This window comes from Phoxinus phoxinus, assembly GCF_949152265.1.
Source record: "Phoxinus phoxinus genome assembly, chromosome: 6".
NCBI classification, from domain to species: domain Eukaryota; kingdom Metazoa; phylum Chordata; class Actinopteri; order Cypriniformes; family Leuciscidae; genus Phoxinus; species Phoxinus phoxinus.
The window spans coordinates 15648823-15763972 of NC_136881.1; the positions used below are offsets into that span (position 1 = coordinate 15648823).

A 115150-nucleotide genomic window follows, 5' to 3' on the forward strand; every position below is an offset into this window, starting at 1 on the left:
AATATTTAATTCATGGCCTCCCACTTTACACATGTAAAACTTCTTCCTTGTCCTTCCTTCTTTCTCATAAATGGCAAACCCATTTTATTATTATTATTTACAATATTATTATTCTTGCAACAAATAAAATGTAACTCCATTGTCTGTATTTTAAAAGTAAAACAATTGATAATATTCCTTGATAGTGTCAGTTTGATTCATTGTTTTTCAAAAATTCTTAATAGTTTAAAACATTAACCACCAGATTGAATGATCTAACTGTACTAAACGTTTGTCTAAATTATTAATAAAATTATTAAAATAAATGCACCCTTGATGAGAGACTTCTTTAAAAAATATTGGAATCTTATCGCCCCTGAATTTTTGAACTATAAACTGTCACTGGCAGATGGATAATACAAGATATTTAATAATAATTGTAATAAAAATGGCTAAAAACCTCTGGTCTTGACTGTATGATAACATTGATGTAATCTTTGGTCAATCTTTGACCAATTAACTGTGTAAACATTACGTGTGTGTGTGTGTTGGAGTGGAATATGGTGTGATCACACAAACTGTAAAGTATGCACAGTATATTGTTTTGGGTGTGTGTGAGAAAGATATAGAGAAAGACGACAATAACTCTTATCAGATTTGAGGTATTTCTTATTGGTTGTGTGATATGATCCATAATATCAGCCAATCAAAAACATGCTCACATGTTCTTGTGTAAGCTGTGTGGGCCAATAGTCACAAAATGTTTGTTCTTGGGTCATTCTAATAAATGATAGTATTTATATTATAATTTTGTTACATTTATATTACTGTAGCCTACATTTATTAATTATAAAGCTTGGTTACTTTACCGCCTAAGTTTGAGCCCTCAATCTTGGACAGACTGTTTACCTTTATCTGTTTACCAAAGATTATACATTAGTAGATCAAACTAAACTCAATATTAAAAAATCTAAAAATGCCGAAATCAAGTCCTGCCCCACATTTTATCATTCTACAATACGGCACAATAGAGAAGAACAGACTGTCGGAGCTTCAGTTTCATGCCGACTGTAAAGGGGTTCGTTGATAAGGGAAGAAAGAGGCGGGAATCGGCGAACGCTCAACACACTTTAATAATCACAAACACAAAACGAAAGTTAAAGCCCCTCACGGTCGACTGCCACACACACATAAACAAAACATAACTTAAAATAGTCCAGGCCTGGTCCTCTCTAGTCCTTCACTGTCGTCGCTCTTCCTTTTATGCTTCCTAAGAAGCTCCTCTCTGAGAGATACGAGACCTGTGCAGCACGCAGGTGACGCTCCTTATCAATCGTTCTCGCCCTGCTTGCCACACCAACATTAAGATAATATTTTATATCATTTTATATGAAAGTCAACATAAAAGTCCTTTAATATAAGTCAAGTCAATAGGAAGTAAATGTGTACAAGATTATGTGCTTTCCACAGATCCTCTTTCAATCCAGTGCTGTAAACCTGTGCTGCCTGCTCATCATGAGCACATCTGCTGTCTTACACTTGTTCACACATGCACCACGGCACACATGCTTGACCACCCGGATTTGAGGATTTATCAAAGAATGAACATGTAGGCTATGTTCCGTTTATGTGGGTGTCTGCCTAGCCATGATAAAAGAAAAAGTATTGCTAATAGAGGAAATGTCATGGACAATCGTGTGACAGAGATTTGGCCTTTAGGTGAGAAGAATGAGTTTCATTATGGGTTAAGATATATAATTTTAAGTGTTTCGTACTTCACTGAATGGAACCTTTCATGAGATCTTTTGCAGGACAGGAAGTGTGTGTGTGTGTGTGTGTGTGTGTGTGTGTGTGTGTGTGTGTGTGTGTGTGTGTGTGTGTGTGTGTGTGTGTGTGTGTGTGTGTGTGTGTGTGTGTGTGTGTGTGTGTGTGTGTGCGTGCGTGCGTGCGTGGTGTGTGGTGTGTGGTGTGTGTGTGTGTGTGTGTGTGTGTGTGTGTGTGTGTGTGTGTGTGTGTGGAGGGGGGGTTAGGTTATATTACAGATAGTAATATCTGAAATCCTTGTCCTTGTGGGGACATTTTTGGTCACCATAAGGAAAACAGCTTATAAATCATACTAGGAGATGTGTTGTTGTTTTTTTAATGTAAAAATGCAAAAAAAATAAAATTATTGTGTTTATGGGTAGGGTTAGGAGATAGAATATACAGTTTGTTCAGTATAAAAATAATTATGTCTACCAGGCTTGTACAAAATTCAGAATTGGCCTCCATTCAATTAATGAATTGGAATTTGAATTGAATTGACTCTGCCCCACATGAAGTTGAATTGGAATTGGAATTGGAATGACAGATGTCAAGCACTGTAATTTGCTCTGGCCCCCTTCCTGTTCGCCGGAGTGATGAGATAGTTAGTAGATTGTGTTCACTCAATGGCTGGCTGTCTGGGTGGTGTCCACGAAATAATATAGAATTCATAGACAATTGGAAAAGTTTTTGGGGCAAACCTGACCTGTTGAAAAGAGATGGTATTCATCCCTCCTGGGATGGTGCTGCTCTTCTCTCTAGTAATTTGGCTCATAGTCTTAGAGATAAAACATGACAATCTGGGCCTCAGGTCAGGAAGCAGACAGACTGGCTTAACCGACCGTCTGCTAGCGGCCTCACGTCACCAAGGTCAGATAAATCCCATCACATAGAGCCTCTTTCACCTAGATATCATCATATAGAGACTGTGTCTGTTCCCCGAACTTGGAAATCAAAAATACGTTCAAACCCATCTAAGGTTAAAAATTTAATTGATCTTCAACAAATAAAAAATAGATATAATACAAATGAGCAAATGATAAAGCTTGGGTTGCTGAATATTCGATCTCTTACTTCAAAAGCGCTAATAGTTAATGATATGATTACAGATTATAACCTAGATGTGCTGTGTTTAACAGAAACCTGGCTAAAACCAAACGATTACATTGCTTTAAATGAGTCAACCCCACAAGATTACGGTTATAAACATGAACCTCGTCTGAAACGCAAAGGAGGAGGTGTTGCTGTAATTTATAGTAATATTTTCAAAACCACTAAGAAATCTAGTTGTAAATATAATTCTTTTGAAGTGTTGGTGCTTAATGTAAAAATATATAGTGTAAACGATAAATCACGTTTGAAAATTCTGCTGGCTACTGTATACAGGCCACCAGGGCACCATACAGACTTTATCAAAGAATTTGCGGACTTTCTATCAGAATTAGTATTGGCTGCAGATAAAGTACTAATTGTTGGTGACTTTAATATACACATAGATAATGAAAAAGATGCATTGGGATTGGCATTTAAAGACATTATAAACTCAATTGGAGTTAGACAACACGTGTCAGGACCGACTCATTGTCGTAATCATACTCTAGATCTAATACTATCACATGGAATAGATGTTGATGCCGTTGAAATACTGCAACAGAGTGATGACATCTCAGATCACTATCTAGTCTCGTGTAAATTACATTTAGCCAAGGCTGCAAAGCCGACTCCGTGTTATAAATATGTTAGACCGATTACTTCTGCTACTAAAGATTGCTTTATCAATAATCTTCCTAATCAGTTTCATCATCTCAGCATCCCGGATAGCTTAGAAGAACTTGATATTGCAACAGAAACTTTTAACTCTCTCTTTTCCAGCACTTTAGACACAGTTGCTCCGCTGCGCTTAAAGAAGATTAAAGAACATAGTCCAACGCCGTGGCACAACGAGCACACTCAGGCCCTTAAGAGAGCAGCCAGAAAAATGGAGCGCAACTGGAAGAAAACAAAACTAGAGGTGTTTCGGATTTCATGGAAGGAGAGCTCGATTGCTTACAGAGAGGCTTTAAAAGCTGCTAGATCTGCTTATTTTTCAACCCTATTAGAAGAAAATAAACATAATCCTAGGTATTTATTTGAAACAGTGGCTAAACTAACGAAAAAGAAAGCTTCAAGCCCAGAAGCTTCCAAGAAACACAGCAGTAATGACTTTATGAACTTCTTCACTTATAAGATCGATAATATCAGGGACAAAATTATAACTATGCAACCGTCTAATACAGTATCGCATCAGGAAGTGCATTGTTGTCACATTGTTAATGTGTTTTCTGTTGTTTATCATGGACTTTTAGTTTGTTTTCCATCTTCAGTGTTTTCATCATCTCTGTCGTCATTTTCATTAGTTCATTTTCGTCACCTGTTTAGTTAATCAGTTAATCACCCTTCATTGTCTTCACCTGTCGTCACTCGTTGTCATCTGTGTATTTAAGTTCCTGTCTTTCACCCTTCAGTTGTCGGTCAATGTTTGCTTATGCTTGTGTTTGTATATGTTATTGAGTATGGAGAGTGTTACCCTTGCCTGTACCAGTTTTGTTTAAGTTTTATTATAGTAAAAGTTTGAATTGGAGCTTTGTGCCTTTGCCTTTGTCTTCATCCGCACCATACCCGTGACAGATTGACCGACCCCCCTAAAATGGACGAATGGGTAAAAATTTTCGTCCTGGCCAAGGAGAGCCAAGATCTCCCAGCCTTTGCCCATGGAGGGTCGTTTGAGGGAACCCGTCTGGCCAGATTTCGCGGGACCCGTGGAGGCCGCAGTAGAGGCGGTGGTCGAGATGGACCCCGACACCATTCTCCGCTTTGGTCCCTCTTCGACCCTGGACGGTTGACGTCCAGCTCCAAGCCGCCTGCACCGCTGGTCCCGTCCTGCCCAGAGCATCCTGCGCCAGAGCCCGCTGATCCTGCGCCAGAGGCCGCTGATCCTGCGCCAGAGCCCTCATCACGGCCCAGCACAGAGCCCTCATCGCTGCCCAGCACAGAGCCCTCATCGCTGCCCAGCACAGAGCCCTCATCGCTGCCCAGCACAGAGCCCTCATCGCTGCCCAGCACAGAGCCCTCATCGCTGCCCAGCACAGAGCCCTCATCGCTGCCCAGCACAGAGCCCTCATCGCTGCCCAGCACAGAGCCCTCATCGCTGCCCAGCACAGAGCCCTCATCGCTGCCCAGCACAGAGCCCTCATCGCTGCCCAGCACAGAGCCCTCATCGCTGCCCAGCACAGAGCCCTCATCGCTGCCCAGCACAGAGCCCTCATCGCTGCCCAGCACAGAGCCCTCATCGCTGCCCAGCACAGAGCCCTCATCGCTGCCCAGCACAGAGCCCTCATCGCTGCCCAGCACAGAGCCCTCATCGCTGCCCAGCACAGAGCTTCCTGCACCGCTGGTCCCGTCCAGCCCAGAGCTTCCTGCACCGCTGGTCCCGTCCAGCCCAGAGCTTCCTGCACCGCTGGTCCCGTCCAGCCCAGAGCTTCCTGCACCGCTGGTCCCGTCCAGCCCAGAGCTTCCTGCACCGCTGGTCCCGTCCAGCCCAGAGCTTCCTGCACCGCTGGTTCCGTCCAGTCCAGAGCTTCCTGCACCGCTGGTCCCGTCCAGCCCAGAGCTTCCTGCACCGCTGGTCCCGTCCAGCCCAGGGCCTTCGCCGCTGGTCCCGTCCAGCCCAGAGCCTTCGCCGCTGGTCCCGTCCAGCCCAGAGCCTTCGCCGCTGGTCCCGTCCAGCCCAGAGCCTTCGCCGCTGGTCCCGTCCAGCCCAGAGCTTCCTGCACCGCTGGTCCCGTCCAGCCCAGAGCTTCCTGCACCGCTGGTCCCGTCCAGCCCTGAGCTTCCTGCACCGCTGGTCTCGTCCAGCCCAGAGCTTCCTGCACCGCTGGTCCCGTCCAGCCCAGAGCTTCCTGCACCGCTGGTCCCGTCCAGCCCAGAGCTTCCTGCACCGCTGGTCCCGTCCAGCCCAGAGCTTCCTGCACCGCTGGTCCCGTCCAGCCCAGAGCTTCCTGCACCGCTGGTCCCGTCCAGCCCAGGGCCTTTGCCACTGGTCCCGTCCAGCCCAGAGCCTCCGCCGCTGGTCCCGTCCAGCCCGGGACCGCCTTCGCCGCTGGCCCCGGTCAGCTCAGAGTCCTCTTCGCCGCGGGTCCAGTCCAGTGCTGACCTCCCCAAGAAAATTTTGGGGGGGGGCAATAAGTCCTCTGAGGGGATCGTGGAGGCCCTGCCGACACGGTCGCCATGGCCGCCCGAAGGGTCCTCACCGCCATGGCCGCCCGAAGGGTCCTCACCGCCATGGCCGCCCGAAGGGTCCTCACCGCCATGGCCGCCCGAAGGGTCCTCACCGCCATGGCCGCCCGAAGGGTCCTCACCGCCATGGCCGCCCGAAGGGTCCTCACCGCCATGGCCGCCCGAAGGGTCCTCACCGCCATGGCCGCCCGAAGGGTCCTCACCGCCATGGCCGCCCGAAGGGTCCTCACCGCCATGGCCGCCCGAAGGGTCCTCACCACCATGGACGCCTGAGGGTCCGTCTGCTCCGCCCTGGCCACCTGCACGTTCTGCTCCGCCCTGGAGGCTTCCTGCTCCAGATCGGCCACCTGTTCATCAGCCTCCAGGGCGCCCACCCTCCCACCCCTTTGGATGTTTTACGGCGCGAGGACGCGCCTGGGGGGAGGGGGGGGGTTCTGTCACATTGTTAATGTGTTTTCTGTTGTTTATCATGGACTTTTAGTTTGTTTTCCATCTTCAGTGTTTTCATCATCTCTGTCGTCATTTTCATTAGTTCATTTTCGTCACCTGTTTAGTTAATCAGTTAATCACCCTTCATTGTCTTCACCTGTCGTCACTCGTTGTCATCTGTGTATTTAAGTTCCTGTCTTTCACCCTTCAGTTGTCGGTCAATGTTTGCTTATGCTTGTGTTTGTATATGTTATTGAGTATGGAGAGTGTTACCCTTGCCTGTACCAGTTTTGTTTAAGTTTTATTATAGTAAAAGTTTGAATTGGAGCTTTGTGCCTTTGCCTTTGTCTTCATCCGCACCATACCCGTGACAATTGTAGTCTCCCTGAGGGAAAATTTGATTCATTCATTGCTATAGGAGAGGAAGAATTTTGCAAACTCGTCAAATCATCTAAATCCACAACGTGCATGTTAGACCCTATACCGACTAAGCTGCTGAAAGAGATGCTTCCAGATGTCATAGATCCTCTTCTTAATATCATTAATTCATCTTTGTCTCTAGGATACGTACCAAAAACCTTTAAGCTAGCTATGATTAAACCGCTTGTTAAAAAACAGCAACTTGATCCTACAAAACTAGTCAATTACAGGCCGATCTCTAATCTGCCATTTCTGTCAAAGATATTAGAAAAAGCAGTATCCTCACAACTGTGTTCCTTTCTTGAAAGAAATGATATCTGCGAGGATTTTCAGTCCGGATTTAGACCGTACCATAGTACCGAGACAGCTCTCGTTAGAGTCACAAATGATTTGCTCTTATCATCCGATCGTGGTTGTATCTCTCTATTAGTATTACTGGATCTTAGTGCTGCATTTGACACCATTGACCACAACATCCTTTTAAATAGACTCGAACATTATGTTGGCATTAGTGGAATTGCACTAGCATGGTTTAAATCATACTTATCTGACCGTTATCAGTTTGTAGCAGTAAATGAAGAGATGTCTTATCAATCACAAGTTCAGTATGGCGTACCACAAGGCTCAGTACTAGGACCGCTGCTGTTCACTCTGTATATGCTACCATTAGGAGATATCATTAGGAAACATGGAATTAGCTTTCACTGTTATGCCGACGATACTCAGCTGTATATTTCTTCAAAACCTAACGAAACCTACCAATTCACAAAATTAACGGAATGCATAGCTGATATAAAAAATTGGATGACTAGTAATTTCCTACTACTAAATTCAGAAAAAACAGAGATTCTAATTATTGGACAAAAAACTTCCACACGTAATAACCTAGAGTACTGTCTAACACTTGATGGCTGCTCTGTTAAGTCTTCGTCGTCGGTTAGGAACCTGGGTGTGCTCTTTGATACCAATCTTTCATTTGAAAGTCATGTGTCTAGTATCTGTAAAACCGCTTTCTTCCATCTTAAAAATATATCTAAATTACGTCATATGCTCTCAATGAATAATGCAGAACAATTAGTTCATGCGTTTATGACCTCAAGGCTAGATTATTGTAATGCTCTACTGGGTGGCTGCCCTGCACGCTTAATAAACAAACTACAGCTAGTTCAAAACGCAGCAGCTCGAGTTCTTACTAGAACCAGGAAGTATGACCATATTAGCCCCGTTCTGTCAACACTGCATTGGCTGCCTATTAAACATCGTATAAATTTTAAAATATTGCTGATCACTTACAAAGCACTAAATGGTTTAGCTCCGCAGTACTTGAGCGAGCTCTTAACTTATTATAGTCCTTCACGTCTACTGCGATCTCAAAATTCCGGCCAGTTAATAATACCTAGAATATCAAAATCGACTGCTGGCGGTAGATCCTTTTCCTACTTAGCACCAAAACTTTGGAACAGTCTTACTACCATTGTCCGGGAAGCAGACACACTCTGTCAGTTCAAATCTAGACTAAAAACACATCTCTTCGGCCTAGCATACACATAACACATTATAGACTTATATAATTAGGCTGCATAGTTTAGAACAGCCGGGACCGGGAACACTTCCCGTAAATCCTGATGTACTTGGTACATCATAAGCAGGATGGCGTCTACGCTAATATTAGTCTCTCTGTCTATCCCGAGGTTTACTGCTGTCCACCGGAACCAGGCCGTATCCAGATCTGATGAAGGACCAGCGCCAGGACACGACGACGACGCCGCTGACCTGAAGTGTCAACCAGTCTCTCCTCCTCTCCACTCCGACTTCAACCAACCGGAACTGGACAAATACTCTGATTCATTCTGAACTTCATACACTGTTCACTCATTGGCCAGAGGAGAACTGGCCCCCGACTGACCCTGGGTTCTCCCAAGGTTTTTTTCTCCATTCTGTCACCTGATGGAGTTTTGGTTCCTTGCCGCTGTTGCCTTACCTTCTGGCTTGCTTAGTTGGGGACATTTAATATTCAACAATATTATAGATCTGCCTTAAAGGTGGATGATGATGAAATTGTTTTTTTTGTATTTTTTTCATGTTATCACTGTGAAGCTGCTTTGATACAATCTGTATTGTAAAAAGCGCTATATAAATAAAGATGACTTGACTTGACTTGACAGGAAGTGGAATTAAATTCATGGCAATTCAAAGAAATTCCATCCTCACTACTCTCGATGGTGGAGCAGCCAGGGGGTACATGGAGATTCCTCAGGTGGAGTGTGCAATTGCGGTGCATTTATGGCAGTAAAACACCCGCACCTGGATCAATCATCCTGGACTTCCACCCAGGGCCTGTAAGTTAACGAGGGAATTCGAGGCACAATCTGGCACCCGCGCCCAGACTTCTGGAACCTCTGTGTCACCCACGAAGCTGCCCTGTCGGATCAGTGCCTAGAAAAGCGGCTGTCCACTTCTACCCTCAAAGTGTACATGGCTGCAATAGCAGCAAACCATGACACGGTGTGTGTAAGGTCCATAGGGACCCAATGGTTTTCTAAAGCTCCCAATTCTCTGTTCAGGGAACAAGTGGTGAACCTGCAAGCACTCCCTCGTAATGAGGGAGACATCGCCCTATCTCTGCTGTACCCAGTGCGCACTTTGTGCATATACTGTACTGTACCTGAACCGCACGAAGAGCTTAAGAAGATCTGATCAGCTATTTGTCTACTTCAGGGCTCAGCAAGGGGAAGACTCCAAACAAAGAATGCTCCACTGGTTAGCTGGCTTACCTTGTCCCTCACCCTACCAGAGGCATTGCTGCCTCTTCAGCCCTAGCGAATGGTGCAACACCTTTGCAAGGTTTTGTAATCTCTGTGAGTTTTGTCCAGAGTTTAGGTACTAACAGATAAAGCTCGGACAACTGGTCAGGTGTAGTGCTTGCACGAGCACCCTCCCCCTTCACAAGGTGGAAAAGTGTGCCTTTTCATCCCAGATAAGTTCCCCAGGTTTGGTAAACCCAGGACACCTATACCTCCTAGCACTCATCGGTGGCAAATTCGGCAGAGGAATTCCCTACCATGCCCATTACTCCTGATATGCCCCTTTAAGGTGAGCCTTTGTAATCTGGCTTGTACTACGTAGTAGTTCCCTAACGGTAACGGTGACCACATTTGATGTATTCGTCCACTGTTTGGTACGACTAGAGTGACCTCTCCCAAGAGGTAAGGAGGTCCCCTTGTTAGGGAGACCTGAGGTTGTTTTCCTTTAAAAATGCACTTATCATTTTGGCATGCGAAAGCCTGCCAGCATCTACACCGCCAGCTCTTGTGACTCAGTTCTGTACTTGTGGCATTCAGTATAGGGACTAAATGCCACAAGTTTCTCATCTGACACAACATCGAAGTGAGCTACAGAAAGGGACAGTTACTAATGTAACCTTCATTCCCCGATGGAGGGACTGAGTGGATGAGTGAATGAGTGGATCCACTCCTTTATATGATGGGGGAGTGGCACGCAAATTCCACTCATCAATTCTCACTGGCCTTTTATCAGAGATTTGTGGGGCTCCCAAGTGCAATCCCTATCTCTCATTCAACAAATTTGTATTTAAATTTTAAAATGTAATTAATTCCTGTAATGGCAAAACTGAACAGCCATTACTCCAGTCTTCAGTGTCACATGATCCTTCAGAAATCATTATAATATGCAGATTTGATGCTCAAGAAACATTTCTTGATATTATCAATGTAGGCTACAGTGCTTTTTATTTTTGTGGAAAACGTGATACATTTCGGGATTCTAATATTTTGCATGGAATCTAGTAACAATGGAAAACATCTTTAATGTCAATTCTGATCATTTTAGTTCATTCTTCCTGAATAAAAATAGTTATTATTATTTTAAATCTTACAGACCCCAAACTTTTGAACAGCTAGTGTATTTTTTAGTTTTCACATCTGTGAGTAGTTTATGAAGTATATCGTTGCAACCCCCCTTTTCTTGTCAAGAGGAACCTTGACCATAATCATGTGACCATGATTTGTGAGATAAATATAATACATTCCAATTATATGACAGCATATCAACACATGATGTGACAAATCATCATTTGGGGTCAAAAAGGCAAGGGTTTAAGTCTAGTGTACATTTGTTTTAGAGACACAGTAACACTGTCATATTTGTGCATTTATAATTTGATTCCCTGTTTGTAATCTTTAGCGTTCCTTGCAGAGGAGATTGCCATAAGATGCCAACTATGATAACTAAATATTGAAATCAATAAACAATAGCCTATATTACAATATATAAGAACAAAATATTGTCAATCCATCACACACTTATTACTCATAACTGCAGTGAGTTAGTGTAAAAATTGTTTGTTTGTTTGTTTGTTTGTTTGTTTTTTTACTAACTTGCTGATTAATTCTGATTTTAGAAATAAGCTTTTGGAACACTAAATGAACGTTATTAAATACTAAACTGAATCTGACCACACTATCAATAGCCAAGCCTTTAAAACACATAAGCCCATTTCCAATTACTTAGTAAAATGTCTTTGCAGAAGTGTGTGAATACATGAAAGAGGATTGGAGGTGAAACTGATGAAGGGAACAGAACACACATGTTGGATTTTCATGTTATGGGGACTTTCCATAGACATACTGCTTTTTATACTGTACAAACTGTATATTCTATCCCCTAACCTTATAACCCTATCCCTAAACTTACCCATCACATAAAACTTTCTGAATTTTTACATTTTCAAAAAACATCACTTAGCATGATTTATAAGCTCTTTTCCTCATGGGGACCAAAAAATTGTCAGATTTCAGATATTGCCATATTTGTGGGGTCATTTTCTCCTCATAACATACATGGTAAACCTGAACCACACACACACACACACACACACACACACACATACATACTTTGTGAAGTACAACAGATGTCGCACACAGACACCTGTTTGGAATCTGTGGTTTGGATCCTTATCTCTTCCGCTGCTCCATGGTCAATCAAAGTTTATGAGTGAATGAGGAGGGTTTTTGGAGAGCCTGAGAAAAAGAATATTAGGATCTGACAATATCCTTAGAGGCTTCCCAATCCCAACAATGCAGGAAGTAGGGATAGAGATATAATAGGGATAAGGTTTGTCTCTTGTTTCTCATCACATGCTACATGTTTGTGTGAAACTTTCCAGATATAAAATCCCAGGTTATTTGTTAATCACTTCTGCCTCAAAGCTGTATTTCAAGCATGTATCGTCATTAAACATCTTGTGGCCATATCATAGGAGCGGGGTATCTCTCACAGATAAATATAAAATATTTATTTTGCATGTCATAAATACAGTTATAATGCAATACATTGGGTGGCATGAAGTAGAATGAAGAAAATAATGTACATTTGCTGAAAGAGTGTACCATATTTGGATATAGGCTAAGTACAAGATGGTGATGATGAAGCATGATCCAAATTATTATTATTATTAAAGTACAAAATCATGTTAGGGTTTCATGTTACATAAAAAATTTAAATTCATGGAACAATATAAAATAACTGATTTATGATAATCAGGAAATTAATTCCAGAAACAAAATTCCACTAGGTACCTTTTGCCTGAGGGGGCCACTGTGCCCCCAAGAGTCTATTTAAAACATTTCACTTCTAAACAAAAACAACGTTTTCTTCGCACAAATTTACTTTGCCTAAATTCCCCCTTTAATTCCCTTTTAATAAATAGGCCTATAAATACAAACTTGTAATATCTAACATAATATAAATAGTCTACACACATCACTATTGAGCCGTTTAGATTAAATGTCAACATTAAAAACGGAAACGACATTTCAGATATTAGGCTACACTATATGGTCAAGGCAAAAACTAAAAGTGATGGAACCGTTTTACACCAGGATGCATCTTGACCCACATGCCCCATTGTCGCGGTCATTGACACCGTATAATGCATTTATCTGTTTACAATAAAAACGAAATGTTTTACATCTTTAAAAAACTTGAATATCAGTAGTAGTCTATAACAAAAGTTCCAACATACACACATACAATGTCAATAAAAGCGCGCGCTCTCAACAGTCTCCGCTCTGGATCATAGTAAAGAGAAACTCACAGAGACTTCCCCAGGAATCTCCGCACTTCTCTTTGGCGATCTCACTGTGGTCAATGCGCTTCTTACACTGGCGCTTATTGTCCGGTCGCGTTGTGTTCGTGGTTATCGGTGTCTTCTCTGTCTTAGGGGGTTTTGCTTGTGACGTTTCGGTAAGTTTGAAATGCGCATCCAGTGGCGCGCGCTTACACATGCCAGCCCGGATCAATGCGCGAAAATCTGCGCAAAGTTTCTTCTGCTTTTTAAGTGATCTGGCGATCTGTTTCCAGTAGCCCTCGGGATTAGATCCATATTCCGTGCATGTAGCAGGATTGGCAGTGTATTTACAAGTGAATCCATCCCCGTTTTCAGGTTTACATGTAACAGTCATGGTATAGCTGTCCTCTCCGCGCGCCAACCACGAACACCGCGCCTTGTCCTTAGTTGTAAACTTTCCTTTGAGTACTGCAATGTTATCATCACCTCGACTCTCCTGTCTCCTGCGTTTCTCTTTCGCTCCCCTAATGCTATCAGCAGGGAAGATGAGCTGTGAAAGACACGCGAGGAACAGCAGGAGCGCGAGAGTCCCACGAAGAGATATTTCCTTCATTTCCAACGACCTAAGAAATATTACTTATGAGATGAAATACAATAACATAATTTTTTACATTTAAAATGATGCAACAGGTTTATAGTAAATAGATTTAAATTTACATAAAAAAAAAGTTAGGCTAATTGATCTTACCGATAACAGTTAAGAGTGCAGAGACGGGTGATGAGGTTCCCTGACTAGTTTACGTCAAAATGAACTTACGCGTGGTATTTATATGTTGAGTGACACACCCACTTACTACAGGACAATCAGATTCTCTCACGCACGAGAAAAGCCCTTAAATGTGTTCCTGCACACATGCATGGATCCATTGCTTGCGTCATTCATATTTATGCATTTGTAGAGGGGGCTGAACTAGAAGATAGGGATTACATAGCTGTTATGTCCTCAGACCTGCGGGGGTTTTATTTTATTTTTTATACAATATGAGCACTGGTTCATGTAAAACGTAGGGTATGATCCCTTACTGAATTGCATACAGTATCAGTGGTTGGACATGCTATATTGGGCTGATGAATATATACTTGTGCTATTTCAGTAGTAAAATTAGGCCAAAAACACAATCACAGAGACCCCTCACCCCATCACATGAGTGCACACTCACAATGACCCACTAACAAAACATGTTTACATACCAGAACATATGGCCATACCACCATGCTTCTGCCTCTCTATATCAAATTAAAGTGCTTTACAGTGATTAACTCATTCATATTACATTTTCATCTCGTTTGCACACAGTTAGTGTAATGAGTATTAGTGCAACAACAGCAATGCAAATACTCTCTTTGTCTTCCTGGGGTGTTGTGCATATAGGACCTCGTGGAATGTTGACAGGAGTTTAATGAATGGAGGCCACTTTTGAGGGGCAGAGGAATAGGGTACAGAGAGACAAAAAGCAGGACCAAAAGTATTTGTATTGTATTATATTTTCATGCCCTTAGTCTTTACATTTAGTCTTATTTACACTTGTTTACACCAGGTTATTATCATTAACTAAAAATAAAATCATTAATTAAAATATTTTTGTTACAATCAAAGAAATTAACAGATACAGCCTACAATTTTTTTATATTTTAGTTAGTTTACAAGGCAACATTACTATTTTCATTAAGTTGAAGTACTAAAAAAAATTTAACACTGTAATAAAAACAATAATTTAATACAAGCATTTATAAATTAAAATGGAAAAATATAAAATAAAAACAAATTTAAAATACTAATAAAAACCAACAGTAGCCTATAATGCTAATAAAAGAACACGATTAAACATGTAAATCCTTACATTCAAAAGTTTTGCGTGGAATATGAAAGCTGGAGTTGCTTGAGTTATGAACAATGAGTCATCCATGAAAGTCCAGTTTCCTTGTGCATATTCATTACTTATTTACCAAAGGATCAAAAGAATAAATTTTACAACCAAGGAATATGTCTTTGTTGTTATAGATCAGTGTTGGTTATCAGTAAATGTCCATTGATCACACACTCACATTTATAAAGCTAAGTGTGTGTCAGTGAACTTGAGTGTGATGGTTTTTACTGATACTGTGGACAATTAAGCTCATCTTCACATGACATCACAGAATCTGTTTATTGATTCTGTGCCCATTATTCTATGATCCATTTGACAGGAAAGAAATACCGTGTTAAAGAGTTAAGAAAGAGTATGATACCCAAGGTGTATGTGTACCCGAGGGGTATTGATATATTTTGCAAGCAACAGTTAAATAAATTGCTAATATTTTATTACAGTATAGGCCACAGTAGATGTTTCACAGAGCCTGGTTCTTTTTGGAGGCCTTTTAAATTAGTTCAGGATAGTCAATAATAAAAGGTTTGTGACTGTGAGTGTTCTTGTGATGCAATTGGCCGGTCAGCGTTCTCATGATCTTCAATATTCTGTGTGATCGAGCAACTGCAGTCAGATGAATGGCAATGCCAACCGATTGCTTTACTTCCATGAAAAAAACATTAATCACATGGGTTTTGGTAACAGTGTTTTTAAGTCTTTTTAAATGACATGTAACATTGCCCCCTAGTGTTGTTGAATGTCGTGTGAAATAAAAATCGTTGCTTTGAAACTTTCCCACCTCCTGTTCTAGAAAATTCGAATCTTTTTTAATGAGATTTTTGTTTAGTAATATGCTATTTATTTATTAGACTTTTTTCCTGAAAATAATTAAGTTGGAAATTGTCTAACTATTTGTTGCATGAGATTACTGAGGCTATTTCAACATTTTAAGATTCAGATTTACGTTACTCTCGAGACCATATTGTGAAAAATTTATCCTAACACAATTATTGTTCTCATGAGCATCACTACATGTGAATGCATTTACTTCCAAAAATAAAGGAAGTAAACAGTACTTCAAAGAACCATTTTTTTTCTAAGGGAAGAACATTTTTAATAATCTAAAGAACCGTTTTCCACTATAAACTTTTGTGCAATGTTAACAGTTCTTCATTTAACCATACTGATGTCAATAAATAACCTTTAGTTTTAAGAGTGTATTGCACACTGTGTCCAGATAAGCAAGCAAATAAAATCAAAAGTAACATTGATTTTGTTCAGACGCACCAAACACAAAGAATTAAGAATTTTTATTAAACATACATTTTACAAATTAATTTTCTTTATTCTTCTTCGCAATTAGCACACACACACACACACACACACACACACACACACACACACACACACACACACACACACACTCACACACACACACACACACACACACACGTCCCTGCGAAAAACTTGGCCGGTCACGCAATCTGAAAGTCTCTGACACTGTTAACCTACAGAGAGCAGAAAATTAGGGATTAAAAGATGAAAATATGAACAAAAATAAATAAAAATAAACAAGTCTCCAACAAATGTCATTAGGGTTATTTAACATAAATATATTGTTCAAATTTGGTTAGATAGGCACCAGGTACAATACTCTAAACTATGTTTTACGTAAAATGCCTGCAGTTTGTGCATCACTGACATACTAGTTGCTTCAAGCTTATTTACAGATACAGTTATTACGAGTTTCTGCATACAATCCTACAAGCATCGACTAGTTATGCACAATAAAACGATGTGCTTACCAAAGGTGGTGATGAATTAATTCTGAAACCAGCTAATGACGTATGTGCAGACACCCTGGAGACTTCTCCAGCAGTATTCCTCTGCCATCTTGGTTGCTTGACTCTGCTCTGCCACAGTGGGTCTCGCTGTGATGGTCTTTGCAGGTTTACGTGGATGAACAGGCTTGGAAACGAAGGGCTTGACTGGTTTGGAGGCTGGTTTGGCTGGTTGCTGTGGTTTAGGCTGCTGCTTGTGGCTGGGAGGTTTGGTAGGGGTGATGCTGGTCTTGACCTGCTGCTGTTGCTTTTGCTGGTTCTTAGAAGCCTGGGTGGGTTTTGGAACGGAGATTTTGGGCCATGAGGCATTGAACACCATTTGGACCTCATCAGAAGCAGAGCGGCACATCTGCGGCTTGTAGACCCGTGGTCCCTGGCAGACGTTGTGGAGCTTCTTCATGTCCCACATGATCTGAGTGAAAAAGTGCCGAGGGTTTTTGTTGTATGATTTGCAGAGGTTAGGCTTGCCCAAGAAATCGCACCAGTATGATCTGCCCTTGCTCTTGCAGGAGACACGCAGCTTGGTTGAGTTGGTCTTGCCAGAGATCACCATGGTGCAGGTATCTTTAGCTTTGGTGTTGAAAACAATTGGCTCATCCCAGATGCTTGCTTTCGGCTGCGGCAGTTGCTGCTGTCGGCTGTGTTGGGTGTTTTCGACATGGTTAATGCTGTTCCCCTGGTTACTGCTGTTCTGAGCCTGAGCGTTGATGGCCCAAATGAAGCAGACCAGAAGGAGAGCAGCGCTGCATATGGCTCTCATGATGGAAGTGTAGAAGGGACTGAGCAGAAGGTGCATTGCTGGCTTTATAAATACAAGTCCTACAAAGGGGTCTTTGAGCAGGGCAGAGTGCACACATCCATCAAGACTGGGGGGGCCTCTAGTCTCCAGTCTGGTGCTGCCTGAAAGAACTAATTGTAGGAATCTTTAGAGAAGTGTGTGTGTGTGTGTATGGGCAATTTACTCTATATGGGATCAGTGTGAAAGTGGTTTCAAGAGTGTAATATATCGCCTGTAATATAATGCATGGCCTAGTTACTGTCTTGTACAGTATTTGCAACCTGATCGCACTATAACGTAACTATTTTACAAGGTGGCGATTTCATATAAATTTTTACAATCTGAATCATATGAAAGTAACATTTTTAGAAAAAAAAAAGCCTAAAGGTCCAACCTTACACATAACCCTCAATCGGGTGTAAGCAGACCGTATGGAAACGTACAAATGAGATCATGCGATTTAGCCAGAAATTAGACAAAACATAAAATACCGGTAGTTATGAATTGCCACGAGACGGTGTAGATATTTGAGTGTTTTGTGGTTTGGTTTCTTCTCTGAGTGTGTGTTGATGGTTTGAGGGAGGGACCTTCATGGTCTTCATTATAAAATCATACATGCTAACATAAGTGGGCTATTGACTATTGATGTGAAAGACATTTTAGTTTCACAAGAAGAGACAAGGAGAGTAATTCACCTGGAACCCATTTATGTTTTGTCGACTTCACCTTCAATGCGGTTAGTGTCTGGTTTACGTGACGTACACATGTAGCTACTATACTAGTGTGCTTTATAAGGAGTCCTGGGATTTTTTTTTTTTTAAACAAAGACAATGGCTGTTTACTTTTAGCTACCGCAGAGATCAGCTATACACATTTCACATTACAAGGAAAGGGCAAAAGAAAGAAAAAGTGAGTGTCGAAGGAAAGGTTTTGTGTGCACATCTTGTTTGCATCATGGCACACACATCATATTTCAATACACACATGCTTAACAGTTAAGTAGCCTATACAGTTTCAATACACACATCAATTGAATCATCATCATCATTTAGTAAATGCATGTGTGTAGTTACACTTCAAATCAACCTTTTAAACAAACCAAGCAAGCCAGGTGTCTTTTCTGTCTACCAGAGTGATAACTTTATATCTAAACAAAACAATATTTGACTAAATGCTACAGCCAGCCATGAAGTAGGCTAAATAATGGTCACCTCGTAAACTGTTCATTATTTGTAGGAAATCATACATATTTCAGCATCTGAGAGAAAAAGCTGATCAGTGATGGTGAATGTCTTAACTGGAATAAAGAGGAGACCACATCATTCAATTAAATTATATTAGGCTACATGGACGCCTTTATAAGAGCTTTTTTTTCCAGGCCTAATAAAACTAGCAGTTGGGCCAATGAATAAATAACAAACTAACAATAAAGAAAAAGTATTTGTATAATTCCTAAATGTTTGTATTGAAATAGCCTGCAATTTTCATAATCTTCTTTTGAATTCTGGCATTCAAATAACCATCCAGCATCTGTGTCATTAAAACTCCGTCACTTCCGCACTCAGTGTGTACCTGTAACCATAGTGACGAAACGGGAAGTGTTATCCGCGCTGATTGTTGGAGTTGAATACAGAGGTTAGTCGAAAAGTTTAAACCTGGTTGTTCATATTCGACAGCGGAGGACATTCATAAGCGATGGACTCTGTACTTCTATACGGAGAAGCTGAAGGATATATTCAAAGTCTGGAGAAGATGTCACTGCGTGATATCGGAAGCCCAAGGTAACGTTGACAGTTATGTGTCTGAAATCCTTGTTCTGGTGGGGAAATGTTTTGGTCCCCATGAGGAGAACAGCTTATAAATCATAACGTTACTAAGTTATGTTTTTAAAAAATTTAAAACTGCAGAAAGTTTTTTGTGATTTGTAGAAGTGGATAGAAGAATATACAGTTTGTACAGTATAACAATCATTATGACTAAGTTAGAGAGTCCTCATAAAACATGAAAACACGTGCGTGTGTGTATGTGTGTGTGTGTGTGTGTGCGCGTGTGTGTGTGTGTGTGTGTGCGCGTGTGTGTGTGCGTGTGTGTGTGTGTGTGTGTACAGGTGGTTTCGCCAACATGAATTCATTGAGAAGCTGAATATGCAAGCTATTCTGAATGCCAGTGCCAATCAGGAGGAATTCATAAAAGACCTCTTTGTTTCTCTTGGAAAGGTAACTTAATTGTTTATCTAACTTATCTACTTTGTTGGGGAAAGTGGGTTAATGTGCCAATTTCATGTAAACATGTACTGAGCATAATTACAAATAAATGATAAAAATGGACTAGCCTATTCATTCCAAATATCTGTATTATAATTATAGGCTAAATGTATTTATAATTATTGATTTCCTAAGGATAACTTTTATAGTTATTAATAAATGGAAATAGTATTAAAAGAAATAAATGCATTTATTGATCGCATTAAATTGATCAAAAGTGACAATAAAGACATTTATATTACAAGAAAAACATATCTTGTGGCTTCCACAAATTATATAGCCATGCAACTGTTTTCAACAATGATATAATAATACGACACGTTTTTTGAACACCAGGTCGTGTGTGTGTGTGTGTGTGTGCACTCAATCAATCCTTCATCATTGATCAACTTTCCCACTGGCACATCTTATCATACTCCCATGTAAATATTTTGAAAAAGCTGATTTTTTTGCATACACCGATGAAAACATGTAAATTACTTTTTCCAGATACCCACACTGATACATGCAATGATACTTACAGAAGTCTGGAAACATAAAGTGTTTCCCATAATGTGCAAACTCCAGGACTTTAATCCAAAGAGTACGTTTCTGCTCTATATGGTGGTAAGTGGACTCAGCTTCAAATGGCCTAGTTTTCAAAATAAGAGTTGCCAGGCTCTTATTTAAATACATTTTCTTCTACTCTCTGTGGGTCATTGCATTTTCTCCTAATTTCAGATTCACCATGAAGCTACCACTATAAATCTGCTGGAGACAATTATGTACCACAAGGTAAGCACATATTCACTGAGAAAACTTGTTCACACTTGTTTACACCTAAAGTAGATGGCCTAGAAACCTAAGACCACATTATGATATGGTAGTAATATGAGAATGCATAAATGTTCATGTGTGTTACATGTGCAGGAGTCCAGTGAAGCTGCTGATGATAGTGTACTTGATTTAGTCGATTACTGTCATCGCAAACTCACACTTCTGGCAGGACGTTCTGTCTCTGGAGAGATCCCAACTGAGGACCGAATTACACACACACAGCTGTTAGACACAGGATCTGTGCAGGTAAAGAACACTTAAGCCCCATTCACACTAGGGACGATAACTAAAGATAAAGATATTGTTCTAAAAATCATTCTAAATATAAAAGAATAGCAGAGTTTATTCAACGATAATGGCACTGAGGAACTATATCGCTGGAATCACTTTCAGAACCATTTCCCCCAGCTGATAAACGATCAAAAAAATGACAGCCAATCAGAATCCATCCTGCTTAGCTTGAACATTTACCGTGGCTGATGACTAAATTGGAGCGCGCGCTTAGAATAAACAGAACATTATCGTCCGCTGGTGTGGTAGCTAATATAGTTATCGTTATAGTTATTGTTCTTGGTGTGAACGGACCTCTACTCTTGAAAGTTAAATGTTACTTTTTCTACATTTGTCTAATTTGCATTAGATTTACCAGAACTTGTACAATGTTTGTTGCAGGATCTGCAAAGACAAAGTGACATGTTAGAGTTTGAAATCTCTATCAAGGCTCTGTCAGTACTGTGCTACATCACCGATCACATTGAGAGGTATTACAACTACTGGTTATTTAAAGAGACGTTATTAAACATTTTACGTAAAACAAATGATAAAAAAATATACATTTTTAAAAACAAATAAATTATAAAATATATTTACAGTTTAAATACATCTGTTTACTAATGGATGCTGAAATTTCCCCTTCTAATGTAGTTTGAGTTTGAGTGTGCTGTCGAGGATGCTGTGCACTCATAATATGCCCTGTGTGCTGGTTCAGTTGGTGGAAAATTGCCCCTGGAACAGAGGTTAGTGTGTTTTAAACATATGTAATCATATATTTATTTTCTTTTTCATTCAAGAACCTCACACAATCAGAATCAAATTACAGAACACCAGCAATTGACCCAATACTGAGCTCTGCCCCCTTTGTGCTCACTCAGGCAAGCTTTACACATTGTCACATAGGAATGGATAAAATAGTCTCATGAGTGCTCGTAGATCAGGACAAAATTTAATTGAGAAAATTTATATGCACAGTTATAGGCTGGAAATACTGTCTGCTTCTGTAGATTTACATTAGAAAAGAGCAAAGGCTTGTCTATGGAAGCTTATTTCCACCACAGAATAAAAAATAAAAATGTTATTCTGACTCGCAATTCAGAATTTCTTGCAATTCCAGGTTTATAACTTGAAATTCTATCTTTTTCCTTGCAATTGCAAGTTTATATCAATTCTGACTTTATTTCTCGCAATAACAAGTTAATATCTTGTAATTGAGAGTAAAAAAAGTCAGAATTGTGAGATGAAAGTCGCAATTACCTTTTTTTATTTTTTATTCCATTATGGAAACAAGCTTCCACATTTGTCTGATAATATGACGGACAGCAGCAACAGCAACATTTGTTAAAGAAAATGATCCCATAATTTACTCGCCCTCAAGCCATCCTAGGTCTGTATGGCTTTCTTCTTTCAGCTAAACACAATTGGTGTTTTATTAAATAAACTCCTGCATTGAATGGCATTAAATAGATACGCTTTTTAGAGCTTCAAAAACCCAAAAGCTGGGAAGCAAATCATTTAATATAACTCTGCGTTCAGCTGAAAGAAGAAAGTCACATACACCTAGGATGGCTTGAGGGTGAAATAATGTTAATTTTTGGGTGAACTATTTTTTTAAGGTAGAACTTTTTCTCCCATGTAGGTACTCTGGAGAAATACACAGAGGGGAGGTGGAGGCCCGTCCTGCCTGAAGATCAGCTGAAGTTAAATAAACATGATGGCCAGGTGTGGATGGCTTTACTGAACCTGATACTCAAACCAGACTGCCAAAGAAAATATCATTTCAATAGCTTTAACAAAGCACAACTTTTAAAGGTAAGACTTTACATAGTTGGGGAAATATGATTGCTGGGCCATTATAGTGTTCCTGTTGTGTTTTAAATAGATTTATATAAACATACCTGCATATATTGAGACAATACCAGTTTAATAATATATTTATGAAACACAAAATATCAAAAGAAGAGGCAATTATCCCACTTAATCCATGCTGAATTATACATTTTCTCATAGCCTAAAAGCTCTTATGCTGTCTCTAGATATGTATGTGTTCATTGACACCATATATGATTTATTTAATGCCAGTTTTCTATATTTATGCTTCTTTATATGCCTCTGTGTGCAGCTTTGTGGGTTTTTGACAGAGGTTGTGATAGATCAGTTACCAAACCTACTTGATCTCAAGCAATTCCTCGGTCAACTTGCTGTCACAGATCCAGTGGCCCCCAAAAATGATCTAATCCTGGAACAGGTACTCCAGCAAATGCACACACATACAGATTAAAAGTTTGGGGTCAGTAATATTTAAAAAAATAAATGAATAGTTTTATTCAGCATAGATTCATTAAGATGTCAATTCTATTTCAAATAAATGCTGTTCTTTTGAATCCTGAAAAAGATGCAGGGCTGTTTTTACTTTATTTTGATCAAAGAAATGCAGCCTGCATAGCAGAATTATTTCAAAAACATAAAAAAATATCACCGACCCTAACTTTTGAACAGTAGATGGTAACATGTCTATTTGGTCACATAAGACAAAATTAACAAACACCTTTCTCATTCATTTAGGTGCCAGAGATATGGAATAATATTGTAATGGAGAACGGCAACAAGTGGAAAGCCATAGCTAAATTCCAAGTGACGCATGTTTTTAACCCCTCTGAAAGTGAATTAAGAGAACAATCTAGCAGGTGAGAATTGATGTGTATCTGGCAATTTCTATTGTAAGGGATGAGAAGATGAGGTGCAGTTATAAAATGTTAGTCTAACAGTATGCGTATATTCAGTATAAATACCAAGTTCTGTCATGAAACTGATGGGTCCTTAATGCAACCTGATGACATTTACATCGTTTACTACACTTATGTGTGTTTGCACATTCTGATAGTTTCCTGTTGCATCTGCAGCCAATGAGCTTGGTGTTCAACATTTCAATGGCTTGTTAGCGTTTACTATAGCAGTCTGCAGCATGATTCAGAGTTCCCATTCAGTCAGTCACTATGCATTACGTCAGTGAATGACGAATTGGGATCGTGCCTGAGAGTCCTATCACCTTCGGGTGTTAACATCTATGGCTTAACATGGCTGAGATGAAGAAAGCCGGCAAAAAAAAAAGCCGTGGAGAACTTTGCCTAGCAGTTCTCGTGGTACAGAAGCAGATGAAGGCGATAGCCCACATCCTGCCCAGCTCCTGCTAAACAGCGGCAATCCCTCCGCTTGCTCGCCGCAAAGGGCTGGTTAGTCTAAATAGATGCCTCCACCACCGGCTGGGGTGCTGAGCATGCTGCCTCGGGCTCCTGGACAGGACCTCGACTGCAGTGGCATATTAATTGCCTCGAGTTGCTAGCAGTACACCTTGCCCTTCCCTGTTTTTTTCCGTTGTTGCGGGGCAAGCATGTACTGGTCCGAATGGACAACACATTGACCGTTGCGTACATCAACCGTCAAGGTGATCTACTACGCTCCCGTCGCATGTCGCAACTCGCCAGTTTTTCGGAACAGCTCAGGTAGACCTGTTTGCTGCTCCGGACACGTGCCACTGCCATTTGTTCTATTCCCGTCCGATGGGATCCTCGGCACGGATGCACTGGCACACAGCTGGCCCCGGGGCCTACGCAAGTATGTTTGGAAGTGGAACCTGTTCGTTGAATGGTGTTCTTCTCACCAAGAAGACCCCCGTAAATGCCCGATCAGAGTCATTCTTTACTTTCTTTCAGAGGGGTTGGAGCGAAGGCTTTCTCCCTCCACCCTGAAAGTGTATGTTGCCGCCATCGCTGCACATCACAATGCAGTAGAAGGTAAGTCTGTGGGAAAGCACAACCTGGTCATCAGGTTCCTGAGAGGTGCGAGGAGGTTGAACCCTCCTCAACTTCGCCTTATTCCCTCTTGGGACCTCTCTCTGGTCTTCCGCCCCAGTCGTGTGGGGGGATCAGTTGGCTTATACGGGGCACTGGAAGACGCAACGATTGTGGCGTTTTTCTTAGGGATTCCAATTCATCAGTCACTTACGTAACGCTTAGTGACTGACTGAATGGGAACATCTAGGTGACCTACTGATGGAGGGAACGGAGACGTTATGTCCTGTCGGCACAATCGAGCGACCGGGCACTGCTCGGCTCCTCGGCGAAACCTTTGTGAGTGACTCTCTGCACACTTCTTATATACTTGCAGCACAGGGCGTGGTTCGCGATGCAAATCTCACTCGCCAATGTCCATTGGCTATTTCTGTTTACATTTGAAGGTGATCGGGCTCTCAGGCGCGATCCAAATTTGTTAGTCACTGACGTTATTGTCATTGTCATATCCATTACCATGCTAAAAATCTTTTGAGAGTTGTCATGGTAGAACTGTTTATCTGCGCCCTTCTGATTAGGTTGTCTCAAACATATAATCTGGATGTGATGGAGAATCTAATCCCAGACAAACCCAAGTGTGGAGCCTGTGGAAGAATGGGTGCAAAACGTTGCTCCCGCTGTCAGGGAGAGTGGTATTGCAACAGGTAAAGCAAAACATCTTGGTTTTCTGACTAAATTGATTGTTTTTTGTTTTTTTACCCCTTTATGTTACTAATCAATTCTTTACTATACTAATATCCTTAATTTATAAACTAGATGAATAGCAGAGTAATACATTATAATTATAATGTTTTGGTTTGTCTGTATTTGTTCAGGATTATATGATTGGTAATAATTCTATTTGTCTGGTATTTCTCTGTAGAGAGTGTCAGGTGAAACACTGGCCCAAGCACAAGCCTGCATGCAAACTCATGACAGAGGCCGTACAAAAACTGCAGGAGGAACTGAACATCAGCAGCTGAATTATAGCACCGCTAAATGAAAGGGATGGTGAGAGTGATGCTGTGGGATTCAGAAGTGCATAAGAACACATCCACTATGAACTGTCATATTTAATGGACACTAATGGAAAAGGACAAAAAGATGCAAGAAACTGTTCCTGACAGTCTTCTTTCATTAGCTGTTCTATGTTTGTATATTGGGTTGAGAAAGAGTAAATAGATCATTCCTGATGAAAGCTTTCCTATGTAAACATATTCTTTGTAAATGCATGCTCATAAAACTATTATTTGCACACATTGTTAAATTGATTGATTGATAACTGTTACAATATAACCATTATTCTCACATATTGTTATTAAATGAACTAAATTAACTGATAAAATACATTTGAGATCCAATCAGTTTGATTTTTACTGACACAACTTTATTGCATTTGTTGTAAAGGACTTTATTTTGTGGAGCACAAAAAGAAGGAACTTTGAACAATTTCCTTGCCACTATTTTTCATGCAGTTACAATGAATGTTGTCTGGAGCATTTAAGCATACATTAGTCCTTTCTTAAAATGGATGTAAAAGCACAATACATTCAGGATCGGTTATTATATTTGTACCTTTTACCAAGCACACCACAAACCATTTTAAGCTGACCGTTGTATTGTAACTTTCACACAGCCTCCATGTTTTAGTGGGATCCCATGTTACCCTGTCATGTCACACACAGTAAAACACAAAACACTTGGTACAAGTGCATGCGAGTCTCAAAAAATGGGTGACAACAAGACCTTGGAAATCTGTACTTTACCACTTCCAAAGAACAAAGGCCATGAGAGAGACGTTAGGGTTTGTGAAAATCAGTTATAGATGTAACAGATTTGGAACTTAACAGTTTGAATTTCATTCACAAACCCTTTTGAGATATACTGTAAGAAAAATATTTGGTTTGTACAATAGAGCACTATGCAGAATTGTATGACCACTGTATGCTGTACTGAGACATGCATTTTAAGAAATTACACACACTTGGCATTTAAAACTATTTTCATTATTTTGATGTGGACACAAAAATATGTAAGACACTCAAAAGAAGAAAACAGAAATACAACAGAAACACAAAATCTTTACTCAAGATGAACTGATCTATAATAGTCATTTGTTTTGTTTATACTATTGTAAGGTGTCCTTGTTACAATGTAATTTAGTACTGTATTTAAATATTTTATTTAAGTACTGAGTAATAATAATTAGCAACATGTACTTACTATAGGGTTAAGGTTCTGAGTAGGATTGGGTTTATGATTAGCTGCATGTAATTATGCATAATTTACTGTTATTATTACTACAGTGTAACAAGGACACACAAATAAAGATTTACCTTTTGTTTTTAGTTGTGTAGTTGTCTTGTATCAAAAGTACTGACATTTCAATCAAACAGGATCAATCAGTCTTTTAGGACATTGGCTTCCGATAATTCATCTTTATAGACATCGAGTCTTTTCCAGTGCATTTAACATTCTTTTAGCAAATTGTTTTTCTTCTACTAAGAAACAATTCTGAAACTAATACTTGATTCATTCATTGAACAATAAAATGTAGAAAAAAAAGTAACTTTCACGAAAGAACAGAAAAGATAACTTCTGAAGTACTTCTGGATGTTTGGTTCAGAAACACCATTTCATGGTTTCATAATCAAGAACCGTCGATACAATATCACAGTGCACACACAGATATCACAGACCTTTTTTTCCCCCCCTTTATATCGCCTTAAAATGTTAAAAAGACCTGTACAAAATCTAGATGTACCCACAATTATGTCTAAAGGATGTGTTTTATAAAATAAGATATTAACAAAATACATACAAAACTTTCAAAGACGTTTTGAAAGTGTAAAAAAATAACACGTTGCTGTTTACCATGTATGATGAATTGTATGTAGCGTGCTTGAGATTCTTCAGTTAAGGTCGGAGTATGTTTTATTGTTAGAAACTGGAATAAACATTTTCCCTTTTTTCCTGTCTTCATTGTCTTCCGCAGAATCTGACTTAAAGACAATCCCTGAAAACAAAAACAAAAAAACAAATACAAATTTAGAATTGGAAAAATACATTCAGGCCTTAAAAGCTTGAGATACTGTAACATGCGACAGAATGATTGTCTTACCTTGCTAAACTCTATTTAGCTCCAGTTCTCAGCACCACTGTAAAAGAAGAAGAAGAAGAAAAAAAAAAAGACAACACAAAAATGACAGTACTTCCGAGAGTCAGGTAAAACCGTATCAAAGGTGGAGGAGTGACAGGAAGTCATGCAATGCAACATAAACAGAGTGACGTGTTACTGGAAGAACGTCTCGGTTACGGATGTAACCCTCGTTCCCTGAGTAGGGAACGGAGACGTTACGTCGAATGACGACGAATGGGGTTCGCTTAGAAGCCTATCATCTTCGAACAGTAATAAAACGAGCCAATGGCAAGCAAATGCCATGGGTCTGCTGAATTTGCATAGCATAACTCCGCCCCACCTTGTGGGTATAAAGGAAGTGAGCTGGCAACATGCAGATATGTTTCTTCGCTGAAGGAGCCAAGGCTGAACTCGGCTGTTCCAGCGGTACAGCGGAAGTGGCAGGAAGACGTAACGTCTCCGTTCCCTACTCAGGGAACGAGGGTTACATCCGTAACCGAGACGTTCCCTTTCGTTGTCACTTCGAGTTACGTCGAATGACGACGAATGGGGTTACCAGTCCAATCACGCCACCTCGGCTGTCTTCCAGTGCCCTGCGTAAGTCTGAGCTCCCTGTCGTGCTAGCACGGACGAAGGACTCCTACTTAACACAGGAATACCAAGGTACACTGGGAGCATATCTCAGTGGAATATGCAATCAGTGCCCGCCCGAAGGGGGGACTTAAGAATAACATATGACCCGGAGGGGGGTGCATACGGAAACACTGGGGTGTCCAGCCCGTAAGGTGGAGTATTTCAACCCCAGGGGTGGCAGACTGGCTTGCCAAGGGAAAGACACATGCTCGAGAGAGGCTTACAGTGGAAAAACACACGTGGGGGTCGCCCAGAGGGGGAACCATGCACATGGTGGCGCCTAGCCAACGCGAAAGCTGCCGGAGGCAAAACTCTGGCGTTGACGTCAACAGCGCTGGAGGAACTCAGGGCTTATCAGGCTCACCTGAGGAATATCGCACGTATCCAGTCCGTGGAGTGGAATGGCGAGCAAGCGAAGACACCTGAGCGGGTCCTAGCACCGGCTGGTTGAAGCGAGTACACAGGAGGACACTGGCTCCACTCGGAGATTATAGAATCTGGCGAATGTGTTGGGTGTCGCCCAGCCTGCAGCTCTGCAGATGTCTGTTAGCGAGGCGCCATGCGCTAGAGCCCAAGAGGAGGCCACACTCCGGGTGGAGTGGGCCGTCACACCAAGGGGGCACAGTCGACCTTGCTGCTGGTAAGCCAAAGCAATGGCGTCCACTATCCAGTGAGACAACCTTTGCTTGGAGAGAGCCTTTCCCTTCAGCTTCCCACCATAACAGACAAAGAGCTGGTCTGAGGTCCTGAAACACTGCGTTCTGTCTACGTAAGCACGGAAGGCGCGTACTGGACAGAGCAATGCCAAGGCTGGGTCTGCCTCCTCCAGGGGCAGCGCTTGCAGGTTCACCACCTGGTCCCGGAAGGGAGTGGTGGGAACCTTGGGCACATATCCAGGCCGGGGTCTCAGGATCACGTGAGAAAAGGCCGGCCCGAATTCCAGGCACGCTTCGTCTACAGAAAATGCGTGCAGGTCCCCTACCCTCTTGATGGAGGCCAAAGCAACCAGGAGCGCTGTCTTAATTGACAGGAACTTAAGCTCCACTGATTGCAAAGGCTCAAAGGGAGCACTCTGCAGGGCATTTAGTACCACCGAGAGGTCCCAAGAGGGAACGAGAGGAGGGCGAGGAGGCTGTAGTCTCCTCGCTCCTCTCAGGAACCTGATGACCAGGTCGTGCTTTCCCACGGACTTACCATCAACTGCATCGTGATGTGCGGCGATAGCGGCAACATATACTTTCAGGGTGGAGGGAGACAGCCTTCGCTCCAACCCAGCAGGAAGGAAAGCACGACACTGATCGGGCATGATCTGGGGTCTTCTGAGTGAGAAGAGCACCAAAGACGAAGAGGTTCCACTTCAACGCGTAGGCATGTCTTGTCTTAGTGGACGACGCTCTAGCGGAAGTGAAGGTAGCCACCACCGCTGGTGGTAGGGTACTCAAACCTGCCTCGTCCCGTCCAGGAGCCACACGTGGAGGTTCCAAAGATCGGGACGAGGGTGCCAAAGGGTGCCCCGTCCCTGAGAAAGGAGGTCCTTCCTCAGAGGAATTGGCCAGGGAGGTGCTGTCGCGAGGAGTACAAGTTCGGAGAACCAGGTTCGGGTGGGCCAGTGCGGCGCAACCAATATGACCTGCTCCTCGTCCTCCCTGATCTTGCACAGGTCTGTGCAAGAAGGCTCACTGGGGGAAACGCATACTTGCGGAGGCCCCGGGGCCAGCTGTGCGCCAGAGCGTCCGTGCCGAGCGTGCCCTCGGTCAGGGAGTAAAACTGGGCGCAGTGGGACGAGTCGTGGGAGGCAAACAGGTCTACCTGTGCGTCCCCGAACTGATCCCAATCAGCTGGACTGCCTGGGGATGGAGTCTCCATTCTCTCGGAAGAGGCTGAAGCCGTGAGAGCTCGTCGGCTGCACAGTTCAGGTCTCCCGGAATATAATGGCTCGAAGCGACCTCAGATACTTCTGACTCCATATGAGGAGGTGGCGGGCGAGTTGCGACATACGGCGGGAGCGTAGACCACCTTGTCGGTTGATGTACGCTACTGTCGCGGTATTGTCTGATGGGACTAGTACGTGCTGGTTCTTGAGCAGCGCCCGGAAGCGGTGCAGAGCGAGACGTACTGCCAGCAACTCGAGGCAATTGACATGCCAAAGGCGGTGGGGACCTGTCCAGGAGCCCGCGGCAGCATGTCCATTGCACATGGCGGCCCAGCCCGTGGAGGAGGCATCCGTTGAGACAACAACATGCCTGGAAACTCGTTCTAAGGGCACTCCGGCCCGAGAAAGCTGAGATTCGTCCACGGGGAGAAGGTCTGATGGCAGGTCGGAGTAACTGGTACTCGGAACGTGCCCTGACGCCATGCCCACCTCGGGACTCGATCGCAAAGCCAGTGCTGAAGCGGTCTCATATGAAGCAATCCGAGCGCCGTTGCCGCGGCTGCAGATGCCATATGCCCCAGGAGCCTCTGAAAAAGTTTCAGTGGAACCGCACTCTTGCCCTCAAATTGTCTCAGGCAAGTCGGCAGTGACTGCGCACGCTCGCTCGTAAGCTGCGCGCACATGGCGACCGAGTCGAATTTCCTACCGAGAAAAGAGATCCTCTGCACGGGGCAAAGTTTGCTCTTCTCCCAGTTGACCCGAAGGCCCAGACAGGCTAGGTGCCGGAGCACTAGGTCCCTGTGTTCGCAACCCTGGTCCGAGAGTGAGCTAGGATTAGCCAGTCATCGGGATAATTCAGGATGCGAACCCCGTGCTGCCGTAGCGGCACAAGGGCTGCCTCGACGACCTTCGTGAAGACGCGAGGAGACAGGGCCAACCCGAATGGGAGAACAGCGTACTGGAATGCCTGCCCCTCGAAAGCAACCCGCAAGAACGGTCTGTGTCGAGAAAAAAATGGAGACATGAAGTAGGCGTCCTTCAGGTCGATCGCTGCAAACCAATCCTGTGGCTGCACACATTCGAAAATGTGCTAGGCCTGAGCCTCTTGAACGGAAGCCTGTGAAGGGAACGGTTCAAGACACGCAGATCCAGGATTGGCCGTAACCCACCGGATTTCCTGGGGACAATGAAGTAGGGGCTGTAGAAGCCGGACCTCATTGCGGCTGGAGGGACAGTCTCGATCGCACCCTTCGCCAGCAGGGTGGCGACCTCCGCTCTCATGACAGGGGATAGCCACCGACCATAGTGAAGCGGACTCCCCAGAAGCGGGGAGGAGACCGTGCGAACTGAATCGCATAGCCGAGCCTGATGGTTCGCGCAAGCCGGCGGGACAGGGGGGAAGCTCTAACCAGGCTCCCACGGACTGTGCCAGCGGGGTCATGCGAACGACAGACGTCCCCCCGGGGGTGCAGCGAAGCGGAATGACCGGCCCAGACGTGGGTGGCATAGCGGCCCGGTGTGGGGGCACGGTCATTAGCCGCGTCCTGCCAGAGGAGGCCAGGGAAGGACCAGCGTTCCACAGGGGCGTGCTCTGGCAGGGGTCTGGCGACAGAGGGGGACGAGAGTGGCGAGGCCCGTGAGCGTGCGCACTGTCATCCGAGAACTCTGTGACAGAGGAGGGCGAGAGTGGCGGGACCCGAGGGTGGCGCGCACTGTCGTCCGAGAACTCTGTGTGCTCAGAGATGGGAGAGACAGTTCTTTGGAAAAAGAGGTTTTCCCCCGGCCCTCCACCGGGGGAAGGAGTGGCCCTGCAACCACCTCCTAGAAAGAACTGCAACCCATCTCTGAGCTGCCCGTAACGGGAGCACCGCATTGCTGCGGGGCTGGTACGGGCTGGGGCGCCTTCCTGCGACTACCTCCACGGCACGGCCTGGGTGAAGGGTGCTGCTAGGGCCGGCAGGGAGTGTCGCAGGAGGGCGCCCTCGGCGGCGAGCGGAATGAGGCAGCTGAGCCGGCGGCTGAGCAGCTGGCCGCGGGATCAGAGCCTCAGTCTGCTCTGGGCAGCCGAGAACTCTGGGCAGAGTCCTCGACTGCGCCGCCGAGGAGGCCAGTCTGGGATATGGGGAGTTGAGGAAGCGGCTTCGCTCAGCCTCGCCCATATCAACCAGACTAAGCCAGTTTTTGTCTCTGGACCACATATGTGGACATCACCTGACCCAGGGAGCGTGTGGTCACCTTCGTCGCCCGTAGAGCGAGGTCGGTGGCGGCACGCAGCTCTTGCAAGGAGCCCTGGACCAGCCCTACCCTCGTGCATTAGCAATGAGCACCCCTGGCCTGGTAGACCTGAAGGATGGGCATAGCATGCAGTGAGGTGGCAGCCAGCCCCGCAGCTCTATAGATCTCTGCCACCGGAGTAGACAAAAACCCACATGCTTTGGGGTGGGTGGGTGCTTAGGGCCGCCACGCCAGTGGAGGCGCTGTGGGGACACAGTTGTGTTGCCACAGAACACTCCATAGGGGGAACCCCAGTGTACCCACTGGCCGCGACCTCATCGAGGGCAGAGAAGGCGGAAGAGGCCGCTGAGTAATCTCATGACCTCTTCATGCACGTCCAGGAAGAAAGGAATTGGGGGCGGGCCGACGTGTGCCGGTGCGTCCCCAAAAACCGATCATCAGCTTTAAGCACTTGGGACATGGCGGAGGGTTCCACACAAGCCCAAATGCTCGCGACTGCCCGGGGAAGCATGGCAGAGTTCTGGTTCAGACTCGGGCAATGCTGGCACACCCGGAGGAGGCAGCACAGCCGAGTCTTCTCCAGCGTACTCACGCCCACCTTGTGATGCGGCGATAGACAAGATTTCATCTGCCGGGGCATCGAATGAAATGCTGGACCAGCCCGCGACCTCTGGCCGGGACTGGTCAGCGATCTCATCCGGATACCACACGGGTTGCAATGTGAAGAGGAGTGTGTGGACCGAGGATAGATCGTCGGGTTGGTTCCACACAGCAGCCTCTGATCACCCTGGCCACCAGCCGAAGTATTCCCTCTTGCGGAGAGAATAGATCGGGGTGTGGATGAGGGGACTCTCTCTCGAGGAGGTCATCGAGTCTCGATCGTTACATTGCGATGGTCATGTCCCCGCAATGAGAACATGACGCATCCACGAACGCTGTCTGTGCGTTTGCCCAAACACATCAGACAGCGTCCGTGCCCATCAGCTGATTTAATCTGTGTATCGCACCCAGAAACACACGGGCGAACCGTCTTTAAAAAGACGCGCCGCGTGCAGCTCTTTTAGAGAGATAAAAACTCAAACAGCAGTGTTGAAGCGCCCAGGGAGAGACACACGACTGGCAGACCACTGCGCAGATCGGCAGGCAATATGAAGCTCGCTGGAATTCGCCGTCACACCAACACTTCTGAAGAGTAGCTCGTCTCGAAGAGTGAAGAGAGATGATCTCAGAATGGCTTGTGGAGTGAAGAATGCTCTTGGCTCCGAAAGCGAAAACATATCTGCATGTTGCCAGCTCACTTCCTTTATACCCACAAGGTGGGGCGGAGTTATGCTATGCAAATTCAGCAGACCCATGGCATTTGCTTGCCATTGGCTCGTTTTATTACTGTTCGAAGATGATAGGCTTCTAAGCGAACCCCATTCGTCGTCATTCGACGTAACTCGAAGTGACAACGAAAGGGAACATGTGAAAGATTAGTGAGTGACAACATACATGATTTCGGTGAAACAGGAATGTGCCACACCAATGGCAGACCAGAGTCCGTAAGTAACTTTATGAATCATGCGCACGACTAAAACATGGAATAATTGTGAATTCTTGATGGGTACAAATATGTGTGATGGAGAAAAGTGGAAAAAAGGAATGGATGAGCACAAAGTGAGAAAAAGTCCAGTTCAGACATCAGCAGTAAAGAAGCAGAATCAACAAGAGGAACACTGACATGAATCAATGTGTTTGTTTGATAGGGGATGTGTATGGATATAATGCAAAGGTAGAACAAAGAATGGATGAACAGATAAACTGTTGAAAGGTTTTGTACCTGTAGGCTGCATGTACGGTTGCATACCCCCGGTGAAAGTGTTTATGTGTGTGTGTGAATTTGTGTCACCAGTCAGGCTGTCTCGGGGGGGCAGAGGCCCGAGGATACCACCTCATTGTGTCATAGGATGGGTAGCTGAAAAAAAATACAGGTTCGTTTTGAATAAACCTTGTGAGTTTTGAAAGTTTGGAATGGCAGTATAAAAAAAATTGGTCTTTAGTTTAGCTTCAAAAAAGCACAGAAAACTGTCATGCAGAGCACGGCTGCGTCCGAAACCTATAAAACCTAACCGAAACCTGCCTTCGGAGGATTCATTGCAAGGAATGAAGGCATGTCAGAATACAATGTTAGCTGAGAAACCTTCATCTGATCGATTTTTGAAGGCACAGCATAGATGTACTGTAGTAGTTGGCTTTCTTTGATATCCCAGAATCCTTTGTGTTTCATTCTGTGACAGTTGAGCTAAAAAAGAAAGATGGCGTCTGAAAGTTGCGGTTTGTCATCAGTTTGTGTTTTTGACCAACGGTTTCCACTTCTGATGTCATTTCTAGTGAGAACTTACAATTGTAGTAATAAAATATTGTCTTCAGTTTTCACCAAAGCTCGCTCTTGCAGTGGATCATTAAAGGGCACCTATTATGGAATTTTGAAATTTACCTTTCATGTAGTGTGTAACATAGATCTAAGTGAACAAAAACATCCTGCAAAGTTTGAAATATGAAAGTGCACCGTATATAAAGTTATTGTCTTTCAAAAGTGAGAGTCGACTCTGAGTCATTTTTATGAATCGTTTGAAGACCGAAGCTTTTTCTCTGACTAGATGACGTCAACTTGTCAAGTTATTTGAATACGATACGCCCACTTATTGCTCTCCAAGGCCAGCAGGGAAAATATCATGGCGACGAGACGCTGTGTTCTGAAGTTCTCAAAAGCCAACTTTTTTCATCTGCCCAAGGAGGAGCATTTGAAGACTAAGTGGCTACAATTCACTATACCACAGAAGTATAGTCCGAGCCTTTGTTCGCGTCATTTTGAAGACGATTGCTTTTTAAATGCAATATCAAACTTGGATTCGCGAGCCGCTGATATTGAAGGAAGGTTCAGTTCCAAGTGTATTTGCATCAGCTTCCTCCTCCGTATCACAACCTGTAAGTGTTATTATTAATTTTTGCTTTTATATTTTATGTAGCATGCTTAATAATTATTTTGTTTGTTGAGTAAGCACCGTTTAGCTTCTAGGTCTTCAATGACAATTGTATTGAGATATGTGAAGTGTTTGTCGTTGTTTTCGGAGTTGTCTTAATGAATAGAGTAACGTAACTGCATTTTTTTTTGTAAAAACGTTATGTTTATGCATCGGGCTAATGCAAACAAAGACTGATTGTGCTTTTACAATATGAACTCTGGGCTATGCTCGCTAAATAACATTAAATTCTTTATCTTATTTTTCGTTTTTTACTACAAACTATAAAGCAGTGGACTATAATCATTATTATAATACAATTTAATTGATAAAAGCATCATTGCACTCCGTGTTAAAAATAAGTATTATCTCTGAAAACACTGCTGGGTCATCTGACCAATCAACGCAGATTAGCGTCGCGCAGAGGAGGGGTTTGAAAAACGAGTCGTTGAACGATTCATTTGGGAGTCGGTGAGCAAATCAGGTACAAATAAATGCATATTATACGAAAACAAAAGTGTTTTTTGTCATTGCATGCATGTAAAACTGTTGTTGGGGACTCCCACAACAACATTAGGAACATTTTAAATGTCATAATAGGTGCCCTTTAAACACTTAACGTTGCCTCAGAAATCTGTCTGAAATCAAACAAAGTTATTGCCTGATAGGGCAGTGAGGCAACAAGTGAGCTGAATAAGTCTTCGGACGCAGCCGATATATACACTGTAAAAAAAAAATTACATCCCCAAGTCAAAATTTTCTAGTGACTGATAACATCTACATTTTTCACTTAGTCTGACATATTATTTCTCATTGAGCCAATGTTAACAGACTATTGCAACAATTAATTCAATTTATTTTACAGAATTTCACTTGGGTCAATTTAAAAATTTAGATGTGACCAGTCACTAGAATATTTTGACTTGGAGAGGTTACATTTTTTTACAGTGTATGGATAGAGATGCATGCTGAGAAACGAATGTCATGCTATTACACTGTTCAATATTTGTATCTGGCATAAATAATTTTTAAAAATGTATGAATTGTGTATGTATGAAATGTGTTTTTGATTGATTTAGTAAGATTTCATAATAAATTATAACAGATCAATCAAAACAAGTAGGGATCCACCGACATACAAACTATGCTGATAGTTACACGACATCTATTGTTGTTGCTTTTGACAATGAAACAATATGATTATACACATCTATGCTATTGTGTTTTTTTGTAATTTAACACAAATGTTAATACCAAGTACGGTGTTATAAATATACATTCAATTTAAAACGGAACATTTTAAATATAAAAAAACCTGCAAGATTTACAATGTTAATAGTTATGGAAGTCCATCACAGTCAGCGAAAAGGGTCCATACAGTACATAGTACATACTCATAAAAATGTCCATGCACACAATTGATTACTATAGACATTTAGCTACGACTGATGATTTCAGCATGCATAGAGATGAATAAAGAGGTGGAATAAACTCTACCTGCTCATCACGGGGTTGTTTATGCCATATAAAGGCTCGCTATGATAACCACTGACAACAACATCCACACTACTGTAAAACAGTGAATGTAAAAGTAAACATCAACTGCTTGTGAAATGAACATGAGATGTATGAATGAAAGTGAACAGTTCACAGAGTGAAAAAAAATGTAAAGATAGTATTGAAGGTTTCAAAGGTGCAATGATAAGATGAAAAGCAAAACAAAATTAAAAGTTGAAATCGATGAAAAGATGAGAAAAAAGAAAGAAGAAGAGGTTGGTTATCAGAATGTGAACAAAAGAAGAATATGGAAATGAAGAGTGGAAGTTGAGGAAGAGATGACTCTAAAAGAAGGAAACAAGGTTGTTTCAAACACCTGTGGAGTGAAAGTCATTCTTGAATCTTGGTAAAAGATTTTCAGCTTAGTTGCAGTTTCTTTTAGGAAAAGCTTGATCCGTTTTATAAGGCCATATTTCACTTCACATATGACAGGTAGATGCACCTAAATTCAGCAATTATAAACTCACTCATCGTAGACGTCCTCGGTGTCCATCCTGCGGTAGAATTTGGCAAGTTTTACCGACATGATAATGCTGGGAATGAGCAACATACAGCATCCTCCCAGACCAAACCAGAATGTGTTCTAAAACACACAAATGCACAAGAGAACACATTAGCATAAATGTCCATAAACAGCTCATAAAAATGCTACTTTAAACACATATATAAAAAGTGTCCTCATTTTAATTTAAAATATGAAGCGGAATATGTGACCGTACATACACTACCATTCAAAAGTCTGAGGTCAGTAAGATTTTTTTTAAAGAAATATTCGTCAAAGATGCATTAAATTGATCAGAAGTGACAGTCGAGACATTACAAAAGAGTTCTATTTTAAATTAATGCTGTTCTTTTGAACTTTATATTCATCAAATAATGACGAAAAATCACAGTCACAGTTTCGACAAAAATATTGAGCACCAAATAAGCATATTAGGATGAAAATTCAGCTTTGCCATCACACAAATAAGTTACATTTTAAAAAGTATTAAAATAGAAAACAGTCATTTTAATTGTAATAATATTTCACAATATTACTGTTTTTACTGTATGCTTAATCAAATAAAGCAGCCTTGGTGAGAATAAGGAACTTCTTTCACAAATATTAAAATGGCTGTTTACATAATCAGTGCTTTTTCTATCCTCATCTAACGCTCATCTTGTTGTCGAGGTGTGATAAATCTCTCTGTTAAATGGATTGACCCAGTCTGCAGGGATGTTCTGTGTATAGTAGTAAACAACAACAACATTGTACAACATAAATGCCAACACCTTACCATAAGGTCACATTCACTCAAGTTAGTTAATGCATACATATCTAATGACACACTTAATGACTAGCCTAAGACTGAACAGACTTTCAGACTGTTTCCATCGACTGGAGCCGATTTTAAACACGACTGTGAACACTGACTGAACGCAACTGTCTCTGACTCGGCACGTTTGGGCATGATCAGTCGTAAGCATCACATTACATTCATAATCGGCCTTACAGTAGTTAAGTGTGTCCCCGCTTAACAATGAGCAATGGATTTATTACAGTATTTATTTATCTTTGTTAATGTTGGTTAAAAAATAAGCAACATTAAATTAACATTAACATTGAAATTAACATTAACTAAGATTAATAAGTGCTTCAGGAGTATTTTTAGTTCATGTTTAACTAATGTAGTTAACTAATGCTAACAAATGGAGCCTTATTGTAAAGTGTTACCACATACATTTCAATACTTAGGACAGGCAAACACCAACAAACAAGTTGTCCGTTGGATTTAGAATTTAACGCAAAATAACTGTCATGTTCACACTGCCCCAACAGTCACAGACAAACCCTGATTGAACATTCAGTCGGGTGAAAACAAACTCCGACCAACGGCAACAGACGGTGACGGGTAGTAATTCACTGATCCGACAAAACACAACAAACCTGTTTGTTGGCGTTTGTCTGTGTGGTGTGAATTGGCCTTTAGCATTCTGATATCGCAGACAGTGTCTGTCAAGCTCCATACGTGACATAAAGCATCATAGAAGCAGTCCATATGACTATTGTAATATATATTCCAAGTATCAAAAAGAGCATTGTGAACTCCCTGTCGAACATCTCCTTGTGTTTTTGATTTTTTTTTTTTAAAGAAAGTCAGAATTATGCCGTTGGAGCAAATTGAGAGAAAGAGTAAATGGCAATTACCATCCCTTTAATTTAACAGCAGAAAACAGAGCCTGGGAAGTCCCCGATTACAGGGCTCTGTTAATGTGAGTGTGTGTGTGTGTTTACTTTTGGATTGTATATTTCTGTAAGTTCATAGATTTGTTCACACACACCAGCATACACACTGCAATAACATCTCCCTTCCGCTGCAACTGGGGGCTCAGAGTGTGAACAGTGACAATCTTGTTCTGCTCTCTGCTCTGTGTGTGTGTGTGTGTGTGTGTGTGTGTGTGTGTGTGTGTGTGTGTGTGTGTGTGTGTGTGTGTGTGTGTGTGTGTGTGTGTGTGTGTGTGTGTGTGTGTGTGTGTGTGTGTGTGTGTGTGTGTGTGTGCTATATGTTTTAAAACGGTTTTGTATCTTACCACTGAGTCAACAATGAAGCTGCAGGCTACGATCTCTAGCGAGTCCACAATGTTGCTGATGGGCTTGCACTGGGCAACCTCCATTGCCAGCTGCACATACAGACACACACATTAGTATATAACTGATTTAGTTGCAGTGTAACATGACAAAGTGCTGCTCTTAAGGAAAATGCTGGACTTTGTCTTATCTTAGCATACTCACTGAGTGCTTGACCCACACCGTATATTGTGAAAAGTATCCCACAATGTTCTTAATGAATTTTTCAGTCTCCTGTGACATTTTTAACAATACAAAAATTGTTAAAAAATATATATACATACCAGAGCATTTGAAAACTGAGCTATTAAAAATATATACTTTTTTCTTCATTAGTATTGCGTCCAGTAAAAAATCAAACGCCTTTAAAACAAGATAAGTGTACTTGTTTATAGAGAATATATCTACAATTAAAATAATTTTTCCCCACATTACACCGTTTGTTACAATTTGTTGTGGTTTAAGCTTAGATCTCATAAAATAATGATTGTGGTTTATTCTTAAAACAAGAAAAATAACACAATTCAAGATATGGTTTCTAAAAACAAGTCTCAATGTCTTGGCTTCTCAAGTAAATGTATCTTGTTTTAAAGATGTTTAAAATTGTTTTTTTGTTTTTTTACTGGAAAACATGTAATAATTCAGATCTATGCAGTATGTATCTATGGATCAAGATTTACAATAAGTAAATTAATAAATGTAAAAAATGAAACACGTATTTGTACCTGTTTGACCACATGCGAGACATTGTTGGAGATGAGATACTCTGCTGCCTCGATGGCATTCAGGACATTTGTCACTTTAATCTAGTGGAAAAAAGTGAGAAATATTACATAATTCTTAACATAATAATTATACAGAGTCCCTAAAATCTAGGACACATTATACACTCCTAACCATGTATAAATGCAATTTCATTATCTATATTAAAATCAAGAGGCATTTATTTTATAGAAAGATGTACAATTGTGTGTATTTGCTGGACTTACAGGTAGTTCTTTGGATGTTTTCTGAAGCAGTTTGATGCTTTGACTTAGAGTGCCCTACAAGAAAAACACACATATATTCTACTTAAGTAAATATATAAATAAATATATGAATCTCTTACAATCTGGTCAACCCTTCCATGAATTACCGGTTTCTCCTATGATTCTTATTCTATTAAATCTTTTTAGTAAGTCATGCTCCAGCGTGTTCTTTTGAATTAAATTCTTTAGTCATTGCAATACAATTTCACAGCAAACATTGCTGACAAATCACAAAGTACAAACACAATGATTAAAACAGAAGACACTTAAACAGACTTGCAAACACAAACATTTACAAAACACTTCTGAACTACTAAAGTTGTTCACATTACTGAAACACATTTTTTACAAAGTACATCTATTTTTGTTTAGTCACGTCACATGACACCAGCTGTTGGCTTACCCTTGCTTTCACAAATTTCTTTGGTTCCATTTGAAAAAATAGAATAAAGAATAAAACTTAGAATAAAAATTTCTGTGTCCTCATAAACCAAATGGCTTCAAACATTTTTATTCTAATTCAAAAAATGACAAAAGTTTTCTGTGAAGCTTATGTTTCCCGTAAACCATACCAGTTTGTGTGTTTGTTTGTTTGTTTTTATACCTTAAGCACTTTTGCACACAAATTTGCAATCATAAGTGAAATAAATCTGACAAAACCTCCTTTTAAAGATGTCCTCATATGTAAAAAGGTATAAAATAATAATAATAATAAAAAAATATTGTAAAAATGCCCTGTTAGTGTTAGAGTGTTGGTTATACAATTGCATTTAATAATTAACTAGCTGTATAATATAAATAGTAAAAGTCTTAGTAAATGGTTTGTGTGTGTATGTGCGTGCGTGCGTGAGTGAGTGTGTGCGTGCGTGTGTGTTTTACCATAGCCTGCTCCATTGGCACCACTTGATCTTTGTGGATCTGTCTGATACTGCTGGCATGACCCTTGAGCGCATTCTCAAGAGCCCCACGTCGCTAAGAAAGAAAGTGGGAGAGAGATACATTGAAAATGTATAGAATTGTCCCACCCCAAAACACTTTAAAAAACAACAAGAACAAAAAACACTTTCACTAGTTAATAATTAACAACCATTTTCACCACATCTTGTAAATGAACTGTTTGGAAGCAAATATAAAACACAATAAACTTACTAAGGCTAATTTCAGAACTACCATTTTATTTATACGAAATTGAATTGAATAATACATTTAAATATTAAATTACATTTTATTAAGTTATTGTGATATTGTTAGTCTAGAATTGGTATAAATCATTTTCAGTCAATAAATATGGTTTATGCTTATTTCACTCTTTGTTTAGATTATAAAATTGTAACATTTTAAAATATTATTCTACTGTAAAATGCATAAACTTGCAATACTACAGGTAGGGTTTGACTTATTTGTTAACTATAAACAATATCTATTACGGAATAAGCTCACTTGTTAGACTAACATTTTATGCCCAAGTGCTGTAAAAGGCCCTCAGTAATTTTCCCATAAGCACACCACACACTGCAGCTCCACACATCCTGTAGCTGTGTGTTTTCACCTCATGAATGCAGTGCCTGTGTCCCTCTACACTAGAGGGGAGATCGCCATATAAAGTTTCAAAATGTTCCAGAGACTAACCACTAGACTAGACTAGTCACTCAGAGTGACTCAGTGTTACAGTTACTGACATGACTCACTTTGATACATAGAGTAAATAATATCTGACCAACTGAACTGCTAATATCTTCACGTGTTATAAAATAAGACATTAACTGGCTGGCATTTTTACCAGTTGAAAGTGATTCATTTGTATTTGACTCACCAGTTGGTCTGCTTGAGCTTCAAGTTCATTTGCGTAGGACAAAAGATCCACAACCGTCACTCCTTTATTCACCTGTCAATGAAATCATCCTTAAAGTGTGTTCTACCATTGTGCCTGTAAGTGTCTACGAGAGTGTGAGGGTTACCTCAGTTAGATAAGCCTGATAGTCAATTTCTCCAATGCCTGTGTTGGCGAAGTCGATGAGGTTATCTTTGCCCTCCTGTTCCAGGAGAAGCATCCCCTCGAGATCCACATTCACACTATTAAAAAGCTTGGCCATTTCCAGGTTATACTGTTAAGAAACCACAAACACGTGGTTAGAGTACTGATGTCATGCTCAGTATGTAGATATACATAAAAACATATGAAATGCTTTTTGTCTTTCACGCACCACTGTGACATTGAGAAACTTGTTGAAGTTGAACTTGGTCTCCAGTTGTAGTGCTGAATATAAACCATTATTCTCATAACAATCTCTATGGGCAATGGAAAAAGTAAAAAATAGAAGTAAATCAACACTGTAAATCTTCTCAAAGACCAAACAGACTCTAGTGTCAAATAAATTATTTATTACAGAGATAGTTCACCCAAAAAACTCGTTCCAAACTCATCTTCGAAACACAAATGAAGATATTTTTTTAATGAAACCTGAGCGATTTTGATCCCTCATCATATAAAGTGATTTTGTCTCCTTAAAAGACTTAAACTGCTCGATTCTTTACTTTTACAATAGTTTTATGAACTTTTAAAAGGGTCAAAGACTTTCACTAGATATACGGAAATCTCTCAGGTTTCATTAAAAATATCTTTGAAAATATACGTACATAATATATTTCAAAGATGAACGAAAGTCTTATGGGTTTGGAACGACACAAGGTTAATTATGACAGCATCTTCAGTTCTGGGTGAGCTAAAGATTTAAAATAACTACTTCTCATTGATCTTTAGCATTGATCTTTGCTCACTTACCTGTACAGACTGCCGATAGTAAGGTCGATGTTTGGATCTTGAAACAGCATGCCAGGAAGGACGTTCTTTTTGGTAGGATGGACCATGTATGGTGTGTCAATAATCTGCACAGCAAAAAAAAAGCTAATTAAATTCAAAAGAGTCAATTTTCCATATGCTAATCAGTACATTTAAGATAATAATTCTATCTTCAGTTTCATTTTAGCTTTGTGTTGTTGCAAATTTGAATGACTTTCCTTAATCTGTAGACCACCAAAGAAGAACTTTTCATTTAATATTAAAGGCGTACAAACTGTATATTTTGGCACCACAGTGTCCCCGTCACACATCTTATATGTACTTACTTACTATAGTAATAACAGTAAAGTATGCACTACTATAAGCAACTAACCCTAAACCAAACCCTAACCCTAATTATATAGGAAGTACATGTTGTTAAGTAATATTACTCAGTACTTAGGCTATTTGTATAATTACACTGTAACACGTGTGATAAAGTGTAACCACAGTTTCCTTGGTAAACCTGTTACATGTACTTACTATAGTAAAATTATTAAATTATGTACATGCAACTAAACCTAACCCTATAGTCAGTGTTGGGGAAAGTTACTTTAAAAAGTAATGCATTACAATATTGCGTTACTCCCTTTAAAAGTAATTAATTGCATTACTTAGTTACTTTTTTAGAAAAGTAATGCATTACGTTACTTTTGCGTTACTTTTTTCCCACCTGGGCTGAGTTTGTTATTTTATAACACAAACGTTCTATTTTTGGGCAAATGTAAAGACCCTTTCACACCAAAAGTGAAATAATAATCCTCAGGCTGAAGGAAATGTGTACAGTAGAGGAAAGCAAACAAGCAAACCTTTATATCCATCTAAAGTCATGTTTGCTTATTTAAGTGAATCCTCGAAGGTCAGAAGCAAGTACATTGGTCAATAAAGTGAGATTAAATGCATAAAAATGTAACATGCAGCAGGTCAACATATTTAGTCATTGAAGGTTTGCATAGTATTCTGATTCTGCATTCACTGATTTTATTAATTTTGAGGAATATTGAATATTTTTTTGTGCAAGTGAGATGGGTAAATGCTCACATTTAGTCTAGAACTACAATAAACATCATGTTCACACACACACACACACACACACACAAACACACACACACACACACACACACACACGTCTCAACATGAGGACAGGAAAGCTGTCAGTCAATAAATGGGAAAACAAAGTAACTTGCGTTACTTATTTGAAAAAGTAACTCAGATATTTTGTTGTAAATTTTAAAAGTAATGCGTTACTTTACTAGTTACTTGAAAAAGTAATCTGATTACGTAACTCGAGTTACTTGTAATGCAATTCCCCCAACACTGCCTATAGTAAGTCCATGTTGTCAATTAACATTACTCAGTACTTAAATGTATAATTACACTGTAATAATACAGTGTATATACTGTATACTGTAATATTGTGTTCATGTTGCTGCTATTGAAGTGAGATGTTGGTAAGGTAAGGGGCAATGTAAAAATGTGTGTACATAATAAATTATCAATTTAAATGTAACTACATAGTAGTTAAAGACACGTAATATAAATTGTTCCATTTTTGTTAACCATAGAGTATTGTTCCATTACCTTAAAAATCTGTCTGTTAGCCAGCGGCTCACACACAAGCTTCTCTATGTTTCCTCCAACAACAAATGTGGTGACTACAACTCCCATGAGCACCCAAGAGAAGAGGAAGCTGAAGCCTACAGAACTGCTCAACAACAGAACCAAAAAAGTGAAAAAGAGAAGTTAGTATCTAACTTTGAACTATAATCAAATATAATTTGATATGCACTTTGTGGGAAGGTGTTGTGTAGATAAGTATTATGGTATATGTTGTTTTGGTGTTTCCATGGTAACTCACGCCATCAGCAGGTTTCCTCCAGTGTTGGACAGACATCCACGTGCGGTGGGTGTGGCATTTTTATCATAGCCACATGATCCACACAGCAAACCCAGGAAATTAAAGGCCAGAACCAGCACGACCATACAGCAGATCACTACACACCCTATCCATCTAGAGACACAAAGACAGAGATAAAGAGATATTGAGTGAAAGTGAGAATGTACACTGTGACTGCAAGATTTTTATTAAGTTTAAAAAAAAAGAAATCAGGCCTAATACATAATACATTCAGCAAGACGTTTTTTTTTGCAATTGCTATGACACAATACTTCAAAACTCTTCACAGTTCTCCTAATCAAATTTCATCTTGGCACAGCAATTTATTTCACATTCAAAATGCACTAAAACTACCAAAACACCTCAAATCACATCATTCTCAGTCACGTATTTCTATATGTTACTGTCACGCATGGTTGCAAGCACACAGAAAATAAAGATCTGGATCTAATCGCTGCAGTTGTAGATTTATTAACTATAGTCAAGTCACCTTCATTTATATAGCGCTTTTAACAATACAGATTGTTTCAAAGCAGCTTTACAGTGATAATACGAAATGAAAGTAACAGCGATTGTTTTGGCTTTACAGCAGCTCTGGAATAAAGTTGTTGTCCATCTAAAGTTAGTTTTGATTGATTCACTTCCGTAGCAAAGATCATTAGTTATCAACTTAGGGGCCGCTAACACGACACCGTTTTAACAGAAAACCCCTAATGCGATCCGGCCGCTCATTTGCACAAAACAGTGCCTGGTGTCTCGAGAACGCAAACCAAAGGTTCCAAGGTACAAGCCTTGAAAAATGTATAATACAGAATTTTGTGTCGCTTCCACATAGCCACGTGAACCGGAATTATCCCGACAACGTTTTATCTGTACAGAGGTAAAGGGAAGGGAGGGAGGCCTTCACAGGGGAGAGACTAGTTGACACTTCAGAGCACAAATACAAGCACAAAACAATACTCAAGAAACTTTGACTAGAAAAACATGAACAGGACAACCGGTAGAGATGCAGTGAGAACAGAAAAATTAACTAAATAAAACACACGGCTTACTTTTTTCTTTTTTTTTTCTTTTTTTACAAATACTAGTAAACATTTCTCAATACATTCGGCACTTTTTCAAAACTCTTCACACAGTGATCATAAAAGCAGTCTATGTGGGCTAAATTGTGGATCATTTATCATTGCTTTGGCACAAAATGCATTCAATGACTACATCTACATCAAAAATAGTATACTGTTATGTAAACATGGACTATTGAACATATACTGCAATGAATTATAAGCAGTAGAGAGTGTCATTCTTGTTTTGTAAAGAAACTATACAAATAAATCAGTATAATGCTGACTGTTGTTCGTGTTTTTTATGTCATTGTGACAAAGTGTGTTTGTTGGGTGAAAAACTAACTAACTTTGTTAGTGTTATGGAAGAATGACTTGATTTGAGACATGTATGAAGTGTTTTGGTAGTTTTATTGCATTTTGAATGTAAAATAAACTGCTATGTCAAGTTGAAAGTTGGTTAAGAGAACTGTGTGAAGAGTTTTGAAAAAGTGACCTTAGTACTGAGAAATGTGTCATAGCGACTGTAAAAAAACAGTCACAGGTGATCCAACTAAGGCAATCAAGTGAATAACTATGGCAACCGACTCAACCATGTGCAAAACCCACCCAAAACCAGACACAGACACATAACCCGTTACAGTTACATAGTCCACGTTTACATTAGTGCACAAAGTTATTCCAATGCCGTCCCCTTTGTATAGTAGATAGAAATGAAATTGAAAGAATCAGTGTGTGAAAAGTTCTCAAAAAGTAGCGATTGTAAAAAAAAAAAAAATTATCAAAACTGACAGAAGATATATATATATATATATATATTAAATATATATAAATTTATATATAAAAATTGTAATAACATTGCACAGTATTTTTTTATGTTTATTTTTTTTACTGTTTTTGGTTAAATAAATGCAGCCTGGGTGAGCATAAGAGATTTCTTTAAAAAAAACTTTTTAAAAAAATCTTACAGACCTCAAATGAGTGGTAGTGTATGAATTCAATATTTTGAACTTTTAAATATGTCCTTAATAACTAGTTCAGTTTGGTTCAGCACACACTATTTGCATTTCATGTAAATGCAGTTGTCTCTACTTGAATATTCTATGACTGAATTTGGTTACATCATGTGGTTGTCACTCCCTAAATAACATCTCAGAAAAGGAGTGACAACTGAATATGTCTGTAATGTGTGTAGCATCAGTTTCATATTAGTAATCTCTACAGAAGTACCTGTAGAAGTCCAGCTGGTCGATCTGGGGGTAGTACGCCTCAATGTTCTTCTGGCTCTCCGTCAGGAACTTTGTGAAGTTCTCAAGTGCTGGTTCTACTGGGAACATCTTTGTGAAACCAATTATCTCTCCACATGACTTATCCAGCAGCCCTTTCACTTCTTTAACAGAGAGAGACGGAAAAGATAAAGTGAATATGTGTTTGGGAATATGGAGATGTGATAAATATGTGAAACAAGACTAACATCTCTAGCACTAAAACATCTCTGTGTGGATTAATGTTGCAGGGACACAGTACTTGGAGGCACACTTACTGGGTAGAGCTTCATTTTTTAAAAGACAGACCGGTTTCCGATTGCATAGGAACAGATACGAGAACAAAATCAAATTTAGTTTTTTGGTGATTGCTGTAGTTTCAGAGAACAACTTAAGTTAACATGTTGAGTAGAGAGAGATACTCTGTTGAAAAACCTAATGAGTATTTTCTATATGAAGGCACCGCATTAAGGCATCATAGGCAACACTCCTTATAGCCAGCGAGTCAACAGACCAGGTCTTGGTACAAAGCTAGATAGATTCATAAAGAGAATGCCCTCACCCGACACAATTCCTTTCGTCTGTTCCCTGACCATCCTTGGTGTGTCGTTAAAGGAAGAGTAGCCCTGAAAGAGATAAACAAAAAGAAAAGGTGGTGAGAAAACTGGCACAATACATTACGGGGGAATTAATGGGTGCATGATAGAGGTAGACCCATCTGACCTTCTGTATAATATTGCTGAGGTCTGTTTCAAGCACAGCGTCCAGATTGGCCAAAGGCGCCTCAACCTCAGGCAACTGTTGGATGTCACACAGGAGTCACAAATAAACCACACAGACCAACATATTGTACGATGTTCCTAAAGACCCCATTTAGCTCCATACAAACATATAAAGCAGATTTTTAGTACTTTAGTGGAATGGAATAATAATGTTTTATCTACAAGGTTGTTGTTGTTGTACCATAAATTTAAGTCCTGCTGATGATTTTTTGCCGTAAATTTAAGTCCCATAAAAACGAAAAGGTTGCTACCGTATTTTTTACGGTAAAATATTGACAAACCACAGTTGCTGGTTTTTTACCGTAAATTTCACCTTTTTTTTAATGAATAATGTATAACTAATTTATAATAAATACTGCAATATTCCATAAAATATTACAATTTTCTATTTTGATTTTATGGTCCATGGATGAGCCCTCAATATGGCCAGTCTTTACCAAGTCTCATGGGAAAAACATGATTATATATTAATTTTACAAATTACTAAATGTAAAGTTCAGTTATAGAGTTAGAAGCCTCATGTATAGAACTCAATAAAACTCGCTTTTAGTGCCACTCAGAGGACATTTCACGTAAAGAGTCATTTATCCTACAAATGGTTAACTTTTTGTTGTCTGTGCACATAAACTGGGATAAAATAACAGTATTTTAAGATAGAAAACTTAAAAGGTATACGTATTTAATCTTTAATTAGTATGCATAATGATTGACAGATTCCTATGCCAATAACACCCTGATACACATACATGTATATGTGGGCTGTGTGTGTGAGAGTGTTACCCCATTAAAGTTTGCGTTGAGAGCGAGCTGGCTGAGTGTTCCGCGGATGGTGCTGCAGGTGTGTGTTACGTCTCCGTTAGAGCAGGCCTGGTCGTTGAGTGTGTTTGAGAGAGATGCACGTTCAGATTGAAGAGAGTTCTGGAGTCTGCCAGTCCCTTCCTGTAGGGTCTCCAGTGATGTGGTCACACTCTCTAATGACTCTTTGGCCTCTCGCATGGCTGTACACACACAGAACACCTTCATTATAACACGCTCACATGAAGAAAAAGAAATACATGAATCATTGGGAGGGATTACACTATTGCAAATACACAACTGATCACAGAACAACCAAAACACGTTTATGTATATGCCATTTTCTCATATAAATGTGTGTCTCTATTCAGATTTTTCTGGAGTATTTAGGTTCTCATTTCATAAATTTGATGAAACGAATGATATTGCAGCATTATATAAAGATACACAAGACTGCTTATATCAACAATACTTAAAACAACAACAGAACGAACAACAACAACAACCACAATCTCTGTTCACAAAACACGTGGGTGAAACCTCTGGCTGTTACCTTTAATAGCACCTTCCACTTTAACTTTTATCCAAAATCACAAGCAACAGAAACAGAAAGGAACAAATTAATAAGAATAGTATCAGTATGAGTGTGTTTTGTGGTGTTCCTGTAGGTTAAACAGTAGAGCAAGGTACTAGCAACATCAAAACGTCTTGAAATCTGTTTTGGCTGAACATTTCTGTTTGTCATTTGCTGTCCTCTGGACCAGGTCACTCTTGCAAAAGAGATTTTAATCCTGAATCTCAAGTCTTGGTCAGCTTGTTTAAATACACAGAACTTCTACAATGTGCACATGTGTGAGCAGGAAAGAAAAAGGTGTGTAGGTGAACATGTATCGCAGTCAGTTCAGTTCGATTTGTTTTTTATCAGACTAAACTATAAAACCCCATGGAAGAGTAAGCACTGATTAAGCTCAGTTACAATTTATAATTACAAATCAATTATTGTAAGTAATTAATAATTTCAAATTAATTATTAAATATATGGAAATACATTCCTGGCTTACCTTTGAATAAAGTTAGACTTTTTTCGAGTAATTCTGACTTTATATCCGACGACTGAGGTTTTACTTGAAAAGCCGCAATTTACTTTACTTAATTACGACTTTAAATCTTACATTGTGACCTGATATCACAATATGACAATCTTACAATTATCCTTTTTTTTTTAAATTCAGCTTTGAATTGAACATTCTTGTAACTGATCTTGAATTCACAAGGGAAGAGAATAAAAGAGAATGTGAATTGCGCCTGTCATTTATTTGCACACACCGACAGACACTTCAATGTATTTAACACTTACAGTGGTTAAACTGGATAGTGAATGGTTAGTGAATAAGACTCGTGGTTTTGCATTGAAATGCCACGTTAAAATGTCAGTCCAGTTGAGTGAATTCGGGCCCTCAGTGTATGTACTGTATGTTTGTTTTTGCACCTGCTGTCATGCGAAGAGCGTTGTCTAAAGCAGGTACTACTTCTCTCTCCAGCTGATTATGAATCTGTCCACCCAGCAGAGTCCCAATATCTGATAAAACACATTGATAATACATTTAACAATTATTAAACGCAGCTCCAGCATAAAGTTAGCTACAGTTAAAAAGTTTGGGGTCAGTAAGATTAGAAAATAAATTAACAGTTTTATTCGGCAAGGGCACATTAAACTGATCAAAAGGGACATTAACAATGTTGCAAAAGATTTCTATTTCAAATAAATTATGTTCTTTTGAATTTTCAATTCATCAAAGAATCCTGGAAACAAGTATGTACTGTATCATGGTTTCCACAAAATTATTAAACAGCACAACTGTCAACACTGATAATAATAAGAAATCAGCATTTTAGAGGGATTTCTGAAGTATCATAACTGGAGTAATGGCTGCTTCACAGGAGGAAATTACATTTTAAATTCATTAAAATAGAGAACAGTTATTTTTAATTGTAATAAAATGTCACAATATTACTATTTTGACTGTATTGTTGATCAAATAAATGCAGCCTGAGTGAGCATAAGAGACTTCTTTGAAAAAAATTTAAAATTCTTACCAACTCCAAAATTTTGACCGTTAGTGTATGTTCACATTGAGACACGACAGAGGAAGAAAGAGAGAATACTTACTGTCTAAGTCTGATAATACTCTGTTCTTGGCTGTTGTGTACTGTGCAGCCAGGTAATCTATTTGCTACAAAAGAAAAAGGGAAGACAAACAGACTTAGACTTGGTGTTTGAAAATATGTCTGTGTTTGTCTCTGTGCTTCTGATCAGGCCCACAGAATCTGCACCAACAGAATCAGCAGATTTCAATTTTTTAGCTAATCTGATTAGCTTTCCACCTAACAATAACAGTGTAATACTCTTAGTTTTGTTTGACCATTCAATCAGTTAATGGCTTACCACTGGTGTGTAATTGGCAAAAGATTTCAGGTCTCTTATGTTAGTGCTGACGAGACGTCTGGTGCTCTTGATCTGAGATGTGATGTTCTGGTTTGCTGTGTAGGTGACCGCCACTCCCACTCTGTAAACAAAGCAACACATTTGGGAAACAATGTGCTTACTTGTTATGAAACACAGTTATGTTGGTGAAACATGTGACAAACTGCAGATTTAGGAATGAGTAAATTAGAAATAAAATAGTAAATAGTAAAAATGTACTAGTTGTAGTAAAGTTGGTATAATGTATGACTTTGTGAATAATTTTTATTTATATATAATTATTATTATTTATTTTTTTACAAATATTTATAATTCGAATATCCCTGCTTTATATATTGCTATCTGTGACATGCAGTAATATCCGACGTCCTCCGTGTGGTGCTGTTGTCATGCTAAGAACAGCCAAACTGGGGTGTGTTTACCAAAAGCATCATTAGTGCTTCCGTTGAATACTTGTATTAATAACAACATGAAATTGCAACCATAGTTGGCTTTGGGAAATGCACCCTTGTTTAAGTAATGTGATTAAGTAATGTGACTTACAGCTTACAGCTATTTCCCAATCAGCATGTAGGCCTATGTTTGAAAAGATCCTACAAATCTGATGGCTTCCTAACCCACGACCCTAATTGAAAAGCAAAGTATGGTTGCACACTTCCAGTTCCAAATCTCAGCAGAGATTTATTTGACTACTGTATCGTGACTACTGAGATATCAGATACTAATTTGACATATGGCATTTTGAATACTTAGTAGCTAAGAGTATTTGAAAGCAGGGTCAGTTATAATAAATGTTCCTTGAGCAGCAAATCATCATCATTTCTGAAGGATCATGTGATCACCGTCCGTTACCGTTACAGGATCACCGTTACAGAAGCAATATTAAAATAGAAAAGAGTTATTTTAAACTGTAATTATATTTAACAATATTACTGTTTTACTGTATTTATGATCAAATAAACAGCCTTGGTAAGCATAAGAGACTTATTTCAAAAACAAACAAACAAAAAAAATACCATGGTATTAGATGGTAATATTTTTTTATGAATAAATAAATAACATTGTTTAAATACAATGTTTAAAAATATATCATATACATATTTTAAAATGCACACATTCACTGGTGCTCATACATAGCCACAAACTAAAGATAACACTTTACTAATTGAGTGGTGCAGATACATATTAAATTGTGGCATCTGATTACAGATTATTGCCAGACAAACCTCCTTCCCTGTTCCCCCAATCTCTCGTTTCCTCTTTCACTGTCTCTCTCAGTCTCACTCCTCTCTCAGTAAAAAAAAAAAAAAAAAGATTTAATAAAGGGGAAATCTGATTCAACAAAGGAAGCCATAGAGAGAGAAAAAGAAAAGGGTGAAGAAAGAAACAGAGCAGATTTGCACAGTCATGATCTCTGCTCCCAGGCCTCGTCCTGCACAATTACTGCAAACCTCTCAGTAAGTCATTGAAAGTCCATCAAGACACACACACACACACCCTTACAGTACAGTCTATGCCTTACAAACGCCCATTGTGACCCAAGCAACTGCTGTCAGCACTGTCACAGAAAAAAGAAAAACAGAGAAGAAAAAAGAGGCAAAAAGAAAGAGGGGGATGGGGTGCAGAAATAAAGAGGGGACTTTCTCTCCGGACAGACTCAGGACTATCAATGTCACATGTGTGAATGTGTCTGTGTGTGTGTCATTCTAGACCACTGCAGGTGTGTTCACTACACACTCTAGCAATGGAGCAAATCAACTGGTTAGAACAAACCTCTAAATTGACAATTTTCCCAATTTTCTGTAATTTCCTAAAATTTCAGTGTCAGTTTAACAATCAGTAAGGATCCAAATCTGACAGAAAAAAAATACATTAGAAAACACAAGTGCACAAGCACAAACACTAACTATCCTTGACTAGATTAGTGTGAGCAGCACAGCTTGTGTTTATTAGAGAGCAGTGATAGGATGATGGTGGTTCAATGTATCTGTGACCTCTATTCTTTTTAGACATAAATAAGGCTAATGTACTTTACCAGAATCACTCATCACATTTGCACGCAAACTGGCCACAGGACACAGTAACACATTATTTACCGATCTGCATATGTTCTGAAACATTTCTTAAATATTCTGTACATTGAATATATATTTATATATTAGGGCTGCCCCGTAATAGTCGACTAACCGTTAATCGACTAGTAGAGGCTTAGTCGACAAAAATATTATTAGTCGTTTAGTCGCAGAAAAAAAACTACACGCAGGCTGTGACAAACGTTAACGTTCTTGTGAATGGCAGGGAATCCAAACATTCGCCTATTAATGACCTCAAATATGCCTTATCACTTGAAACATGTAAGTAGCAGCACTTTACAAGTCCGCTCCCTCTAATGTTAGGCTAACCTAGACAAATGTGCGCTATTATTAGGCGCATATCTAAGTATTTGTGTGGAGAGCGCGCTTACTGCATGACATACAGGCGCCAGTCCATCACTTGCATTTAACTTAAAATACTCCATCATTTTTGGTCATACAGATATACCAGCTGAGCCTCAAGAACGATCTCAACCAAGCCTGAACCCAGGGCCGGCCCGAGGCATAAGCGAACTAAGCGGCTGCTTGGGGCCCCGTGGCCACCAGGGGGCCCCCAATCGAGTTTTTATTTTATTTTATTTTTTTACACATATTAGATAACTTAAACGAGTGACATAAATGAATGAATGAATAATTCATGACAAGCGAATTCTGATTTTATTATCAATAGGCTATACCTGCTACAACTGCTGCTGTGTCTGCCAGCGTTTGAATCATGCGCATAATCTAGACACCTCGCGTGCATAGACAATTCGTGGGTGGGGAGACTTCTGTGATGAAAATAGACTTTAACTTTATTAATATGGTTTTAATAATCTTCATAATGTAACCGGGCGTTCGTATAGGGTTCACCTAACACTAACAGAAATAAGAAAATAATAAACGATAGCAGTTTGAAGTCTTCTCCACTTTATTATATTCCACACATCAGATCACTAACTCCAAAACCCCGCGACACTCCAGTACCAAGTGCGCATCTACGGCAAGCCCCGAGGGGAAAAATACATTGCATGCACACATATACAACTAGCGCCAGTACATCATTATTATTGTAACAGACTTTGTTGGATTCTGTCATGATGCAATCCAACAAAGTCTGTTACAATAATAATCTATAAATAAATTAAAAAGATTTTGAGGACAGTTACACTGTCAATAATTGTTATTGTTGTTGCGGTTATTATGTTTCTGATTTCTAAGTTTTGTCATTATTTTAGCAAATAATTGAGAGAGTTAGTAAAAGAGTAAAGTAAAAGTTAAACGTTTTAAAAACAAAAGTGAAAAATGTATGCATTTCATTATTTAAGTATAATTTTTTTGTAACATTCTATTTTTGATTATATCCATGTTTGTCTATTTTGGTTTTATTTTGTAGTTGAAGACTGCACATTTATTGCACATTTGTAAATAATTTATTTATGTTTTGTGGCAGTTTGTTTTCAGAAGTTTCAAAGAGTTAGTAAAAGAGTAAAGTAAAAGTTAAAACTTTTTTATTTAAGTATCTATTTTTTATTAAGTATTTATTTTGTATTAATACATAACCTCACTGTATTAATTTATAATGTCGCATTATAGCGTGACATTTGTGTCAATAATCGTCAAGCACAGGTGACTCCGCATGGTGGGAGGGGGCCCCCAAATCAAATTCGGCTTAGGGCCCCCAAAAGGCTCGGGCCGGCACTGCCTAAACCATGGCACATATGGTTAGTGATCATGCCGAGGTAGTTCATGGCAGTAGGAACTGCCCTGGGAGGACTAGGTGGTAATTGTACTTCTCCCTGTACTTCCAGACTAGTGGCAGACCCTTCATGCACAGATCGAAGGTGTTGATGCTTCTGACAGACCTCAGCTGCAGCCTCCTGTCTTAAAGGAATACTTCACCTCTGGAAAGATGAATGTGTATTTAAAATGGGTTATTTATGTAGAAGAAATGTGAAATTATTTTTGAATTTGGAGCCTTCTAGACTGAGAAAAGCCAGAAAATGTATTTTTGGCTTATGGGGATGAAAGACAACAACTCCCAGAATGCACTTGCTTCGCTGCCCTAGAAGGCCACGCCGTCGCCTACCGGTAAGAGATCGCAGTAAACAACAAGGCTATGCTACTAGTGAGTCTCCGTGAGTCTGCCCGGTATTTTGATGTCGCCCAAAATGTCCAGGATTCGCGGCTTTTGCATTCTACAGTCGCCATTCATTATGTTTACTGTGACGAGCAGGAACGAGACTGACGGCCGCGGGTGAACGATGCGAGCCCGGTGGCGTGATTACTGATGAGTGGCGCCGGCGCCTGTGAGACGCACGCACCGGTCTCGTATCTCTCACGGAGGAGCGGGAATTTTCTTAGCAATGTTAAAACGCACATCAACCGATCACTTGTTTAGCGTTCATGTAAACACTACATTCAGATTCACAAATCGGAATGAATTCAGTTAGATTGAAACAAAAGGTGTGCATGTAAACAATGAATGCGACTGCAGAAAGCAAAAGCCGAATCCCGGAAATTTTGGACGATCTCGACGGCCGGACATGTCTGGGAAAAAGAGGATGGTAACCCCTACTACTCAGCTTTCTCCACAGAATAAGAAACTGTTAGCTTAGCTTCCAAATAAAAAAATGGCTGACACTATATGTACATTCTGTGCGTGAGATCCCACCCTCTATGGGCGGGTTGAAAACATGCAGATCTAGCGCCTTCTACTGGATAAATGATGAGCTAGTGTTTGTAGTCTTACCCTTATTCAAAGAAATTTGACTTCCTGCTTTTTATGACGCAAAATGACGATTTTTGCGTCATAAAAAGCAGGAAGTGGAACACTTAAATCCTCATTTCTCCTATCTCAGGGGAAAATAAGGGAATAAACCATGACCATTCGAAAATGTGACTGGGTTTCTAAAGATACAAAGTCTAATGCAAATGGGTGAAGTGTTCCTTTAATGTCCTGTAGTCCTCGAAAGACCTGTTTGCTAGCATTAGTCAAAGGAGCCAACCATCATGTCTCACTGTTTGGTTGCTAGGGAGTGGCTTGATAGCTGCCAATGATGATACTCCAAAGGCTGCTTGAAGATATCCCTGAAGATATATTGGGTTTGTGTTTCTAGGGTGCTCGACAATGGTTGCTAGGGCATGGCCAGGAAGTGTTGAATGTGATTTGTGATTGGCTGTTTACTGCCCCGAGTCAAATGAGCCCACCCTCATGTTTCTATGACACTTCAATCCAAAGATATCCCTTTGACCGCTTTCAGTGGAAGTCTATGGAACTTGTTGCTAGTGTGCTCTAATGGTTGCAAGGGCGTGGCTTGATAGCTTCATGGTGACCCTGAAAGACTACCCCTGTCTCTATGACACTGTGATCCAGTGTCCACTGTGAGTTATGTTCAATACAAAATTCCGATGCAAGTTACATAGTAGGATTAAACACGTATGCGCAATCCCTGTTTCATGGGCCGTCCCTTCACCATAGTATGTCTATGGGGCAAATTTGGGCAGCTCTTGCCCCCCAGGAGTACAACTGACACCCCATTATGAGGTATGTTCTTACAGAGCCTGCCAGCCTCTTCAAATGTGGTAACCCATTTGTTTCTACAAAATCCTCGCTCAGAGCTATGACTCGCCAAAATCCGTTGCAATGTTAAGACTATGGGATTTTTTGCCCGCCGGGCGAACACTGTATGCCCGATCGCTTATTGAAGATATATCACACCTCTCCTCAATAATCCGCACGGTTTGACGCCTCATTCATCGGTCTATGACAAACAGGACTAATGCAATTGCAAAAACAAAATAGCAAAAGTTACATTGTTGCAAAAGTTACATAAATATATATATATATTTATAAAATAGTTACTCAACGGCAATGCTATTGTTTGGCTAGTGCAAGACCCTGTATGCGAAGTCTGCCATTTTTGTTCCTTGATTTTGGGACTAACCCTGCATTTAAATGTGTACTTTTCTGTTACAAAGCATGCAAAAAGTAATATGTCAAATGAGTAAGATGTCTCGGAATTCAATGTATACATAATATCAAAGACTTTAGATATGCAAAGACACTCGTATTACTATGAATGGGAGAAAGTGCAATGCACAATATGGCGGAATAAATCCCGCCTTCTAAGTAAAAAAGCCAATCCCCAATTAATAAAGTCATGGCGCCACTGCAGCTGCCGTAAGAAGCTCCGGTTTCTATAGAAATACTCAGTATTCTGAGATGTGTGTTTATGACTGCATATGCGCATTGGCTAGTCCAGCCAGAATTTATTTATTTTTTTGTCATTATTTGAGCATTTAGAAACAAAATTTATGAGACAGCTGTTGTCAGATTTGTACACAGCTTTGAAGGATTTGATGTTTCCCCATTCAAAGAGATGCACTTGCATGATTTCTTGCATTATTGAAATAGCTGCCTGAGAGGCGTTTCAAAGATGGAAATGATTTAACTTAAAGGGACTTTGATAATTATTAATTATTAATTCAATGAGAACATTTGTTTTATATATTTTGCAAAATTCACAAAAACAATTATATTATCCATAATTATCCACTGACAATGCTGTCCAACTGACACAAGGGGACGTACCACTACTGTTAACTGCCACTGATTATTGGACCTTGCTAATTATCTCAAAAAGACCAAAATATAGTTTGTACAAATTCAAAACTAGACACTTTCATTATAACATTATGCATAACAAGTCACAGTTACACTTTATTAGATGGTGTCTTTGTTACACTGTAATTCTACATTTAAGTACTGAGTAATATTAACATGTACTTACTTAGGATTGGGATTTGGTTTGGTTTAGGGTTAGTTGCATGTAACTATGCTTCATTTATACCATTACTATAGTAACTACATGTAACAATGGCACTGTAAAATAAAGTGTTAACAAGTCACTTTTAGAAGCATGTGGAATAGTTAAAAAGAGTCACAAACACTCTTTGAAGGTGAGGAAGACTCACGCGAGGAAGACAGAGGTAGCGATGAGCGTGGCCATGTAGAAGCCTCGTAAGCAGTCGCCGTTCTTCTTCTGTCTCTGATGCATCTCACCCCCACAGTTCTCACAGCATCGGCACACGCAGAAACACAGACCCACTATCGGCACGAACAGCACAAACAACACTCCCAGTACTGTCAGGACTATGAAGCCGAGCTCATAGAAGATAGCCTGGAGAGGAGAGGAGAGGAGAGGAGAGGAGAGGAGGGGAGGGGAGAGGAGAGGAGAGGAGAGGAGAGGAGAGGAGAGGAGAGGAGAGGAGAGGAGAGGAGAGGAGAGGAGAGGAGAGGAGAGGAGAGGAGAGGAGAGGAGAGGAGAGGAGAGGAGAGGAGAGGAAAGGAGAGGAGAGGAGAGGAGAGGATTTAATTGCATTCAATCTTAATATTTGCTGAGTAAAGCCCCCAAATCACATTATATATTTCTTTATATGAACTTGGACATGAACAAGTCACTAGAATTAAACAGTACCTGTAGTAGTAATACAACATTCTCTGGCTGGATTGCCGTAGAGTTGAAGAGACATCATCAGTGTGCATGGCGAAAAGAAAGAAAAAAGGAACTGAGTTTGGAACATGTGCTCCCATATAATCTATTATGTACAATATGTTATGTTTTTTATTGTATTATAGGTCTATACAGTGGGCATTATTTATAAGCACATAAATAATGATTAGAACCAAACACACACCTTCTTGTAATCATCCCCCTTGATTCCTCCCATGTTCTGCTGGACCATCTTAACAATGAGATCTGTAACAACAAATTAGCAGAACAAAATAAAATGTGATGGTTACTAACTGGAAATTCGAGAAACCGTCAAAAACTGAGTTGGATTGTTTCAAAGCACAAGGAAGTTCTGCTGCAATGTGCATATTACTTTCACAGGTGTAACATTTGTGAGAAAGCAAGTAAGATTTAGTAAAATGTTTGCTGTTGAAAGTTTAATTCTGAGAAAGTAAATATTTGTTCTTTAATCTGTTGCTATTAGTTCAGCCTGTTTGAAGGGCATTACAGTTTTTTTACAGTCGCTAGGAAACATTTCTTAATAATTATTTCTTACTTCTGTAAATGCTTTCTTTCTTCTACCTCTCTACTGTTTAGAATTCACTGCAATATATGTTACCAGAATGAATCAGACATGATGCAGTATGCTTCAATATTGGCATTTATATAGCGCTTTCATATGTACTACTGTACACCCAAAGCCCTTTACAATCATATCGGGGGGTCTCTCCTCAACTACCACCAGTGTGAGCATCCACTTGGATGATGTGACGGCAGCCACAGTACAACGGCGCCAGTGCGCTCACCACACACCAGCTATAGGTGGAGAGAGAGTGATAGAGCCAATTCAGTGGATGTGGATTATTAGGAGGCCATGATTGGCAAGGGTCATTTGAGGGAATGTGGCCAGGACACCGGGGTTACACCCCTACTCTTTACAAGAAATGCGATGGGATTTTTAATGACCACAGAGAGTCAGGACCTCTGTTTAACGTCTCATACGAAGGACGGTGCTCTTTGACAGTATAGTGTCCCCATCACTCTACTGGGGCGTTAGGACCCACACAGACCACAGGTAGAGCGCCCCCTGCTGGCCTCACACCTCTTCCAGCAGCAACCTGGTTTTCTCACGAGGTCTCCCATCCAGGTACTAACCAGGCTCAGCCCTGCTTAACTTTAGTGGGCAAACAGTCTTGGGCTACAGGGTGATCGTTTAACGTCTTATCCAAAGGAGGTGTTTTTTTGACAGTATAGTTTCCCCATCACTAGCATTAGGACCCACACAGACCACAGGGTGAGCCACCCCTGCTGGCCTCACTAACACCACTTCCAGCAGCAACTAATTCTCTTTCGAAAGGGAACTCCCGCTGCGTCCCCTTGGGGTCGCTATAGGGGAATGGCTTAGCTATGACCGGTGTCTGAAGTGGAAATCTAAACACGACAATGAACGTGACATTGGCAGGTGGCAGCCCATGACGTCACTACAAGTGAGACAGAGAGTATAAAAGGGCACCTGTGCAATACGTCATCCTCTTGTTGTCTTCAGGAGACTGTTTGTTTGAACGTGCGATCTGAACAGGTAAGTTTATAATATGGCTAGTACTAGCACTGCTAATTTTAGAATGTTTGTTAATCCGTGTCAGCGTTTTCTGACACCTGATGACACACACGATATGTGCGTTATGTATGAGTGTGGAGCGTGCACGCTCAGTCTTTGAGGGGGCTGTATGCGTGCATTGCGAGCGATTTCCAAAGGAAACTTTGCTTTCGTCTGTTTCTTTTCTCGAGGGAATCGGGACAGCGATCTGTGCCCTGCAGTTCAGGACCTGCTGCAGCCGAAGCGGGCAGGAAACTGAAGTCATGGCGCTCACAGATGGAGCTTGAGAGGGGTTTGAATATCTCTCGCTTCTCAGCGGGTAACGAGAGCGATCTCTCTCGCGGCATCTGATTCAGCAGTGAATCGCCCCATTCAGTCACTTGCCCCATGCCAAGCTGTGCAGGATGAGGCTGATGAGGACGACGATGTTTCTGAGCGCTCTCAGCCTGCCCGCCTCGCAAATGACGAGTTGTTGGACGTTATGTCGCGCACCACAGAAAGGTTAGATCTGCAGTGGAAACGCGAGAAGCACGCGCCCTCGCATGGCCGCCCCGATGACCGTTTTATCTCTGGGCATAATCCACCAGTGGCATTATCTTGCTTTTTTTCCCCCAGATCTTCACATTGAGGTATGGAGATCTTGGAAAAAAAACATATTCTGCACGCATCCATCGTTCACAGGCAAATTATGCTGACATGGAGGAGATGCAGGAATATAGATATGACTTGATACCCCCGATCGAAGAGACGTTGGCCAACTATCTCTCGATGGAGAGATATCTCTGGGTGAACCTGGCTGACATCGGGGAGAGGGAGAAATCACTCCTCCTCGATGTGGCGGTTTTGCCTTCCGAGCTTTTTGGCACATCCATTGAGACGGTGGTCGGGAAGTTTCAGGAGGTGAAGGCGCTCTCCGTGGCTCTAAAGTCCCAGTCTGAAGATCGGAGATGATACCAGAAAGCGAGTGCCGCCTAAGCACGGAGGAGGCGTGAGTTTAGAAAGAGGCGAGGTAACATCAGGGAAGTGGTCCAGAACAAGCGCCCTGAGCGGTATTCTGGGGCTCCAGAGGCTAACCAACATCTGCCTCCTTCACCCCTCCCCGTTCCATCCCCTGACTGAGGTCAAGGTGGACTCAGTTGCACGTTACAATTGGCCCTGAAGCTGAAACCATGATGTGTTTTTGCAGAGCATTAATCATCTGCCCTACTGACGGTTCGGCACAGAGGCTGGTTAGAACATGGTGGTTGCGGTGTAGACAAGGTTACGCATGTAACTATGGTTCCCTGAGAATAGGGAATGAGACTCTGCATCGCTTTGCCATGCTTCCAGCATTCCTCCACACGTCTCCTTCAGACAAGAAGTGGATGACGTATATATTTCCCCCATAGTGACACCAAGGGGACGCAGCGTCTCATTCCCTATTCTCAGGGAACCATGGTTACATGGTGTACGTTTTCTCAGGAGGTCTCTCATAGGTTATACACTACATGATTGCTATCAGTCTAATAGTAGTCTAATAGTGTATACACACTAGGGCTGGGACAACGCGTCGACGTCATCGATGACGTCGACGCAAAAAATACGTCGACGCAAAATATGCACGTCGATTCGTCAGACCCAAAACAAAAATGGCGGCGTCGGAGAGTAGTTGCAACACCACTCGCTCCTCAGACTTTCAGAAGTGCAAACGCACTCGGTCCTCTAAAGTATGGGAATTCTTTAATGTAAAAGGAAACAATTCCGTGATATGTCGTCTGTGCAAAATGGAGATGGCCTTCCATTCTAGCACCACGGCAATGCACCAGCACCTGAAGAGGCGCCACCCGGGAGCAGCTGCAGATGACAGAGCACCGTAAGTTTTTCTTCAACTCCCCACTTTGCACTCGATGTTGGAGTAGGCTATAATACGTTGTCCAAACCTAAGGTTTTAGGCTACAGTGTATGTTTTTTAACTACGTGTGTTTGTGAGAGAGAGAGAGAGAGAGAGAGAGAGAGAGAGAGAGAGAGAGAGAGAGAGAGAGAGAGAGAGAGAGAGAGAGAAAGAGAGAGAGGCGCGGACGCGAGCGAAAAGTCGCATTGTGTTTGATTATATTTGTGTGTGTGTGTGTGTGTGTGTGTGTGTGAGAGAGATGGAGGCGCGGGCGCGATCGAAAAGTCGTAGAGTGTTTGATTATATGTGTGTGTGTGTGTGTGTGTGTGTGTGAGAGAGAGGGGCGCGCGATCGCAAAGTCGCAGAGTGTTTGATTATATTTGTGTACGTGTGTGAGAGTGAGGCGCGATCGAAAAGGCGCAGTGTGTGTGAGAGAGAGAGAGAGAGAGAGAGAGAGAGAGAGAGAGAGAGAGAGAGAGAGAGAGAGAGAGAGAGAGAGAGAGAGAGAGAGAGGCGCGATCGCAAATTTTAAGAGCAATAAACATATATTGCAATGTTAAGGAATTCATGTTTTTTTCATTCAGACATGTAAATCAACATGTATAAATTGCTATTATAGTCAATTAATGGGCAGATAATCGATAATCGAATCGAATCGGACTGGGAAAAATAATCGTTAGATTAATCGATGCATCGAAAAAATAATCGCTAGATTAATCGTTTAAAAAATAATCGTTTATCCCAGCCCTAATACACACACACACACACACACACACGCGCACGTAAGTAAGTAACTTATTAACTTAAGTATTGTACACTTTACTTAAAGTCACCACATATTTGATTAAATTTAAAATTGAGAATGGTAGTTTTTTAATGGAATATTTGTCATTAAACATTTTTAAGTTTAAACTTATTTTTTAAGCTACAAGAAACTACATCACAGTCTCATCTATCATACCTGATCTGAACAAAATATAGCTTTTACCTCTTGCAGGTCAGGGTGATACTGATAGCAATAGTGGAGAACTCTATTACTCTAACAAAATTAGATATACCTCTTTGAACCTTCTGGATTTGTATGTTTTCATTACGACATTAAGTATCTTTATCAAATAATTGTTATATAAATAAAAAATAAATAAACAGCCAATTAGAATTAAAATAAAATAAAAAAGCCAATTGTCCTAACGAGGATAATTATCTGATAATTATAAACATACTAAATAATATATTGATGAAAATATAAAAATGCAGAACGTTTTCTGTAAGTTTAGGTTCAGAGAGTTTAACAAACATTATGACCATACTAGTATATAGAACTCCATACTGTAGTTTACACTAATATAATAATACTTTCCAATACTCTTTCTAGCATGTATATGCACACACACACACACACACACACAAAGAGAACCTATATATTCATGTATTTAATGATATAATGAGTGATAGCGTCGAGTGATATCCCATAGCGGCGTTTCTGCAAAGTACTATAAGTGAACTGCCCACTGTAATGCTCATGCACGAACATAAACAAACACTTAACCCTAAAACACCTTTGCATAAAAGGATAAGCTTCTTTACAGTTGTACTAAATTTAGCAGGTATTTTTTTCTGGCATGACACCTTGCAGGGAGATCAACAGAACATGATCCAAAATATAACGCCATGGCCAAGACTGCGCTTTAAAACACTAACAGCACTGCTTTACTGGTCACAGCCAAAACAATATAACATCATTACAAAACAGAATTCACTCCACTATTAAATTAATTGACCCAATAAGGCTGTCTTGATCCATTTTTATTTTTTCTGGGAAGGAAATCAATATTTTTATTCAGCAAGGATTCGTTAAATTGATCAAAAGGGACAGTATAGCTATTAATAATTTTACAAAGATTTATATTTAAATAAATGCTGTTTTTTTGCCATTTCTAGTAATAAAAAAATATGTAAAATATGTTCCACACAAATATTAAGCTGCGCAATTGTTTTCAACATTGATTATACTAATAAATGTTTTTTGAGAGATAACATGACACTGCACGTGAACACTGGAGTAATGATGCTTAAAATCCAGCGTTGCCATCACAGGAAAAAAGTATTATTAAAACATTAACCATATAACAAAACAAACTATATATTTACATCCAAAAACAGTAAGAGTTGAATATTTCAAGCATAACTCTGTGAACAAAGCAGAATATACAGTTGTTTTGTATATTTAGTATATTACAATTATTATTATTATTTTTAATGTGTTTAATTTGTTCTCTGTAGCTTTTTAATTATATTACCTCTTATATTATATTAGACAGTGTTACCATGAAAATCAAGTATTTAAATTGTAGGGGTCCATGTGCTGGTTGAGAATCGTATATAGAATTATCAGGCAGATATGTGTGTGTGTGTGAGATATAGCAACTCTTTCTCAATATAGCAATCTCAAACTGTATAAAAGAGAGTGAGAGAATGCGAGAAATCCTTTGGCGAACAAGAAAGGGTATCACTGGTTATAATGGCATATGGTTAATCCTCTTACAGTGGTCTTGCAGTTTGGCAGTTAAGTGGTCCCTCTCTCTCTCTAATGCTTTCTTTCCCCTTTTCTCGCTTATTCTACCAAACCCTATTTCTCTCTTATTTAATCCCCCCCCCCCCATCGCGCACTCTCACTTCCTATCCTCCTTTTCTCACAGATACAACAAGCTACTGAAAAACATTAAACGAACGAAGCAGATGAAACATATGCAATGTTTATGACTAGTACTGTGACCCTCTTTGTAAGGTATGATATTATATGACACGATGACAAATACAGATAAACTTCTACTAATCCACTGACTAACAGAGAGAATGCTTCACACACACAGACAATGCCAGTATAAGTGGGTCATATCTGAGTGTTTATCTCCCTGTCCTTCAATTACAGTGCAGATTTTTAAATCCAGTGATCAGTGATATTAAGCTTTATCTGGTCTGAGACGGAGGGAGTCCCCGGATTAAACCTCAGACTCAGACTGTGTACAGTATATTCATATCCCTCATATCCTTCATCTGTCCATTCCTCAGATACAGTAGCATAAATGTGGGTAGATTCAACTGTATTATGTTTATTAAGCATTAACCCACCTATTCCTTCACAGACAAAATGCTCCATCCTGTGTTCAAACCTGTGAGCTGTGACTTATCAGGAAAATGAGTTGCAGACAGACAGAATGTATAGAAATATAGTGCCCTTTAACCTGAACCATGTGCTCAGTGTTACTGCTGTTTAATCCATTAATCCAGTCTCAATTCTACATCAGAAGTACCTTTCTATAAGATCAGGAGTTACAAATCTGCAAAGAATGCTTTAGCAAAGGATCTGTTAGTGGCTTGTGTTTGATCTATTTGTGTCTGTAAGTCCACATCCACATGTTTACAAGTTAAAAATGGCATCACATTTCTTAAAATGTGCTATTTTTAAGAATGTGGGGGTTTAAAATTAGAAATGTTACAAAAGTGTTATTTTGGGGTTGTTTGAGGGTTGTTCACGTGCATGTTTTGTCAGGAGGAGGCATTTGCATTGCATGTACCTTTTGAGCATATGGCACTCAGATTATCAGCTTACCTGATTGGGCAGGTGACTCATAGAGCAGATTGGCTAATTAGTTAGGCTGCAGGGACTTAACTGTGCAATCCTATTCTACTCTAAAACACACATACACACACACAAGCGCTCCTCAGTGCTCAACATGCTGACCTCACAATGAAATCCACCTGCCAACAGTCTGACCTTAAACACACTGGGGCTATTTGTCACACTTTTTACTCCAGTAAATATATCTCAGGGTTATTTGTGAAATTTAATTTCTGTAGTAAATTTCAAAATAAATATATACACTGAGTGTTACTGCCTAGGAAAAAAGACACTTCATTGAAGCCACTAGTGGGGCATGTTGTCACGTGATGTGGGGTAAGTTGTCACAGTGAAACCTGCCGTGAGTCTATAGGCTTTCAAAATCATGTCAGCTAACCCAGGTATCACAATACACTGTAATGTAACAGTTATACAACATGTGTTGCACACAATTCCAATATCTATGCACTCCTCATTAACTCACTGATTAAAACATCACTTTTTGAATTACACCTGGAAATCTGTACATTAATGAACTCTCCAGAGCTATTATAGTGGTCAGACTCCCTTTCTCCAGCGTACTAACAGTAGCCTACAGTAACAAACCAGCGCAATCTTATCATATCCAAACCAATATATCCATATTTCTACAAGTTCAGATAGCAAAAGGATGATGATTCATGAGCAGATCACTGAGCGCATCCAGGCATAACAGGAACATTTATAACAGAATATTTCAATAAATATATTTATGGCAAGCTGTTTTAACGTTCATCCCTTAAAACTCACTTCAATCGTTTTTTATGTTAGTAGTGCAGATCATCTAAAAATATGTCTCTGTGTAAATCAGACAGTTTCACCTCCCTGTTTTTGGATATTAATCGTTTTTATTGCCCTGGCAAAATCAAAACATAAGGCATCATGTTTTCTCACTGCATGTCTCTTTTCTCTTCCTACGGATTACTGTAATTATCTTAACTGGGACTGGCTTGACCGAATTCACCACCAACCATTGTGTATCAGGTTAAAAATAGTTAAAGACCCTGTCTAAAGACTCTGTGTTCTGGCCCATTCAGGAAGAACGTGCTACATGTGTATGTGTGTAGCTCTTCAACGTGTTGAGAACTATTTCCCCTGACTAATCCTCATCATTTGCAGTGTAACTGCTCTTCTGATTAATAGGGCTGCAATGTTCCGCTCTGTAACCAATCACAGTGATTTTTTTTATTTATTTTTTTATAATAATGGCATGCTTTATCATGAGTATTTGTGCATACTAGTACTTATTCTAATAACAATCAACATCTATTCAATTAGTCACTGTTACAATATGTTACAGGTAACAACTGGGGCAGATACTAATGTCTCATCTAATCTACAAATATGCTAATATCAAATAACAAATAATATAAGTCAGTAGTTACCAGAAACAATGGAATAATACTGCTGGGATAATGATTAGCAAGGAATTAAGTAGGCTAGTAGTGACTAATTGAATACATAATCACTGCTGGAATAAGTAGGCCTTCTGGTATCTAATGAAAAGCAAGTGAAATTTAAAAACATACTAGCCACTATTAGATTTCCAGCAAGTGAAACTAAATTGGCAACACTATAACACTACTTTGCAGTGTCCTTGTTACACATGGTACAACGGGGATAAAGGCAGGATATAAGGAGCATTTTACTTTATTCTCTTTTAAACCACTAGACGGCACAAAATTCAGCTCAGCACTTTTCTTAAAGAGGTGGTTGATTATGATTTTACTTTTCTAACTTTAGTTAGTGTGTAATGTTGCTGTTTGAGCATAAACAACATCTGCAAAGTTACAACGCTCAAAGCTCAAAGCAAATGGAGATATTTTCTTTTAAAGAAATTGCTTTTTAAGGACAACAACAAATGGCTGGTAGGGACTACAGGACATTCCTCCCGTGTTAGTGACATCACCAAACCTAAAATTTACATAAATCCCACCCCCGGGAATGCGATTTATAGATTATCATGAAATAATATGCTAATCAATGACTAGAAGATAACTAGAATGCTAGGTAATGAATGAATGAATGAAAAGTGAAACTAGAATAAAAAGTAACGACACATAAGCTACATAAATTCATCAATTTGTCTGTGTGAGGTAAAAGGACACAAGCTGTTGAAGCTCCGCCCTCTGTGTTGAGAACAGCAGCTCATTTGCATATAAAGGGACATACACAAAAACTGTGTTTTTTTGCTCACCCTCAAAAAGTTTCAATTTTAACATGCTATATAAAAATATCTGTGGGGTATTTTATTAGACTTATTTTACATCTTGTGAAAAGGGCATGCCCCCCTTTAACAACCGCATTTGATGATCCACAAGGACATTTGGTTGGCTGATCTTTGACGCGTTCGGGGACAGGAACACAAATTTGATTCTGAGGTGCCCCTGCTGTTGGGACTAAAGGTACTAGGGATGTGCATCTCCATAACCGAGGCAGATGCGATATGCATCTCGATGCATAGCTAACGATACGATACATTAAAGATACATAAGCAGCTACAAATGCGATGCGATGCGATACAATTCACCCCTCCATTTTATCAAATTGTTTACAGAATAAAGTTAAAGCGTTAAAATAGTGGTAATTCTAAGTTAGCGCTCATAGTTTTGACCGGTCGCCTACGATAGCCGCAGAAGTTAAAAAATTTCAAAGCATCCGAAGCTCAAATCGGATCCAAATTTTTCCGCATTCGCATATGATTGGAACTCCACGCAGCTCCCAAACTACTCTCCATTGGAATTAAATGACTTCCGGTCCAGCGACTGTCGTTTGTCGTGTGCAGTGGAAAGGCGGAGGGAGTAAAATTTAATGCGTATTTGCCATGCTGTCCGGGGGGAAGGCTCCGAGATCGGAGTTCGGTTAGAACCCCCGCAAATGGTTAGGACTAGAAGTGTGGAGAAGGGGTGGAGGAGGGATGCTGCTAAACTGTCAAGGATTGAGGTGAGACTGCATGCTGAATCTATATATACCCTCTTATCATTGCTGAGTTCTCTCCACTCGTGTTAATTATCTGAATGTGCTCCTCCCGAACTTTGTTAATAAAACATCAAAAACATCCAATTTTGATTCGATTCAACAATGCGATTCAATGCAATACGATGCAATGTAAAAAAAAAAAAAAACTTGATGCTATGCAATTCAATATGGTACAGATTGTTCACTTTTATTTCTTTGGTTCAGACAGACAGATGACAACACGTGATGTTATATTCAGAGCCACGGACTGGGAATTATGAATTTCTGTGGCACCACGTTCAACGCCTAAATGAATCCACAGCAGCCTAGAAGGATCTTTCAAACAATTCTCATCTTGCAAAATGTAATTACGAACTCTTTAGGATATGAACGTTTTTTACAAGTTGAAATCAAGTAATTGCCCTAATTACGACATGACGTAAATGCAAGGCCCACATTGCCACCTCATACATTTATACGATTTTTAAACAAACAAACATTTTTCTTAAAGGGATAGTTCACTTTAAAATGAAAATTCTGTCATCATTTACTCACCCTCAAGTTGTTTCAAACCTGTATTAATTTATTTTTTCTGCTGAACACAAAGAAAGATATTTTGAAGAATGTCAGAAACCAAACAGTAGTCTGTACCCATTGACTTCCATAGTATTTTTTTTTCCTACTATGGAAGTCAATGGGTACAGACTACTGTTTGGTTTCTGACATTCTTCAAAATATCTTTCTTTGTGTTCAGCAGAAAAAATAAATTAATACAGGTTTGAAACAACTTGAGGGTGAGTAAATGATGACAGAATTTTCATTTTAAAGTGAACTATCCCTTTAAGGTGTGCCTTTAGCCCTGTTGTAGGCCTACCCTACTTACTGTCATAACTACAGTAAATTATGCATAATTACATGCAACCAACCCTAAACCAAACTAACCCTATAGTAAGTACGTTGTTACTTAACATTACTCAGTATTTGCTTGTGTAATTACTGTAACAAGGACTCCTTAAAATATAATGTTAGGCTACCAAAGATACTATAGTAAGGTTTAAGGAATAAATGTTAAACGGCTTGCCATAGCATAGCCTATGCCTAAGACTTCCATCTGATACTGACTAAGCAGGCATTTGCTATATTAATCTTTCTAAAGTCTATTACACTTTGTAAGTATACAGTAGGCTATGTGGAAGTTTGCCATGTGAATCTGATACATGCACAAGAATGTAGAAAACTTTTGCGCGTTCTCAGAGCTGATGTGCATCTCTCACCTTTGGGGAAAGGGTTGGGTTGAACCACGTACAGAAACGCGTGGACCATGTGGAAAAGAACACCGATGGGACCCGGTTCATAATACGCGTGAGTTTCGTACACCACCGACGGCACGAAGCCAAAGTCCAACGGCGCTCTGAACATCGCGGTGCGCGGAGACGAATCATGGTGCTCCTCCCGGGCTTCACTGCTCGTGAGACCCCAGCACATCACCAGCACGAGCCCTACTTTCCACCACATGTCCATCAGTCCTTTACGCGGGATGATTTCGATTAATAACGGGAGGGAAAGTGAAAGGAAGGACCGATTAAGTGTGAGAAAAGTATATTTGTTTGGAATGTGCTCTATTCCTCGACATTAAAAATAAAAATTAGAGGAAAAAAATAGCCCGGGACACATAAAAAAAGAAAAAGAAAATCAATAATGAAAAAAAATTATATTCCAATTTATGCGTTTATTCCCAGTTTCCTTCTGATGGCATCATGGTAAAAAAAATCCCTGCGTTCTAGATAGCTCAGGATGAGCTGAGTGTTTGTCTGACCTGCGCCTCCCGCTGCGCGTTCCACTTCTGTCTGATGGACGGCCGAGTCTCTGTGCACGCGCACTGGAGATGGCTTTGGAGGAGGTGAGTCAAGCCAAGTCAGAGTAGTTTGTGGCAACTACAGTGTCTTCTCTCAAATTGTGCAGAGCATATAACGGCCCAACAACTTTACAGACAATAGCCTACTGTCAGTAAATTAACCGTGTGGCACAGAGGGTGATTTTTATTAAAAATAACAGATTGAAGATTACAAAACCGTTCATTCATTCATTAATCTATTTTAACATGCACTGTATGCTTTAATGCTTTCATTATATTACCGTAGCATTTTTACACTTATAGTAGTATATTACTTGCATTTTACAGTATAGTTAATACACTTTATACAGATACGGCTATATATCACACAAACACACAGCCTAAAGGTAGGCCTTTATATAGCAATAACATTGTACTGTAATTTGTTGACAGACCAACAGTGTAACTGTGAATCCTGTTCAGTCTCTTGCAGCAACATCCCATTTACAGTATAACGTGTCAATACTGTTAAAAATGATATATGCCATTTAGAAAAAGTGCAGTCTTGTACATTTTCAATCATTCTCATCAAATTCGTAGCCATGGTTTACATCTGAAAATACTGATAGAGTATAGGCTACTGATATTGAATGTGATGCTTTTTTTTTGTCGTCTTGTTTGTGAACAATGACACAAGAACTTGTCATACTTACTTTTGAGAGATGAACTGCTAAGGATTTTGAGCAAGTTTCAGGCTTTTGAAAGTAGTCCATTGTGTGGGCTGTTTGTATGAATTGTTTCAAGAAATGAACTTACTGGTTTGCAAATGTTACAAATAATTCGAGAAATGTAACAAAGCGACTGAGATTTTTTTAAAATTTGTTGTATCAGACTCTTTTTTTTTTATTGTCTGATTCTTCATGCTTTACAGTCAAATCATTACGAGGACTGTTTTAATAACAACATCAGAGCCATGAAAAGTACCAGCCATTTTCACATCAATACATGGTCCCAATCACTTTACATATAGTCAGAAAGTCAAATGAGTTGAAAAGCAGCAACTCCAGACTCTGCCAAAACACTAGCTTACGGTCCTCTTCCCTGAAATGTCCCACAGCTACATTTGAAACAGCTGAAAAGCCTCTGTGCGGTTGTGTGTGCATGGACATGAATACCAACAGAACAGAGAGAAGAAAGACAGACAGACACACGTTTCTGTGTTTTCATTCTTAATGGGGACATAGATTTTCATGTTTTATGTGTACATTTATTCAATAAACAATGACTTTTATACATTACAAACTGTATATTCTATCCCCTTACACACGCACACACGCACACACACAGCTTTATTTTATTGCCTTTAAACAATATATCTTATCAAATTGTATATTAAAGTATATACACATTTTTTAAAGACGTTTTAATATTTAATAGGCCTATGCATTATACCCTGAGACGAGTCTCTCAAAATATTGTCCACAAGTCAAAATATAATATAGTCAGAATATAAACCTGGATACAAATATCATTTTATGATTAAAAATTAAAGAATAAAATATAAAAATGCATAAAACCAGTTACGTTGAGAAAGAAAAAATAATACATGCAACCTATGTGCAAGGGATAATGCAATGTGCTGAAGAGGTGTACAGGTAATATGAATAAATAAAAGTGATTTTTAAATATCTGAAGAAACATTGTTATGTAAATTGTTTTTAAGATTTTTAGAGATTCCTAATCCAGTTTTAAATAGACTCACCTCATAGAGGTATTCATTTATTCTGTGATCTAATTTTACACACATTCCAAGTCAAAATCTCAATCGGTTTAGTGTTCAGATCTCTATGGTTTTAGCACAGATCAGTTTAGCGTTACATAATCTGATTATTTTTGGCTTGGGGTTTAATCCAGTCCTTGACAACTATATCACCTCTCGCTTTTGCCGCCACTCAAGACAGAATGTGATGGACAGTTGTAGTGACTGTTAGGATCATGGCTGCTGCACAAATTTAACCTTTGAATATTCAGTGGACAGTAGAAAAATATTTAATAGTATTAAAAATGCCATTGCTTATTAGAAGGCAGTGAAAGGTGTTCGAGTTAATATTAAGTTGGTTGTACAGCTCCAGGTGTCAGTGGATTTATAACTAAGGCTTTGATGAGAAAGCAGTCTGTTGGTATGAGAGGCTGTGCAAATAGACAATATTAAAATAGGTGCAAAAAATGAGAACGTCATGAGGTCTATGTACCTTTGAGCTTGAGTGATTTAGCTTTTGTGGAGCATGGAAGGGATTCAATTTCCACATAAAAAAAGAAATATACATACACTATATTGTCAAAAGTTTTGGGACGTCTGCCTTTACATGCACATGAACTTTAATGACATTCTTAATCCGTAGGGTTTAATATCGAGTTGCCCCTTGCACCCTTAGCTATAACAGCTTCAACTCTTCTGGGAAGGCTTTTCAGAAGGTTTAGGAGTGTGTTTATGGGAATTTTTGACCATTCTTCTAGAAGCGCATTTGTGAGGTCAGGCTCTGATGTTGGACGAGAAGGCCTGGCTCCGCTCTCCCAAAGGTGTTCTATCGGGTTGAGGTCAGGACTCTGTGCATGCCAGTCGAGTTCCTCTACACCAAACTCGCTCATCCATGTCTTTATGGACCTTGCTTTGTGCACTGGTGCACAGTCATGTTGGAACAGGAAGGGGCCATCCCCAAACTGTTCACGCAAAGTTGGGAGTATAAAATTGTCCAAAATGGCTTATGCTGAAGCATTAAGAGTTCCTTTCACTGGAACTGAGGGTCCAAGCCCAACCGCTGAAAAACAATCCCAACACCATAATCCTCCCTCCACCACAATTTACACTTGGCACAATGCAGTCAGGCAAGTACCGTTCTCCTGGCAACCGCCAAACCCAGACTCATCCATCGGATTGCCAGACAGAGAAGCGTGATTCGTCACTCCAGAGAACACGTCTCCAGTGGCGGCGTGCTTTACTCCACTGCATCCGACGCTTTGCATTGCACATGCAGCTGCTCGGCCATGGAAACTCATTCCATGAAGCTCTCTACGCACTGTTCTTGAGCTAATCTGAAGGCCACACAAAGTTTGTAAGTCTGTAGCTATTGACTCTGGAGAAAGTTGGTGATTTCTGCGCACTGTGCGCCTCATGCGCTGACCCACTCTGTGATTTTACGTGGCCTACCACTTCGTGGCAGTTGTTCCCAATTGCTTCCACTTTGTTATAGTAGTGAGGAAATTTATCGAATGGACTTATTGCACAAGTGGCAACCTATAACGGTACCACACTTGAATTCACTGAGCGCCTGAGAGCAACCCATTCTTTCACAAATGTTTGTAGCAGTCTGCATGCCTAGGTGATTGATTTTACAACTGTGGCTATGGAAATGATTGGAACACCTGAATTCAATTATTTGGAGAGATGTACTAATACTTTTGGCAATATAGTGTATATTATATAAATGTATAGTATATGTGAACATTATGAGATAAATAAGCATTGTAACCTTATTAGTGTTAGTGTCTACAGTGTTATTACATTGTCTTATGAAAGTGTCCATTAGAGCTCCATGCCACAACACATTTAAAAACGACTAACAACCACGAAGGTAGAAAACAACAAAACTTTAATTAACACAACCCCCCGTTTCAATCTCTGAAACATCCCATTCAAGGGATGTGACATCGTCGTTCCTCTTCAGTTTCTACAGGAAACACAAGTTTGCAAGAACCTTATGTTGAAGCCAATATGGGTACATAAACACACCGAAAACAACAAACTGATATTGGTCAGCGAGAAAACAGTAGTGAAGTCCAGCAGCGTGGAAAGAACTTGGATGGTTGTCTTTTTCGGTATTTCCATAAAAATGGATATGAGTATGCATTACAAAGGTTCAGTCAAGCAAAACCATCCTTTTGATTACTGATCCAGTCAAACTTCAATCTTATTTCAAAAGGTGATTTAACCCATGGGAATGCACAGGTAATTACATTGAAAAGCACAACAAAACCAAACGTTGCTTATAGTGGTCTCTCTTTTAAAAAGTAAGAAAAAGTATTTCTAACATCAGTGTTTAAAAAAATGAGAAATGCTCTTTGATGTCATTTTGGCAGTTTAAGTCAAGTGAATGCATCTGAAAATGTTTTGAAAGGTGTTTGCGTTAGTTCGATAACGGAGAGTAAATGATTCCTTGGCATATTTGATATTTTCAGCTTAATACATTTCCTAAATGAAATGGAGCACCTTACATAATATGACAGACTTATATGATGACTGTCGACATGCTGACTTGAGTGTGAATTGTCAGACTGAATGCCACCATATTACAAAGCAAAGCAATTATAGCCACACATTTGTAATACAAATTCTTAATTCAATAAAAAAAAAAATTATGTCCACTTAAATTTTGACCTGGAGGTCTCAGTACACTAAGAGATATGATTATGAAAGAGAATATGAAAACTATTTTTTTTAAGACAGTGTGGTCTGTTATGTAAAGTGTATGTATAACTAAAAAAATTATTCTCTGTGATAATAATGCACTCCAATGAGTTCTCGAAGCACTACACATGCATTATTTCTGATCATGGGCACTCGTCACTGGTTTAGAAATTGAAACTTTGACTCATTGTTATTCGCTTACATTACTGGCTTCTGATGCTCATAGATCTGTAAATACATTAGGGGCCAATAGAGTTTTCTTCCAAACACTCAAGATATTAGCAAAAGGTTCAATATTTAACGTTGCTTTGGTCAAGATTCTGACTTTTGGAATGTTGTTAATTGACTATTTAGCATCTGCTCCCAACATCAGCACCAATGTATGATGTTCATTAAATCTGCGACTCTTAGTACAATGAGATGCAGACTTTCCATCCCTAAATGGAAAATATTTCTTTCCTTCATTTTAGCTGGCAAATCACATTATGCTAGTCCAGCTACTCGGTTTTGTTTCCATCCGACTATCTTGCATTAATCTACGATCCTTTCATTCAGATATTCAGATGCAAACTTATTCTACGATGTAAATCAATCGGCATATCACAAACATGCGTTTTAGCACAGTATCACATACTCGTAACGGCCCTTTAAATGGTCCTTACTCGAAACGATGTAAAACTTTTTTTTTTTTTTTGTCTTTGGAAACCCTGTCTTCAAACTCAAAGAACGGTCTTAAAAATATAAATAAATAAAAATGTGAAAAGGTATTTTTGCCTGATTCACTCAAAGACACAAAGAAAACCTGCAATTACAAAACTACACTTCGGTATTGAATGCCAATGAACATGGGGATTCGGCAAACTAAAAAGTCTTCCGATGGAAATTAAGATTGTAGATTTGAGGCGACACTTCCAAATACAGAAATCATGGATGAAGAAGAGAACTGAACAAGAAGTTTTATACCCAGTTTTGTCATTTGTTTTGGAGCACTGCAGATCAAATTTTCATGGGTTTGTTAATCCTACGAAATGGAATCTAATTTTAGAATATAATCCATCTCTTTCTCTCTTCTTCTTCATGGGCATCCTCTATGAAAGGGGAGCACAGTGACCATTGGACCAAGATCTCCCCCGCCGTCCAAAGGTGGTCTTGAACCTCTTGAAAGCTTTGAAACTTCACGGGGTGGATTCCAAACGGGTAAAACTATGTGTGTGTGTGTGTGTGTGTTGATATGATTGTCTGTGAATGAGTGTGTTTAAGTCTTAAATAAATTAGGTGCATCATTTATTAATAAATATCCTGCAGTTTCTCGCTGTCCCGTTCCAACGAGCTCAAGTTCAAATGTCAAACGAATCAAGCTGGCGGGAATTTCAGTGCATAACTGGCATCAAACTTGAGGGCGCGTGTTAATGTCAGTCGATACGGTTACCGCAGATAGTAAAGCGGTCAATCTCCAGCAAGTCTTTTTTGGGCGCCCTGTGTGTAAGCTCAGTATCGTCCTGAATAAGGCTTTTATCTTCCGATTCGTCTGGTGTCGTGAGGAACTGATCTGATTCGCTGGTGGGGAGCTGAGAGGCGGGGCATTCATCCCTTTGGGTGGGTTGAGTGGTGACTGATGCAGACATGCCTTCCTCCGCTGGTTCACCTTCAGAGGGGGTGTGGACACAATTAGTCAGAGAGAGCAAAACCTTTATAAGACTTTCAAACTATTTTCAAGGTTTCTTGTGTTACCTGGTGGTTCTCGTGTGTGTTTGGTCCGGTTTGCTCTGCTGGACACTCTGCTGGGGGTTGCAGAGGGGGGATTTTGAAACAGCTTCTCCTCCATATTTGCCTCTTTCACATACATACAGGATTTCCCCAATAACAATATACTGTTCAGCACCTTCAGGGTGATCATTCTGAATAAACGCACAGAAACACACAGACTCAGTGCAACATTTGGATTATATACATTACGGTTCAAAAGTGTGCGATTGATCCGTACGATTTTTGAAAAGAAACAAAATTCTTTAGGGTCCAATTTTCACTATTGCTATATCTACCGGTAGTTGCTTATTAGCATGCATATTGGTACTAGGATATTGGCTGTTAATTAGTACTTATAAAGCACATATTAATGCCTTATTCTGCATGATCATATTCTACATCCCTTAATCCTACCCAATACCTACAATTAACTACCTTACTAACTATTAGAATAATAAGCAATAATTAGGAGTTTATTGAGGCAAAATTCATAGTTGCCGGTAATAGTTTTGTAATAGTGAGAATTAGACCCTAAACTAAAGTGTGATCATGCATTTATTTGATCAAAAATACAGTAATATTGTGAAATATTAGTCTACACTTTATTTAAAGGTGAGCTTGTTATAGTGTAATTATTAAAAATTATTTAGTTAGGGTTAGTTGCATGTAATTATGCATAATTTATACTTATTAACAGTAACTACATGTAACGTGTAACAAGGACACTGTGAAATAAAGTGTCATCAAATATCATTACAATTAAAAACATTTTTTTTGGATTTTAATAAATGTAATTTATTCCTAAGATGGAAAAGCTGAATTTTCAGCATCACTACTCCAGTTTTCAACGTCACATGATCCTCCAGAAATATTTCTAATATACCGATTTGGTGCTCAAGCACCATTTATTATTACTATGAATAGTGTTTCCTTTGAGGAACAGAAAGTATGAAGAACAGTATTTATTTTAAATAGAAATATTTTTGTAACATTATAAATGTCTTTAGTGTTCTTTTTAATCAACGTAATGTAGTATACCTTCTGAATAAAAGTATAATTATTTTTAAAGAAAAAACATATTGATCCCAAAATTATGTTAAATTAAGATGACTATTTAGAACATGTTAAAACAAGAAAATATTATTTATTAAAAATGAATGTACGGTATATATTTAATCAAATATAGTTGATTAAAAAAAATACTTTTGAACTGTTACAAATAATGTGAACTCATACCCCAGGTAGAAGAGCACGACACATACAATGGAGAGAGAGCCCTGGATCTTCACAGAACTGGTCACCACCCGGATCAACTGTCAATCACATACTACATGAGTATAACTAATAACAGTTACTACACATCACAGTACCTTCACTGTTAATGGCTTTAAAAGTATTGAAGAATACAGCTTGTGTAAGTGAATGTAGTGCAGTCTACAAGAGTCACTTTAAGTGATAAAAACAATACAATAAGGTATATTAAAGCTGCAGTCCGTCGTTTTTCCTCTTTGTCGCCATCTCTGTTAGAAATCTGCAATTGCAGTTATTCGCGGAATTATTAACTGTGCGTGGGAAGTAAATCGGCATGAAACAGCGCGGATGAACACAATGTATTGAGGCTGCCGCGTCGCTGTGGATACTGTAACGTTACTGTCATCAGCAATCTCAGAGTATACTTTTTGAAAGTGTCAACATTAGAATTTTCATCGGAAAATGTCATCTGAACAAGTAAGTAACATTCACTTTTGTTCTGACCAAATTCGGGGGGTGGGGGCAGCATTGCAGTAGGCTATATCATGCTGATTAAATCTAACGATTGCTTATATCACGTCAAAATGTGAAAAATATATTTTTTCTGTAGCCACTCTGAAGTCTTTGGGTTTTACAACTGGTGAATCTCCAGTTGTCACTGGTGATTGTCGCTTTAAACTTTCGGGATCCGCCATACCAAGTGCTAAGCTAAATCTCCACCTCCATCATCCACACACGCTAGCCGGGGACTCCTTCTCTATGTGTACAGAAGTGACGTAATGACGCAAAGACATGCTCGAAATTCCCGCGGAAATCCACCAGTACCACTGGAATTAAAATCATTATTACAAGCTTACCGTTTTGAATCGAGGTAAGGCAAGCAGATCGTTTTGAACACTGGCTGGTTACGTTTTTTTTCAAAAATGTCTTTTTTGATATTTTTAAACCCAAAAAAGTGCCGGACTGCAGCTTTAACAAGAGCTGTGCAACAAAATGACAAATTGTAAATGAATGCAAACATAGTAAGGATTTATGTTCTTGCTTTTACATTGTACTGTGTGAAATATTTGATATTGTGATGAAATAAAGACGAGGCAGGTTACCAGTAAAGCAAGAGGAAGAGGAATAAAGCCCATCCTCCTGGACACACTGTCACTGTAGTCTGTGTATGCCTGGAAAACACACATATTTCAGTATCTGATTAATAAAGCTGGACGAAATGCTCTTCAATGTGATCAGAACAGGAGGAGACAAGCCACTGAAAAAAAATTAAGTCATTCCTTTCAATTAAAATAATCGATCATCTTTGATACATAATTTGACATAAACTTGGCTAAACGTTCGGAAGATTACAGTCTTGCTTAAAAAGGGTCTCTGATATGATAAATGCACATGCACTTACATTTTTCTGTCTGCTGCTGACCAGATCAAAGGCCAAGCTCGCTCTGTATTCACTGTAGACCTGGACAAACACACACACGCGCGCGAGCGCACACGCACACAGTTACAAGGAATTATGACTTGCGATTCAGTAACTGAGTCAAATATAAAATCAGTAAACTAAAAAGGCACATTAGATTGATTCCATCAAATAACTCAGGAGTTCAAGAGCAAGCAAGGAAGTAAAGGGTTAGTTCACCAATGTTAGTATAAACATTTATCAACGCACACATCGGTTGTGGTAAACAGAAGCTCAAGCATGCTTGCTTGATGTACGAGAACCAAAGGTTTCATTCATGGTTAGTACGTTTTAAAATGTAATTTGTTTCTATGACAACAAAGCTGAATTTTCAATCTAATATGCTGATCTGGTGCTCAAGAAACATTTCTTATTATCAAAAAATGTTGAAAGCAGTTGTGCTGCTCAATATTTTTGTGGAAATTGTGAAATATTTTTGATTAGAAAGAACAGCATTTATTTAAAATATAATTTTTTTGTAACATTGTAAATGTCACTTTTGATCAATTTAATGTGAACTTGCTGAATTAAAGTATTAACTTCTCCAAAAAAAACATTTGTGTAATTGGTAACAATTAGAGTTTGGTTGAAATGCTAGTTCTGATTTTTTTAAAAATCAATTTGAGCCATTTAATAAAAAAATATGTATATTAAATATATGGTAAAACGACAGGAAATGCTCCCAACTTGTTTTTTTTTTTTGGCTAGTGTCCACTTCGAGGAAAAATACAGTACAGGAGAGAGAAAAGTGTGCACGTGTGTGCTGTGACATTAATCTTCCTGCCTAAACTAAGCAGATCTGTCTCTAATCCCTGCCAGTAACTACATTCCTCTTTCTGTCATTACATATCGCCCCCATCCACATTGTATTTTGCCTGCTAAACCCCTATTTTCTTCATCTGTACGCTCTATTTTTCCTCTTTCAGACACTTTTAGTTGTAGTGTCACTGATCCTTCATTTGATGAGTATCTCAACAGCAGAGGGGCTTTACACTGGACAGACCCTGAGCTCTGTGTGTGCTGATAGATTTGGGTCAGTGGACCTGTCAGGGTTACCCAAGACACTGAGAGCGGTGCTGATTTTCAGACACACCCCCAAAAGAAACCTGTATCTCTTTGTAAAGGCTTCTTCTTGACTGAGACAGAGGTTTTTGTTTTTTAGACAAGAAGGAACAGTCTAGAATATGTGCATAAGGAAACCCTTTGACTTAATTAGGTCATGTCACAGTTCTCATGTTCTGTTTCTCTTTAGTTTATTCTAGATAAAAGTTAGATGGATACATGTTTTAGTGTATTGTCATTTCAGTAGCGTTATGTCACGCTCAAAAAAACCTTCCCTTTGCACTAAGACCTACTGTTTTCAAGTTACTGTAGACCCAATGTTCATATAATCTACCTATAGTGTTTCATATTTAAACTACTGTCTTCTTAAAATCTTAATGGCAGAATTTACTCAAAATTGAAAATGATCCCTTAAACCACATCATGATACCAGCAGAAGCATCATGATATCAATTAGTATGATGATACTAGGCTTACTCATGTTGTATGAATGCAAATCTTTTAGCGCTGACAGAAAGTGGTATGTATTGCTTTTAGGGTTTGTTATTATATATTATATTATTTATTTGTATTTAACATTACATAATTATTATATTTGAATATTAAAGGTATAGCGGAGGATTTTCTTTTTCCGGGTGGGTAGCCTATACTATTGGTCCACCTAAGTGTCAATCATTCTGGTGATATGTTTACGTAAGGCCGTCGTACGTGCTCGTCCCTATGTAGTTTTCGCTTTCTGGTGTATTATGTGTGATGAGTTACAGTTTCAGCCATTCCTTTGAAAATGGCTGAGGGTCGAAAGAGAAAAAATGTATACGAAGTGTATGATAAGAAGAGAAAGGCCGCAGAATATAGAAACAAGACCAGAGTGATTTTGGGTGAATATTTCACACGCTGGCGTGCGCTAAAAGCACAGGTTGGGCTCCCCACTGATGCCGCAGTCGCGCAGATTCTTCTAGACAGGTAAAGTTTGTCATGCTATTTGGAGAAATCCATTTAAAATCACTGCTAGTAAAAGTTAATGTAAGCGTTCCCTCTCGGGATCAAATAGAGTGTTGCGCATGTGCATTTTTTAAAAAATTGGAGAGGGCGGGTCTTTTCTAAAATTAGGAAAGATCCTCCGCTATACCTTTAACTATACTACACAAAATGACTATATATTTGTTATTTTGGAAAATAAATATTAAATATTAATATTGCTGTATATTAGGTCAGCCGGAAACTGGGAACACTTCCCTTAAATCCTGATGTACTCGTTACATCATAAGAAGAATGGCATCTATGCTAATTTTAGTGTCTTTGTTTATCCCAATGTTTTCCCGCAGCCTGCCGGATCCAGGCCATATCCAGATCTGACGAAGGACCTTCGCCTGGACCTGATGTCAATGCAGTGCTGAAGTGCCAACTAGCCTCTCCCTATGGAGGATCCCTTTACCACTCTACAGATAAAGCGTTGTGGAAAATTCGCGCATCTACCCCGTAGTGATAAAATAAAATAAAATTCTGTATCAAATGTATAGGCAGGACAAGTAGTTTATTCAGGCTTGGTTTGTAGAGAATTACAAACATGCGCACATATATTCAAACGCACATAACTATAGAATTAATTCTTGATGCGCTCCTGAGCGCCATCAGCGTTTCTCACAGGTTCGCGTTTTAAGTCTGTTTAGAGAGAACGGTGTCGTCTTAGCCCCTAATTTAATAACAAATTATCCTTTCAACGGAAGTTAATCAATCAAAACTAACTTTAGCTGGAAATAACATGATTCAAGAACCGTTATAAAGCCAAAACAATCTCTGTTACCTTAAATTATACGTTTATCTCTGTAAAGCAGCTTTGAAACCAAATTAATTCACCTTTTAATATTTTGCCAGTATAACAAGCAGATCAGCATATTTTATTAATATATGTTTGTATTTGTAATATGTCTAACATATAATATACTTTATGATTACCGTCTAAGGAATACTTTGGCTCTGCCAGTATTTTAGGAGTGGTATAAAGTGTAACAATAATTTGAACTCACATCTGCTGTGATGTCGTTAAACTTGGTGATGAAAGCATGTTTGACAACGTCCACTGCAATCTCTGAGGCGATTACCATACAAACATCAGGAAACAACACCCATAGGTGATCTATGAGCAATAATCAATGATTAATACACACATCAATGTTGCGTATACACAAATTCTGAGACGTGTCAGTTGTTAACTGGGTACCTGGATTCCAGGAGAACTGCTCCATGTTTCTGAGACAGACGATTAGTAAGAGTGTGTAGTTTGTAAATCTTTCTTTAATGTCTGTAACGAGAAAGACAGATAAGAACCCTGAGACAATTCATCAGTGACAGTTTGAGAAGACTTTAGTTTATTTACATGGACCTACCACTATTGGACATCTGGAAGAGGTTGTTTTTCTCAAACTTCTTGAATACACTTCCTTTGATCTCAACAAACTACATAAAGAAAAATATACATTAATATAAACCCTACAAAAGAAGGTGTGAAAGTATGTGCTGCTGTGTAATGTAATATAGAGAGACAAATCTAGAGACTAAAGTCAATTGTAGTGCATTTAATTGAACAAACTACCTGTGCACACACTCACATTATTAGACATCATGATGGTGAGCAGTGACTTGTTATGCGAATTGAAAGCCACGTTCAGTGTGGTGGCCTGGACCATTATTAGAATGGCATGTAGAACTGCATTATTAATTAAGGAAAATTATAACTTATGACAGATTGCAATATGACAACTGTGACACAAAACTGGATTTAAATTAAAGCAACACCAAGTAGTTTTTCAACCTTCATAATATATTTCCAAGACTCTTGTAATGGTACATCGACTTACAATAGGTTGAATGACACGTCTGCCATAGCCTGACGGGGTCTGTATCGCTTTTACTGGCACTACGGAACTTCGGGGTTCGGGTAGTAACCCGAGCACAAAAAGAACTACAATATTCGACTGCTTTACGGCATACCTCACTTCCCCCACCACCCCCCACTTTCTCAATTCGGACGTGAGAGCCCAACTAGCATTTGTTTGCCGGCTGGTATAGCGTCTGTATGTTGTTGTCACGGCCGAAGCAGCAACTAAACCGAAGGAGGCAAAGGTTTTGTCAGAGACTAGGAAGAGAAAAAGGGAGAGTTATAAAATCAAAGTCCGAACGAGGATCAATATTGGTCCAGCGTTCACTCGCTGGCGTCAGCTAAAGGAGGAGGAGGGACCGATGCTGACTTGGCCGTCATGCTGTCGGACTAGTAATAGCTACATGATTAGACGGACAAAATATTTTTTTACGATAACTATCCTAATGACTGCAGGCTGATAGTCATGTTTGTTTATTTATTTTTCTGGTGAAACTGTCTTGCCTCGATTTCTCAAATTTGCAGATTCATCTATGGTAGCTTGATATTATAATATTGACGATATATGGCTATTACCTACCACACAAACATTGAATTTAGCATATCCATTATGTAAAACAGTAGTCAATATGCTACTATAATGACGCTGGCTTGTAAACGTGAGCTACGCGATCTTTTGGCGTTTGAAAAAAATAAAACCCATGAAATTATATTCATATGACATGCTGACATATATGCCACTGTACCTGGGATGAAGACATTTCACACGCAACGCAGGCAGTCTGAAGCCAAGACGTGAGAACTACTTCTGCAGAGTTTGGGGGTATCGACTTGTCAACAAATGCACGTATATCCCCTGGTATAACCATGACAGATTTTACGACAGTAGTAGAAGACAATACTGTTTCCCAACTGTAGGGAGACCCCGAGAGCAAAAGCTACTTGGTGTTGCTTTAAATTAAATCATAAAAATGCATAAATATAACTGAGCAGTTTCAGTGTAGTTAAAGTCCCCCTGTGGTGAGAATCAAGCTTTAAACGTTATTTATATGTATATGTGGTGTTTTTAATATGCTTTAAGACAAACCATGTACAAATGCATAAATCAACACCATTGCTGAGTATTTTCTCCTTAAAACGGCAGTGAGCCAAAGACAGTCTCAAAAACGATGTTTGAAATCACCGGTGTTTCTGACGTCACAAACTACCTTGTAGTTAACTGATGTGAATCTCTGAGTTGGTGTGAGTGAGTGGAGGCGGGGCTAATTTGCATATTCATAGAACCGCGTATACTAAATGAGGCAAGGGTGTAGAGTTACATTCAAGCTATTTTAAGTCTTGAAGAATTTTTACAGGGGGACTTAAAATATATTTCGTACAGAACTTGAAACTGTAGTTGTAATTACTAACTTGTTAGTTCTGCATTTTTGTATACATTTTTACACACTATATATTAAAAAGTAGAAAAATATAAAAAATGAGCTATTATAATAATAATTAATTATTCAAATTCTTAGTTTGAATATTAAATTTTTCAAATCTATATAAAATTGTCCTTATATCCAAATAAAACAAAGCTGGTGTGAAGGATACAGACGTAGAGAACAGCCATGAAGAAATGTGGGATGACTCCTATATGAGCTCTCTTTCTCTCTTTTGGTTCAGTGGCAGTCCAGTACAAAGCATCCAAAATATCCTGACCGAAAGACGAAAACAAGCGATCTGCCACCTAGAGGAGAAACACAGAACATGTCCATTCACCTACTGTTAATATAATAGTAACAAATGTGAGTGCCGTGATACTGTACCTCCAGCATGTTGTAGATGATGTAGAGTTTTATGACAGACTGACCCCGGATCAGGTGGTACATCATGGAATAATCCACATAATGCATCATGAAATAACACAGAACCATGATAAAACCCTTCAGAACATCACACACCTGAGCGGGCTGCAAGATACGAGATCCACTGCGCACACACGCACACACACACATACACACATAGACAAGACAAAACATTTTCTGGTTAAATTGGTTCTATAGACATCTGGAATTACACAATGGAAGAGTAGCTGATTATAATCACAAAGCAGTTCTTCTGTTGGTAAGATCTTCCACACACACACACACACAGCCACTGGGTTAGTGATTACGAGTCACACACTCTCAGTGGTTCATGCGTCATGCTAAAGATTTTACAACACATGACATGTGCTGTAGATCAGCAGTGTAAACGTACCCAAAAACATCAAATATAGCTCTTAGAAAATATTTATTAACATTATTCTAAAACATAGCATTAAAATATTTAGTATTTAAATCCTATCCTAATAAAAGGCAAAAACTTTAAATAAATCTTTAAAAAAAAAAAAAAAAATAGTTTTTTCTTCATTAAATTAATTAATTTATTCATATTCACTTTAAACTGAGCTAATTTAACTATAATTTAATATGAACAAAATGTAAATATTTGCTGTGACAATAATTCCATTTGAGTTTTACTAAATGACCCGATGCATCATTAAAGGGATAGTTTCCCCCCAAAAAACTATTCTGTCATCATTTACTCTTCCAAACCTGTATGAATTTCTCTTTTCTGCTAAAAACAAAAGAAAATATTTTGAAGAATGTTGGGAAATAACTATTGTTTTTTCCTACTATGGAAGTCAGTGGGGTACATCAACTGTTTGGTTACCCACATTCTTCAAAATATCTTCTTTTGTGTTCAGCAGAAGAAAGAAATCCATACAGGTTTGAAACAACTTGAGGGTGAGTACATAATGACTTGGGTGAACTAAAATATTTTTGGGTGAACTATCCCTTTAAATATGAAACTTGTCACAATTCATGACTGATTGTTTCAGTGTGACTCATAATTATTTACATAAATATGCTTAAATCATTCAATGTAATTAGAAAGCCTAATGGTAGGAAATGGGAATCCACTGTAGTGGATTACTGACAAGAACAATATAACAAGTTTTACTTTCACATGCTCAAGAATTGTATTTTAAGTGACTATTTGCTACAGATGTAAACGGCACCTGCACTGGCACATAGAACAGGTATATGCACATCAATAATTGGCCAAATACAAATTTGATGATGTCAAAGTACCAGGCAGGTACAGCATTTTTTGTGTAAATGACCTGAGCTCTTAAAATTATCATACAAATGCTGTGTTACTATTAAAGCATTATACCGGTAATAGTACATAGACTACCGTTCAAATGTTTGGGGTTAGTAAGAGTTTTTGTTTTTAAACAAATTAATAATTTTATTCAACCAGGACACTTTAAACTGATCGAAAATGACAGTAAATGCATTAATAATGTTACAAAAGATTTCTATTTTAAAAGCTGTTCTTTTAAACTTTCTATTGTCATGGTTTCCACAAAAGTATGAATCAATACAACACTGATAATAATAAGAAATGTTTCTTGAGCATCAAATCAGCAAGATTTCTGAAGGATCATGTGACACTGAAGACTGGAGTAACGCCTGCTGAAAATACAGCTTTGCCATCACAGGAAAAATGACATATATTCAAAGAGAAAACTGTTATTTTTAATAACTGTATTTTTGATCAAATAAATGCATCATTGGTGAACATAAGAGACATATTTCAAGGACATTAAAAAAAATCCCCAAAAGGCAATGCATATTGATATAATATTATAAAAGTTTGTTACTAGACAAAATGCACATTGTTAGTATTTACACTGGGGTGTGCTGACACTATGTAAAACTATTTACATTTACTGTAAATAGAATATGCATTCCTTTACACATAATTGGCTTTGGCCAAATATATTTTAAGAAATTAATTGTACGTAATACATGCACTGAATGCAACTTACTGAATTTCCATTATCAGATGCATTTTACAACCCTAATAATAACATATTACATTAATATATTGCATTAATCATTTGTTTCTCCTTTATCAGAGCTTTGCTTGTTTACTGTGATCACACTGCCATCCTGTGACCGATCATGCAAGTACACCCTAAAGACAGAAAAAACAACATGGCCATTCTGAGAATGATCCCAGGTGATTTTAGTATTCCAGTGTGAAATCAAAGCACAACAGTGCAAAATTAGACAGCTATGGCAACGGAAGCCAGCGTGAGAAAGAGAGTGTGTGTATGAATGTGTGTTTGAACACAGCCGCTGCAATCATACCAGCACGGGTGTGTGTGCTTAAAGCAGCTGCAGTCATTTTTTCTGCATACCTGCTCTTTTTGCAGTAGGGACATATACTAGCTCTGCAGGCAGAAGAATATATGCACATTGCACAATCATTTTGGGTTTAAGTGTGTGTGTGTGTGTGTGTGTGTGTGTGTGTGTGTGTGTGTGTGTGTGTGTGTGTGTGTGTGTGTGTGTGTGTGTGTGTGTGTGTGTAATAACACTGTGAAAGAAAAAAAGTAGAGAGCTCAGATGTTTCAACCTGTTGGTTTATCAGAATCGTATTACAGTCTTACTTTTGGGAACATTGCTCTGAGCATTTCCTGAGTACAGTGTGTGTATTACCTGAGGCCACAGCAGGGCAGTGTCAGCAGTCTGATCAGTGCCAGAAGCACTCTGAGGGGCAGCAGAGTGAACACGTACAGAAACACATCCAGACACAGGAAAAACCCAAAGAGCATCAGCTACAGACAGAGAGACACAGAGAGTGAGAGTGAGAGAGAGAGAGAGAGAGTGTGAGAGAGTGTGAGAGAGTGAGAGAGAGTGAGAGAGAGAGTGAGAGAGAGAGAGTGAGAGAGAGAGAGAGAGAGAGTGAGAGAGAGAGTGAGAGAGAGAGAGAGAGAGAGAGAGAGAGAGAGAGAGAGAGAGAGAGAGAGAGAGAGAGAGAGAGAGAGAGATAGTCAGTGATAGTCCTGGATGTAGTATTACTTCAAAGGCTCAGTCTGTTAAACTCCAAAATGACAAAAAAGCACCATAAATTTCGTAAATGTAGTAGATAAGACTTGTGCCCTATACTGCAAATCTTCTTGTAGCTATTCGATAGCTTCGTGTAAAAAACAGCCCTTTAGATGCATCATGTCAGGTTTGACAAAATTGTGACATGACAAGTGTGTCCATTGACTGATCCGTTCCTTCAATTTAAAAAAATAATGTCTTGAATGTTATTTGGAAACACTTTACAATAAGATTTAATTTGTTAATTTTAACTAACATGAACTAACCATAAACAATAAATTTGTTAAACTTTGTAAATGTTAGTTAATAAAAATACAGCTGTTGATTGTTTGTTCATGTTACTTCACAGTGCATTAACTCGTGTTAACAAATACAACTTTTTATTTTAATAATGTATAAGTAAATGTTAAAATTAACATTAACAAAGATTAATAAATGCTGTAGAAGTGCAGTTCATTATTAGTTCATGTTAACTAATGTAGTAAACTTATGTTAACCAATGAAACCCAATTGTAAAGTACTACCATTTATTTTTATATTTACCGGTATGTACAAATGATTACAAAAAATATATTTATAAAATTAATAAAATATAATAAATTTCTATGTTTTAATAAACAATTAAAAACTAAATTACATTTATGATGAACTCTTTTTATAAATAAGACAAAGACTTTTATTTAATTAAGCCATTTATTGGTTTCTACCCATAAAAAACCTAAATGTAAACACATCATCAACATGACACAACAACAACCATTGGAGTGAGTTTGGCACACGTCTGTTTTCAGATGAGGGGAGTGTTAGGAACATATTATATCATTATAATATATATCATTATGGTTTTAATTCTTTTGGTTGGCAGATAAATAAAACAACGCACAGTGTGATGAATGATATTATACTGAATAGTTATTTCATTGAGTATGGATTGTGTAAGTACCTTCTCCAGTTCTTTTGGAATACGCAGGCAGGTGTAAACCTTCTCTCTCCGCTCGGTGTATTTGGCCTCATTGTGTTCCAGAAAATATCCTCTAGTCAACTCAGCACTAATAAACCTCACCAGAGAGAGATCTGCACACAGACATACAAATAAACACACACATGTATGTATAGTCACATGCATCCAGCACAATGAAACCATTTTACTCATTATTTAGCACTATACTGTACACACAGAGAAGTGCAGAGGATGGAAGCTCAAAATGTTCCTGTGTGTGTGAAAGGAGGATGAATAAACAAGTGCACCAGCATAAACCTCTCTCCATCTTTCTCAAATATGTACTATTACAAAAAAATAGTCCACTTATGAAAATGCCATTATGATTTTATAATTTAGTTTTCCAATATAGAATTTTGTTTTCCAATTTAGGATTTTAGATAATTTTAGATCATTTACTAATTAAAATGAATGTCATCATAATTTATTTTACAATTTTTTTGGTTTAAAACTTGTGGATTGTGGGTCTTACATAGTACTGATGTTGTTTGCATTGCAACAGCAAAATAATTCTGTGTTTTTAATTGACAATTGTTTTTAATAACCTGTAATAGTGCTGAAAGGTTAAAACAACAAAACAAAACAAAAAGTTGGATGCAAAAAATGACCAATTAGCTCTTCGAGTATTATGCAGCGCATTATTGTGCATAATGATTCTTTGTTTTACATTTTTAAAAACTCTTCAAATTTAAATCCTAGATTTTCCATGTGGAGCTGCACGATTAAATCGTTAAAAAATTGTGATCTCGATTAAAACACCCATGCGATCTTAACCCTAAATGACAACGATTGAGCCATGTCTATTAAACCTTTGACGAGTACGATCACAGCGAACATTCAGCTCTGCGTTGCCACTGCTGTTGATCCAGAGCGAGCAGTTGTCAAGTCTAGGCATGAAACAGCTTCACTGGCTTTTTAACCATACAGTAGAATTATTTATGTGTTAAATATTCAAATTGTCACAGAAGTACTCATAGGGATAAAAGTTGATAGTCCGGATATAAACACTGATGTCTTTGGTAGCAAAAACAAGTTTAAAAAAAAAAAAGTAAAAAGTAAATCACCTCTTGAAAGTAACTTAAAGCAGGGCTATGCAGTTTCGGGGATATTTCTGCGCTGTATTCTCGCTTTTTGCTCACAGGTTTCTCTGCCACGTGCTCGCCAGCCCAAAGTCGACTCGCAAGGGTGTTTTTTCCGCTCACAGGCGATAGGGGGGGTGAGACGACCACCATTCAACCCCCAAAAAAGTAGTAGAACCATTCCAATGACTCCGAAGCTGTTCAGTTAAGGTAAAAAACCTGCATAGTTCACCTTTAACTTTACAAGATTGTATGGATTACATTGTTATGCCAGTAGGTGGTGACAAGTGACTGTTAACAAATGTACTTGTAATTGAATCATTCATTTATGAGATTCGTTCAAAAATGCTGATTCATCCAGTAATAAAGTGAAGTGAAGTCTTTATAAGCGAGTCAGTGAATCATTCATTCAAACTGATTTTTCTTTTAATTTTTTTTTAATTTTTTTTAAGAATGCTCCAATTCACATTTTGTCAGAACGTCTAGTAGTAGGCTAAATTACATGTTTTATATTTTGTTAAGCTGTCTATTCAGAATAATGGGAGAATCATAATCTCTATTTTAAACAAAAATAGAGAAAAATGTGATTCTCAATTCATCCAGAATCGTACACAGACTTAAATAGTAAATTGAAGCAATCTTCGATCAAAGCGACAATAAGCAACTTTTCTTTGTATTATGTTTTCATATCACAGCACAGTAAAGGTTTAGTGATTTGACCAGGAACAGTGTTGACACAGAACTGTGTGATGGTGGTTCTCTGTTAACACACACTTGATCTACAGCAGAGCAGATCAGTGACATACAAGTTCAATTTAAGTGGAACAGAAAGTCCTGGACTGCTTTTAGTGCATGTTTATGTTGACCTAAGGCCAAACGTGTTGCGATAAGGGCAAGAAAGCGTCCTGAGTTGAACAGCACACATTGCAAATGTGTTCTGTTGCCAACACACACAGTACTTTCTATTTTTAACAGTAATAGAGAAGGATAAACTTGAGGATGAACACAGTGAATGGGAAAACAAACAGAGTGGAGAGAAAGATCGAGAGAGAGCCAGAGAGATACCAGATTCTCATCTGTGTGTAAGTGTCTTATAAGTTACATGATAAAATGAAATTTTAAATTTATAATCCAAAAAACACCTGTCATCCACTTTGCTATCTGAGCTCATGACACAACCTCTAAGCTTTCTAAAAGAAAAGCACAGAAAAGACAACTGTCGGGTTCATATATTCCATCCATTTAAAAGGTTGATAAATTTGTTTGGATTAACTTTGGCTTCCTTCTTTCTGTTCCAACTCAGGGATTCCCAAAACCTTTTTGTAAGACAAACATTGCTGCAAAAATATTTACTTGAAGTAAGCACCTGTGTCTGATGTTGCAGATAACAAATACAATTAGGAATTAATAAAATTAGGTTAGTGTGTTATTTTGATCATTTTTATTTATTTAATTATATTAAATTGCATTTTTATACTATTTATATTAGAATCAACTCACAAACGCCCACAAAAGCCTCTGCAATTCTAGTAGCATTATCCTCGCTAAACAAACACCCACACTAAAATCCCAACATTAAAGGTAGGGTAGGTCAGAATTGTCTAAAAAAACTTTTATTCAAATTTGTTTAAACTGTCTTTATATACCAATACATAATTAAAATGCAAGTACTCTGAAATAGAGAGTATAACAAATTGAGTGACTATAGTGTATTTAATCTTCAATAAACACAGCTCATTAATTCCATTCAGTCCCACCTAAAAACGGGTGCGCGAGTGCGCGCACGTCGGCAGAGCCAGTAATAGCGGCGGTAGTCATGGCGACGGAGAGTGACAGTCGCGCAAGCCAATCACTTGTTTCGTCCCCGAATGGAATTAATGAGCTGTGTTTTTTGAAGATTAAATACACTATAGAGCTGGTAAGTCCCGCCCCCTCCGCTAACCCCGCTGGACCTCAAAGTTGAAAAACCGTCAATGCAAGTGAATGGGAGAAAATAATTATTTTCTGGTCCCGTTTGAATTGTGCCATGAATTTGAACATATGTTGACTGTGAATTTTTTATATAATCTTTCGTGTGAAAAATGCTACAATTTAGCGGGTAGAAGTTTGATACGGGTAGACTTTGTGTGAGAGCACTTTGTGGACTACAACTCTTCGCTGCTTTCGGCGCGTTTGAAACGTCAACACCACTAGCTCACGGCTCTAGCTCACGGATCCCGCTAGACATGGCTGTGTCCTTGGTGCACTTCACCGCCTTCTTTCAGGGAGAGGACAAAATCGTTGAGGTTGGCGAAAACCACGGGTAAGTCAACTTTATGGGGTGACGTCACATAGGCGACATGTAGCCTTTCTCGTTATGTCTTTTCCACAACTGCTAGCCGACGAATCATACCATATACTGTCAAACTTGTAACATGAAAGATTATATAAAAAATTCACAGTCAACATATGTTCACATTCATGGCACAATAGGGATGTTCGCCGGAGTCAAATGTGACGTCACGATATGGGCGTGGTCGCGAACTGGTTGGCAGAAAGAACCAAAACATGTCGCAGACTCGCAGCAGTCTACCTGTGTTTTGTCAGCATATGCTAATTATTTGTCCGAAGAACCAAAAAAGAGATATAAGGTTAAGCTTTTACATAACCAGGGTTCATGTTCTCTGCCTGGTCAATATCACCTGAGTGAGAATTGGAGCAAAAGCCCGGACACATGGCCAGATTTGACATTCGGCGACATCTATCTGTATCTCATCGACACGCCATCTATGTTTACCAGAGAGTCGATGAAGGCGTACAAATCTTTAGATGCCTATAAATTAAGTAATAATTACGAATATTACTTGTTGTAACTAAGGATAACTGGTAAATATGTTACAACTAGAGTAAAAATACAGGTGTAATTTATCCATGGGCTATATTCAAAATTATCTTACCTCTGATATATAACATTGGTTAACATAGCCTATACGTAAAATGTATGAATGAAAATACAATAATTTGCCATTAATTTATAAGGGTATGTCAGTGTTATTATACTTCCATTGCTCAGTCACAGCATGCACAAAAAGTTATGTAAACAAACCTTTGACACGTCTTCCGCGGTATTTTGTACAGTTATTCATTCATTAATTAACCCATCAATGCGATAGAACCTACTAACGTTAGTAACATTTATTTACAAAATTAGTTTTAATTTTTAAGGCAAAATGTAGGTAGCAGACGCGATCGTGGTCCGCTGGCTGCCATTGTTTTCCGCTGGGTATAGACGCCTAATTGCAGAAATTCAAAGCTTTCTTTCTTGATTCAGGCTGTTTAGGTACACGATAGAAGCTCTTGGGGTTATTACTCTTATCGAACCTGTTAACACAGCCGATCACAAAGCACGATACAACCATTTTCTTCTGTGTTTGCGCTGCGCTTTAAGCGGTCATTACTTTTCTTCTGCCAACCAGAGCGCGTCGTGACGTCACGGCGAACATCCCTATTCAAACGGGACCAGAAAATAATAATTTTCTCCCATTCACTTGCATTGACGGTTTTTCAACTTTGAGGTCCAGCGGGGTTTTACGGAGGGGGCGGGACTTACCAGCTCTATAGTCACTCAATTTGTATACTCTCTTTTTCAAAGTACTTACATTTTAATTATGTATTGGTATATGAAGACAGTTTAAGCCAATTTGAAAAAAAGTTATTTAGACAATTCTTACCTACACAATCTTTAACTATATAAAGACTGTTTTATTTTATGAACATGAAGCAATTCATTTCCTTATTAATTTCCATGAATTTTCCAGGCAGGGAAATAACAGTTTGGGCCCACTTTAAATTGTTTACTACTATGTAGTATTATAGCACTTACTGTGTAGATAGCCTAAATGTTTTTACATGGTTTATATTTTTTAAAATACCTGCAAGTAATTTGTCATTTCTGTAGTTACATCTATTACACTGTTGACCCTTCCCTTACACCTAAACCTTACCAAACCACCAAACCGGTCCCTAACCTTACCCATATCCCACCTCAATAGCAGCAAAAGAGTTCTGCAATACAACACGAAAACAATACATTGTACCTAACAATTTTCTTATATAAGTACTTAGACACCTAACATAAAGTGGGACTTTTACATTTCCTGCAGAAATCTTGCTTCATAATAACTTAAATTAATAATCCATTAACTTATCAGTGATTCGTGTGCATTCAAATATGAATATGAATGATGTATCAACGTTATGTGATCATTTTGACTATGCATGTTACCACTAATTAGTGCATTACATAATGTTAATATTAAGAGTTACTGTTCCTAAGAAACCTCGTGTAAACAGATCTATAACATCAGGTCTTTACATCTTCACACCTGATCAGCTGTCTTGATCCTTGTGCTTCTAAAGTTAAGTTAGTCTCATTATGCAAGCGGCTGAATGTGTCACATGAGCCACACTGGTAATTGCTGTACCTTAAATAAACTAATGGATGTCGAACTATCTGATCTTGTTAAAGGTAAACAAACTTTGGAAACTGATAATGCTGAAGTTAGTAGATAGATGCAATGCATTGTGGCTGTTGTGTGTGGCAGGTTCAAAAGCTGCCTACAGTAACGTAGCTTCCTACCTAACGTTAGACAGTATTTTGGCGCGTTGTACAGATTAAATCAAACATTGCTTAGATCCTTGTGACGTGCTTATGATGCCGAGACATACAGTCTATGTAGACAGCTCACTAGGTTGAAAATAATGTGTGTTTAACGCACAGAGCCGCTGTCTGTCACTCTTACCTGAAACATTGCTCTTTCTCTCTTTGCATTTCGCCTTCCTCTCGTAAAACCCCAGAGTTTCTGTAACGTCTGACGCAGCGGCTTGCTTCTCCGTCTTTTTGACGCCGCTAAAGAGTCGTTTCTCCTTCTCCTTATCCTCATTTTCAGTCTCATTTTCGTCTCCAAGCCCCGCCGCTACTGAGTCCGCCATCTTCCCCACAGACACAACATTCAGGCGTCACTGCCTACGTCACTACACATGACTACAATTCCCATAATGCAGCTGGACAAATTCATACACACACACACACAAGCAAATCTTCTAGTCTAAAAGAGAGATTGTTTGATTACTTTATTCTTCTTAAATCAGTTATAACAGTTATTAGGCTCTAAATCTATAATTTGGATTAGTATGTGTTCAGAGGTTCAATTTCATATGACTCGGATTATGTGAAAAACACACAAAAATTACAGAAAGCTCTGCTTTAATCAAAAAGATCTCCATTTGTGTGTTCCAAAAATGAACGAAAGTCTTATTGGAACGACATGAGGGTGAGTAATAATGACAGAATATTTTTTTGGGTGAACTCATGTAGCCTACCACATTTAACCACTAGAGGGGGCAATAGATTTAGAGATTACTTCGTATTAGTATCATAGAATTACTTCTCTATATTTAATATTAATTTCTTTGTAACTTTTTGAACTATTACAATGAAAATCTCAAAAAAAAATTACATTAATATCAATAACCAAACACACAGAATCTGATATCATAACCAAACACATTTTATTAATGCAAATTATTGAAAACCATACATAAAATACACAACTACAGCACAAGTATGAATGTTTTTTTTTACAATATGCATTAAACTTTAGAGCAATAAAGATATCTGCGTTTAGGCGGAAAATGCTATAGCGTTCACAATGAGACTTTTTTCATCAAGTTGTTGTAGAGAAACCAAACCATTGTGGTACAGAATGAAGCCAACACATCCACTGAGCTTTAAAAAAAGGGTTGAAAAATGTTGATATGAAATGAATTAATATCTGTATATTGACAAGGCTTGCAGTGTTTTGTTTTTGTTTTGAATACATAAACTAAATGGTTGAAGCTGTATGTCTCAAGTATGGAATACTGTAACATAAACGCAAGCATGCAAACACACACACACACACACACACACACACCCACGCACACACACACACCCCACACACACACGCACGCACACACACACACACACACACACACACACACACACACACACACACACACACACACACACACACACACACACACACCAGCAATGTCTCCTTTACAGTTGAAAATACCCCCATCCCTTGACAGCACCGTTGCCATAGCTACCCACTGTCAGATCACATTACTCCAACTGCTGCGTTGCCATGGTATCAGGCTTACTGTCCTGGTTGCTAGGGTGCTGGCCATTCCAGGAGCTGCCGTTTCCAAGTGTCGGTGAGTTGGTGAAGTCATGGAGACCGTCATCATGGAGACCGTTGACAGGGTCGAATTGTTCATTCTCTAGGCGTGTGATCAAACGCTCGTCCACGTCACCCAACTCCCCTCCCATTAGAGAGGGCTCCCCTACCAACATCACATCCTACAGCGCGAGAGAGAGAGAGGAGAGAGAGAGAGAGAGAGAGAGAGAGAGAGAGAGAGAGAGAGAGAGAGAGAGAGAGAGAGAAGAGAGAGAGAGAGAGAAGAGAGAGAGATGAGAGAGAGAGAGAGAGAGAGAGAGAGAGAGAGAGAGAGAGAGAGAGAGAGAGAGAGAGAGAGAGAGAGAGAGAGAGAGAGAGAGAGTTGACGTAAACAGAGACGCAGGGGGTAGAGAGATAGAAGGGGAGAGAGAGAATGGCGGGGGGTGTAGAAAAAGAGAGAAGCAGAATCATTTATGGCTGTTATTCTTGCAATAGGGCTAATGCAAGCATACAGTAAAAATGTGCACAACTACAAAAAAAAAAGGAAATGTGTATGATAATGTATATATGTACTTTATACATACATAGAAGAATGTGAGGTACACACGCTTTGTTAAATACGCAGTCATACACATACACACACATATATGCACACAAACTCGTCTCCAGACACTAGCTCTTTGGTCTTTAATTAGATTTTTTTTTCAGATTGAGAACACCTAAATAACAACATATGTGCTAATTAAGCAAATTTGCATTGCTAAGTAGCTCGTTAAGACAGCACATGCTGCGTGATAACTGTCTGCATGTGTCACTCACCTACCTAAGCTCCGCCTCCAGCCACCCGCCACCCCTCGTTTCCCCGGCGACACGTTTAGGCTGGGGACCAGAGACGGACAATACTAATTATCATCAGATCAATTCCGGCTAATTAGTCTCAATTACAAACAAATGAATCAGAATAGACAAATGACTATATATTCAAAAAAAATACTCTAACATTACAAATTACAAGCACGCTGGAAACTGATTGTTAAACTTATTTATAAACAATACAAAACAATATGATTCAGGTATTGATTTGTAATATAAATGTTGTAATAAATAATACATTGCATGAAATATTACAATATGGAAAAAAATAAGATGGGTTAAATTATTAAGCTGCTCTTTCTGTCCCTCCCTTTCTATACGGCTTATTCTTTACGTTATTTATTTACACACACACACACACGCGCGCGCGCACACACGCACGCACGCACGCACAGACATCCAGACACTCTCCATATCCATACACATCCATTTTAGTATATCTCTCCTATATGATCCATTCAGTGTGGACCACTGCTTCTCTGCAAGTGTACATTTGACTGTTCAGAATAGAATACTTGCTTAATACATACTGATACTGTTCAGTATATAGCCTACTTCATTTTAAAAATAGTAAGTGAAGCGAGAGGAGTAATACATGTTTCAAACAGACTACAATTCTCACGTTTAGAAATTAGAAATTAGTTTATTTCAATGTATTCATCTAACATAAAAGTTTGTAAATATATAACATTGTGTTTGTGTATACACACACACACACACACACACACACACATATATATATATGCATATTTACAAACTTTATACACACATATATTATATAAACAAACTTTTATGTTAGATGCGCGATAAATCGATTTGACATGTACATTAGTGCTGTCAAATCGATTACTCTTGCATCTAACATAAAAATTTGTTTATATGATGTGTGTATATATGTATATACACACACATATACATATATTCATACATATATATGTGTGTATATGTATATATTCACAGACACACACACACACACACACATCTATAATTCTAATATATATATATATATATACATACACAAATATTATATAAACACAAACTTTTGTAAGATTTGACAACACTAATATATATATATATATATATATATATATATATATATATTATATATATATATATATATTATATATATATATACACACACACACACACACACACACACAATAAATTGCATCTATATATATGAACATTTAATATATTTATAAATTATAAATATATTTATATAGAAAATTAGCATACTGTCCACAATATAAATACTATATACTGCAACAATTGTAAGGGTAGTATGGTAGTATGCTATACATTCCGAACCTAGGCTTGGAGTCCGCACATGTGTGTGTGTGATGTACCTGTGAGGGTAGGCTGAAGTTATTGGCTGGGCTGCGCTTCTTGCTGTTTCCTGTGCTGTTATTAGACGCACTACCAGCTGAGTTCCTCCTCCTCCTTCTCTTTGCTGCTGGTTTGGCTGGCTCTGCTGTCAATCAAAACATAAACGCAGCATAATGCAAATAGAATAAACATGGCTTTCCCTGAATGTTGTAAAAAGTTCTGAAAACAGAGTGAGGCTGATTAAAAATGAGTGCTTAGTCAGGTGTGAATACACACCATACTGTATCTCTGCTTTACAACACTAATCAGTACTGCAAATGAAATCAACAAGAGTTGTGGTGAAGGAATAAGCAAAAGTCAAGATGATATTCTTTACGATTTATAGAAAACAGAAAAAAAAACTATGTTTGCAATCCCTGATGGAAATGCCAGTGCTTGCAACAGCAACATAAGAAGAGTAAATTAAACTCTTCGGTTTTGAGTAAATGAAACTCAAGACACTGAGTACGCATCTTGTTTTTCAGTCAGCTGGACACAGGAATCAACACACAGGCTGAACAAGGAATAGCATACTAGCATAGTACTCTTAATAAAACTAAGAGTAGTATGGTATGTTATTTGAATTCAGCCATAGTGCCGTGCATTGCACATTGAAAATATGGCTTTACAGTTAAATGTATGCTAGAACTGTAAGATCAATCACAATTCAGTACACAAACAGATGTTAAGAACGAAGACCAATCACAATATAGTATGTAAATATTACATAATTTCTGTTGGGACCATTTTCAATGCAGAACATTCTATATTTAATATTTAGAGTTATGAGTTTAGAACACACCCTAACTAGAATGTTTCAGGTGATAACAGACATACATACATTTTTTGGAATTAGTGGGAAATATTTCTGTCTTGAAGTTTGGTGAGGGTCCAACTGAAATGAAAGAAAAGAAATTAATAACAGTCAAAAGACACCACCATACCATTATTCAGAAACAAACATTAACATATCATTTCAGTAAATAATAATGAAGATGCAAAACATTAAAGAAGAAAAATCGAGGAACATAGAAAGAGAGAGAGTTGCCTGAAAATAACATTAAGATTATTGTTCAGGCAAAGTGAAGGAATTATTGTCAAAGAACAGCAGGAGGTAGTTATTTATTTTTTTGAAAGAGCAGTAAATAATACATAAATAACAATGCGCGGTCAAAGTCTTCATTAATTACTGCAGATCACAAAACCCTTAACAGCCTGTGCTCAGTACTTTGAAATGTTAATAAGGAATATGAAATATGTTTACAATGTATGAAACAAACTACTGTAAATTTAATGACATTCTGTAGCTCTTAAAGAGGAGAACAACAAAAATAAATTAAACGCTGGGGGGGAAAGAGTAGCTAAACAATGCTTGTGTTACTGTATTAATCTTTCATGACAGACTACATTTAAAAGAGAAAGAAAGCTAAGAGGAACCGTGAGAAATGAGAACTAATGAAGAATGTTGGAGCCAGGATTGATATAGTTAACTAAAACTAAATCCTAAAAACGATTGTTGTTACTTGAAATAAAATAAACGTTGAAAAGGCAACATTTCTAATTTTTCATTTAGTTTAACTTGATGTACTAAAATAATTAAAACTAAAACTTAACATTTAAAAAAAATATATAATAATCACACAAAATTACTCAAATGTTAACTAAAATTAGGATATACATATGGAAAATATAAAAATAAAATAAAAATCAGAATATGAATAAAAATGATAATAGTAAATTAGTAGTAACAGTAATATAACTAAAATAACACTGGTGAGACCGTGAGACTGTGTGTGTGTGTCTGTGTGTGTGTGTGTGTGTGTGTGTGTGTGTGTGTGTGTGTGTGTGTGTGTGTGTGTGTGTGTGTGTGTGTGTGTGTGTGTGTGTGTGTGTGTGTGTGTGTGTGTGTGTGTGTGTGTGTGTGTGTGTGTGTGTGTGTGTGTGTGTGTGTGTGTGTGTGTGTGTGTGTGTGTGTGTGTGTGTGTGTGTGTGTGTGTGTGTGTGGTCCAAGAGATGGCAATATCTGAAATCCTTGTCCTTATGGGGAATTTGTTTTGGTCCATGAGGGAAACAGCTTATAAATCATACTAAGTGATGTTTTTGGAAAATGTAAAAAGGCAGAAAGTTTTCTATGATTAGTAAGTTTAGGGGATAGAATATACTGTTTGCACTGTATAAAAATCATTATTTCTATAGAAAGTCCCCATAAAACATGAAAACCCAACGTGTGCGTGCGTGTGTGTGTGTGTGTGTGTGTGTGTGTGTGTGTGTGTGTGTGTGTGTGTGTGTGTGTGTGTGTGTGTGTGTGTGTGTGTGTGTGTGTGTGTGTGTGTGTGTGTGTGTGTGAGAGAGAGACCTGGTGGTGTTGTCATCCTCTGCCACTGGTGAAAGAGACAGGTCTTCAGACAGTCTCTGGGACTCAGTCCATACGTCTTATGCCTAGACATGAGCTCCTGCATCGGCTCTAGAATCACACACAACTGCACACAAACAAAATAATCTTTTCACTCAGCTGTTTAACACAATTGAATGACCATTCGTAATAGAGTTAGTGCATTTAAATGTGTTTATATGTGATTGTAACATACTCTGAGGTAGTTCAGTGTGAGGTTGGTAAGTCCCACTCGACTGATGTTTTTGGACAGTTGTTCCAGAGCTCCAGGGTCTTGTGCCTGATAAAGACACACATGCACACATGGACACACAAGTCCATTTATTCTCTCTCTTATTTTGTGCTCCATCCAGATAGAGCCCTAATTCATTACAGGATATGTTTCCATAGCAACATCCTGACAGCTTAGCTAAAAGGTTTGGATGCTTTCACCTTGATTGATAAAAAAGGGCTGAAATACATTTTGTTGTACCGTAAACTGCTACCTGTAAACGTTTGCTAACACGCCACACAAATGCAGGGTGAACACAACATGAAAGGAAATTGGATTATCTAGAATAAAACTAATTAGTTTTTTATTATTCTTGAATGAAAGTGATGTAGTGTTGTGAATGTTATTTACATTTAAACATTTAGCTAAAAGCTTGCGCAACAACACTGCACTCAAATAAGCGGTACTTGGCTCATGTAAAGAGAAACTTACTTGTGAGAATAATATTTAACATACAGTGTCAGAAATAGTAAGAACAGTGTTTTACTCATGTTATGAATGACTGAGAGTATGAGCCACATGAATTACTAATGCAAAGAGAAGGGCACCTAGTTACAAAGTAAAAAAGTATTTGACTTTTACATTTAGCAAAGACACTTTTATATAAAGCAACATGCATTGCACTCAAGATGTAAAATGAATTATTAACATATACCCAGGGAATCAAACCCATGACATTGTGGTTGCTAGCATCATGCTCTACTGTTTGAGCTACTGCTTTTCCACTATTTCTCCACGTAATATTCAGCAATATTACTGATTTGAATGCACTGACACTATAGGATAAGAACTCAACTTAGCTGGATGACGACATCACGGTTTTCTTCAGAGCTGCTTTATAGCTGAATTGAACTCATTTCATAATTGATGTACTTTACACAGATATTGAACTGAATCAACACTGAACTGATTTCCACTGAACAATGAATGTTTACTATTTTCTTTACAGCAGAATTTAAATCTGTTTGCATCAACTGTAAAGCTGCTTTGAAACTATCTGTATTGTATAAAGCTCTATGTAAATAAAGGTGACTTGACTATTTGAGTTGCAGTTTGAGTTACTACCGTGAAAACTGTATACTGCATATTGTTTTTAAAAATAGGATGTGAAACAGTGTGCAGCATGCAACAATAAACATTTCAAATTGTTGCTTGCTGCCAAATGACCTGTTATCGCCGAAAACAAAAATAATAATTCAATTTGCATCTTTAATCTAGTTTAGTAAATATTTCCTTAAGTTTGGATGTATAATCAAATCTAAAGTCACAAGCATGGAACAAAATCAGCTTTGCCATCACAGGTATAAATTGCATTTTTAAATGTATTATAATAGAAAACAATTTTTATAAATTGTAATAATATTTTAAAATATTACTGTTTTCAATGTATCTGTGATCAAATAAATGTAGCCTTTGTGAGCATAAGAGATTTCTTCCCAAAAACATTTTAAAAATCTTACCGACCACAAACTTTTGAACAGTCGTGTATGTGACAGAATGCATTATGAAACGATAAATATTTTAAATATTAGTATGCTACATTGTAGTGCATGTGCATGTTTAATTCTTATAAACAAGAAGTGGTGTCCCTTTATCATCTCGAAAACAAGTCTGGTGTAAAAATGTGTTTTTGGACTCTTGGCAGTCCATTTAAATTTTAAATGTAAGTTTATTTCATTTTAATAATCAAACTGTTAAAATTGTTGTTGCTATTACTTCTGCTTCATTTGCAGCAATGGAAATCAAAGGTCAAGTCTAGCACATCGCATTATATGATAAAGTAGAATAGTGTGCTCTGTTAAAAGCTGCAAATTTTGGCCAATGTAGATGGTCATCCAAGTCATCTTGTATGAGAAATATTTAGGACGATTCGTTGATTCATTGAACTCACATTAACAGCCAAGACACTGCGGGGAATGAGCTCACTGTAGTGTGTGATAGTGAAGTGCCATGTTTTGATTCTCATGAGGTCATCAAAGGTGAACACAAGAATCAGACGACCTTCTGTACAGACCTGTAAAAAAAAGCAGGAAGAGAATCAGGTCTGTGTTGTGCGACTATCCCCTTACACCATTCGGTTTGCTTAACATTCAAATCATTTTTTTTTTTTTTTACTTTCAGGATGTAATAAGACAGATACCACACAAAGAACATAGACTTAATCTTCCAGTCATTGTTACAATTAACGTGAATTCCGAAATCACAACACCGACTTGACCGGAGAAAAACATGCGAGAGAATTACATCTAATGACTTTTTCTTTTTCATTAATTTAAAGCAAATCAAATTACACGGTTCTCTCATTAAAGCAGTATTTTCAGCACAAGCAGAATTCTGTGTGGAACTCTGAACCCCAACATTCTGTTGCCGGGGGAACGGAGGGTAGCTGCGAGGTTGGCATAGCAACGGGAGGGATGTAATCCCAGCAGACACGCTCTGATCAATGCCTCCAGTACACACACACACACACACACACACACACACACACACACACACTTGGGAACTGTATCTGTATAACTTAGCAACAACATACAGTCTTCCAAATCAATATTTAATTCACAAATGTTCATTTACTAAAAAGCAAAGTTGGACAAAACTCTCTCTCTCTAATTGACAACTGAGAGATTCTGCGTCCTATAGTGGCGTACCATATGAATATTGCATAGGACACTCAGGAAATCACACGTTGCACTGGTCTTATTAACATGACAGCTTTTGGGAACAAAGTATTTATGTCATCTGATACAAATTAAATAGGCGAGAGCATTTTACGAACATTATTGTAATATATAAGAGGTCTCAAAATAGAGTAACTAGCAGACTTTTCTATTAAGATCATTAAAACATAACCTATAGGATAGGGGAAAAAAGAGAAGCTTTTTTGAGAGAGGCAGAACGAGGGAGGGAGGGTGAGAGAGAGTGAGGAAGAAGCCGAGAAAGAGCAGGAGCGGGAGGGAGAGAGAGAGGGAAAGAGTGGGGGTTATATTTTCCTTTTTTGTTTTGTGCAGTTCCAGCCCAGAATTCACAATGAGGAATACATTAGTGCTGAAAATGAGGAAGCAAAGACTCACTGAGCCAGACTTGTGCGTGTGCGTGCAGTACCTTAGTGAATGTAGGTTTGCCATGCTGTGTTGTCATTGTACAGTGATGAGAGTCGACGGTAATAGTTGAGTTGTTGAACGACTCCTTTGTTTGTTTCAGCTCAAAAAACAACTCATAGACTCCTCCTTCGAACAGAGAACTGAAGTAACGAGGGATCAGGGTGCGCCCGATGGCTGGGGAAGAAGGAATGAGAGTGAGAGAAACATATGTGGAGGGGAACATTTCAGTTGCATTCGCTGATTACAGAACGGAAGGAAAAGAATGGCATGGACTCTATTTATTTATTTATTTATTTATGCCCATATGATGAAAGAGACTCGAAGTTAGCCGGCACACTGGTCGAACACCTGAACTGGAAACCATGAATGTGTGTGTGTCTCTGTGTGTGGTCCCCTAAGAGTTAGAAACAAACAGGGTACTGAATGCCGCAGGCATTAAGTCCAGCAGGCTGTGCGAGCGCACAGAACAGTTAGTGCTCTGGAGCTGTCAATCACTGCAGTAGAAGTGTGTGAAGTCTGCAGGCCCATATTTATTATACACCCCAGACCTGTCAATCAAACCTCACCACATACACAGTGAATAAGAAATGAATGAGAATACGTGAAATCCAGCACAACTGTGTCCCTGTCTAAATCTGAACAAGCTGAAATTAATCTAAATTCAAACTCTACCATGGAAAGAGAACGAGAGACAGGCAGATAAGAGTGAGCGAGAGATCAAAAGAAAGTGTGGCCTGTGGATTCTTTTAATATACATATAAAAACAGTTTTATGAGTAATACGCTCAAACACAAATATGCTCACAGATCTTCTTCTCATTTATTTGATTATTAATAATTAGAATAATATTTTGATGTTTACAAAATTTACAGACAAACACTCTTACACACTCAAACACACAAACGGAGACATGACTGGCTCAATGTCCTTAAAAAAGCTAGTTTAAAGCGTATGGGTAACATAGCGTCCTTGTTACACATGTTACGAAGTTACTATAATAACTATAAGTTATGCATAATTACATGCAACTAACCCTAAACCAAACTTAAACTTAAACCTAAACATAAACCTACACTGCAATAAGTATGTAATTAGTTAATATTACTCAGTACTTAAATGTAAAGTTACACTGTAACAAGGACTCCTTAAAATAAAGTGTAACCAACATATGTGTTTTGTCTTTTATACCGTTTTCAAGAAGAAGAAAAAAAAATTTTTTTTAAAACATTTTAAAATGTCAACTAAAATGTAATAACACATGTACACATTTGAATCATTATTTTGTATACATTTTTAAATATATTTCACAAGGTAAAGCTATTTTTGTATAAATAGCATAATGGTTTTTTTGTTACATTTTGCAATCTTGCTTGTCATAAAAATGTCAAAATAGCGGACTTACTGACCTTGACACAAAATCATGAGGGTCTGCAGAGGTCTTATGATTTTGTTGTTTGCACCACGAATATTAATAAGCAGGTCAGCGGTTTTGTCCGAATATTTTCCGAAGAAATAATAATACAAGAATATGCTAAAAAAGAAAATTCTATTTTTTTACTTTATTATGATATTAGGAAATTTGTATGCCATTTTTTTATTTCGTGCATCAAAATACATTTTAAATCAAAATTAGTTGAACATTAGTCATTGAATGTATGAACTGTATTTGAATGTATTTTAAAAAAATATATATAAATACAAAAGATGTTGCAATATTTAAAATGTTAAATATTTAGGGGGACCAAACGAATCTACCATTGAAATTTACTATGGCGGTTATGGCTCTGCACACACTTACTGTATGTCTTGGGTCCCTCCTCCAGGCAAAATGAGAGAGTCAGCGTGGCATCTTCTTCAAAGAACTCAGTGCAGAATGCATCCCACCACAGAATATCACAGTCCTATGGGATCACACATTAACACACATTTAACTCTGAGTGAGACAGAGGAGAGGCGCAGAAGTGCTTGGCCCCTGAATGACCCAAAAATGACCATAATTAGGCCTGGCACAGTGATTATCATTTCAAAGCTTACTGTTTATTATAAACACACACCCAAGTTGACTCGCCCCATTAAGGGCAGCAATTTACACCACAAATCCAGCCAACTACCGCTGGCCTGCTATTGAGATTCACTTGATTATATTGGACATGATTATACCAGCCCATAAAGCCACAATAAACTGTATTGTGACAGCTCTTGCACTTCAGTCTTTGTGTGTTACAAACGTGTGAAAGAGAATTATTAGACTGTGAGAAATGGGTGTATAGGTCATTATTTCAATAGTTCAGTCTCTCTTAGCGCTAACCATCAAATTATTATGTCCAGGTGTGCTGAACAGCATTTTACCTCTGCGGATACATTTTATTTTCCCCCATTTATTCGCATTCCTTTTTCTGAGAAGAGGCAATATTCTAAAAGTACAATTTATTATGGATTATTTTTGTACATACACCGACGGCATCAGGAGAAGCAGCACAGCTTGCACTGCAGTTTAAATTGGGACCTAGTGAGGAGGAGAATTATGTTCTTTTTTTAAAACAGTGTGTAATACACATGGTACAGCAATATACTGGCCACATTGTACTGTTTGTCCGTTTTCTGTCTTATGGCGAGTTCTATAATAAATCACACTGTTACATAAACATCACAGAACATCACCTTGCTGTTTGTGTTCCTGAAAAAAAAAAAAACACCACATAAGCCATAGTGCATTTGGTATTAAGTCCTTGAATAAGTTCAGTTTGTAACAGAGCAGTGGGACGCAAAAGGAATACATTTATTTTTTTGGAATTTTATTCCATTATGGGACCTTGAAATATAAAAACAAAATTAAACGAAATTATGTGTCATCTATTTTAAGACGTGTGTCTGGAACATGTCGGATAATAAAGATCTGATCATGGCTTTGCCAACCTTTAAGTGCACTTTGGTATGTGATATTTCAGTTTTTAGAAGCAGTAGTCAGTTAATTTATCTATTCGTTTAAACAACCGTGACAAAAAAAAATAAAATCTGATCTTCTGCTACTTGCTATCCTGACAGAGATGTGCTTCACTGTTCACTTCTTATTTCTATCATATCCAATTATTAACATCTTTTGATTCTCTAAAACGTTATGGAAACGACAGCAGTATTTGGAACAGGATGTTATAACATTATACACATACAAATGCATTAATTGATTTTAAGTCCTTTTTGGGAAAAGTGCAAATTAGAAATTCCGATTTGAACACCTTTTTATCATTTATCACAAAAGGAATTTTGAAGGGAAATGTTTTTTCACCTTTAAAATCCTCTTAGTGGACAGAAAAGTTTTCCTTAGATTGCGCAAGTAATCTATTGATCTGTAATCTATTAGCTAATCTAAAACTAATGTTTAGAGTTTGTAAGATTTATACTTTATGAAGAACGTATATAAAATTGCTAAATGTAAAGTCCTGATCTATTGTTTTATGTTTGGCGATCACTCACCTCAGGCCGGGACTGGAGCCGTTTGTTGAGCTCGTGCATCCGGTATTCCGGCTGCACCGGGTAGGGCGCGTGTCTCCGGTAAAACGGACCGAAAGGAGAGGAGTAGAAGGGGTCGCGCGGCGCGCCGGTCATGGTTTCTGTTACCGACAGCGCGCGAGGAGCGCATCCACACGCCGCACGTGGAGCACGACGATCGTAAACATACACACACACGCGCGCGCTCGCGGACACAAGGAGAGATGCGACTGTCAAATCACACGCGCGCTCTGCTGTGAGAGGAGAGCAGGCAGGAGAGAATGAGAGGGGGAGGGAGGACTTCACGAAGGGAAGGGGGGATACGAGGGAGGGGTGGAGGAAAGGACAGAGGCTTCTGTAATTGGAGGGTCTTTCCTTACTGTACAGTCTGACAAGTTGGCCAATTAGAGCAAAATTCAATGGAATGCAATCACTGTTTGCTTTTATTATGTTTGCTCGGATAAAATCCCCAATACATGTCATCAATATCTACTGCAGTCTGTGCTACTGTAGGTTATTGTAGATAATAGTTTGCTAATGTGCAAATAAACCGCGCACAGCCTATCACATTTAATGCAGAACTGCAACTACTACAGTGTGTGTGTGCGTGCGCGCGCGCTTTTCTCGCTACTTGTATTTTTCCATCTCGCTTTCTTTATGACTCACACAAGAGACTTGCTCTCCCACATACATACAGACACACACACACACACACACACACACACACACACACACACACACACACACACACACACACACACACACACACACACACATTCTCTCTCTGATTTTCCCTGTCTCTCACTCTCTCCCATTGTTTGGAGATATACACATTTATTTTTATTTTAAAGATAATTTACTCTTTCTGTACATGTCCCACTCATTTTCAATAAATAATTATCTTATGCAAAGAGAGAAAGAGAGACAGATAGGACAGACATGAAGAGAGAGAGTGAGTCCATATGGATTCTATTACTCTCTTGTTTTAGGGGGGAAGCAGGGCCCCAAAAGTTCACCTCCTTTACTTTACTTTCTTTTTTTCCTCTCGGCCTCTCTTTCTCATGCCCACAATCAAGACACTCCCAGTGTAGAGTGTAGAGAAACACACATGCATTGCACACATATACACAGTGCCTGTTGCTTCATTTTGTGCTTGTGTGATTGATAGTTCAATGCTTATGTGGCATACGTAGGTATACTAGTAAAGAGGATCAGAGGTTCACACACACACACACACACACACACACACACACACACACACACACACACACACACACACCCCTCCCCCTTCAGGTCAGTTAATAAGAGTGGTTGCTGGGCTCTTTGTGTGCGTTGTGTCTCATGGGGAAAGGCGAGGAGGGAGAAGGGGGTCTAAAGGAATGAAATTTACCCACTCCACTGCAGTATAAATGGAGAGAGAGAGAGAGAGAGAGAGAGAGAGAGAGAGAGAGAGAGAGAGAGAGAGAGAGAGAGAGAGAGAGAGAGAGAGAGCAGGAGAGCAGGATAATGAGAGGGCTCTCTATCCATGTCTTTGTGTTTATCAATTTTGCTCCCATCTCTATGGCGACTTGATCAAAGATGACCACAAGATGTCACTCTCTGATCTCTCTTTAGTTAATAGTAAACGGCAGAAGGATTGAAAGTAGCAGAGCTATTAGGAAGGCCAAGGACTGTTTATTGGACAGGAGAGCACACAGATTATTTATTTAGTTTTATTTATTTTTTTTACAGCGGGATTCAAATGCCTGAGGCCACATTAAAAATAAGAGATAAACAGAAATGAATAAACAGAATCTTTTAAGATATAAAATGTTAAATGAAATGATGTAAAATGAATGCAAAATATTTAAGGGGCTCCGCACAATTTCTCTATCACTTGCTTCATTTCCTTCCACACAAAACACTCTTTGAGAGATTCTAAAATCATGCTGAACAAAATTAGGATTTGTATGAGTTCATGCAGCTTGAGTGCTGCTTGCTATGAGTGCTGTGCAACGTATTAAACATTTATTTTGTCTTGTTCCAATAGCAGATTTTTAAAATACGGAAACCAACCCCATACTAGATTTCTTAGATACGAAATGCCAAGAAAATAAGGATTTTGAGTTAGTTTTTCTATTCAGTTTCAGTTCGATTTTATTATGTGTAATAAAAAAATTAATCAAAAAGTGGTAAACACAAATGTTTGAAATTAAATATGTATAATGTGGGGTCCTCATTAAGAAAGGGGAAAAAACAATAAAAGAGAAACATAATATATAGGTCAATTCCAGTTAGATGAAGATCATAATGAATGTCAAAAGATGTTGCTCATCATTTAGAGTAGACATGCGCTCTCTGACCCCGCACAAGCAATTCCACTAAGTAGCAAGTGTGAGTGTATTTTCTTGTGCAATTACTGCATGCCTACCCCCCAACACACACACATACAGTATGCATCTGTACGGTCTGTCTTTATGCATAAATAAAGAGAAAGAAAAATGGAGAAAGACTGAGTCAGAAAGTGAGAGAGATCCTCATGGATTTTATTGTTGAATCCTTTGATTAAATATTAATGGAACCACAGATTCTCTAAAAAAGAATCCACAGACACTGCAATATATAGGAGGGAATACACGCACACAGGATCTAGTGAAGAAACTCATACTCATCACAGCCCCAACTGTCTCTCCCCATCTTACACACCAAAACACTCCACACACTGAAATTATTTTTATACTGAAGCAGTCCACTCAACACGCTGCAAAAATCGTATTCTTTATCAATTTATTTGTCTTGCTTTACAGTAAACATTTTTAATAGATGATGGTTTTACAAGAGAAACAACCTGTGCAACATATGAAGACTTTAGAGGACACATTTTAAAAATAAAACTGTATTTTTGTTGAGTATTTTGTTGAATTTTGTTTTTTTATACGGAAATTAACCCCCACATTAGATTTCATTCTTTTTTTTTTTTTTTGCAGATGCCAAACTATATATGTCATGGTGCAGGCAAGGTAAGAGGAGCAGAGAATCTAAACTGCAGAAGGAAACATGGGAACCAAAGGAAACACAACATAAGATTCCACAAACTGAACATTACCATAACCAAGAGCCTGAGGGATGACGGACCACGGTGGAGCCGAGAGAGATGATGGGTCGACAGGCTGAGGTGGAGTCCAGGGCTCGGAGGCCCAAGGTGGAGCCAGGATATCCTTACACCTTAGCCGAGCTGGTATCCGGAAAGCCAAGGGTGGAGCCAGGATGGGACCAGCGAAGGCGGTGGAGGAAAGAGTGGGAGGCTGGGCAGGACCAGCGTCAATAAAGAAGACTTGTGGCTCAGCGGAACCAGCAGCAACGAAGGAGATTTGGGGACCAGTGGTGGAGACAAGGCTTGAAAGTCGGAGGGGATCAGGGAATCCAGGCGTTTACACGGAAAGGAATAGATTTCAGGATTAGGAGTAGGGTTGGGAACCGAGAATCGGTTCTTATCCAGAACCGGTACTGTTTTTTGAAAAATACCGTAATTCCTAAGTTTCGGTTCCGAAAATGGTTCTGGTGCGATGTGTGGGCGAAGTGCTCGGAGCTTATCCTTTAATAGTGACGTCTCACCTTATGAATATTAAAATAGTAATGAACGCACTGAAAACCCCTTGCGTCAGATATCAATGCAGAGAGAGTATAATATCTCAATCTCAATTCAAACACCCACCCGATCTTATTCCTATATTACACAATCTTTTTACAAAATCACACCGGAACATTCATTTCAAATCCGTTTGCGCTGTCGCTGACCCAGAGAGAGCAGTTGTCAATATATAGGTATGAAACAGCTTCAGTTTCACAGTCTTCAACATTTATGTGTTAAAAATATTCAAATGATCACAGAAGTACGGAGATAAAAGTTTATAGTTCGGGTATAAAAACTGATGCCTACGGTAGCAACCAAAATATAGTAAATTACCTTTTGAAAGTCGCTTCAAATAATGAGTGTATCGATTACATCTGATGCTTCAAAACTTTTATAAAGACAAGTGACTGTTAAAGCTGCAGTCTGTAACTTTTTTTGTGTTCAGAAATTACTACATTTTAATAATGAATGAGTACATCATGAATGCATTTCCCAAACCGTGTTTTTGTCTTATCCTGAATCACTATGGTAAGCCTATAATAAGTGTTTATATTCGGTCTACTTTGGTAGGGTCGGCAGCGCTGCAGACTAGCCCAGTACCCGCATGACTCGTCATAGACATAAACAGAGAGAAGTAGCTCCGACTACAATGTTCTTCTGCAAGACGCATTCAGTTCTGTTTATTAACAACTAGAATGCTGATTCATCCAGTAATGAAACAAGTGAAGTCTTTATGAATCATTAATTCAAACCGATTAAAAAAAAATCTGCTTCACAATATCTAACTCCACCAACACCCCCCCAAGGATGAACATAGATACCGGCTCACAGACACCTAGCCGCTTTTCAACAGTCGTGCCAAAGGGTTCTCCGAACAGTAAGGAATGGTTCCAGTTATATTTCCACTTGAGCTTGGTTGGGCACGGCACTATTACAAACTATTCTCGGACCAGAATTCTTAGTTATTCATGGTTAGCCAACCATGCTGGTAGAATGTGTGTAGCGCCATCGCCACTCAGGATTGGTCACATGTCTGTTGCCTGGCTACCAGTTTCTCTGTAGTGAAGTAAACACAAGTTAATAATAGAATTAAAAGAAATATCTGATAACCCTCCATAATGCAGTCGCTAATTTACATCTCATACTGTCTGTAAACTCTTGCGTAACCAAGGCAACAACTGACACCACAGCAACAACTGACACCTTCAGCACCACAGTGGAAAATTAAACAATATCCATAACGGCTGGGCCAGATCGGCACGGAATGGAATATTTAAGCAATGAGAAGGCTTGGCCCAATGATGGAAAAGCACTAACAATTGATGGGTAAGCAAATTCTAACCAAAGGAGAATGGCTTCTTGCCACGTAAGATTCCCTATGTCCGGTAAATCCAGCGGGCCATAATATTAAGCTCCCACCCCCAAAAATATATTTTAATGTGGCATTATGTAGGAGTGCTGGGCCAACTCACAGAACCTGGCAGGGTATTCCAACAAAGGAAGACCTTTACAGGTGAGGGCAATGAAGGCAGCTCCTAGATCAATGTTTGGTCCTGTATTCTGCCACAGTGCAGGGAAGGGAACAATAGCAGAGGATCTATATTGCAGCAGTTTTTTTTTTTTATTTACAAAACAAAGAAGCAATCTAGTAGGGGAAGAATCAACATAACAGTATCACACATGTAAAGACAATACAGGACAAAGGTAAGAACTAAACTGAGAACTTAAATGCACAGCTAAATAAGGAACCAAACAACACACAGGTGAACATAATCAATTAACCAATGAGTAACCAAAGCAATAACTAAACACAGGAAGGAAACACGGGAACCTTAGAAAACACAACATTTTATATGTATATCATTATCGTACAGCAATATGTCGTGATATTAATGCGTGACAATATTTCTCGTTGAGGTGAAAAGCTGTCTTATGATATTAGCATTGAGTTTGTGGCAAGGCCTTTTCAAATGCTTGCATTATCTTGTTCTGTCTGTTACTGCATATGATGAATCATATTCGGAAGTTAGAAATGAAGTGACGTTCATTACAAGATGACTAGTTAAAACATGCATTATACAGCCGCATTGTTTTGCATTTTGTGACTTTCAGTTGAATAAAAGACCATTTTTCCAGTCATATATTTCATCATCATTGAAGTTTACTTACATATCGTCTTGTGAACCCAATATCATCTTGTAAGCTCTCTCTCTCTCTCTCTCTCTCTCTCTCTACATACACACACACACACACACACACATATATATATATATATATATACACACACACACATGTTGGGTTTCCATGTTTCATGGCGAAAACATGAAAAAACTGTATCCACTATCCTTAAACACAACCCTAACAGACAATTTTACGCATTTTTACATTACAATATGAAAATGGGGAAATGGTACTCACATTGCAAGCATACACAGACAGAAATGATCATTAAGAGTTATTCACATCTAATTAGCAGCCACGATTCTAACTAACCAAAATCAGGTTATTTAAGAGTGAACCGTTGTAAAGAAAGAACAAATAATGGCAGAATTTCATCAACTCAGGAGT

General features: G+C 39.0%; 6 protein-coding genes across 15 annotated transcripts; 1 reads left to right on the forward strand and 5 right to left on the reverse strand.

The window, feature by feature from the left end:
* Window positions 1-12201: 12201 nt before the first annotated feature.
* On the reverse strand, window positions 12202-13864 carry fgfbp1b (fibroblast growth factor binding protein 1b). Of its 2 annotated transcripts, none has more exons than XM_079616802.1 (2): window positions 13743-13864; window positions 12202-13617 (listed from the first exon to the last, which is right to left on the reverse strand). In XM_079616802.1, the coding sequence occupies exon 2, from the start codon at window positions 13605-13607 to the stop codon at window positions 12981-12983; it is 627 nt and encodes a 208-aa protein (XP_079472928.1). In that variant the 5' UTR covers window positions 13608-13617; window positions 13743-13864; the 3' UTR covers window positions 12202-12980. The 2 variants fall into 2 exon arrangements, with proteins under 2 accessions (XP_079472928.1, XP_079472929.1); XM_079616803.1 differs by having other exon boundaries at window positions 12202-13630; window positions 13743-13844.
* A 2331-nt stretch (window positions 13865-16195) lies between these two features.
* Window positions 16196-17666, reverse strand: fgfbp2b (fibroblast growth factor binding protein 2b). The gene is made up of 2 exons (XM_079615721.1): window positions 16707-17666; window positions 16196-16409 (listed from the first exon to the last, which is right to left on the reverse strand). The coding sequence occupies exon 1, from the start codon at window positions 17536-17538 to the stop codon at window positions 16723-16725; it is 816 nt and encodes a 271-aa protein (XP_079471847.1). The 5' UTR covers window positions 17539-17666; the 3' UTR covers window positions 16196-16409; window positions 16707-16722.
* Window positions 17667-19086: 1420 nt separating this feature from the next.
* On the forward strand, window positions 19087-26080 carry zmynd10 (zinc finger, MYND-type containing 10). Its single transcript, XM_079616110.1, has 12 exons — window positions 19087-19301; window positions 19628-19736; window positions 20274-20390; window positions 20505-20558; window positions 20694-20846; window positions 21273-21361; window positions 21525-21616; window positions 22513-22685; window positions 22996-23121; window positions 23439-23560; window positions 25243-25368; window positions 25587-26080. Exons 1-12 carry the CDS (start codon window positions 19216-19218, stop codon window positions 25684-25686), a joined length of 1347 nt encoding a protein of 448 aa, XP_079472236.1. The 5' UTR covers window positions 19087-19215; the 3' UTR covers window positions 25687-26080.
* prom1b (prominin 1 b) lies at window positions 26069-71444 on the reverse strand. Of its 6 annotated transcripts, XM_079616106.1 has the most exons (27): window positions 70854-71444; window positions 59678-59739; window positions 59458-59484; window positions 58955-59160; window positions 51867-51987; window positions 51591-51654; window positions 50910-50999; window positions 49974-49997; window positions 49406-49623; window positions 48567-48641; window positions 48406-48469; window positions 47809-47968; window positions 45479-45631; window positions 45202-45325; window positions 43564-43667; window positions 42986-43070; window positions 42740-42886; window positions 42595-42666; window positions 41661-41753; window positions 41185-41202; window positions 40743-40796; window positions 40479-40559; window positions 39919-39987; window positions 39717-39806; window positions 37613-37728; window positions 37086-37157; window positions 34334-34540 (listed from the first exon to the last, which is right to left on the reverse strand). In XM_079616106.1, the coding sequence occupies exons 1-27, from the start codon at window positions 71098-71100 to the stop codon at window positions 34471-34473; spliced, it is 2706 nt and encodes a 901-aa protein (XP_079472232.1). In that variant the 5' UTR covers window positions 71101-71444; the 3' UTR covers window positions 34334-34470. The 6 variants fall into 6 exon arrangements, 4 of the variants coding, with proteins under 4 accessions (XP_079472234.1, XP_079472235.1, XP_079472232.1 ...); XR_013798042.1 differs by lacking the exons at window positions 34334-34540; window positions 37086-37157; window positions 41185-41202 and adding exons at window positions 26069-27719; window positions 27825-27861 and having other exon boundaries at window positions 40743-40820; XM_079616108.1 differs by lacking the exons at window positions 34334-34540; window positions 37086-37157; window positions 41185-41202 and adding exons at window positions 26069-27719; window positions 27825-27861.
* Window positions 71445-75046: 3602 nt separating this feature from the next.
* tapt1b (transmembrane anterior posterior transformation 1b) lies at window positions 75047-96305 on the reverse strand. 2 transcript variants are annotated; one of them, XM_079616111.1, is made up of 15 exons: window positions 96060-96305; window positions 90143-90273; window positions 88810-88928; window positions 88512-88544; window positions 86083-86245; window positions 85868-86003; window positions 84006-84103; window positions 83784-83853; window positions 83618-83698; window positions 83424-83533; window positions 80278-80337; window positions 79979-80047; window positions 78861-78937; window positions 77610-77776; window positions 75047-77523 (listed from the first exon to the last, which is right to left on the reverse strand). In XM_079616111.1, the coding sequence occupies exons 1-15, from the start codon at window positions 96247-96249 to the stop codon at window positions 77291-77293; spliced, it is 1737 nt and encodes a 578-aa protein (XP_079472237.1). In that variant the 5' UTR covers window positions 96250-96305; the 3' UTR covers window positions 75047-77290. The 2 variants fall into 2 exon arrangements, with proteins under 2 accessions (XP_079472237.1, XP_079472238.1); XM_079616112.1 differs by lacking the exon at window positions 88512-88544.
* A 502-nt stretch (window positions 96306-96807) lies between these two features.
* On the reverse strand, window positions 96808-109225 carry ldb2b (LIM domain binding 2b). Of its 3 annotated transcripts, none has more exons than XM_079616789.1 (10): window positions 108955-109225; window positions 107279-107381; window positions 105482-105654; window positions 104271-104393; window positions 102305-102388; window positions 102073-102196; window positions 100558-100611; window positions 99698-99822; window positions 98302-98357; window positions 96808-97660 (listed from the first exon to the last, which is right to left on the reverse strand). In XM_079616789.1, the coding sequence occupies exons 1-10, from the start codon at window positions 109084-109086 to the stop codon at window positions 97654-97656; spliced, it is 981 nt and encodes a 326-aa protein (XP_079472915.1). In that variant the 5' UTR covers window positions 109087-109225; the 3' UTR covers window positions 96808-97653. The 3 variants fall into 3 exon arrangements, with proteins under 3 accessions (XP_079472915.1, XP_079472916.1, XP_079472914.1); XM_079616790.1 differs by having other exon boundaries at window positions 98298-98357; window positions 108955-109221; XM_079616788.1 differs by lacking the exon at window positions 98302-98357 and having other exon boundaries at window positions 108955-109221.
* Between the last annotated feature and the right edge of the window lie 5925 nt (window positions 109226-115150).

What these genes read in the sequence shown, in the direction of transcription:
- fgfbp1b (XM_079616802.1), bottom strand. Translation starts at nt 13,607, where the DNA reads ATGAAGGAAATATCTCTTCGTGGGACTCTCGCGCTCCTGCTGTTCCTC.
- fgfbp2b (XM_079615721.1), bottom strand. Translation starts at nt 17,538, where the DNA reads ATGCACCTTCTGCTCAGTCCCTTCTACACTTCCATCATGAGAGCCATA.
- zmynd10 (XM_079616110.1), top strand. Translation starts at nt 19,216, where the DNA reads ATGGACTCTGTACTTCTATACGGAGAAGCTGAAGGATATATTCAAAGT. An exon ending in AAATTGCCCCTGGAACAGAG is followed by an intron (nt 21,617 to 22,512) that starts GTTAGTGTGTTT and finishes TCTCCCATGTAG; the next exon opens with GTACTCTGGAGAAATACACA. An exon ending in ATGATCTAATCCTGGAACAG is followed by an intron (nt 23,122 to 23,438) that starts GTACTCCAGCAA and finishes TCATTCATTTAG; the next exon opens with GTGCCAGAGATATGGAATAA.
- prom1b (XM_079616106.1), bottom strand. Translation starts at nt 71,100, where the DNA reads ATGGACATGTGGTGGAAAGTAGGGCTCGTGCTGGTGATGTGCTGGGGT. An exon ending in AGTATTATCAGACTTAGACA is followed by an intron (nt 51,000 to 51,590) that starts GTAAGTATTCTC and finishes GTGTTTTATCAG; the next exon opens with ATATTGGGACTCTGCTGGGT. An exon ending in ACCGAGGACGTCTACGATGA is followed by an intron (nt 37,158 to 37,612) that starts GTGAGTTTATAA and finishes ACTGTTTTACAG; the next exon opens with TAGTGTGGATGTTGTTGTCA.
- tapt1b (XM_079616111.1), bottom strand. Translation starts at nt 96,249, where the DNA reads ATGGCGGACTCAGTAGCGGCGGGGCTTGGAGACGAAAATGAGACTGAA. An exon ending in GCAGTTCTCCTGGAATCCAG is followed by an intron (nt 83,534 to 83,617) that starts GTACCCAGTTAA and finishes TATTGCTCATAG; the next exon opens with ATCACCTATGGGTGTTGTTT. An exon ending in ACACACACGAGAACCACCAG is followed by an intron (nt 77,524 to 77,609) that starts GTAACACAAGAA and finishes CCCCCTCTGAAG; the next exon opens with GTGAACCAGCGGAGGAAGGC.
- ldb2b (XM_079616788.1), bottom strand. Translation starts at nt 109,086, where the DNA reads ATGACCGGCGCGCCGCGCGACCCCTTCTACTCCTCTCCTTTCGGTCCG. An exon ending in GGAGGGACCCAAGACATACA is followed by an intron (nt 105,655 to 107,278) that starts GTAAGTGTGTGC and finishes CTTCTTCCCCAG; the next exon opens with CCATCGGGCGCACCCTGATC. An exon ending in GAGGATGACAACACCACCAG is followed by an intron (nt 100,612 to 102,072) that starts GTCTCTCTCTCA and finishes CTTTCATTTCAG; the next exon opens with TTGGACCCTCACCAAACTTC.